The sequence below is a fragment of the Triticum urartu genome, chromosome 5 (assembly GCF_003073215.2).
Source record: "Triticum urartu cultivar G1812 chromosome 5, Tu2.1, whole genome shotgun sequence".
NCBI classification, from domain to species: Eukaryota; Viridiplantae; Streptophyta; class Magnoliopsida; order Poales; family Poaceae; genus Triticum; species Triticum urartu.
This window is the reverse complement of record NC_053026.1, coordinates 250,195,071-250,339,249: the sequence shown is the minus strand read 5'-3', so window position 1 is coordinate 250,339,249 and position 144,179 is coordinate 250,195,071.

The following is a 144,179-nucleotide window of genomic DNA, read 5'->3' as shown; positions in this document are numbered from 1 at the left end:
GTGAGGCCGCCCCCGAGGAGGTCTTGCGTTGTCCGCCTCGTGAGGCTCGGCCCCTCGCGAGGGTCTCGTGTGTTTGCTAGTGAAGATGGGCCGTATGGGGCCACTGGCGGAGCCACGCCGTGTGATGAGGACATCAATAACATTGTTACACCCACAGCCCTTGCTGCTATACATACTAGCTCAATTACTAGAGCTCGCGCACGCCAATTGAATTATCAGGTACTTTTGTTTGTTGGTAACGATTCTAATGTTCATGAGAATATGATGCTGCCAAAATTGGATACATTTGTTTTGCTTACAAATGAAGGGCATAGCTTGGACAAGAAAGATGAACCTTGGAGCAAGTTCAAGCATGGAGATGATGGCATGCGCAAGGGGAACAAGAACGGAGTTACAAGTGATGATTCTAGGACTTTGAAGCCACCATAATGAGTGCATGAAGCCTTGGAAGAAATATACAAGATGCCACTTCATAAATTTCGTCCAGAGGCTATTCTAGGTGCCGTGTCACCTTATTTTTGGGCCAGGCCCATGTAATTTCGAAATACTTGATTATAGGCAGTTTTTAGAGTCCGTATGTGTGGGGAAACAAGAGTTAGGGTTGGTTTCGGACCCCTCCTCCAAGGGCCACGAAATTCCCCCCTCTCTCCTCCATATATACAGCCCTTAGGGCATCATTTAGACTGGGTTTTGTTTAGATTAAAATTCGCCATAGCTGCAACTTCGCGTACTTCGTTTGTGTTCAATGACCAAACAAAGGCGTCACAGAACCCCACCTTGATCAATAAAGCTTTCCTCTTATATTCGCAATATCCAGATTGCAATCTCAATTTCTTGCTTGTTCTGCGTTTGCCTGCAGGAAACAGTCCTTCGTGGTCAGGTTGATCATGCTCCGGCGTGGTTAATAACCTCTCGGAGTTGGTTTAGCGATTGCTAAGGCGCGACGTCCTCGCACATTCGTAGTCGGATCGTCAAAGTCGACTTCTGTAAGTGCATCTAGTGCCACCCCTAGTTGGTTTTGGAGTATTGACGACAAACCTAGTTGAGGGACTAATGTGTTTGTGAGAATTGCAGGATAACACAGGTAGAAGTCCCTCATTGATTCGGTTTTCTTACCAGAGATGACCCCTAAAAATGTATGAAGACATTGATGTCAAAGGTGGTATATGAAGATATTCACATTGAAGACTATGACAAGAGAAAACATCGCATGAAGCCTATGGAGCTCGAAGACTTAGATCTTTCGTAGCTCTTTTTCCTCTTCCTTGTTGAGTCATAGGAACCACCGTACTGTTAAGTGGGGTCCAAGAGAACCATTCAAAATGACTGAAGTGATGCTTAAACAAAACCTATGTCTTCGAGTGAAGACTATGAGAGCAAATCTTGTCCAGAGTCGGACAAGTCAGCTTTGCTTGTAGCCCAAGTAAAGTTACCGTGTGAGTTTGAAATCTGACCGTTGGAACACGTGTCAGTTCCTTAGTGACCCAGAGTCATTTCGGACAAATCAGGTCGGGTTGCCTAGTGGCTATAAATAGCCCACCCCCTACAACCATAAACGGTTGGCTGCTCAGAGTTAGTGTACGGCTTTTGTCGTTTGAGAGCAACCCACCTCGAAGCCTTTGAGAGAGAATTCCTTGAGAGGATAAAGCCCTAACCACCCAGAGCCAAAGAGAATTAGGCATCACTTAAGTCTTTGTGTCTGTGTGATCTGAAGACTTATTACACTTGAGGACTGTGCATCCTCCAGCCGGTTAGGCGCCGCGTTCTGAGCATCCAAGAGACATTGTGGATCGCCGGTGAACGAAGTCTGTGAAGGTTTGGGAGTCTACCTTGAAGACTTACCAGAGTGATTGGGCGAGGTCTGTGTGACCTTAGCTCAAGGGGAATACGGTGAGGACTGGGTGTCCTGAGCTGCGTGTTCAGGACTGGGTGTCCGGGACTGTGTGTCCTCAGGTTTAAATACCTAGCCGCCCTAACCAGACGTACAGTTGTCACAGCAACTGGAACTGGTCCAACAAATCATTGTCTTCAACGAGTCACTGGTTTCACCCTTCCCGTCCCTCTACTTACTGTTACTCCTTGTGAAGTCATTGTATGATTGCACTATCTTTTGTCTTCACTAAGTGACTGCGTGTTCTGTTTGGCTTCATAATATCTTTCTATCTGATCCTTACTGCATTGCTGCTATTAGTCATTGTGCTCTCACTTGAATACTTGACTATGGCTTGCCTAGTGTAGTCTACCTTCTGCTGCATGGTAATAGGTTTATTTCTATCGTTTGTCTTCGAAACTTCCATGTTTTGAAGACTTTCATAAAAATTGCCTATTCACCCCCCTCTAGTCGATATAACGCACTTTTAATTGGTATCAGAGCGAGGTACTCCCTTGTTCTGTGTGATTCGGTTTATCCACCTGGAGTTTTAGCTATGTCGACTGCAGGGATAATCAAAGTCTCCGCTGCGTGCCCCGTCTTCGATGGAACTGAATATCCCTACTGGAAGAATAAGATGCGCATGCATCTTGAAGCCATTGACGTCGACCTATGGTATGTCATCAAGAAAGGCGTTCCCAAGGCTGGAGAAGGTGTCACTTCTGCTAACGTCAAGAAGTTCGTTCAACTGGACTCTACCGCCAAGAATATCATCTGTGGTCATCTGACCAAAGGACAATATGGCCATGTGAGTGCTTTGGTAACATCTAAGCTGGTCTGGGACTGGCTCTCCAAGGTCAACGAAGGCGTCTCAACCCAGAGAGATCAGAGAATTAGTGTCCTTCGCAACCTCTTCAACCACTTCAAGCGAAATGACAATGAGAATGTCCAGCTCACATTTGATCGACTCACTGACATCACAAATGAGCTTCAAGCCCTCGGCGCTACTGAGATCACCAAGCATGAAGTCGTCAAGACACTACTGAGATCACTTGACAGTTCGTTTGACACCCTAGCCCTGATGATTCAAGAACGACCTGACTTCAAGACACTCGATCCGTCCGACATACTTGAGAGGCTCAACACACAGGAGTTTCAGCTTTCTGAGAAAAGAGATATCTACGGTCCAAACTATGGGCGAACTCGTGCCTTAAAGGCAAAAGCTGTCTCCTTATCTGAAGAAGAATCTGACAGCAGTTCTGATGATCCTGAAGACATTGGAAAGGAACTTGCTATGCTTGTGAAGAAGTTCCAAAAATTCACCTAGAAGAAAGGCTTTAGAAAGTCTTCACGATCAAGCTCAAGGAATGATGAAGCTTCTGCTCATGACTACAAGAAGAAAACATGCCACAAGTGCAAGAAAACTGGCCACTTCATCTCTGAGTGTCCGCAGTGGGACAATGAGAACAGAAAGAAGAAGAAGAAGAGCAAGGAATATGACTCTGACGACAAGAAGAAGAAGAAATACTCAAAGTCTTCTTCCAAGTCTTCCTCAAAGTCTTCATCACACAAGAAGAGCTCATCTGGCAAGGCACGTGCGTTTGTTGGCAAGGAAATGGATTCAGAGGAGGAGTCCACTTCTGAGGAGGCGGAGGTGGAGTCTGAGGAGGAGTCCGATTCTGGCGTTGCAAGTCTGGCTACAACATACGTTGCCAAGTCCATCTTCAACACTGAAGACAATTACTTCAGCACCGACACCGATGCAAATGACAAGGACTACTCTGCTCCTACCTACTGCTTCATGGCACACGATGCCAAGGTAAACTCACGCACTACTCACTATCAAATATCAAGTGACGATGACTCTGATTGTGGTTCAAAACCCAGCTACAAAACACTTGCTAAAATTGCAACTGAACAACAGAAAGCCATGGAACATATTCAAAAACTGTTAGACAAAAGCGATGATCTGTTAGGCGCAGAAATGACTCGATCTGAGTCCTTAATTGAAGACATAAAAAATCTTCACGTTAAGTATGAGGAACTTGAAAGTAGTCATGAAACACTCTCAACAACTCATGAAAAGCTTTCCTATGATTATCTTCAAAGGAAGCAAGACCTTGAGAAATTGAGAGCGGCTCATGAAGATCTTCAAAAAGAAAATGAGTCACATCGCGCCAAACAGATCAGTTCTGCTCAGGAAGGATTTGAACCACCATGTCTTAAATGCATTGAGCATGAAAATGCTACTTCTGTTGCTGAATGTTCTACTGCTGCTACTGTTGCAATATCTTCAACTGTTGATGTGGGAACTAACCCCTCCACTGAGGATACCACTGCTATTGCTGATGAGAATGCTAGGTTGAAGACATTGCTTGAAACAGGGATGTACAAAAGTCTCAAAGGGCATCAGACACTATGTGATGTCCTCAAAAGATAGATCCTGAACCGAAACCCTAGGAAAGTGGGTGTTGGGTTTGTAAGGAAAATGAATGCTGATGGCTCTTACTGGAAACCTGAGCGGTACCCCAAAACCACATGGGTTGCTGCAAAGGAACCTTCAGCAGATCCATCCAATCTATCTGGATTCACTTGTGCTAACCCCGTTGTCATTGATGAATCCTTTGATGCAAACTATAAACTGTTTAAGAGTCAGAAAGGTGAAGTGTTTGCCAGGTACATTGGTACTAACTGCAGGAATGGACCGCCTATGAAGAAGATCTGGGTTCCGAAAAAGTGTCTGGAGAATCTTCCTGTGAATGTCATCATGACACCACACGTGAAGAAGACAAACCTCAGACCACAGGCTTCATACGGTCCAAAGGCTTCATACAGACAAAGCACTCACTTGAGTCACACTAACGCAAATGTTTTGCAGGGAAACCATACTCAGGCCTATCAATATGAGCGCGGTTCATCAAACCGCCATGTTCATAAGACCAAGAACTATTCTGCGTATTCTTATGAGTACTATTGTCCGCCTGCAAGACTTTTTGCTAGGGCTCCAAAGCCAAAATTCTCAGACGCTGCACTTAGACTTATTGCTTCTAAGCCACCCTTGAAGATGTGGGTGGCTAAGAAAGCTTAACTCTCTTTTGCAGGGAAAGGTCTCCAGCAGAAAACCAAAATCGTCTGACGCTATTGCTGGGGACCTTAAACATCTTGTAGGGCGCAAGATCAAATGCCCGAATGGTCTTACTATGTACTTCATTCCTGAATCTCTTGCTACTCTCCCTATCAGTCCTAATCTGGATCTAAGCTTTCATAACCCACTGGTTCGTCAAATGTTTTTGCTTCACAATTCTCTTCGTGAAGCCTATCCCCCTAACTGCACTGTAGGGTACGACACCAGTGTCTTCAGAATGGATTATTGATAGTGGGTGTACCAATCACATGACTGGCAAAAGAAGCCTTCTGACTCAACCTTACGTCCATCCGACAAGAGTCACATCACATTTGCTGACACTGGTAAAAGTAAGGTATTGGGTCTAGGTAGAGTTGCAATCTCAAAGGATCAACACATGGATAAAGTCATGCTTGTTGAATCCCTTGGCTTCAACTTAATGTCTGTCTCAATGCTTTGCGATTTGAACATGATCGTAATATTTGGAAAATATCGCTGCCTTGTTCTAATGGAATCTGACAAGTCTCTAGTGTTTGAAGGGTATCGGAAAGATGACTTGTACGTGGTAGATTTCTCAGCAGGACCACAACTTGCCGTATGTCTTTTAGCAAAGGCTTCAGAATGCTGGCTCTAGCATCGGAGGCTAGGGCATGCCGGCATGAGGAACCTCCACACCCTTGCAAAGAAGAATCATGTCATAGGCATCGAGGGTGTCAAGTTCAAGAAAGATCACTTATGCGGTGCCTGTGAAGCAGGGAAGATGACGAGGGCCAAACATCCCTCGAAGATAATCATGACAACCACTCGACCCTTCGAACTGCTCCACATGGATCTTTTCGGTCCCACTCATTACTCAACTCTTACTACTACTGCTTGCCTCTATGGCTTTGTTATTGTTGATGATTATTCTAGATATACTTGGGTGCACATAATCCTCTACAAGACTGAAGTGCAGGATGTCTTCAGACACTTCGCCAATCGAGCAAAGAACAATTATGGCGCCAAGATAAAGCACATCACAAGTGACAATGGCACTGAATTCAAGAACACTGGCCTGGATACATATCTTGATACCTTGGGCATCACACATGAATTCTCAGCCCCGTACACGCCACAGCAGAATGGCGTCGTCGAACGCAAGAAAAGAACACTCATTGAGATGGCCAGAACGATGCTAGATGAATACAAGACCCCAAGAAAATTCTGGCCTGAAGCCATTGATACTGCATGCCATACAATCAATCGTGTTTATCTTCACAAGATTCTGAACAAGACATCTTATGAGCTCCTTACTGGCAAGAAGCCAAATGTCAGCTACTTCAGAGTATTTGGCGCCAGGTGCTGGATCAAGGATCCACATCACACTTCAAAATTTGCACCAAAAGCACATGAGGGTTTTATGCTTGGATATGGAAAGGATTCGCACTCCTACAGAGTCTTCAATCTCTTTCATTATAAAGTGGTTGAAACAGTGGATGTGCGATTTGATGAGACTAACGGTTCACAAAGAGAACACCTGCCAAATGTGCTAGATGAAGTTCCATCCAACGAATCAATCAAGCTAATGGGAACTGGAGAAATCATGCCCTCTGAAGCTCAACCTGAAGAGGAACTCATCATCTCCGCACCTGATCAACCTAAAGACAATGCTCAGCCTGAAGACAATCCCTCTAACAACGACAATGATCAGCAAGAGCAAAATCTTCGTCCTGTACATCCTCGTGTTGCCAGTGAAGTGCAGATTGAGAGAATAATTGATAGCATCAATGCACCAGGCCCACTCACTCGATCAAGGGCAACTCAGCTAGCAAATTTTTGTGGTCACTTCGCATTCGTCTCAATAACAGAACCCAAGAAAGTTGAAGAAGCCTTCATGGAACCTGAATGGATTCAAGCTATGCAAGAAGAGCTTCAACAGTTTGAGCTGAACAATGTATGGGAACTGGTTAAGCGTCCTGATCCTCGGAAGCACAACATAATAGGCACCAAATGGATATACCGCAACAAGCAAGATGAGCATGGTCAAGTTGTCAGAAACAAAGCTCGCCTCGTTGCTCAAGGATATACTCAAGTGGAAGGCATTGACTTCGATGAAACATTTGCTCCTATGGCTAGACTTGAAGCCATACGCATACTGCTGGCCTATGCAAATCATCATAACATACTTCTATATCAAATGGATGTGAAGAGTGCCTTTCTCAATGGCAAAATTGAAGAAGAGGTGTATGTTGCACAACCGCCTGGCTTTGAAGATCCAAAACATCCTGACATGGTATACAAGCTCAACAAGGCACTGTATGGCCTCAAACAAGCCCCTCGGGCCTGGTATGACACACTCAAATATTTCCTGAAGAGCAAAGGCTTCATACCTGGTTCCCTAGACCCCACTCTCTTCACGAAGACATATGATGGTGAACTGTTTGTGTGCCAAATATATGTGGATGACATTATCTTCGGCTGCACCAATCAGAAGTACAGTGAAGAGTTTGGATATATGATGCAAGAGCAATATCAGATGTCCATGATGGGAGAGATGAAGTTCTTCCTCGGTCTTCAAATACGACAGCAACACAACGGCATCTTCATATCTCAAGAAAAGTATCTCAAAGATTGCCTGAAGAAGTTTGGTATGCAAGACTGCAAAGGCTTCACGACGCCAATGCCAGCCAAGCATCATCTGGGTCCTGACGACAATGGTAAAGAGTTCGATCAAAAGGTATACCGCTCCATGATTGGTTCATTGCTTTATCTATGTGCATCTAGGCCAGATATTATGCTTAGTGTTTGCATGTGTGCTCGATTTCAAGCGGCACCAAAGGAGTCGCATCACTTAGCTGTGAAGCGAATTCTTCGATATTTGGCTCACACCCCAACTCTAGGATTATGGTATCCAAAGGGCTCAGAGTTTGATCTGGTTGGATTCTCGGATGCTGATTATGCTGGTGACAAGGTGGATCGCAAGCCTACATCAGGCACATGTCATTTTTTGGGACGATCACTTGTATGTTGGTCTTCAAAGAAGAAGAATTGTGTATCTCTCTCTAGTGCTGAATCTGAATACATTGCTGCTGGATCTTGCTGCGCTCAGCTTCTGTGGATGAAGCAAACGCTCAAGGACTATGGCATTCATCTGAAGCAAGTGCCACTCTACCGCGACAACGAAAGCGCCATCAAGATTGCCAACAACCCAGTTCAGCACTCGAAGACAAAGCACATTGAAATTCGTCATCACTTTCTCAGAGATCATGTTGTGAAGGAAGATATTGATATCATACACGTCAACACTGAAGAGCAATTGGCAGATATCTTCACCAAGCCCTTGGATGAGAAGAGATTTTGCAAGTTACGGTGTGAGCTAAATATCTTGGAATCCTCAAATGTCCTGTGATTAGGCACACATCCTAACACTTATGCATATTGATGACTTAGATGTGCAACACACGAAGAAAAGTATATCTTCAATCAATGAAGACATACATTTTAAGTGTGAATACATTAATGTGGAATTTGACTTCGGAGCGCCACGATAATTGTGCGCCGTGTCTGGGTCTAATACTTCCTATACGGTGGGTAACGCCGCCACCAAACTTTCTGTTTGAAGTGCTTCACTCATGGTGTTACATTAGCTATGTCTTCACATTTGGTTTGACTTCAATCTCAACATGTCTTCATGATTGTCATCACTATGTTGATTATATATATATATATACTAGTGTTCTGTCCTCTACAACATTCACTTATAGCTATGTATTCTTGTTGAATCTTTTGAACTAAGTGAATGTGATCGGACCCTAACCTCTCTATGCTTTCTATCTCAAACTCTATCTCTCCAAATCATATGCATTCTATTGAAACTGTCGAATGTCTTCTCTACGTCCTTGTCAGCAGAAGATACAGAGACAAACATTAAGTCCGTTTTCAATGCTCATTCCTTCACCTGAAACCCGGAGAAGTGGGAACGACCACCCGACAATCCAGGCGTGCGTGGGACGTGGAACAACCCTCGATATGCTGCATGACGGCCACGTGCCCATCAGATGTGAATCGCCAGGGGCACCTGTGTAATAACGTAGTGCCGCCCCTGTACCTATAAATACACGCCTCACCACAGTCATTATATCTTCTTCCACTCTCGCACGAACCCTAGCGCCACCGCTAGCCCTCGACGACGCCGGCGACGAAGCGCTTCGCTGCCGCAACCTCTCCGACGCCGTCTTCACGCCAACCGCGGACATCGTCCTCTCCGCCGTCGCCGTAGGTGTCCTCCGTCGCCAAGTTAGGGCACGGAAGATCGAACTGCCCGGCCTCCTCTTCCACTCCGTCTAGCGGTTCCTCGTGTGGTAAATAAAACTTCCTTTTTACGGCCCCGTTGATCCTATAGCTTTGTCACTTTCTACCACAAGCAATTTCTATTCACACAAGTTGGATCTCTTTCACACTGCATCTCATAACATGCCTAGTATATTCACTTATGCTTCACAAAGTAGTTAGATTCCTCACTTGTACTGATCTCTGGATTCGTACAAATCTGGAACCAACTCGTTATCTATGAGTGAATGTCTTCGCACGATGAGGTCAATGTCTTCTAAACTGATTTATCTTCAAAATCTTCTAAGAATGCATATGACCTCTTCCCCTTCCCTCGCACCTTAATGCTGTCACAGGTACATGTCCGTGGGAGAATCCCTTGGTTCTCATAGTCTGCATTCATTTGCAGAATTCTTACAACATCATATAAATTCTCCCGAAGCCAGTTCCTATTTGTCCAGCAAGCGAAAACCTTTGAAGCCTTTGAACGTATTGAAGCCTTTCAGTTTAAAATTCATGGCTTCAGAGAAATCTGCAAGGAAGGGTGGCAGAAAGCGTCGAGGAGAAACATCAAGAGATCTGCCCGATGACCTCTCAGAGTTGTACAAGACAGATCCTGAAGAGGATTACAATCAGCACAAGACACAAATCCAATGGATTCGACGCTATTGGGCAGAACAGTGGTTCAAGTACAGATTTGTGACCAAGGAATATGCTGAAAAGAATGCCATCAAGCGACCATGGGGAGACATCCTCTACAAAAATCTTTAACCCAGGACCAGAGATGAAGCCATTGAACAAGGCTTCTATCCTGCATGGTCCGTGGACCACAGCCTGCAGATGCTGACCCATCGTCACTGCTATGGTGTCATGACGACATTCTGTTCAAGCGCAACTTCCAGTTTGCCCAGAACTCAGCAAAGCAGAACAAGAAGACATTGGGACTAGACTTCAACCCTGGTCCTTCTGCTCCAAGGGCTGACGGCACACGTGATGCAGAACCCAATGTCGTCGGTCCTTTCTACAACCTTGAAGGTCTCATCACTCATATCTTGGTTCAAGGGACAACCGTGAATGAGCCTGCAGATGACGCTGAATCAGATGAAGCGCCTGCAGCGCCAAAGCCAAAGAAGCTGAAGCAGCCAAAAGCTTCAAAGCCTGCCGCTGCACCAAAAATCTCATGGGCGAAGCCACTGGCAACTGCACCTCCTGAAGACAGTGTGCAGTCTGAAGATTTGTCACGCATCTCCAAGCCCTAGAAGGTCAAGATGCCTCTGCCACACACCGGCCAAGAGCTAACAGCTGCGGCCATTCTGCGCAATGATGCCATTGATCTGTCAAGTGATGAAGATCTTGCAGATGACGCTCTTGAGCAACTCATCAAGAGCAAAGAAGAAGCATAAATCTTCAATAATCTGCCTCTCTTTGACGTGGCCATCATCCACAACTTCATTGATGAATGGTTTGACACGCCCAACATCAGCTTCGACGATCTGCAACTTCCCATTGGCCTCAGTGTCGCCTTCCATGGCGCCATTGCTTCAGAGTTAGCTATCGCCCAACGCGTTGTTGAACTGAAGCAGAATATTGACTTTGAGAAATCTCAGTTCAAGAAGCATATGGCCAAGCTCAGCGCGCAAGAAGTGAAGAACTTCAAGATTATGCTGCACGAGCTCAAGGAAGCCTTTCTCACGAAACGTGCAGAAGCTCAGGGTTCTCGTGAGCGCATGAAGGTTCTGGCTGACAGGTGTGTACAAGCCTACAATGAGGCTGAGAAGCGCAAGGCCCTTGGGCGTCCTGGCATCGACCCCAGGATGGCTGCAAAGAAGAAGAAGAAGCCCGCTACGGCTGAACCCGACGCACCAAGGCAGGAAGCAGATCCCATTGTCTTCCCAACCAGCATGACTGGCTCGAAGCCAAAAGCCCGGTCAACCGCTTCAGAGCTGAAGAAGACAAGGACTGCTGAGGCTGCAGCCAGGAAGAGGAAACATCTTGAAGCCTCTCCTACTGCCCCCTCCAAGAAGAAGAGGAAGACCAAGAAAGAACGGGCTGCTCCCATAGAGCCTTTGATTGTTGAACCCATTTCCATGGTTTGTCCTGATGCTGAACGCCAACTGACAATCCATGGGCCTGCTTTCACAGAGGCTCATGAAGCTGAAGACTTTCCAGCAGCTGATCCCATCGCTGCTGAAGATATTGGTCACCATGACCATGTAGAAGATGGTGCAGTCCTTCCTCAGCTCGAGCACAGCGAACTCATCAGCATTGGTCGTCCTCTGACGCCAATTGCTCAGGATGCTTCATGGGCTGATCGTTCACAAGAGGAAGAAGACTTTGAGGCCCAGCCAACACCAACTCCACAGGCGTCGTCAGCGTTACGCAGGCTTCACAAAGGACCAAGGCCTCCAGTCTCTGAGTCTGAAGCTAAAGCTGCTGAAGACATTCCGGCTGCATCAGCCGATGAAGAAGAAACCCCAGAAGCTCCTACTCCCCCGTCCCACCAAGAAGCTATTCTCGAGGATTACATGATTGTGACTGACCCTCCAGCTCGTCAAGTGGAGGTTGAAAATCTTGAGGTTGCCACCACCAACACCACTGAAGCCACTGACGCAGTCGTGGCTGAAGCTAATGCGGAGCCCTCACCCACAAAAGCACCAGAAGTCAGCGAAGCCACTGATCCCACTGCTTCTGTTCCTGCACCTGCTGCCGGTCCCCAGTTCGACTATCATGTTGAGCACAAGCCTCAGGTACAGAAGCCAATCCCAAGATTGCCCAGGTTCCCAGGTCCTGCATCAGCACTTGGATCCTTCAATATCAATGGCTTCAGAGCAGACAACACATTCTTCAATAGCTCCAGGAACCCCTACTCAAGGGAAAGAATATCATCTGATCGGTTCTGGAGCTATCCGCAGCGAAGCTATTACTCCTGCATTCTATACAATCAAGGTCGCATCTTCCCACACAAGCGTCTTGACATTGAAGCAATAGCTGGTCTGCCCTGTCTGGAAGAAGCTCTGGATTGCTTCAAAGAAGTTGGATTGCTGCCATTCGTCACTGACCAAGAGCATTGGAATGAAGAGTTGCTGCTCCAATTCTATGCCACACTTCACATCCGCGGGTATAATAGAGATCCGAAGACTTGGGTCCTGGAGTGGATGACAGGAAACGTTCATCACGAAGCCAAAGCCTTTGACATCATTGAGCTCACTGGTCTGCCCACTCCCGGCGATCTCTACGAATCTGGCTGTCAACTTCATAGTGAAGCTGTGGAGAGCATCTTTTAGAGGCCTGAACCTAACATGAGTCAAATGCTCAGTATGATGAAGCCATTACCCCAAGATGCTGCATCCCAAAGAGTTCTTTGTTGAAGACCTAGAGTATCTGCCAAGGTATTTATCACATCATAAGGCGAACTCTCTGGCCCATCAAAGGGCACTCTCCACATGCCAAGCTGGAAGGTGCAATGAAGACTTTGGTCTTCTATATTCTTCATGGAAAATGCTTCAATGCACAGGACTTCTTCATTCGCCAACTTGCTGCATCAGGCTCTGATCTGTTTGGCTTGAAGTTTTATGCCCCATGGGTCATGCGGTTGATCAAACTTCACTCCACTATCTCATATCAGCCATTTGCTCGCAATCATCGGATTTTTCTGCCTGATGTGGATATGTCTATTGAAGCCATCTATCCTGAGCCTGCCAAGGAACCTCTAAGTCTTCAGAATGCAGAGCATCAGAGTTTTTCTCAGAACATTGAAGGAGTTGAAGCAGTCGCTCGTGTGTATCCTTTGGCTGGCACTACACGTGCACCGCATCCTGCTCTCACTGAAGCCACTGACAGTACAACTGCTCCATGACCCAAGAAGCGCACTCGTGTTCTCAATGACCGAGAGCTTCTTGTGGCTCTTCATCAGAAACAGGATAGGCATCATGACTGGCTGAAGCGTCAAATGCAAAGCCTCTTGGTGGATGTTAATCGCATTCGCAATCTTGCCACCAAGAATGCTTTTGTTGCCCATGAAACCTCTCGCCGCACATGGAAAGGGCTGACGCTGATGTGTTCTGAAGATGATCTTCAAGAGGATGGCTTCTCTGAGCGCTTCAAGTTTGACTCCACACCTCCTCGAAGGGCAGTGCTGCGACGAACTCCATCTCTTGAAGACTCTGAGTTCTCTTCCTCTGCTGCAACTGTGAATGCCAGAGTGGTCGAGGATGAAGACGATGCTACTTCACCGCCACCTCCTTCAGCACGCTTCGACTCTGCTCCAAGCTCCTCTGCACCGCCAAACACCACCAACGACCCTGCTGCTTCACCTACTCTTCATGGGAACGAATAGATGCTCTATGTCTTCAAACCTTTTTGGTCCTTACTGACAAAAGGGGGAGAAGCATATGAGTTTGATAGTCTTCAAGCGGGTCTATATGGGCGGGTGCTTTATATTTTGCTTCGTGTTTACAACTCTCGTTTTGATACATTTGGTTCTTTGAGTTGTAACACTTAAACTCGATGGTCGTCTGCTACCTATTTGCCATTTTGTGATGCGATGATAAATTCCGCATGTGCGACGATAAATTCCGCACTTAGATCATTTTGCAGACGTCCATTTTCCATTATGCATGTCATTATCTTCACATACCTTCACATGCATAGTGGATTGTCATCATAAGTTGAAGAGGATCTCCACAAGCACAACGTGCCATGTGCATTTGCATTCCAAAAGAAAATTACTTATATGCACATCTTCAGGGGGAGCCCTTGCAACTTATGAAGACAATTCCTTATCCTTTACAATTTCACAGATTATATTCCCCGTTGAAAACTTTAACTAGTTTGTCATCAATCACCAAAAAGGGGGAGATTGTAAGTGCATCTAGTGCCACCCCTAGTTGGTTTTGGAGTATTGACGACAAACCTAGTTGAGGGACTAATGTGTTTGTGAGAATTGCAGGATAACACAGGTAGAAGTCCCTCATTGATTCGGTTTTCTTACCAGAGATGACCCCTAAAAATGTATGAAGACATTGATGTCAAAGGTGGTATATGAAGATATTCACATTGAAGACTATGACAAGAGAAAACATCGCATGAAGCCTATGGAGCTCGAAGACTTAGATCTTTCGTAGCTCTTTTTCCTCTTCCTTGTTGAGTCATAGGAACCACCGTACTGTTAAGTGGGGTCCAAGAGAACCATTCAGAATGACTGAAGTGATGCTTAAACAAAACCTATGTCTTCGAGTGAAGACTATGAGAGCGAATCTTGTCCAGAGTCGGACAAGTCAGCTTTGCTTGTAGCCCAAGTAAAGTTGCCGTGTGAGTTTGAAATCTGACCGTTGGAACACGTGTCAGTTCCTTAGTGACCCAGGGTCATTTCGGATAAATCAGGTCGGGTTGCCTAGTGGCTATAAATATCCCACCCCTACAACCATAAACGGTTGGCTGCTCAGAGTTAGTGTACGGCTTTTGTCGTTTGAGAGCAACCCACCTCGAAGCCTTTGAGAGAGAATTCCTTGCGAGGATAAAGCCCTAACCACCCAGAGCCAAAGAGAATTAGGCATCACTTAAGTCTTTGTGTCTGTGTGATCTGAAGACTTATTACACTTGAGGACTGTGCATCCTCCAGCCGGTTAGGCATCGCGTTCTGAGCATCCAAGAGACATTGTGGATCACCGGTGAACGAAGTCTGTGAAGGTTTGGGAGTCTACCTTGAAGACTTACCAGAGTGATTGGGCGAGGTCTGTGTGACCTTAGCTCAAGGGGAATACGGTGAGGACTGGGTGTCCTGAGCTGCGTGTTCAGGACCGGGTGTCCGGGACTGTGTGTCCTCAGGTTTAAATACCTAGCCGCCCTAACCAGACGTACAGTTGTCACAGCAACTGGAACTGGTCCAACAAATCATTGTCTTCAACGAGTCACTGGTTTCATCCTTCCCGTCCCTCTACTTACTGTTACTCTTTGTGAAGTCATTGTATGATTGCACTATCTTTTGTCTTCACTAAGTGACTGCGTGTTCTGTTTGGCTTCATAATATCTTCCTATCTGATCCTTACTGCATTGCTGCTATTAGTCATTGTGCTCTCACTTGAATACTTGACTATGGCTTGCCTAGTGTAGTCTACCTTCTGCTGCATGGTAATAGGTTTATTTCTATCGTTTGTCTTCGAAACTTCCACGTTTTGAAGACTTTCATAAAAATCACCTATTCACCCCCCCTCTAGTCGATATAACGCACTTTCAACTTCCTCCAAAATGATAGCCACCATCTCATAGAAGGACGGAACACCTTTGCCTCTATCAAGTGGTATCAGATTTCCAGGGTGCTCGGTGAGATTTTACAGTTGTTCATAGTTTAGATCGAGTCTGTTCTTCATACCTACAGTCCACGAAAAAGCCAAAATAAATTAGGGTTAGTTCATCATATCCGAACCAATCTGAGCCTTTGCATACTATTTTTAGGGTTTTACATTGTTGAATTTGCGGTTGCATCATCGTGTCTAGTTGTTGGTCTTAGTGTCTAGTCCTTTAGAGTTTCGAGTTCTGTTCACAGGTTGTCATGCCGCCACTGCATCATCATCGTCACCGCTGCCATGTACCACCATCATTGTCCCCGCTGCCATATACCACCATCGTCATCACCACTTCCATATATCACCATCGTCATCACCGCTGCCATATACCACATATCCACCGCCATCACGATAATCTGAGTCCAGCTCCATCACAGATTCGCCACTAGTCCACTGCCCTACATATATCCGCCACCCGTCCGAGTTTCCACCAGATTCATCTCCGCCACCAGTCCTAGTTTGAGTCCAGTATTTGTTGCTTTGTTTTCGGTTTCCATATCACGTGATACTTCGAGTCGTGACCAAGTCGTACTCTCCAACTTTCGTGCTACCCGCAGTAGAAAAATAGTTCCAAACTCAAAAAAAACTAAGTCTGGAAAATTCTGGCTAGGCAGTTTTTAGACCACTTGTAGACTTTTTTGAAAAAACAATTGTTGCGGAGCAAAAAAAAGAGGAAAAAGTCCAAAAAAGTGGAAAAATGATAAAAAATTCAGAGCATGCTCCTCCCTTGTTTACGTGCAGCGTCGTGATTTTTTTAGTGTTCTAGGCTCGCATCTCTAGCACGGTCTAGCCTAGGACCAGTACAGTACCATCGTTGAGCGTTTATTCAACTTTGCATCTCTGAATTGATGATTGCTCACCCTTTTTGCTACCATATTATAAGCCTTCCCAGCTCCACATACATCTACGTCGTGCGTTTGACTCTCCCTGGTAATCGCTCTATCCAATCTTTGAGAGTTTTGACTACGACGGTTGCCGATCACCACCTGTTGCTGGGTAAGAACTGGTAAGAATTTGAGATTTGCTTGACGGATTTGTGACACCAACCACCACCTCTTGTTATTAGTGTGTAGGATCATATTCTTGTATGTTTCTATTGCTGCTAACCATGGCAGGATCACAAGCCGACAAGACTGACTGGGAGAACATGACGAATAAGGAGTTATATGATAAATTTCAGCAAATGATGAGTGGACAGGTGCAAGATGTGCTAAACATATTTGAAGAGGCCATGGAGAAGATAGATGGCATGGAGAATACGTTCGAAACAAAGCTCGATAACAAGTTTAATGAATTGCTCGCGTGTCTTCCACCACCACCACCGGCTGCACCTAACGCACCTCTACAACAACAACAACAACAACAATGTCGCCTTCCAAATCAAGTGGGACGAGCACAACGCGTTCCTATTGACCCTGGGCAAAATTCTGACGCCGCTGTTGATGCTTCTGTAGCTCCTGCTGCTACTGCAGAGGTGGAGGACCATTACGAGGATGAGGTTGATCAAAATCAGAACTACGTGCAACCACCACCACCGCAACCAGGTTATCCTCAGGTATATCATCGCAACGGTAGGGCTGCACCACCACCTGAGGTACGAGATCATGACCTTTTTCCTAAACTGAAGTTGTACGGGGCCGCTGACGGAGCCATGCCGTGGGCCGCAGGCAGGCAAGTCTGGGGACCCCCTTTCCCAGGACGCCGACAGTAGCCTCTGGGCCCAAGGCACGCTCGGACTTGGCTTCGAGGCGAAGCCAAGGGGCAAGTGCGAAGTGCCACGGGCCCCAATAGCTTGCGGCCTCGGTTGACGCATGGAGATTGATGGGACGTGGGCGTCTCCGCTTCCCCATGCTGTCTCGGCAACTTCCCGACTTGACGAGTCCCTACTGCATGCAGAGAAAAATCATCATTGCCTTTGATCATGGGGATCGCCGGTTGGCCTTCTCCCGCCATAAATGAGGAGTGGGCGGATCCCCCATCGCTCATCCCTTCCTGCTCCGCTCTCTTCTTCTCCCTTGCTTCATCGCTAGCAGCGACACTCATGGCGCTGATACGGAGGTCCTTGGCCGTAGAGAAGGGAAAAAACCGCGCAACAAGCCCGGGCCACTTCCGCCGAACAAGAGGCTGGCCCACCGCCGCGACGTAGTCGTGAGGCCGGAGGTGTCGAGGCCTTGGTGCGAGCGGCCACCTCGTGGGTATCCATTGCCTCTTTATGCCCAAGCCGAGGGCTCTGGATGGAGAGGCGGCGAGCGATGCCGCCCACGCCGTGGCCATGGTCGTCGCGCCGTGGTGACGCACGCCGTCGCCCCAGGAGCCCACGCCGCGGACTCCTCGCTGGAACTCGTGATGTGGGCGGCGATGCCTCCGCACACTTGGATTCGCTTTCCATGGTTCTTCTCCGTCGAGATGTCGCGAGAGGCCCCCTCGAGCTTTGGCTGCAGCACGTCGACTGCGACGCATCGGCAAATGGAGCGGAGGTTGAAGCCGTCTCCCCAGGCAAGATCTTCATGACCCGTGGCTGGGGCGAGGTTGCTCGAGTCTGCCGTGTGGAAGGCGCCCTCGCCATCCATTTTGAGTATGATGGTGCCTCCACGATGTTCCTCAAGGTCTTCGACGAGGAAAGCCACCGCCTGGAGTGCTGTCCTGAAGGGGGTCGTTGGGACGGCGCAGCGGCCAACGCCGAGCCTGCCGCTGGCTTCGCCAGCAGCACCTCCAACGGTAGCGGTGGCGCTTGGGAGTACAGTGACTCTCCTAAGCCCTACGAGACCCCGGAGACGAGCGACGACAGCTTCGTGCCCCCGAGCTGTCGCCGCACACGGAGCAAGGCCGCAGCATCCGACAGCCGCCGTCGCTGATCTGGATGGGGTTCGCGCCGGCCTCCCGTGGCCCACTGTTGATGATGGCATGGGCCGCACTGGCGTGTGTAGATAGGCCCCCTAGAAACTCCCTTCTTTTGTTCCCTGCGAGGAATCGAGATGGACCCCATGGGGGCGTGTAAAGGGTCTGTAATGTCTTTTGTTGATATTACCCTCATTATGAAAATTTGCGAACACATGTCCTGTTTTGGTTCGGTCTTCCCTTTCCAACCCCGCGGCAGCTTGGTGCTCTACGCCGACAGGTCCCGGTCCCCAGGCAGGCTGCAGCCGTCGCTGGTATGCCAGGTCACGATGTCGTGGTGAAGGCCAGGAGGTGAGCGGCCCGAGGTCCAGTAAGAGCTCCTAAGGCGCGATGCTCAAGAGGTCCCCTTTAGCGTGCAAGCAGCTATCTAAAGGTGGGAAAGGGAGGCGACGTCACCGCAGCTGGGCTGCGAGAGGTGGAAATCTTATGCCATAGCGCTCAGGCGACCCGGGTGCGAAACTTATCTTGGCAGTCCAGAGTTGACTCCTTGTGCAGCACCAGGCTTGCGCGTCGAAGGCCATAGTGTAACTAGGTTGGCCCTGTGCGAGCCTCCCCCTCTTCTCCATGCTCTTCTATGTGCTCTATGTCCTTAGGTCCCAGCCCTCGAGCGAGCTCAGCCGCCGCTGGTATTCCAGGTCGAGGTGCCGTGGTCAAGGACGGGGGGTGAGGGCTGGAAAGCTAGTAAGAGCTGCTGAGTCATGATGCTCAGTAGCCCCCTTGTAACGCGCAAGCGAATTGCATGGGAGAAGAGGGAGACCGCGGTACCGCCTGCTGTTGCCCTCAGGAGGTTCCTACAGGTTAGCACGAGGAGGGACACAAATTGCCACTACGATTGCCTGTCTGCCACTTGTGGCTCCGCAAGAAGATGAAGGCAGTAAGGGTCTGGTGAGGTGACGTGCGCGGGCATGCTGCGTGCCAGAGCTCGACCGCTCAGATTTGTCAGCATTGCAGGGATGGACCCGAGCACAAGCGTTGTGCCAGCGTGAGTAGCTCCCGTTGCGGGACAAGCATGGGGCAGATCGGCATCGCGGGCGGTCACTGTAAGTGCATCTAGTGCCCCTTAGTGATTTTGGTGTATTGAAGACTTATAGGTTAAGGGACTAATGTGTTTATGAGTGTACATAGGTCTATCAGTCTATGAGGAGTTTGATATTTATAGAGAAAGCCGACCCCTAAAAATGAAGTTCTTCGATTGAAGACTTTGGATTTCTGAAGAATTTCTGAAGACTTTGAAAGTGAAGAAATTGGTGCAATCCTGAAGACTTGGTATTCATCCGAGGAACATGAAGCGTGAAGACTTTCGTTTTCGTAGTTTCATTTTCAATTTCTTGATTCATAGGAAACACCATACTGTTAAAGGGGGTCGAGGAAATACTAAGGAAAAATTTCCATGTGATGCTCAACTCAAAATCCTACACCTACCAATCCCTTCGAGTGAAGCCATTGGAAATATCATACAATTCAGTCATATTCTTCACTGACAAAGACGAAGTTCTTCTGGTCTTTGAGGAATTTGTTCTGACTGAGGAGTCAGGAATTCGCCAGTGCTGATTGCCAACACAGTGAGGAACATGATAGCCATGAGGATTTTGCTACTCGAATTTCCAACCATTGCTGTGCCTTGTGCCGGCTGTCCCAAAATATCTACCCACCTAACGGTCATATTATTGAAGGGCATTTATGTCTTATCATGTCGGGCTGCTCCCTAGGCTATAAATAGCCGCCCCTACAACCACTAGCTGGTTGGCTGCTCTGAGAGAAACTGACACTTGTCATTTGAGAGCATCCCATCCTCCAAGGACTTTGAGCGAAAATCATCAAGTGAGGAAAACCCAAACCCAAACACTTAACAACACCAAGTGATTGAGCATCACTGAAGAGATTGATCCTGCGTGGATCCGACACTTGTTACCTTCGAAGACTGTGCTTCTTCCAGACGGTTAGGTGTCAAGGTCTAGAGCATCCAAGAGGAATTGTGGATCACCGAGTGACCAAGTCTGTGAAGGTTTGAAAGTCACCTGAAGACTTACCAAAAGTGATTGGATGAGGTCTGTGTGACCTTAGCTCAAGGAGAATACGGTGAGGACTGTGTGTCCGGGACTGTGTGTCCTCAGGTTTAAATACCTAGCCGCTCCAACCAAATGTACAACTAAGACAGCAGTTGGAACTGGTCTACCAAATCATTGTCTTCACCAAGCTCACTGGTTCTAATTCCTCAACTCTTTCATTTCCTAATAACTGTGTTGAGTGCTTGTTCGTATCTGTGTTTGAAGACTTTGGCTGAAGACTTTCTCAATTTCCTCAGTTCAATTTCTTTAGTCAGTTTGTCTTCATCCTGTGTTATCCTGTGTTTTCGCTTTCTGTACTCTGTGTTTGTCTTCATTTCATCATGATGACTATGCTTGTGCTCTGTTATGTTTACTTTTGAGTACTTATTCCGCTGCTAGTAGTTCTTCACTAAGTAATTTCCTCACCTACAAATTCCTCAGTGAAGAATTCATAAAAATCGCCTATTCACCCCCCTCTAGTCGATATAACGCACTTTCAATTGGTATCAGAGCAAGGTACTCCCTTTTTTGTGTGATTTTGGTTTAACCGCCTGGAGTTTTAGTTATGTCGACCGCAGGTATGATCAAGGTCTCTGCTGGTTGTCCTACCTTCGATGGGACGGACTACCCCTACTGGAAGAACAAGATGCGAATGCATGTTGAGGCAATTGATAACGATCTCTGGTATGTTGTGGAAAATGGTGTTCCCTCAGTCACACCTTCTTTGAATGCTGCTGATGTGAAGAGATTCAAGCAACTCGACTCGCAAGCGAAGAATATCATATGTGGCCATCTGAGAAAAGGACAGTATGGAAGAGTGAGTGCATTGGAAACTGCTATACTTATCTGGGATAGGCTGTCCAAGGTCAATGAAGGAGTCTCAACACAGCGTGACTCTCGAGTTGATGTTCTTCGCAATCTCTTCAACCGCTTCAAAAGACTCGACAATGAAAATGTTCAACAAACCTTCGATCGCCTCACTGACATCTCAAATGAGCTTCAATCACTTGGTGCCACTGACATCACCGACCATGAGGTGGTGAAGAAATTGCTGAGATCGCTTGATTCCTCATTTGATACTCTAGCATTGATGATATAAGAACATGCTGATTACAAGTCACTTGATCCCACTGATATCCTCGAGAGGCTAAATACTCATGAGTTCCAGCTTGCTGAGAAGAGAGATCTCTACGGTTCGAGCTATGACAAATCACGTTTCCTGAAGGCCAAGGCAGTGTCTGACTCTGAAGATGAAGACTCTGGTAGCAGCCTTGGTGATCCTGAAGAACTGAGCCATGAGCTAGCACTGCTCGTGAAGAAATTACAGAAGTTCTCAAGACGTGGTCGCTTTGGAAAATCCTCAAGGAGCAATGATTCCTCATCCAGTGACTATAAGAAGAGGCTTTGTCACAAATGCAAGAAACCTAGACACTACATTCAAGATTGTCCTCAGTGGGAAAAGGAATCAAAGAAGAAGAAATACAAGGATTACAGTTCTGATGATGTAAAGAAAAAGAAGAAATCCTCAAAATCTTCATCATCAAAATCCTCGAAGTCTTCATCTTACAAGAAGAGCAGCTCCGAGAAGGCTAGGGCATTCATTGGCAAGGAAATGGAGTCTGAGGCTGAATCTGAGGAACATGAGGAAGAGGAGGCATCTGAGGAGTCTGAGTCTGGTGTGGCGAGCTTGGCATTCGCTACTGCTTTTGTCAGCAAGTCCATCTTCAACTCTGAAGAAAATGGCTTCACCAACATGGCCGATGGACACAATGACGAGTACGCTCCCACCTATTGCTTCATGGCAAAAGGTGCCAAGGTACTCAAATACCCCTCCTCTGAATCAAGTGAGAATGAATCTGATGAAAACCTCAAACCCAGCTACTCCAAACTTGCTAAGATTGCTGTAAAACAACAAAAGGCTTTTGAAAAGGTTCAAAACATGCTTGACAAAAGTGATGATATGTTGGGTGAAGAAATGGATCACACTAAAACCTTGACTGAAAATCTTCAGAGACTTCAGTCTAGGTTTGACAACCTTCAAGGTCATCATAACACTCTCTTATCTGATCATGAAAATCTTTCATATGAATTTCTTCAAAGAAAGCAAGATCTTGAAAAGCTAAGAGTGAGTTATGATGATCTTCAGAAGGAACTTGATTCATTACTTGCTCAACAAATCAGCGCTTCTCATTAAGAATTTGTTCCTCCATGCTTGAAGTGCATTGAACGTGAATATGCTAATTCTTCACCTGAATGTTCAAATGCTCCTAATGTTTCAAATTCTTCACCTGCCTCTGCTATCACTAATTCCTCATCTTAGGACATTGCTAGTATCACTAAAGATGCAGGGCTGAAGGAATTGTACATGACAGGCATGTACAAAAGCCTCAAAGGGCATCAGACGCTTTGTGATGTGCTTAAAAAGCAGATCCTCAACAGGAACCCTAGGAAAGAGGGTATTGCCTTTGAGAGGAAACTCAATGCTGATGGTACATATTGGAAGCCTGAGCAGTACCCCAAAACCTCATGGGTTGCTGCAAAGGGACCTCCAGTTGATCCATCTAACTTATCTGGCTTTGCATGTGAATCTCCGCGTTCTGATGATGAGTCATTTGACTACAACTATAAACTGTTCAAAAATTAGAATGGTGAAATATTTGCTAGATATATTGGTACTAACTGCAGGAACGGTCCTCCTATGAAGAAAATTTGGGTTCCCAAAATGTTCCTTGAAAGTCTTCAGGTGAATGTCCTCAGGACACCACCTGTGAAGAATAGGAACCCCAGGTCAAATTCTTCATATGGACCAAATTCCTCAAAAGGATCAAAGTCCTCATATGAATATCATCGTGCTAACAACTCTGTTTCGCAGGGAAGAGCTAAGGGCTATTAATATGAGCATTATTCTTCTAATCATTATGTTCATAAGTCCTCGAAGAATTTCTCTGCTTATTCATATGCTTATCCTAACCCCTCTTATGTGAAACGAAATGGGTTGGCATCTATGCCACCTTTCTCATATGGAGCTCGCAGAGTGATCAACTCTTTGCCACCCCTTCAGATGTGGGTGGTGAAGAAAAAGAACTAATCTCTTCTACAGGGTCAGGTCTCCAGACGAACATAATCGTCTGAAGAATTTGGTGGAGACCTGAGAGTGCTTGAAAGTACGCAGGCTAATCATGAAGAAATGAACTTCCATTTCTCACATCCTCTTACTGCTCTATCTGTTCTCTTGCTTGATGAAATTGATCTGATGAATTGATGTCATATTCTTCACTGATGAAGTATATGAGTTCGTAAGTTGCACTAATTCATCTGCAGGATGATCAATCCAAAGACACTGAGTGGGTCCTCGATAGTGGATGTACAAATCACATGACTGGTGACAAGAATCTATTGATGGATGCTCCCTTATCACCATCGCATCTGAAGCATATCATCTTCGCCGACAAAGGCAAAAGTTAGGTATTGGGTCTAGGTAAGGTTGCGATCACAAAGGATCGACACATGGACAAAGTCATGCTTGTCGAGTCCTTAGGATACAACCTCATGTCTGTCTCAATGCTTTGCGATCTTGATATGGTTGTTGTCTTTGGCAAGTACTGTTGTGTTGTTCTTATGGAATCTGAGAATTCCAAAGTCTTCGAAGGCTTTAGGAGAGGAGACTTGTATATTATCGATTTCTCTACAGGACCGCAACCAGCCATGTGCCTACTTGCAAAAGCTTCAGAAGGCTGGCTCTGGCATTGACGACTTGGTCATGCAGGCATGAGGAATTTGCACACGCTTGCGAAGAAGAAGCATGTCATTGGCATTGAGAATGTAAATTCCTCAAGGATCACTTATGCGGAGCCTGTGAAGCTGGAAAGATGACCAAGGCCAAGCATCCAGCAAAGACAATCATGACTACCACTCGACCATTTGAATTGCTTCATATGGATCTTTTTGGCCCTAATCATTATTCTGCTATTACAAATGATGCATCTCTATATGGCTTTGTTATTGTTGATGATTACTCTCGTTACACATGGGTACACATTGTCACTTACAAACATGAAGTGCAGGAAGTCTTCAAATGATTTTGCTCGAGGGCTTCAACCAAGTTTGGTGTGAAGATCAAGCACATCAGAAGTGACAATGGAACCGAGTTCAAGAATTCTGGTCTTGATGACTATCTTGATGAACTTGGTATTACTCATGAGTTATCTGCTCCTTATACTCCTCAGCAGAATGGTGTCGTGGAGCGCAAGAACAGAACTCTTGTTGAGATGGCTCGCACTATGCTTAATGAATACAAGACACCTCGTCGTTTCTGGATTGATGCAATTGATACTGCATGCCACATCATCAACAAAGTATATCTTCACAAATTCTTCAGAAAGACTGCCTATGAACTCCTCACCGACAAGAAACCCAATGTAAGTTATTTCAAAGTCTTCAGTGCTAAATGTTGGATTAGAGATCTGCATCACAACTCAAAATTTGCACCGAAAGCACATGAAGGTTTCATGCTTGGTTACGGAAAGGACTCGCACACCTACAAAGTCTTCAACAACGTTCTTCACAAGGTTGTTGAAACTGTAGATGCGCGGTTCGATGAAACTAATGGCTCGCAAAGAGAGCACCTACCTTCTGTGATAGATGAACCAGCACCTGAGGAAACTATCAAGTTCAAGGCTACTGAGGATGTCATTCCTACTGAAGAATCTGCTGAAGAATTCATTCCAGAACATGAAGAATGTCGAGCTAATGCACTTGAAGAAAATACTGAAGAAAATGGTGCTGAAGAAAATGCTGATCAAATTCCTCAGCGACAACCAGCTCATCCTCGCATTGCAAAAGAAGTGGAAGTTGAAAATATCATCAATGACATTAAAGCACCAGGTCCTCTGACACGCCCAAAAGCTTCACATTTATATAACTTTTGTGGGCACTATGCTTTTGTCTCTATCACAGATCCCACTAAGGTAGATGAAGCATTTCTGGAGCCTGAGTGGATTTAGGCCATGCAAGAAGAATTACATCAGTTCGAGCTCAACAACGTCTGGGAACTGGTCAAACGTCCAGATCCTCATAAGCATAATATCATTGGCACAAAATGGATCTATCGCAACAAGAAAGACGAAAACGGCCTTGTGGTAAGGAATAAGGCACGGCTTGTAGCTCAAGGCTACACATAGGTTGAAGGAATTGATTTCGATGAAACTTTTGCACCTGTTGCTAGACTTGAGGCTATTCACATATTACTTGTTTATGCTAACCATCATGATATCACTCTATATCAAATGGATGTGAAAAGTGCACTCCTCAATGGTAAGCTTGAGGAAGAAGTATATGTTGCTCAACCCCCAGGTTTTGAAGATCCAAAGCATCCTGACAAAGTCTTCAGACTCAATAAGGCCCTCTATGGCCTCAAGCAGGTCCCATGGGCGTGGTATGATACTTTGAAGGAATTCCTTATGAAGAAAGGCTTCAAACCCGGTTCAATCGACCCTACTTTTTTCACTAAATCTTATGATGGTGAATTGTTTGTGTGCCAAATATATGTTGATGATATTATCTTTGGCTGTACTGACCAACGTTATAGTGATGAATTTGCCTATATGATGAGTGAAGAATATCAAATGTCTATGATGGGAGAATTGAAATTCTTCTTAGGTCTTCAAATTCGTCAACAACGCAATGTCATATTCATATCTCAGGAGAAATACCTCAAGGATCTACTGAGGAAATTCGGCATGCAAGATTGCAAAGGCGTCAGAATTCCTATGCCCACAAATGGCCATTTGTGCACTGATGAAAATGGTATCAACTTCGATCATAAGGTATACCGCTCCATGATTGGTTCTTTATTGTACTTATGTGCATCTAGGCCAGATATAATGCTTAGTGTTTGCATGTGTGCCCGATTTCAAGCTACACCGAAGGAATCACACCATAAGGCTATGAAGCATATTCTTCGATATCTAGCTCACACACCAACACTTGGATTATGGTACCCCAAGGGCTCGGCTTTTGATCTCATTGGATATTCTGACTCTGACTATGCTGGTGATTGTGTGGACCGCAAGTCATTTCCTCTGACAATCTTTGGTCTGTTGGTCCTCGAAGAAACAGAACTGCGTATCACTATCTACTGTTGAAGCTAAGTACATTGCCGCTGGTTCTTGCTGTGCTCCATTGCTATGGATGAAGAAAACTCTCAAGGACTACGGCGTCAACATGAAGAATGTGCCTCTCTTCTGTGACAATGAGAGTGCCATCAAGATTGCTCACAACCCAGTTCAGCACTCGAAGACAAAGCACATTCAGATTCGTCATCATTTTCTTCATGATCATGTGTTGAAGGGCGACATTTCTATTGAGCATGTGAAGACTGAAGAACAGCTAGCCGATATCTTCACAAAGCCCTTGGATGAGAAGAAATTTAGCAAGTTGCGGTGTGAGCTAAATATCTTAGAATCTTCGAATGTTGTTTAAAAAGGACACTCATCCTAACACTTATGCAAAATTGATGACTTAGATGTGCAACACAGGAAGAAACATTTTTCTTCAATCAATGAAGAGTAACACTCTTAATGTGAAGAAATTAACGAAGAATTTGATTCTCAGAACCCTACGACAATTGTACGCGGTGTTTGAAATCATCATTCTTATACGGTGGGTCACGCCACCACCAAAACTTGAAAATCCTCAATCTGAGTTTTTTTGTTTTGTTGAATTTCCTCAGTTGTTCAAATTCTTCAACTTTGCATTGTCTTCACTGTTTCCGTCGTTTTTCTTCACTGGCTATATATATATGAGTTCACGTCCTCTACAACATTCACTTATGGCTATTTCTTCAAGTTGGTTTTTTTTTGCTAAGTGAATGTGATCGGACCCTTCCCCTCTATGCTATACTCAACCCAATCTATTCACAAATTCTTCATGTGCGTTCTATTTGAAACTCGTTCAAAATCTTCACTGTGTCCTTGTCAGCTGAAGAAATTGCAAACGGAACTTTAAAACCTATCTTATCCAAATTTTCGGGTTTGCCACTCAAACCGTTCCGCATCCAACGATATACTTATCCATTCACCCACGATCGCACACAATCTCCACTTCTCAGTACGTGGGTGACACATGTCAAGCGAATGAGAAGGGTCAGGGGCATGTTCGTCCAAATTCTTTGGGCGGGCAGTTTTTCACCGTGGCTATAAATACCCCTCTTCCCCTTCCTCACTTCCTTTAATCCGCTCGACCTCTCTCCAGCTCGAGCTTCTCAAACCCTAGCGCCACCGCTACATCATCGTCGCCGGTGAGGAAAAGCTTCACTGCCCCGACCTCATCGCCATCGTACTCGCACCGACCGCTGAACTCTTCACTCCATCGCGGCCGTAGTTGTCTTCCTCTGCCAAGTTAGGGCGTGGAAGATCTGCACCGACGAACTTCACATCTCCTCATTCCAGTTCGTCGTGTTCTTCGTCCAGGGTAATTAAAAGTTACTTTTACTGCCCTCGTTGATTCAAATGATTTCTATAAAATCCTCAAAGGTATTTTTCTTCATATCTTCACACACTGAAACACCTCACATATCATCTGTTCTTGATTCGTTTCTCTAAGCTATGTTTTTCTCCAAGATTCCTCAAATGTGTGGATTTTCGATCTATACATCTCTGGAACCTAAGACAAAGAATGCTTAGTGAAATTCTTCAAGACTCATCTGGTCAAATTCCTCAAACTTGTTCTTTATAAAAACCTTCTGAGAACGCATATGACCTCTCCAAATTCCTCGCAACTATACTCTGTTCATAGGTACTCATGTCAGCTGCTGAATCACTAGGTTCTCATCAACTTAAATCATTTGCAGCGTTCCTCGAAGAAAAGTTGCATACATCTTCAGAGAATTCAATTGTTCAAATTCCTTAGGCTGACGCATCTGCTCAGCCGACTGAAGAAAATGGCAGCACCACTGATGAAAATCAGGCCGCTGAATAAAATCTAAGTTCCAGGGCTGATGACTGCATTCCAGCCGCTGAAGAAATTGCCAGGGCATCCACTAGTGGTGCGCCTGAAGAAAATGAAGAAGTCAGGGCAAATGCATTAGCTGTACCTGAAGAAATTCAACCCAATTCCTCTGCTCCTCCTGCACCTACACCAACTCCTATCCTTCCATCTGCATCATATGTGCAGCAGTGAAGAAAAGGAAGGCATCAACTTCATCAGATTCTTCAGCTCAGAAGAAGATGAAGCCATTGAGTAGCTCATTTGCAAACCCCATTGATGTTGTTCCTATCTAAACCATGCCATCAAAGGACCTTGTTCCTTTTGATGAAGAGAATCCCTCTGCTGCTTCGTCAGAGCAGACGGATGAAGAAATTGAAGTGGATACAATCCCTTCAACACCAGTTGTCTCCTCGCCTATGCCTAAGTTTACTGCTGAAGAGGCCGGCGTTGAAGAAATGGGAGATGAAGATGTGGACATTGGCTATACATCACCCGTGCTAAGTGATGAATTTTGGGAAAGTCAGCACCCCAACTCTCCACTCATCACACCATTGCAGCAAATTCCTCAGTCCCCAGTAACTACTGTACAAATGGGATCTGATAAACCACATGCCACACCGTCTGTCCATGAAGAAATTCCATCGACTAGTGTTGAAGATCATGTAGACGAAGAATTGAAGTCCCAGGCTACCACTGAAGCAGCACCTGAAATTCCTCAGCCTGTGGAACCTAGGATCGAGATCCCGCAGGTTGTGATGCAATTCACTGACACTCCTCACCCAAGCCAAAGGATCCATTCTCAAAGAAGCAGAAATTCAAGGTTGATGATTTCTTCGGCGAGCACGTGTTCTTCACTAACTACAATCCTTATGACTCTGCTCGTCTAAGGAGGAAGCGTTTCTGGACTGCAAGCCAGGCCAACTTCTATTCTTCACTGCTTTTCAACAAAGACAAAATCTTCTACCATGAGCATATTCCTCACATGGACATGGAATCATTACCTTGCTTCTCTCCTATGCTTAGTGTTCTTCATCATGCAGGCCTCCTCAACTTTTGCTCTGACATCGTTGATTGCAATGAAGAGCTTATTCTTCAGTTCTACGCTACATTGCATATCACAGGTGATCGTGACAATATCAACACCTGGGTCTTGGACTGGATGACCGAAAATACTCACTATAAGGCAACGTCCTCTGAATTGCTTCACGCCCTGCCCATCAGTCCACCCAGTGAAGGAGCTCGCTGCCTATATCATGAACCAGAACTCACAGCTCATTACATGCAAGTATTAAGTCAAGCCCCAAGGACCAAATTCCTCGTGAAGGATTTACTCTATGTGCCCAGAACCGTCTATCGCATTCTGACAAGGACAATGAGTCCCATGAAAGCCCACGACTCATTTGATGAGGAAATAGTTGGGATCATGAAGAATCTGCTATTCAACATCATTCATAGCATTCCTATCAACTATCACAATTTCTTCATAAGGACTCTGGCCAATGCTGCACTTTCTCCATTTGAGTTGAAACCTTATGCACCTTGGATTATGAGATTCCTCAGGACAAGGTCTTCACTCAGCTAGAAGGCTGATTTTCAGAATCACCTTAGCTATCTGCCCCCGATAAGTCCTCAAGCAGGCTTTTACTTCAACTAATGAAAAGGGCAAGGCTCCTGCAGTCATTGATGAAGGCATTCATCCATTGGATGGTCAGTTTCGCAAAGCTGCATCTTATTCCACCAATGATGACTCTGCCACACATGACTCTGCTGCCAATGCACCCAAGTCTACTCCTCAAGCCACTGCTCCTCGTGTGATGATTGACCATGAGCTTTTGCTTAATCTTCACCAGAAGGTGGATAGAAACCATAAATGGGTTAAGCGTCAGTTTGGTTCATTTCTTCACAATATGACTGCTACACACAATGCAGTGAAGAAAAACCATTGCTACCTCCATGAAGTCTTCGGTCACACCTGGGCCATCCTATCACATCTATATGGTGAAGAAGATCTCAAGAAAATGGGTCTCAAGGAAGATTTTGACTGGTTTGCACCTCCACCAAAGAAATTCAAGAAGGTCAAGGTTCCTTCTTTGGTGTCCAGCTCATATTCTTCATCACGTGATACCGACGAGTACGAAGACATGGACGACACTGCGGCAGGCCCTTCCACGACAAACGACCCCAACAACGCTAGCGCTCCTTCATCAACTTGATATTCTTCAGGGGCGTTAGTCCTCATTTTCGATCCTTTTGGTCATTCGATGACAAAGGGGGAGAATTTTGAGTTAGTCTTCAAGTAGGTCTATCTATATGGGTGTTTTTTGCTAAGTTACAACTCTCATTCTTCTGAAACTTTATTGGATCGAGTTGTGAATTTAAACCCGATGGTGCTCTGATACTTTTGATGTTCTTTTTCTGCATGCTGATCCCTCATATATGTTAATGCACGCATACTGAATTACATCAGTCACCATATTTCATCATGCATTTCAAATTCCTCATTATGATATGTCAAATGCGTGTATGAATTACAAGATATAGGGGGAGATCTCCATGATTCTACTCTTCAAGTGTGCAATGCTTCAAAAGCAAATTCCTCATCATGCACATCTTCAGGGGGAGTTCCTCTATATCTTGCAATCAAATTCCTCAATATCAGTATTTACACTTCATATGTTTATCCCCTTTGAAAACTTAACCTATATTGTCATCAATCACCAAAAAGGGGGAGATTGTAAGTGCATCTAGTGCCCCTTAGTGATTTTGGTGTATTGAAGACTTATAGGTTAAGGGACTAATGTGTTTATGAGTGTACACAGGTCTATAAGTCTATAAGGAGTTTGATATTTACAGAGAAAGTCGACCCCTAAAAATAAAGTTCTTCGACTGAAGACTTTGGATTTCTGAAGACTTTCTGAAGACTTTGAAAGTGAAGAAATTGGTGCAATCCTGAAGACTTGGTATTCATCCGAGGAACATGAAGCGTGAAGACTTTCGTTGTCGTAGTTTCATTTTCTCTTTCTTGAGTCATAGGAAACACCGTACTGTTAAAGGGGGTCGAGGAAATACTAAGGAAAAATTTCCATGTGATGCTCAACTCAAAATCCTACACCTACCAATCCCTTCGAGTGAAGCCATTGGAAATCTCATACAATTCAGTCATATTCTTCAGTGATAGAGACGAAGTTCTTATGGTCTCTGAGGAATTTTTTCTGATTGAGGAGTTAGGAATTCACCAGCGCAGATTCCCTACACAGTGAGGAACATGATAGCCCTGAGGATTTTGCTACTCAAATTTCCAACCGTTGTCGTGCCTTGTGCCAGCTGTCCCAAAATATCTACCCACCTAAAGATCATATTATTGAAGGTCATTTATGTCTTATCATGTCGGGCTGCTCCCTAGGCTATAAATAGCCATCCCCTACAACCACTAGCTTGTTGGCTGCTCTGAGAGAAACTGACACTTGTCATTTGAGAGCATCCCATCCTCCGAGGACTTTGAGCGAAAATCATCAAGTGAGGAAAACCCAAACCCAAACACCTAAAAACCCCAAGTGATTGAGCATCACTGAAGAGATTGATCCTGCGTGGATCTGACGCTTGTTACCTTTGAAGACCGTGCTTCTTCCAGACGGTTAGGCGTCAAGGTCTAGAGCATCCAAGAGGAATTGTGGATCGCCGAGTGACCAAGTCTGTGGAGGTTCGGAAGTCACCTGAAGACTTACCACGAGTGTTTGGGCGAGGTCTGTGTGACCTTAGCTCAAGGAGAATATGGTGAGGACTGTGTGTTCGGGACTGTGTGTCCTCAGGTTTAAATACCTAGCCTCTCCAACCAGATGTACAACTAAGACAGCAGTTGGAACTGGTCTACCAAATCATTGTCTTCACCAAGCTCACTGGTTCTATTTCCTCAACTCTTTCATTTCCTCATAACCGTGTTGAGTGCTTGTTCGTATCTGTGTTTGAAGACTTTGACTGAACACTTTCTCAATTTCCTCAGTTCAATTTCTTCAGTCTGTTTGTCTTCATCCTGTGTTATCCCGTGTTTACACTTTCTGTACTCTGTGCTTGTCTTCATTTCGTCATGATGACTATGCTTGTGCTCTGTTATGTTTACTTTTGAGTACTTATTCCGCTGCTAGTAGTTCTTCGATAAGGAATTTCCTCACCTGCAAATTCCTCAGTGAAGAATTCATAAAAACCGCCTATTCACCCCCCTCTAGTCGATATAATGCACTTTCAGTCACGATGAATGACAATCAAGCAAGGGATGACAATAAATAAATCATGCATGGGAACCAGCTAGCTTAGATAGATGCGAGAACGATGCATGCCACTGGGACGGACCCGAGCGGCCTAGGGATGATGCAACCCGAGGGGCACCACCCAAGATGCAAGCGATGGCACGCGGCTCCTAGAAGCCGCCTCGTCCTGATGGTGGTCGTCATTCCTTCTTGGTGGTGGCGGCAGCGGAGGGAGGCCAGGATTCCCCTGAGGATGGTCCTCGCGAGGCTGGTCACGTCAGGCACCCTCACGAGGATGCTCCTACCAGTGGTCCTCACGAGGCCGGTCGTGTCACTCCTGGCGGGGGCCGCGGTCGCCCCAGCGTCCTCCACCTCGTCCTCCTCCTCGGCCATAGCCCCGATCATTGCGCTCGGGTGTTGACCGAAGCATCCATCTCGGATGGCCCTAAGCTCTTGACAATTGTTGGTGTTGTGGCTATGTACGTTGTGGAAGGCGCAGAACGGACGACTGCTCTTGGACGACTCGGGGTGGTCCCGCCCGCGCTTCGTGTCCGGCTCCGCTGCGAGCACGGCCACTCCCTTGCACTTCGCGTCCTTGGCCTTGGCTTTCTTCTCCTCTGGGTCGACAACAGGGAGCTCGAGGAGGGAGAGACGCCCCTCCTCAGCTCTTGCACACTTGGTTGATATGTTGAACAACTCCAGAGTCGTACATAGCTCCTCGTGGATGGAGAGATCCTCCTTCATCTTGATGTCGCGGACGCCATCGGAAAACACTGAGATCATGACCTCATCCATCACCTTGGGGATCTTGAGATGAACATTGTTGAAGCGCTGGTTGTACTTCTGCAGGGTCTCTCCCGGTTGTTGCTTGATGCAGCGCAGGTCACCCGCAATCGGAGAGCGGTCGCGAGTGCCCTGGGAGTTGGCGATGAAGCAGTTGTGCATCTCACCCCAGGAGGAGATTGACCCCGCAGACAGGTTCTGGAGCCATGAGCGGGCGCCATCCTTGAGAGCCATGGGAAACCAGTTTTCATGACCTTTGCGTCACCGTTGGCCGCCTCGATGGTCAGCTCGTAGAGCTGCAGGAACTCCGCGGGGTCGGGGGTGCCATCATAGCACGGAGGAAGATCCGGCTTGAACTTGCCTGGCCAAACGACGGTGCGTAGCTCGGGAGCAAAGGCACGTCAGCCTGCGGTAGCCACCGGGGCCCTTTGCAGGGGCAAAGCCTGCCCTTGATGTCCGCGCACCGCCGCCGCAGGTGGCATGCGGTCTTGTCGTGGTGGTTCCGGGAGCACTGGAGCGTGTTCTTGCGGCCGGGGAACCTCTTGGAAGCTTCCTTCTTCGTACGCGGGCACACGACATGGCGGATCACGCCGCGGTACCATGCGTCTTGGGGTGAGGACATCGTCTTGACACGGAGGGGGCGGTGGCGCTCTGTGAGCTGCCCGTCTTGGCACAAGGGCGCCATCTTGACGTGGAGGCGGCGGAGGCGCTCTGTGAGCTACATCGCCCGTGGCTGGAGGTGGTCGAGGCAACGAGAGGGATGGTGCAGGAGAGCCCCCAACGGTGCTGACGAGCTCGGCGATGCGGTCTAACCAGTGCTCATAGAGGTCGTCCACCGGGCGGTAGCGCAGGAGCTCGCGTGCCATGAGCAGCGCAGTAGTGGGTGTGCGGCGAGCCTGAGACGATGAGCTGGCTGGAGTCAGCGGCGGGGTGGCGGTGTGGCCATCCCGCCACACGGAGGGGTGCAGCGAGGACACTTGCTGCTCGTTTGCTGCCGGGCCGGTAGCGGCGTTGGCTACAGGAGATGGAGAACGACGGGGAGGCCTGTCGACAGGGGCTCTCTGAGCGACACAGGCGGCGAGGGCGGCCCGGCGCTCGGCGCGGGTTCGACGCGCGTCTGACATGGATGCGATGGAGCGATGGAACGTAGATCGGCGGGAGGAAGGCTTCAGCGCACCCCTATCTGGCGCACCAAATGTCAGATTTTGGGTTCTGGCAAAACCCTTGAGGTTCGAACATTGGGGTGCATACGAAGATCTCTCCTCCCCCTTGCACTCTCCCTCACCGCAATCTTAAAGCTCAGCGCGTCGAACCCGCAAAACAAAGGGACATAAGCTATATACTGGTTCGGGCCACCGATGTGGTGTAATACCCTACTCCAGTGTGGTGTGGTGGATTGCCTCTTGGGCTGAAGATGAACAATTACAAGGGAAGAACAGCCTCCTGAGGAGAGGTGCTCTTGTGCTAGGTGAGTTTGTGTGGATGGGGATGATCTGAATGGCCTCGGATCCGTCCAGGATGAGGTGCCTCTCTACGGTGGTGGCTAGTCCTATATATAGAGGCCCGGGTCCTCTTCCCAAATATTAGGCGGGAAGGGATCCCACAACGGCCAATTTGAAGGGAGACAACTAGTTCAAGTTATCCTGACTAAAGGTGGTCTTCACCATGCCAAAGGCTCTGGTGGTGACGCTGTGCTAGGCTCCATGGTGACCTCCGTCCTGCCGTCCTGCTGGATTTGGTCGCGTTGCACTGATAGGGAAACCTTTGCCTGATGCCTCGGGACTCCTCGCCTGCACTTGCCTCTTTAGCACCAAAGAGGAAATGAGGACATTGTGTGCACTGGCGCCCGCCTTGCCTTGGTCATCATGGCTTGCATCACAGGAACCTCGCGAGGTGCCCCATTCCTTGATCTCTCCGCCCCTCGCGAGCCAGCCTGGTGAGGCCGGCCCTGAGGAGGTCTTGCGTCATCTGCCTCGTGAGGCGCGGCCCCTCGTGAGGGTCTTGGATGTTTGCTGGTGAAGATGGGCCGTACGGGGCCGCTCGGGGAGCCATGTCGTGGGCCGTGGGCAGGCAAGTCTGGGGACCCCCGTTCCCAGGAGGCCGACAATGGTAAACCTACAAGCATAAACATGTCATGATGCACAATCAAGTTTGATGCATGTCCGGTTTAATGAGGCATGGCATGGCAAAGTGCAACAAACACTACTACAAATTAAGTGGAGCTCAATATGCAACGAGTTGCATATTGAAGAAACGCCACATTTAATTATTTAGTTCTCTCCCGTTTATGTACCCAACAATATTAAATGTTGTTAAACATGGCAAGAGGTGAAGTATAATTAGAACTACCTATCTAGGCAATTTTAAATGAGGCCGGAAACATCAAACAACAATTCCAGTAAATACTCATGTGCATATAGCAATTTAATGCGCACAACAATTTTAAACATTTTTAATTGTTATTATCATGATGCGGATGACATATGCAAGTTTTATGCAGTTTTATCAAAATGTTGGTATAATATGATACAAGGCATTTGTCGCCATGGCGGAAGGAAAAGGGGGCCACGACGGTAAAACGGAAATGGTGCCACGACGATAAAAAATGGACATAGTGCTACGACAACATTCCGGTCCCGGTAACTCGGTTGAGATACCGATGCAAAAGAGAAGTATGCGGATGTGTGGAACACGCAAAAAATGGAGGGGTGATCCCGGTTAACCGGGTGTCCCACATATCGGTAACATGGCAAATGAGGAACGCGCAAACGATAATTCGGATAGGGTGAAACAAGCGGTGCCTGTCATATATCACCCAAGCATTCGTCCATGGATCGTCTCGGGGGTTATACCTTTGTAGCGTGAATTTTTGGAGCGGATCGGGTTTGATGCGATGTAGGGGAAGTAGGCGTTCTCGGGACAGTCGTAGCAGAAGTAGTAGTACACGGGTCGTAGTGGGAAGTAGTGGTGCTATCGGTCATCGGCGATCATCGGGACGGTAGTGGAAGTAAAGGTACACGACGTCTTATCGAGAATCACGGTGGCGGTAGTTGTACACATGATGTAGTCAAACTTGATGGAACCAATGTCCTCGAGGGTAGTCGTGGTACTTGGGGTCTTCGGACTTCCCGGTCTCGGTTCTTCCGACGGTAGTGGTACATCTCGTAGTGGAACTTGGTGCATCCAAGGTCTTCGGCATAGTGGTACACATCCGTAGACGAACATGGGTGTTGCGGTACATGGCGTCATTATGGCCTCCAGGGTACTTGACGAAATCCACATCAGATGTAGTCGTACATATTTGAAGACGAACTTGGCACGTCCAAAATTTTCGAGGATCACTGTGTACTTGACATTTCGGTGCGGAAGTAGAACTTGCCGGTCTTGATGAATCTGAAGGGGCATCGAGGGACTCGCCAAGGCCCTGCTTTAGGAGGTCACCGGAGGTGCGTGGGGGCAGCAGGGATGGTGCTGCGCGGACGCGGGCACAGGATGGGTGATGGGGTGGCGAGGTCACCAGAGGTGCGAGGGGGGTCCTGGTCGTGACAAGAGAAGGCAGTGGGGCGACATCCTTGTCGGGCGGAGCTGGTGCAGGAGAACCATGGCGAGGCCGAAGGTGGGCCTCAGGCAGGGGATGTCCACGGCTGGAGCAGAGGAGGTCAACGGGCGGCGGTGCTGGCCGGCGCCTGGCCAGACGACGGCTGCGAGGCGACGGAGCACGCAGGGGACGTCGAGGCATGGATCAGTGATGGGCCGGCCACCGGCAACGATTCCGGTAACTGTTGCAGTTGAAGGAGGAGCAGGTGGTGGCCTACGGGCATTGGGGACGAGGCAAAGGAAGAATAGGCGCGTTGGGGTCCTGGTGGAGCTCGGCGGCGGCGGTCGTGGGCCGGCGCGGCGGAGGCACTGGACTTGGCACTGAGGAAGGAGGTCCAGTGGGGCGGCGATGCTGCTGGTGGAGGATGGCGCGGCTGCCGGTGACGAGTAGAAGCAGGGGCGCTCGACTGCAGTAGCGGCTGCTGGTGGCTGGGAGCTCAGCGGCGGCGGCCATGGCACCCGACAAAGGAGGCCGAGGCATGCAGGGAGGCTTCAGAGGGGCGAGAGGAGGCCACGACAGGAGGTTGTGGAGGGTCTGGCGATGAGACGAGGGCCTCCTAATGGTGCTGAGGAGGAGATCGGGAGCGAGGGGAGGAAGAGAGATGGCTGTGAGGGAGATGGGGATCGAGTGCAGCGCTGCGGTAGGGAACGAGAGGGAGAGATGGGATTGGGCAGCGGGTTAGGGTTAGATAGGGGTGCAGGCTAGGCTAATGGGTCGGCCTGGCTGTGGGCTAAAACACATAGAAAGGAAAAAAACAACAGGAGAGATGGGCCAGCCTCGGTTAAGTGACAAAAAAGGTCTCTTCTACTAATTATAGAAAAAAACAGATAAGCAAAATATTTATTTGGAAGAGCCAAATAAATAGGAATTGAACTAACATTTGGCATGTGGCTACTTTGATATATCAAAGCTCCACAACTAGAGGATGAGTATTTGGAGAAGATGAATGATTTAAAAGATTTAAAAACAAGAGGGAATTAAGATGCAAGTTTTTTATGGCTAATTCCCAAACGATGGAATATTATATTATAGCTCTCTAAAAATATTGAGAGACTTTTATATGTTTTAAAGAGAATTTCACGATGTGAATTTCCCTCGATTTAAATGGATCGAAGATCCATACGGTCTATTTAGTTGAGTTTTTTTAAAGGGTTGCATGAAGACACGATGCAATGCAAATGATGCAAAGATGAAAGCAACAAACAAAACAAATCACACGACGAATCTCGGAATCCATGGAAGGCATCTGGAGTGTCGGTCTAGGGGCGTCACATCCATATCCTGGCGCGGATGGCGAGCTGCACGTCTGCGTCGACGTTCCAGGTCTCAACAGGGCCACGTCTCAGGGGCGCTTTGTAACACCCCGGATGTGATTCACCCAATATGTACTCCAACTCTTGCCGTTTCTGGCCTTAAGTTATTTTATTTTCTCGGGTTCGGGTTTTTGTCTCCGTGTGTTGTTATCATTGTCATGCATCTCATATCATGTCATCATGTGCATTGCATTTGCATACGTGTTCATCTCATGCATTCGAGCATTTTCCCCGTTGTCCGTTTTGCATTCCAACGCTTCGTTCTCCTCCGGTGGTCATTTCTATCTTTCTTTCGTGTGTGAGGATTAAACATTTCCGGATTGGACCGAGACTTGCCAAGCGGCCTTGGTTTACTACCGGTAGACCGCCTGTCAAGTTTCGTACCATTTGGACTTCGTTTGATGCTCCAACGGTTAACCGAGGGACCGAAAAGGCCTTATGTGTGTTGCAGCCCAACACCCCTCCAAGTTGGCCCAAAACCCACCAAAACCCTCTCCATCATCTAGAGCGTTCGATCACGATCGCGTGGCCGAAAACCGCACCTCATTTGGACACTCCTAGCTCCCTCTATGCCTATATATACACCACCCTCCCGAAATTCGCGGTTCCACTCTTCCCCTAACCCTAGATCCATCCCACACCGCCGCCGGACACGTCCGACCCGCCACCGGACAACGCCGCCGCCAACCGGGGCGCGCCACGTGGCAGCGGGCGCCCCACATCGCCGCCGACCCCGCGCGGGCCCGCTCGGCCCCTGGCCGGCCCCCGCGGCCCGGGTTCCATCGCCGCCACCCGGGCTCTTCTTCTACCTCCGCCGCCGCCCGACGCCGCTTCGCCGCCTCGCCGTTCCATCGCCGGCGGCCGCCACGCTCCATCGCCGCCCCTCGCCGCCCCGCCGCGGTTCCTCGCCGCCCGACGCCGGCGAGCGTCCGGCGAGCGCCGGCCGCATCTCCACCCTCCTCCTCCCACGGATCCACAGCCCGCCGTCGACTTCGTCAACTCCCGCGAGCTCGGGCCGGTGATCCTCGAAGAACGCGCTGCTACAGTACCGGACCAGATCCAGATCCAGATCCGGATCGGGTTGACTTTTGCTCCGAAACCCTAATATTTTCCCATGTTCATCGCATCGTAACTTTGCATCCGTAGCTCCGTTTTGGGCATATAGCATATCAAAATGTTCGTCTCAGAGAGCGCATCATTTCATCTCATTGCATCATTTTCATTTGAGTTCATCTTGATGCCCGAAATTCTGTTAGAAGAATGCTATTTGAGATAGTTGTCAGATCTGCTGCTCCAATTAGATATTTGTCATTTTTGCCATGATTATTGTGTGCATGATATGCCCCTGAGCTCTTCATGAGTTTTGTTATATGTTTTGCCATCTATCCAGAGGTGCAACCCATGTATTTTTGTGATGTGTGTGGTGACTAGCACAAGCTTGCAAAGTGGTGCATTCGTTAATACTGATTTCAGGGACTTAGCATTTCCACTAAGTCCTTGACCTGTTTATCTCATATGGCCATATGTTCATGTTGTTTCCTAGTGATCCGTGCCTCTTTTGAGGATGATCAGTAAGGATGGTTTGTTAATCTTGTAGTGCTCTATCCATCCATGTCTTTGTTTGCAATTATGGAGCACCCTAGCTTGAGTCAATCGAGCTCTACTTTTGTCATTTCGTGAATCTGGGCAGATTGTCTACTTATTAGCAATTTTGCCGAGGATGTTGTAGTTGATCCATGCATGCTATGTAATTGTTCTTGCCATGTCTAGCTTGAATTTTGTGTATTATTGATGGGTGTATGCTTAGATTGTCATGACATGCTCTGTAGTGAGTGCATCGAGCTCGTTAACATGCCTACTTGATATCTGTTTCAGCATGCTCCAGTTTTCACTAAGTCTGAGAATTGATTATGTTTTTGCCATGTTCACATGCTTGCAAATGTATTTTCTGATCCCTTTTGGCTCAAGGTCACTAAGGGACTTTTGTTAAGCTCTTTGAGTAGCTCCATGCCATGCTTTACTTCGCCATGTCCAGTTTCTGTAGCATATAGTTTTCATGCTCCGAAGAGTGCTATCTGATCTGAAATTCCAGACAAGTGTTAATTTCACTAAGTCTGAAATCTGTTTACCAAATGCATTTTTGCCATGCTTGTTTGAACCTGTTAATGGATGAATTGGCCGTAGCTTAGTGCTAGTCTTTTGTTAAGCTTCATGAGTGGATCCCTACCATGTATTTTGATGCCATGTTTGAGTGCTGTAGCATGTCCATCTTGTTGCATATAAATGGCTACTTGCTGTAAATCGCAGAACGTGGTCATATTTGAATTGCTTGCCATTTCCAAACCGTAACTCCGATTCCGGCGTTCTTTATATCGTTTTCAAGCGATTTCATCTCATCTTTCCAGTGGCATACTTGTATTTCTAAGTTGAGGCCAGGTTCATGCATTCCTTGTCTAATCTTGCATATGCATCGCATATCGCATCCCGCATAGCATACCATGTTTGCATCATGTTGTTTGAGTTTGCACGTGGTTGATTGTGCCCTTGTTGCTTGTTTATCTTGTTTGGGTAGAGCCACAAGACGAGTTCGCTAACGAGGAGCCCGTTGAGTTTGCTTTCGAGGATCCAGTCAACTCTGACAACTTTGCAGGCAAGATGATCATACCCTCGAAATCACTACTATCTTTGCTATGCTAGATGCTCGCTCTTTTGCTATGCCTATGCTACGATGCCTACCACTTGCTTATCATGCCTCCCAAATTGCCATGTCAAACCTCTAACCCACCATGTCCTAGCAAACCGTTGATTGGCTATGTTACCGCTTTGCTCAGCCCCTCTTATAGCGTTGCTAGTTGCAGGTGAAGATTGGAGACCGTTCCTTGTTGGAACATTATTTACTTGTTGGGTTATCATTACATTATCTTGTTATCTTAATGCATCTATATACTTGGTAAAGGGTGGAAGGCTCGGCCTCTCGCCTAGTGTTTTGTTCCACTCTTGCCGCCCTAGTTTCCGTCATATCGGTGTTATGTTCCCGGATTTTGCGTTCCTTATGCAGTTGGGTTATAATGGGAACCCCTTGATAGTTCGTCTTGATTAAAGCTTTTCCAGCAATGCCCAACCTTGGTTTTACCATTTGCCCCCTAGCCTCTTTTTCCCTTGGGTTTCCGGAGCCCGAGGGTCATCTTATTTAACCCCCCTGGGCCAGTGCTCCTCTGAGTGTTGGTCCGACTGAGCTGCCTGCGGGGCCACCTCGGGGCAACTTGAGGGTTGGTTTTACTCGTAGCTAGTCTCATTTGAGTGTGCCCTGAGAACGAGATATGTGCAGCTCCTATCGGTATTTGTCGGCACATTCGGGCAGTGTTGCTGGATTGGTTTTTAACTTGTCGAAGTGTCTTCAAGAACCGAGATACCGAGTCTGATCGGAACGTCTCGGGAGGAGGTCTATTCCTTCGTTGACCGTGAGAGCTTGTCATGGGCTAAGTTGGGACTCCCCTGCAGGGATTTGAACTTTCGAAAGCCGTGCCCGCGGTTATGGGCAGATGGGAATTTGTTAATGTCCGATTGTAGATAACTTGAACCTTAACTTAATTAAAATGAATCAACTAAGTGAGTTACCGTGATGGTCTCTTCTCGGCAGAGTCCGGGAAGTGAACACGGTGTTGGAGTAATGCTTGTGCAGGTTGTCCTCTAGTTTCTCGCTCGCGCTTTGCATCCTCTTCTCGCTCTCTTTTGCGAACAGGATAGCCACCATATATGCTAGTCGCTTGCTGCAGCTTCACATACTTTACCTTACCTTACCTATTAAGCTTAAATAGTCTTGATCGTGAGGGTGCGAGATTGCTGAGTCCCTGTGGCTCACAGATTATTTCCAAACCAGATGCAGGGCCTGATGTTTCCATTCCAGATGACGCGCTTGAGCTCAAGTGGGAGTTCGACGAGGACTCTCAACAATACTACGTGTCTTCCCCTGATGATCAGTAGTGGTGCCCAGTCGGGGGTGATCGGGACCGTGTCGCATGTTGGGTTGTTCTTTATTTTGGCGCCGTAGACGGGCCATGAGTGTTTGATTGTTGTAATGCTATTTATGTACTTTGATTGATGTGGCGAGTGTAAGCCAACTATGTATCTCCCCTTTTATTCTCTTTATTACATGGGATGTTGTGAAGATTGCCTAACTTGTGACATTGCTTTCAATGCGGTTGTGCCTCTAAGTCGTGCCTCGACACGTGGGAGCTATAGCCGCATCGAGGGCGTTACACGCTTCTGGCCGTTGAGTGTTGGTCGGTGCGAGAGTCCCCCACACAGCTATGTTCGCATGCCCTTCGGCCTGCCGAACGCATCTGTCACCTTCCATTGGCTCATGCAGGGCGCCCTGGTGGCTCGCGATGCCAAGCGCCAGTTAGTCCTGGGGGAGGAGGAGCCGGAGCTCCCGGGGTCCCCTGGGAACCGGTCGCCGGACAACTCATGAGGAGCGACTTCTTCAGCGTGCATCTTCAGCTGCTCCAACACCTCTTCAACAACTATGCCAGGTGACATTTTCTGGATTATTCAGCTGGGGCGCCCCTTTAGCTGCATCATCCCCAGGTCGCACGGGCCTATCCCTGCGACGTGTATCTTTTTTTGCATCTTAGGCTTACGCTGTTGGGGGCACCCCTCGGGCTGCATCATCCCCAAGCCGCACAGCTCCGTCCCTGTGGCATGTATCGTTCTTGCATCTATTCTGAACTAGCTTGCCTCCTTGCGTGGGTGACCTTATGATTATCACTCTCCAGTCCGGCACTTCGATGCCATGAACGTCGTACGCCTTTGCAAACCCACCCGCGACCGCCTCATGATTAAGGACCAACATGTTGTCTGTGCTCAGGTTTGTCCTTGCAGCGTTGCTAAATCCAAGAGGCTGAGCTTTGGCTCGCGGGCCAGCTCCCGTGTACGTCACCTCCCATGGTCCTTGGTGCTTGGCCCTCGCATGAGCTAATCGTGGGTGGATGCGCTAGGGCGCGCGACATGGTGCCTCGTCACCACGGGAACCACACGCCGGCTATCTTTCTTCAGGATTTTCGCATGAGAAGACTGGGCACGGCGTCTGTGCTCGGGTTCGTCCCTTTAACGTCGATAAACCCAATGATTGAGCTCTGTCTATTGGGCCGGCCCTGTTCATGTCACCTCCTGGGGTCGTTGGTGTCTGGCCTTCTCATGTGATCACCTCAAGAGATTCATTTGGTGCAGGTCGCCTAACCATCTCGTAGGACCACCACAGCTATCAAGAATCAAATTCAGGCGGAACCCGCCTTGAGGTTGGGCCTCGTGAGTCCCGCGCTGGCTCACGAGTGCCCAGACACGCCTCATCTAGCCCTCCCGTGCAAGCCACGTGTCAGGGCGGGGCTGTACACGCCCCAGGGGATCCACTCAGAGGGAGCCCTCACCCACGCACTAGGGGAAGCACCATGCTCCGCGCTGGCAGTCGACACAGTCGAGGAGCGGCTATGCCCGTGCAAGTGCGGAAGCCATGATGGTGATAAACAACTAAGGGCGGCCCCATGGCCGCATCAACCTCAGGGAGCCACCTAGCTCAATGTCTGGCCTCGTCGCAATGCTTTCCCCCTGGGAGAGTCGCACGAGGGGGCTAGGTACGAGGGCTACTCTCAGGTCACGCCTAGCGTACGCTGCCCTACCAGGTCCCTCGGACCTGGTTGTCATGCGCCCCTCTCGAGCGGGATCTCGGCGAAGACAAGTATGGAGGTCTGTTTGAGCATCAAAGGGGACTGCTGAGCATCGCCCCGCGGCGGCTAGGGTATGTGCAGGGTCGGGCCGTGCCGACGTAGAACACTAAGGCCTACTTTCACATCTCCTTCCCGCATGCCATTTGCTCATCAAGGGGGACTCCTGAGCATCGCGACTCAGGATCCTAACTGGACACATAGCCCCTCACCCCTTGGTCTCGTCCTGGTGATCCAGACAACCCAACGGCGGCTGAGGTCTGCGCGGGGTCGGGCCCCACCGACATAGAACATCAAGCAAACGGGAAGGAAATTGCGGAATCTTAACAAAATATTACAAAACATATTGTTCCTCAAACACCAAACATAAGTTTTGACGCCTCCACGAGGCACGTTGCATATTGCAGGAAAGTTTGCAGGAAAGAAAAAATGGGAGGGAGCACCACCGTCCACCAGCAAGCCTCCTCTTCAGCCTTGGGCGCTGTCGTCAGGGAGCGCCTCCCTGTCGGCAGCGTCGCCGTCGCCCGTGTCTTCGACCGTGATCGTGGGATTGGCGGCACCATCAGCCAAAGGTGCAGGATCGATGGCAAGGAATTTCTTCAACATGGCCTCCACCAGGCCCTTCACGGCTTCGGCAATAGCTGTGCAGCGCTCTTCATCCATAGGCTCGATCAGGACACCGAGGTCGGCATCAGGGTCGCGAAGATGAAGGTGGCTGAGGACGCGTGTCAGGACTGATGAGGAGAGAGTGCGGGCTTCCCTCCTCCACCATACGGCTGATCCTGTTGACAACATCCTCGAGCATTGTGACAAGCCGAGGGAGTAGCTGGGCGGGGCCATCATCATCAGTCACCAACGGCTTCTCCAAGCCTTCTCCTAGAGCTCCTCGAGTGCCTCGCGGGACCTCAGCTCAAGGGATTCGAAGGCCACGTGATCTTTAGCAAGAACCTTCGCCTTGGCCTACAGGTGGGCCTTCTCTGCGTCCATCTTCTTCTCCAGATCCTCCAGACGGTGGCGCTCCATGGCCTGCGCCTGCGCCAGCTGCTCCAGCTCAGTGTCACGGCCGGCGACCTCGTCTTCTCGAGCCTTTAGCTTCTCCTCCCGTGCCCCGTGCTGGCGAGCCTCGGCAGCGCGTTCATTGCGCAGGCTCTCCAGCTCGACCTCCGCCACCCGGTAGTGCTCCTTGGCATCCTCAGCATCCCTCAGTGCCACCTCACGGGCGGTGGTGGCCAGGTCGGCGGCCTGCTTACCCTCCTCAGAAGCAGCCATGGCCTGCCCCTATGCCGCGCCCATGGACGAATCGAATTGCAACCATCCCGCGACCAGCTCCAGTCGCCCCGATGCCAGCTGACTGTCGTCACCCTGAAGGTCATTATGATGATGGGTCAGCGTGAGAAGGGCGTCCTCTAGGGTGTCAGACGAAGCAGGAGGATCACGACCCAATGGTGCGATAGAAGGGGGAAGAGACGACATCAGCGATGCGGTCTGCAGCATCGCGACAGGAGAAGGAGCCGGGGCTCCTGAGCCTTTGCAACCTCAGTAGGTGAGCTGGGGGCGGAGGCCTCAGGAGTCCCCTTGGCTGCGGAGACTGCCTTCTCTCGAGAGCAAGCTCCTGGATCTCATGAGGATGACCCGGACGCTGGGGCTCAGGAGCCATCGCCATCCCTTCGCGCCGGGGGAGGCACGGCAGCAGCTGGCTGCTGAGCCTCTGGGTTGCGGTCACCCCCTTCTTCTTCTTCGCCACCAATGTTCGGATAACAGAGGAGACATCAAGAAACTACAACAATGACAGGAACGAAGGATTAAGATGATGCACTTACTGATCTACGGCGGAGTACTCCCTCGGCCTCTTCTAGAGCGCCAAGCCCGAAGGCTTCATGGCCTAGGGCGCCGGCATGCGAGCACTAGGAGCAGGCAAGAGCGCGGTGGCTGGGCCCCCGGCAGCGCCGGCTGGCAGCAAAGCAGATGCGTCACCTCGGGAGATCAACGTCAATCCACTCTTCTTCGGGACCCCGGCCCGCAGCTTCGTCGGAGGGGTGCCCCCGAACCTTGTAGTGACCACAGAAGGGTTCGGCGACTCCCTCACTGGATGTTCGCCGGCTTCATCATCGTCAGGGAAGTTGCAGAGGAGATCCGCCACACGATGAGGAGAAGTCTCCCCTGCCCCCTCCAGGTTCGCCTCTGAGTCATGCCTCTCCTCCTCGCCGGATTCGCCGGAAGACACCATCACCGGGGCTGCCACCACTAGGGCCCCGGAAGTTGACGGCAGCTCGAGCCCGCGCTCATTGAAGACGGGCATGGCGGCAACGATCTCTGCCCCGTCCGGGCGGCGGTACATTGGTAGATGGGTATCAGGCGGATACCCATGATCCTCCGTGACCAGGAGGTGGAGAACCTTGTCTAGCTCCTCGTCGGACAAGGCATCTGGGCGCAGGCGGAGGTCACCTCCTCCTTCTTCCATGAGCCTCCAAAAGGGGCGCGAGCGCACCTAGAGCGGGGCCAGACACTACGACAAGAACTCTTTGACGATCATGGCCCCAGCCAACTTCTCCGCCTTTGGTTCGTCCTGCTTCAAGTGCGCCGCCATCCTCACCAGCATCTGCTCCGCCCGCGGGTTAGTGAGCTTCTCGCTAGTCCACCCCTCGTGAGGCAGTGACCTCCCTATTGGTAGCACCAGCCGAGGGTAGGGCACTTGGCATCCATGAGGAGCCATTTGTTCCGGAAACACTCTGCCTTCTTCCCAGCTCTTGAGATGGTGTTGCTCCTGTTTGCCGCGACGAAGTTGGCACACCCCAAGCCTGGAGCGCCATCCTTGTTCCGGAGGTAGAAGAAATGGCGAAGCAGTGCCACAGACGGCATCACCACCACGAATGCTTTGCAGTAGAAGGCGAAGATCGTCAGGAGAAGGACGGAATTGGGATGATGGTGGAGGGCGTGGAGCTTGTAATGGCGGAGGACGGCGTACAAAAAATCAGAGAATGGGGGACCAGCCCCACGAAGACGAGGTGCATGAAGAAGGGGTAGAATGTACTACCCGGGGCCTCCGGCTTGTCGGAGCCGGCCCGAAGCACGGTCTCTCCCTCTCGTTGCTGTCGGCTGCCGCCATCAGGAGCGCAGTGGCGAAGTTCTTCTCCGGGACAGAGGGCGCTCTCAATGCGGGCCCGTACCAGGAAGGCGAGTGCACAACCTTCACCTTGTTGGGCGCCATCGACTGTGAGCTCAGGGATGATATCCAGCGGATTGGGAGTCTCTTGGGGCGAGGAGGAGAAAGGGGATCTGGAGCAAGGCGAGGGAAGGTGATGAAGGCTCTGTGGCGCGCGCCAGCTTTTTGTCAGTCAAGGACGGTTGCCGAGGTAGTGTGGGGAAGCGAAGGCGCCCACGTCTCATCAATCGGCATGTGTCGACCGAAGCCACAGGCGGTTGGGGCTCGTGGCGCTTCGCACTTGCCCTTTGGCTTCGCCTTGAAGCCAAGCTCGAGCGTGCCATGGGCCCGGGGGCTACTGCCGGTGTTTTGTGATGGGGGGTGGCCAGACTTTCCTGTCTGCGGCCCAGAGCGTGGCTCCACCAACGGCCGTACGGCCCATCTTCAGCAGCAACAACTCAGGACCCTCGCGAGGGGCCAAGCCTCACGAGGCGGACGACACCAAGACCTCCCTAGGGGCAGCCTCTCTAGGATGGCTCCTGAGGAGCGGAGATATCTATGCAAGGCGCACCTCACGAGGTTCATGTGACGTGAGCCATGACGACCAAGGCCAGGCGGGCGCCAGCGGGCGCAGTGTACCAGTTTCCTCTTTGGTGCTAGGGCGGCAAGTGCAGGTGCGGGGTTCTGAGGCATCACGCAAAGGTTTCCATATCAGTGCAACAAGACCAAGACCGCCAGGATGGCAGGACGGAGGTCATCGCGGAGCCCTCAGCAGCATCACCACCAGAGCCTTTGGCAGGCGAAGACCACCTTTTGTCAGGATAGCTTGTAGTAGTTGTCTCCCTTCAAACTTGGCCATTGTGGGATCCCTTCCTGCCTAACATTTGGGAGGAGGACCAAAGCCTCTATAAGTAGGACTAGCCACCATCGTAGAAGTCACCTGATGCTGGATTGGACCCATTCCATGTTCACATCCACCAGCTCACCGAGCTCAAGAACACCTCTCCTCCTGAGGTCGTTCATCCACTGTACTAGTTCATCCTTAGCCTTCCAGGCGATCCACCGCCACACAGGAGTAGGGTATTACACCACACGGTGGCCCGAACCAGTAGAAACCTCTGTGTCTCATGTTCTTTGGGTTCGTCGAGCCATGTCGTGGAATCGTTCACCAAGAGAGCTAGGGGGGAGAGAGTACTTCGCGCACCCTAGAGTTCGAACCTCACAAAGGTTTGCCGGAACCCGTAATCTGAAAGCCTCGAGCCTGGGGAGGGCCGCGTTCACCTCACGAGCGAACTGCTTAAATATGCGCTGGGATGCTGGGGCCTGAGCACCACCCAAGATGTAGGTGATGGCGCGAGGCTCCTGGAAGCCCCCAGCCCCCTCGTCCTGGTGGTGGTCGTCGTTCCTTCTTGGTGGTGGTGGAAGTGGAGGGAGGCCGGCGTTTCCCTGAGGACAGTGTTCATGAGGCTGGTCTCTCCAGGCGCCCTCGCGAGGCTAGCCTTGCCAATGATCCTCACGAGGCTGGTCGCGCCACTCCTAGCAGGGGCCGCGGTTATTCGAATGTCCTCCACTTCTGTCTCCTCCGCGGTTGTAGCCCAGGTCATTGCACTTGGGGCGACGACCAAGGCGCCCATCATGGATGGCCCTAAACTCCTGACAGTCATTGGTGTTCTGCCTGTGTACATTGTGGAAGACGCAATACGGACGTCTGCCCTTGGACGACTCTAGGTGGTCGCAGCCGCGCTTCATCTCTGGTTCAGCCGCAAGCGCGGCAGCCCCCTTGCGCTTCACATCATTGGCCTTGGCCTTCTTGTCTTCTGGGTCGGCTGCTGGGAGCTTGAGAGGGAGAGGAACCCTTCCTTAGCTCTCGCGCACTTGGTAGCCATGTTGAACATCTCCAGAGCCGTGCAAAGGTCCTCATGGATGGCGAGCTCCTCCTTCATCTTGACATCGCAGCCGCCATTGGAGAACGCTAAGATGATGGCTTCGTCCGAAACCTTGGGGATCTTGAGGCGAATGCTATTGAGGCAATGTATGTACTTCTACAGGGTCTCCCCTGGCTTCAGCTTGATGCGCCGCAGGTCACCCGCGGCCGGCGGACGGTCGTGAGTGCCCTGGAAGTTGGCGATGAAACGCTCACGCATCTTGCCCCAGGAGGAGATCGATCCCGCGGGTAGATTCAGGAGGCACGAGCGCACGCCATCCTTGAGGGCAATGGGGAACCAGTTCGCTATGACCTTCTCGTTACCGCTGGCCGCCTCGATGCTCAGCTCGTAGATATGTTGGAACTCCGCATGGTCGGGGGTGCTGTCATAGTGTGGTGGTAGGTCAAGCTTGAACTTGCCTGGCCAGACAACGCTGCGTAGCTCAGGCGTGAAGGCACAGTAGCCCGCTGTGGTCACCGGAGCCCGTCGTGGAGGTGGAGCCTGATTTTGGTGCTCGCGCGCCCCCACTACAGGCGGCGTGCGGTCTTGACGTGGTGGTGGAGGGAGCGCTGGAGCACCTTCATGCGGCCGCTGGACCTCCCTGCAGCTTTCCTCTTCACATGCGGGCGCCCCGCATGGTGGGTCACGCCGCGGGGCCGCGCGTCTTGGGCCGAGGGCGACATCCTGACGGGGAGGCGGTGGATGCGCTCCATGGGCTATGTCGCCCGCAGTAGGCAGCAGATGAGGTAACGAGAGGGATGGTGCAGGCAAGCCCCCAGCCGCGCTGACTAGCTCGGCGATGCGGTCTAACTAGTCTTTGTAGAGGTCGTCGAATGGGCAGTAGCACAGGAGCTCATACGCCATGAGCAACACAGCCTGCATGTTCGCCGGACCGTGACGAGCGTGGGACGACGAGCCAGCCAGAGTCAGCGACGGCGGGGCGGTGTGTCCTTCCCACCGCATGGAGGGGTGCTGCGACAAAGCTTGCTACTCGTGCCCCGCCAGGCCGGTGGCGGCATTGGTGACAGGTGATGGAGAACTACGGGAGGCCTGCCGACGGATGCCGTCTAGGCGACGTGCGTGGCAAGAGCGGCTCGATGCTCAGCACGGGCTCGACGATCATCAGCCATGGAGACGGCGTAGCGGCGGCAAGTCGATCAACGGAAGAGAAGTTTCGACGCACCCCTACCTGGCGCGCCAAATGTCGTATTCGGGGCTCCGTAGACCCTTGAGAGGCTTGAACACTGGGGAGCGTATGAAGAACTCCCTCTTCCCAACCTGCCGACCCAACGATTCCACACCCTAGCTCAACAAACCCACAGGACAAGGGACGCAGTAGTTTATCCTGGTTCGGGCCACCTTGCCGTGTAATACCCTACTCCAGCTTTGTGGTGGATTGCCTTGAGGGGCTGAGGATGAACTAGTACAGAGGATGAGCAGCCTCAGGAGGTGAGGTGTTCTTGAGCTCGATGAGCTAGTGGATGTGAGGATGGTCTCAATGACCCCCCTATGGTGGTGGCTAAGTCCTATTTATAGTGGCCTTGGTGCTCTTCCCAAATGTAGGCCGGAAGAGATCCCACAATGGCCAAATTCAAAGGGAGAAAACTAGTACAAGTTATCCTGACCAAAGTAGTCTTTGCCTGCAAAGGCTCTAATGGTGACACTGTAGTGGGCTCTGCGATTGTAACAACCCGAGACCGGCGCTCCAGGTGCCTTCCATGTATTTCGAGTTTCGTCGTGTGATTTGTTTTGTTTGTTGCATTCATCATAGCATCATTTGCATTGCATCATGTCATCATGCTTCGTCTCATTAACTTCTGCATCTAAAATAAACAAATCATATGGATCTTTGGTCCATTTAAAACGAGGGATGTTCACAATGGTGATTTCTCTTTATAACATATACAAAGTCTCCCAATATTATTAAGGAGCTATAGTAAAATATTCCATTAATTGGAATGCACCATAACACTCGTACAATTTAATCCCATGCCTTTTTTTCTCACTTCATGACCTCAAACTTTGTCCTCAAATTCTTTTATCGTTTTCCTGAGCGCCACCAAAAATCTCAACATTTTGAACCTTCCAAATCCCACCTCTAGTTCAAACCAATTTGAACTGAATTCAAATGAGATTGAATTTAAACTTACAATCATGCCCACTCCTATTTTTCATGGACCGTGCACATTTTTGTGAGACCAAGAAAATTAACCCCTTCCCGTAATTCCTTCTCCAGCCCTTTCTTCTCTCCTCCTCTTTCTTTGCTATTTTCTATTTCAGAAATAAAAGAGGAGTGAGGGAGAGAGATCATAGCCCAGCAGGCCTCCCTAGGCCCAACTCCAGCGCTGGCGCACCTCTCCTAGGCCCAGTCAGCCTCTCCTTAACCTATCCCTCCCCCGGTCCCATCCTCTCGATCCCCATCTCTCCCTCTCGTTCCCGCCCGCCGCCACATGTGCACACATAGAGGAGCGGCGCCCTTGCCCCATCCCCGACCGCCTCCCCCTGCTCCTCCACGCGGTGCCGACCGAGGACCGAGATGAACGGGAACCGCATCGGTGCTCCTTCCTCTACGCCCATGCCGACTAAGTACCTCTCCTGGAGCCGCTTGCTGCTGCTGCTCTTCATCGAGGCGCAAGTCCCGTCGATTTGCAGCCATCTCCCTCGTTCCCTTCCTGTTCGCCGGTGTTCTACACGAGGCCCAGCCCCGCACACCCTTGTGCTGGCGAGCAGGGGACCCCGAGGACGCCAGCCGCCCTCTACCAACAAGCGCCACTTCCTTTCACTCCGCCCACCACCACCGCTGGGAACGGGTTCCCCATGCCCAGACCTACCATCGCCGCGTCGTCCTGGAGCTCCCAGCCGCTGGCTCGACCACTCCTCTGCTCATGCCTTCCCTGCTTGCTGCTTCAACTCCCTGCCCGGGCTTCGTTTTCATCATGGATGTGGGGTAGTAGCTGAACCTCGCCATGATTCTATCCAACGCCGCAAGTCTGATGCCAATACCACCTCAAGTTTGACTACATGTAACACCGAGTACGACTACACACGGCGATGTGTCTAGTTCCACTACTGTCGATCCGTGTACGACTACGTGGATTCGCTAAGTACCCTTCGGACCGCCGATTTCCTCTACCGATGACTTGAATACGAACCGTGTATGACTATCATGGACGAAGGCCGTCGAGTGAATGACTACTACCGCCGTGATTTTGACTAGGAAAGGTGTACCACTACTTCCACTACAATCGTCGAGTACCACTACTTCCCACGAAGAACATGAATGACTACACCGCTTTGACCTAAACCACTCCGAACCGCACGCTTCAAAGGTATAACCGTCGAGACGACTGTCCAAGTGGATGCATGCATGACTTGTATGAGATGCCCGAGTTTGCACCGTGTCTGAATTGTCGCTTACGCGCTCCTTGTTTGCCATGTCACCGATATGTGGGACACCTGGTTGTCGGGATCACCCCACCATCTTTTGCATGTTCTACACAACCGCACTTCCTTTTGCACCGGTATCTCCATGAGCTACCGGAACAGATATGTTGCCGTGGCACCATTTTTGTTGTAGTTGCCGTGGCACCCCTTTCGTTCCGCCAAAGTGACAAATGCTTCATAACATGCTCATTGCAGCATTTTTTTAAATTGCATACGACTTGCATATGTTAAAATGTTTAAAATTGTTGTCCGCATCATGATAACAACATCTAAAATGTTTAAAATTGTTGTGTAACACCCATGATGCGGCTATATCTCCCATGTGTCGGAGCACGACTTAGAGGCATAACCGCATAATAGGCATGTCGCAAGAGGGGTAATATTTACACATCCCATGTAATGAATCAGAAACGGATAAAGAGTTGGCTTACAGTCGCCACTTCACACAATACACAAATATAGCATTACATAATCCAGAATACAATCAAGGTCCGACTACAGAACCAAATAAAGAAAGACAACCCGAAATGCATAGATCCCCGATCGCCCCAACTGGGCTCCACTACTGATCGTCCGAAAAAGACACATAGTAACGTCCTAAATCCTCGTCGAACTCCCACTTGAGTTCGGTAGCGTCCCCTGCACTGGCATCATCGGCACCTGCATCTAGTTTTGGAAGTAATCTGTGAGTCACGGGGACACAACAATCTCACACCCTCGCGATCAAGACTATTTAAGCTTATGGGTAGGAAAAGGGGTAGTGAGGTGGAGCTGCAGCAAGCACTAGCATATATGGTGGCTAACTTACGCAAATGAGAGCGAGAAGAGAAGCAAAGCACAGTCGAGAAGCTATACAGATCAATAAGTGATCCTAAAACTACTTACGTTCAAGCATAACACGAGACTGTGTTCTCTTCCCGGACTCCACCGAAAAGAGACCATCATGGCTACACACGTAGTTGATTCATTTTAATTAAGTTAAGTGTTAGGTTTTCTACAACCGGATATTAACAAACTCCCATCTGCCCATAACCGCGGGCACGGCTTTCGAAAGTTCAAAACCCTGCAGGGGTGTCCCAACTTAGCCCATCACAAGCTCTCACGGTCAACGAAGGATATTCCTTCTCCCAGGAAGATCCGATCAGACTGGGAATCCCGGTTACAAGACATTTCAACAATGGTAAAACAAAACCAGCAAAGCCGCGTGATGTGCTGACAAATCCCGATAGGAGTCACACGTATCTCCTTCTCAGGGCACACCAGATGAGCGCTCGGTACAAATAAAACCAAACCTCGAGTTTCCCCGAGGTGGCGCTGCAAAGGACTCTAGTTTGGACCAACACTCGCAGGAGCACTGCCCCGGGGGTTTAAAATAAAGATGACCCTTGAGTCCGTGGAACCCAAGGGAAAAAGGCTTAGGTGGAAAATGGTAAAACCAAGGTTGGGCCTTGCTGGAGGAGTTTTATTCAAGGCGAACTGTCAAGGGGTTCCCATTATAACCCAACCACGTAAGGAACACAAAATCAAGGAACATAACACCGGTATGACAGAAACTAGGGCGGCAAGAGTGAAACAAACACCAGGCATAAGTCTGAGCCTTCCACCCTTTACCAAGTATATAGATGTATTAAAGTAAACAAGATATAATAATGATATCCCAACAATAAACATGTTCCAACAAGGAACAAACTTCATCTTCACCTGCAACTAGCAACGCTATAAGAGGGGCTGAGCAAAGAGGTAAGATAGCCAAACAACGGTTTGCTAGGGAAGGTGGGTTAGAGGCTTGACATGGAAATATGGGAGGCATGATATAGCAAGTGGTAGGTATCGCAGCATAGCAATAGAGCGAACAACTAGCAAGCAAAGATAGAAGTGATTTCGAGGGTATGGTCATCTTGCCTTCAAAGTTCTCCGAGTTGACGAAAGCTTGATCCTTGCAAGCGTACTCAACGGGTTCCTCGATCACGTACTTGTCTACCGGCTCTACCCAAGGCAAGCACACAAGCAAAGGACCAACAATCAAACACGGTGCAACGCGCAAGCAACAAGATGCTAAACATGGCATGATATGCGGGATGTGATATGCAATGCATATGCGAGCTCCGAAAGGAAAAGATTGAACCAGGCCTCAAATTAGCAAACCAAGTGTGCCGCTGGAAAGATGATATGATTTTGGTAGAAATCGATATAAATATCACCGGAATCAGATGCACGGTTTGCAAATGGCAAGCAAAACAATAATGGCACAATTTTGCGATTAACAGCACGATGCCATCTAGAATGCAACAAGAAACTAAGATACTACAACCCAACATAGCAACAAAGCACATGGCAGTGATCTACTCAAGATTCTTGACACAAGATGAACACTGAGATATGGCTAAATCACAAAAGAGCAGGTTCAAACAAGCATGGCAAAAGTGCAAAAGATAACAACATCTCAGACTTAGTGAAAATACTAACATGTCAGGAATTAACATCTGGAAGCAATGTTTAGAGAGCAAGATAACAATATGCTGCAGGAACAGAACATAGCAATACAAGGCATGGCATGAATCTACTCAAAGCATATAACAAAAGTACCTTACTGAGAATAAGCCAAAAAGGAGAATAAGATATGATGGCACCCATGTAAACATAGCAAGTTTCGTTGACAGATTCAGACTTAGCAGAAAACTGGACATGGCAAAAACAGAATTATGAAGGCCTCTTTGCGAGCTCGATTAACTCAACACAAGGCATTGCATGACAAGATAAGCATACTACCAGCAATAATACATGCTCAAGAAGCTAACCATGTCAAGAAAAATCTCATAGCATGCATGGATCAACTACAACAACCTTGGCAAAATTGATTAACACATAAACAATCTGCTAGGAACATTTTATAGCAAAAGTAGAGCAAGATTGAGTCATTCTAGGGCACTCCATAAATAAAAATAGGGGCATGGATGGATAGAGCATGACCATATGTCCAAATCATCCTTACTGAACATACTCAAGAGAAGCATGGATCTCACTGTAGCAACATGAAGACATGGCATAAAAATAACAGCAGGGAAATGACTTAGTGAAATTCTAAGTCCCTGAAATTAGCAATGTCACGAGAGCTACTTTGCATGCTTGTGCTAGTCACCACATTGATCAAAAAATACATGGCATACACCCCTGTAAATATGGCATGACATAGCCCAAAACACATGTAGAGCTCATGCCCATATGCAGCACACAATAATCATGGAAAAAATGACAAATGCTCATGATCTATTAAGAATCAGCACCTAACATTTTATAGCACTCTTGCATCAACAATTTGGGCATCATGATGGACTCAAACAAGCATGGCACAAGGAACAAAATGAAGAGCACATCCTGATGAACATTTTGATATATTGCACGCCCAAAACAGAGCGTTACATAGGAAGTTATGGCATGATGAAAAGTGCATGAAAATATGAGCACGGACAAAGAATTGGGGAAAAATGACCTCGCCCAGATCTAGGGTTTGGTGGCACAGGAACCGAGGCACGCCGAAGAACTGCCGGAGATGGGGGAGACGGCCGGAAACGAGCGGATCCGCGGCGAGGGCTCCGGATCCGGCTGCGGAATGACGCACGGGTCGCGAGGACGGCGCCAACGGTGAGCTGCGGGGGTGGCAGAGGCGATCCGCGGTGGCGGGCGAGGAGGCAGCGACCGGCAAGGTGGCGGCGGAGAGCTTGCCGGCGGGAGGCGGTGCAACGGGCGGCGACCGGCGCGCGCGGGCACAGGCAACGGGGCTGGTGCTGGGAGGCGCGGGTGCACGGGCCCGGTCGGCGGAGCGGGAGGGCCGGCCTCGGGCCAGGCGGGCCGGCGCGGTGGGTGGAGGCGGTGGTGACACGTGGCAGGCGGCGATAGGCGCGGGGCGGCGGTGCGAATTTGTCCGGCCGCATCGGACACGTCCGGTGACGCGGAGGGAGTTGGATCTAGGGTTTCGCCCGAATTTGGAGGAGGGGGCACCTATTTGTACATAGGAGGTAGGAGTGTCAAAATGAGGTGCGGTTTTCAGCCACGCGATCGTGATCGAACGGCCGAGAGGATGGAGGGGGTTTGGATGGGTTATTGGGCCACTTTGGAGGGGTGTTGGGCTGCAACACACACCAGGCCTTTACGGTTCCCTGGTTAACCATTGGAGTATCAAACGGACTCCAAATGTCACGAAACTTGACATGCGGTCTACCGGTGGTGTACCAAGGCCGCTTGGCAATCTCGGTCCAATCCGAGAATGTTTAACACCCACTCATGAAGGAGGAAAAAGGGGGCGCCGGAGGATGTAGGAGTACTGGAATGCAAAATGGACAACGGGAAAATGCTCGGATGCATGAGACGAACTCGTATGCAAATGAGATGCACATGATGACATGATATGAAATGCATGACATGAACAAAATTCAAAACGTATACAAATCCAACCACGAAGGGAAATCATAACTTAAAGCAGGAAATGCCAAGAGTTGGAGTACAAATATGGTAAGTTACATCCGAGGTGTGACAACACTCCACCACTACGAAAGGATCTCGACCCGAGATCTAGGACTGAAAGAACTCTGGATATTCGGAATGGAGGCGGTCCTTGCGTTCCCAGGTGGCTTCTTGGTCAGAATGATGTGACCACTTCACTTTCAGGAATTTGATAGACTTATTGCGAGTCTTGCGCTCGGTTTCTTCAAGAATAGCAACAGGATGCTCATGATAAGACATGTCTTCTTGGAGATCAATATCTTCGAAGTTGATGGTGCGGTCAGGAGTCTTGAAGCACTTGCGGAGCTGAGACAAGTGAAACACGTCGTGCACATTTGCAAAGTTGGACGGAAGCTCATGTTGATAGGCGAGATCGTCTCTTTTGCCAATGATCTTGAAAGGACCCATGTATCTAGGGGCAAGCTTCCCTTTGATACCGAAGCAACGAGTGCCTTTCAATTGGAGAGACGCGGAGGTAGGCATGGTCTCCGATCTCGAAAGCCAAGTCATGATGCTTGCTATCATAGTAACTCTTCTGACGCTATTGCGCGGCTTTTAGATTTTCACGGATGACTTTGCACATTTCTTCACCTTCTGTGATTAAGTCATTGCCAAGAAGTTGGCGTTCACCAGTCTCTAACCAATTAAGAGGAGTACGGCACTTTCTACCATAGAGAATCTCGAATGGGGCCTTGCCCGAACTCGCTTGGAAGGTGTTGTTGTAGGAGAACTCGGCATATGGAAGACAATCTTCCCACTTAATACCGAAAGAAATGACACAAGCCCTGAGCATATCTTCAAGAATTTGATTGACTCGCTCGACTTGTCCACTAGTTTGAGTATGGAAGGCTGTGCTGAAGCGAATGTTGGTTCCCATGGCCTTCTGGAAGGAATCCCAAAACTTAGAAGTAAAGATGCTTCCATGATCTGAAGATATCAACTGCGGAATGCCGTGCAAAGAGACAATCCTGGAGGTATATAGCTCTGCCAACTGAGCTGTTGTGATAGATTCTTTGATAGGAAGAAAATGAGCCACTTTTGTAAGCTTGTCGATGACAACAAAGATAGGATCATTTCCATGTTTGGACTTGGGAAATCCATTCACGAAGTCCATCTCAATATGGTCAAACTTCCATTCTGGAATGCCAAGAGGTTGGAGGATACTAGCTGGCCGTTGGTGTTCTGCTTTCACTCTTCTGCAGACATCACATTCATTCACGAACTAAGCAATTTCTCGCTTCTTTCGAGTCCACCAATACGACTGCTTGAGGTCATGGTACATCTTCATACTTCTAGGATGAATAGATAGGAGTGAATTTTGAGCCTCGTTCATAATGACTTTACGTAAATCACCTTTAGGAACCACAATTCGATCCAGGAAGAATAGAGTATCTTTGTCATCAAGGCGATAGCACCTGTACTTGGGTTGGCTCTTGGCAATCCCATTCTTCACCTTCTTCACCATTGCATCAAGAAGTTGTGCCTCACGAATTTGGTCTTCCAAAGTAGGAGAGACTTGGAGGTTGGCAAGAAACCCTTGAGGAACAACTTGAAGATTAAATTTGCGGAAAGCTTCACAAAGATCCAATTGGAAGGGCTTGTGAATAAAGCTATTGCAGTAAGCCTTCCTGCTCAAAGTGTCAGCAATGACATTGTCCTTGCCTGGAGTATATTCAATACTCGGATTATACTCTAGAATCATTTCGACCCAACGAGTCTGCCTGAGGTTGAGGTTGGGCTGAGTGAAGATGTACTTGAGGCTCTTATGATCAGTGAAGATGTCCACATTCCTTCCCAACAAGAGATGTCTCCATGTTAAAAGAGCATGGACAACTGCCGCCAACTCGAGGTCGTGAGTGGGGTAGTTCTTTTTGTTGGGCTTCAACTGGCGAGAGGTATAGGCCACAACAATATTCTCTTGCATTAACACAGCACCGAGACCTTGCAGGGAAGCATCACAGGAAACTTCGAATGGTTTGGATTCATCAGGAGGAGTCAGAACTGGAGCTGTGACTAATTTCTCTTTCAAGGTGTTGAAAGCGATGTCACATTCAGCCGTCCAGACATACTTCACATGCTTCCGGAGGAGATTGGAAAGAGGCTTTGCAGTCTTAGAGAAATTCTCAATGAATCTTCGACAACAGCTTGCAAGCCCAAGGAAACTACGGAGCTACTTGACATTCTGAGGCGGTTCCCAATTCACAATTGCAGACACCTTCTCAGGATTAACAGCAATGCCCTTGGCAGAGATGATATGGCCAAGGTAGAGAACCTCATCGAGCCAAAACTCACACTTTGAAAACTTTGCATATAACTGATGTTCTCTGAGTTTGTCCAACACCAATATCAAGTGCTTGCCATGATCCTCCTTGTTCTTGGAAAAAAACCAAAATATCATCGAGATACACCAAGACGAAATCATTTGTGTAAGGGTTGAGGATGAAGTTCATCATGCGAGAGAACATTGGAGGAGCATTGACAAGGTCGAAAGACATGACAGTGTATTCATAAGAACCATAGCTTGTTCTGAATGCTGTCTTGGGGATATCTTTTTTCACGAATGCGAATCTGATGATAGCCCATACAGAGGTCAAGCTTGGAGAATACTTGAGAACCTTTGAGTTGCTTGAAAAGCTCATTGATGTTGGGAAGTGGGTACTTGTTCTTTATGGTCTTCTTGTTCAATGGACGGTAGTCGACACAAACTCGGTCCGTTCCATCCTTCTTCTTGACAAAAAGAACACCACAACCCCATGGAGAAGAGCTCGGTCGGATCAGACCCATACGCTCTTGTACATCGAGTTGTTTCTTCAGCTCCTTCAACTCTTCTGGTCCAAGCTTGTAAGGACGTTTGCAAACAGGTTCCGTGCCAGTGAGGAGGCATTCCTAGAAGCTCTTCTGGAAAGACGTCTTGATATTCACAAACGACTGGAATCTGAGAGATGGCATTCAACTCACCCTTCTCATTGAGAGGAAATAGTCGAATGGTATCATCATGAGTGGCATAGATGATCACATCGTTAGAAGTGTGTGTCAATTGAATCTGCCTGGCAGCACAATCAAGCAGAGCCTTGTGCTTAGAAAGCCAGTCCATGCCGAGAATTAGATCAATATCCAAGTAACCAAGAACAATTGGAGAAGCCAGAAATTCGTAGTCGCCCATCTCGATAGAAACATCCGAGACACAGATATTAGCTGACATTTGCTTGCCCGGGGACAAATTGATAAAGTTCTAGGCAATTGTTTATAATCACACTCATACTTTGATGCAAAAGGTTTTGAAATGAAACAATGTGATGCACCAGTATCGAAGAGAACTTTGGTAGGAATAGAGTTAACTGGAAGGTTACCCATGATCACTTCTGAAGAGTCCTCTGCCTGAGCTGCGTTCATCATGTTGACCTTAGCATGCTTGGGATTATGCTTGACCACTGCATTGCTGGCAGATCTCACAGGAGGAGGAGGCGGAAGATGCCTTTGGTTTAAACATTTGTTTGCATAGTGCCCTTTCTGCTGACACTTGTTGCAAGTCACCTCTGAGAGCGGACGGTGATAAGGAGCACTTGACCTTGGAGCATGATACGGAGCTTTGCTCTGATAGCCTGGGTTGGGTGGGTGGGAAGATCCATTGCCACCTTTACTCTTCAGCTGATAAGGCTGACGGAACGAAGGAGGAGGAGGCAACCAGAACTTTTGCTGCCTAGCTACCACTTGAGTTGAAGAAGAAGAAGGAGCTGCATCCCTGACTCTCTTCTTAGAAGCATCGCACTTGAGCTGAGCAGCTTCTTGCTTTAGTGCCATGTTGTAGAATTCATCATACTCGGTCGGCTCAAAAAGCACGAGAGCTAGTTGCAGATCTTCTCTGAGGCCACCTGTGAATTGATAAATCATGCACTTCTCGTCAGGGACGTCTTGTTTGGCGAAGCGAGCGAGCCTCTGAAACAGGATGTTGTATTGGTAAACAGACAAGCTGCCTTGCTTGAGGTTGCGGAACTCCTCGCGCTTACTCTCAGCAACACTTTGTGGAATGTGGTGAGCTTTGAAGTCTCAGCGGAAATCATCACGGGTAATCACACGACCTCCTCTGGAATCTTTGTATTGTTGATACCACTCAGCAGCTTGGTCTTTGAGTTGGAACGAAGCAAACTTGACAAAGTCCTCAAGCCTGACGTTGCTACACTCAAAATGTTTGCAGATATCCATGAGCCAATCGTCGGCGTTTGTGGCCTTGACATAGTTACTGAAGGACTTCGGTTTGTTTGCGAGGAACTGATTGAGGATAGCAAACTGAGCTTGATTGTTGCCTTGGCCTTGATTTCCTTGGTTGCGCTCTTGCAAGAGTTGCAACAACATCTGCGTGTTGGCGTTGGTGGAGGCCATGATAGCTTGCCATGCCTCCGGAGGTGGAGGTGGTGGCGGAGGTTCCGGATTCTGACACGTTGGAGGAGCCATCCTGAAGAGGTTGACATCTGTTAGCATCTTGAAAGACATATATTCAAGCTGAATCATTGGATCGAAATTGCAACATATAGCCTTAACATTCGAACAAGAATGAATGAATGAATTCCAAAGTAAATGATCACACTTCCATAAATTGAGAAGCCACTTAGATAAAGGTAGATGAATAGAACAACAAGGTACGGATATGAGCATATAATTGGTAAGGATTACCCAATCACAAACCAAATATCTGCGGAAGAAATACTAGAGCTACATGAATTCCCACCTATGAAACTCCCGAAACATTCTGGTTATGCAATCAGGTGTTCCGGATATAGGGGAAGCATAATATCTCACCCAAAACTAGCGAATCCTACATCCAGCTGTATCCATCCTTCAACACATAACCAAGAAACCTTCGGAAATCATTTACCTCAACCTTCGAAAAGCATCCCTTATACGAGTTATGGGAATACTCCCGAACTCCCGCCCCAGTACTGGGTGGCGTCGAGGTTATCTCACCAACAACTGCATAAACGAGATTTTCTATGTCGGTGAACTCAGGTATTCCAGAACTGCAACGATAAAATTGTGACGACAACACCTCGGAGCTCAACTCCCCGGGACACTGCCACAACCCCTAAATGTCAGGAGGCACCAAGAATAATGTTCTCGTCACAAAACCATCGGAACGATTCCAAGATACCCGCGTGATCCTAATTTTTTTCATGAAATCTGAGATGAGAAGAGTCAAAACTCTACGTCAGGAGGCCTCAACAGAGCGATGAAGGGCCTGAGGAGTAAAAAGAATCCTAATCTCCGATATATATAATCCTATAAGACTCAAAACATTTTTCTAGACTCAACAACGCCAGCGATTCGATCAAGCAGGGGACTCCTAAGTCGGGGAAGGATCTAATTACCAACTTGTAACACCCATGATGCGGCTATATCTCCCACGTGTTGGAGCACAACTTAGAGGCATAACCACATAGTAGGCATGTCACAAGAGGGGTAATCTTTACACATCCGATGTACTGAATAAGAAAGGGATAAAGAGTTGGCTTACAGTCACCACTTCACACAATACATAAATATAGCATTACATCATCCAGAATACCATCAAGGTCCGACTATGGAACCAAATAAAGAAAGACAACCCCAAATGCATAGATCCCCGATCGCCCCAACTGGGCTCCACTACTGATCGTCCGGAAAAGACACATAGTAACATCCTGAATCCTCGTTGAACTCCCACTTGAGTTCGGTAGTGCCCCCTACACTGGCATCATCGGCACCTGCATCTGATTTTGGAAGTAATCTGTGAGTCACGAAGACTCAGCAATCTCACACCCTCGCGATCAAGACTATTTAAGCTTATGGGCAGGAAAAGGGGTAGTGAGGTGGAGCTGTAGCAAGCACTAGCATATATGGTGGCTATCTTACGCAAATGAGAGCGAGAAGAGAAGAAAAGCACGGTCGAGAAGCTATACAGATCAAGAAGTGATCCTAAAACTACTTACGTTCAAGCATAACATGAGACCGTGTTCTCTTCCTGGACTCCACCGAAAAGAGACCATCACGGCTACACACGCAGTTGATTCATTTTAATTAAGTTAAGTGTTAGGTTTTCTACAACCGGATATTAACAAATTCCCATCTGCCCATAACCGCGGGCACGACTTTCGAAAGTTCAAAACCCTGCAGGGGTGTCCCAACTTAGCCCATCACAAGCTCTCACGGTCAACGAAGGATACTCCTTCTCCCAGGAAGATCCGATCAGACTCGGAATCCCGGTTACAAGACATCTCGACAATGGTAAAACAAGACCAGCAAAGTCGCTCGATGTGCCGACAAATCCCGATAGGAGTCGCACGTATCTTGTTCTCAGGGCACACCGGATGAGCACTTTGTACAACTAAAACCAAACCTCAAGTTTCCCCGAGGTGGCGCTGCAAAGGACTCTAGTTTGGACCAAGACTCGGAGGAGCACTGGCCCGGGGTTTAAAATAAAGATGACCCTTGAGTCCGCGGAACCCAAGGGAAAAAGTCTTAGGTGGAAAATGGTAAAACCAAGATTTGGCCCTGCTGGAGGAGTTTTATTGAAGGCGAACTATCAAGGGGTTCCCATTATAACCCAATCGTGTAAGGAACGCAAAATCAAGGAACATAACACCGGTATGACGGAAACTAGGGCGGCAAGAGTGGAACAAAACACCAGGCATAAAGCCGAGCCTTCCACCCTTTACCAAGTATATAGATGCATTAAAGTAAACAAGATATAATAATGATATCCCAACAATAAACATGTTCCAACAAGGAACAAACTCCATCTTCACCTGCAACTAGCAACGCTATAAGAGGGGCTGAGCAAAGTGGTAACATAGCCAATCAACGGTTTCCTAGGGAAGGTGGGTTAGAGGCTTGACACGGAAATATGTGAGGCATGATACAGCAAGTGGTAGGTATCGCAGCATAGCAATAGAGCGAACAACTAGCAAGCAAAGATAGAAGTGATTTCGAGGGTATGGTCATCTTGCCTGCAAAGTTCTCCGAGTTGACGAAAGCTTGATCCTCGTAAGCGTACTAAACGGGTTCCTCGATCACGTACTCATCTCCCGGCTCTACCCAAGACAAGCACACAAGGAAAAGACCAACAATCAAACACGGTGCAACGCGTAAGCAACATGGTGCTAAACATGGCATGATATGCGGGATGTGATATGCAATGCATATGCGAGCTCCGGAAGGAAAAGATTGAATCAGGCCTCAACTTGGCAAACCAAGTGTTCCGCTGGAAAGATAAGATGATTTCAATCGAAATCGATATAAAGATCACCGGAATCGGATGCACGGTTTGCAAATGGCAAGCAAAACAATAATGGCAAAATTCTGCGATTAACAGCACGATGCCATCTAGAATGCAACAAGAAACTAAGATACTGCAACCCAACATAGCAACAAAGCACATGGCAGTGATCTACTCAAGATGCTTGACAAAAGACTAACACTGAGCTGCGGCTAAATCACAAAAGAGCAGGTTCAAACAAGCATGGAAAAAGTGCAAAAGATAACAGGATCTCAGACTTAGTGAAAATACTAACATGTCAGGAATTATCATCAGGAAGCAACGTTTAGAGCAAGATAACAACATGCTATAGGAACAGAACATAGCAATACAAGGCATGGCATGAATCTACTCAAAGCATATAACAAAAGTCCCTTACTTTCCATAAGCCAAAAAGGAGAATAAGATATGATGGCACCCATGTAAACATAGCAAGTTTCGTTAACAGATTCAGACTTGGTAGAAAACTGGACATGGCAAAAACGGAATTATGAAGGCCTTTTTGCAGTCTCGATTCACTCAACACAAGGCATTGCATGACAAGATAAGCATACTACTAGCAAGAATACATGCTCAAGAAGCTAACCATGGCAAGAACAATCTCATAGCATGCATGGATCAACTAGAACAACCTTGGCAAAATTGATTAACACGTAAACAATCTGCCAGGAACATTTTATAGCAAAAGTAGAGCAAGATTGAGTCATGCTAGGGCACTCCATAAATGCAAACAGGGACATGGATAGATAGAGCATGACCATATGTCCAAATCATCCTTACTGAACATACTCAAAAGAAGCATGGATCTCACTGTAGCAACATGAACACATGGCATAAAAATAACACCAGGGAAATGACAGTGAAATTCTAAGTCCCTGAAATCTCAATATCACGAGAGCTACTTTGCATGCTTGTGCTAGTCACCACATTGATCACAAAAATACATGGCATACACCCCTTATAAATATGGCAAGGCATAGCCCAAAACACATGTAGAGCTCATGCCCATATGCAGCACACAATAATCATGGCAAAAATGACAAATCCTCATGATTTCTTAAGAATCATCACCTAACATTTTATAGCACTCTTGCATCAACAGTTTAGGCATCAAGATGGACTCAAACAAGCATGGCACAATAGAACAAAATGAAGAGCACATCCTTATGAATATTTTGATATATTGCACGCCCAAAACGGAGCATCACACAGGAAGTTATGGCATGATGAAAAGTGCATGAAAATATGAGGAGGGACAAAGACTTAGGGAAAAATGACCTCGCCCAGATCTAGGGTTCGGTGGCTCAGGAACCGAGGCACACCGAAGAACCACCGGAGTGACGCCGGAGATGGGGGAGACAGCCGATGACGGGCGGATCCGCGGCGAGGGCTCCGGATCCGGCCGCGGGATGACGCGTGGGCGGAGAGGACGGCGCCGGCGGTGAGCTACGGGGGCGGCGGAGGCGATCCGCGGTGGCGGGCAAGGAGGTGGCGGCCGACGAGGTGGCGGCGGAGAGCTTGCCAGCGGGAGGCAGCGCGGCGGGCAGCGACCGGCACGCGCGGGCGCTGGCGACGGGGCCGGCGCAGGGAGGAGCGGGGTTACGGGCCCGGTCGGCTGAGCGGGAGGGCCGACTTCGGGCCAAGCGGGCCGGCACGGTGGGTGGAGGCGGCGGCGACACGTGGCAGGCGGCGATAGGCGCCGGGCGGCGGCACGAGTTTGTCCAGTCAGACCGGACACGTCCGGCGGCGCGGATGGAGTTGGATCTAGGGTTTTGCCCGAATTTGGACGAGGGGGCACCTATTTGTATATAGAAGGAGGTGGGAATGTCCAAATCTGGTGCGGTTTTCGGCCACGCGATCGTGATAGAGCGGCCGAGAGGATGGAGGGGGTTTGGATGGGTTATTGGGCCACTTTGGAGGCGTGTTGGGCTGCAACACACACGAGGCCTTTACGGTCCCCCGGTTAAGCGCTGGAGTATCAAACGGACTCCAAATGGCACGAAACTTCACGGGCGGTCTACCGGTGGTGTAACAAGGCCGCTTGTCAAGTCTCGGTCCAATACGAGAATGTTTTAACACCCTCTCATGAAAGAGGCAAAAGGGGGCTCCGGAGGACGTAGGAGTGCCAGAATGCAAAACGGACAATGGGAAAATGCTCGAATGCATGAGACGAACACGTATGCAAATGAGATGCACATGATGACATGATATGAAATGCATTACATGAACAAAATGAAAAACGAAGACAAACCCAACCACGAAGGGAAATCATAACTTAAAGCCGGAAATGGCAAGATTTGGAGTACAATTATGGTAAGTTACATCCGGGGTGTTACATGTTGTTTGCATTAAAAATTGCTAAATGACATGTGGGGACTTACCGGAATTGTTGTTTGTGGTTCCGACTTCATTTAAACTTGCCTAAATAGCTAGTTTTATTATGCCTCACCTCTTATCATGTTAACCAACATTTAATATTGATGAGTAACCTAATAGAGATCCAACTAAATGATTGAAAGTGGTGTTTCGTCGATATGCAACTCGTTGCATATTGAGCTCCACTTAATTTGTAGTATTGTTTGTTGCACTTTGACGTGCCATGCCTCTTTAAACTCGACATGCATCATACTTGATTGTGCATCATGCCATGTTTATGCTAGTGTGTTAACCGCGTCATTTGCTTCTTTTCGGTTGTGCTCCTTATCAATAGTTTCGGTTATGTTGCGATTGTGACGACTCATTCGACTACGTTGGTTCTTCTACTTCATGGATTCGGTTTTCTTCCTAGGGGGATTTTGGCAAGATGACCTTCACCTTGGATCTCACTACTATCTTTGCTATGCTAGTGGTCTCGATGCTATCGCTATGTCGCCCTACCCACCACTTGTTTATCAAGCCTCCCAAATTGACATGATTGCCTCTGACCTTTTTAACCATCCCAGCAAACCGTTTTTTGGCTATGCTACTGCTTTGCTCAGCCCCTCTTATAGCGTTGCTAGTTGCAGGTGCAGTTGCAGGTTGTTCCATGTTGCGACATGGGTGTCATGGGATATCACAATATCTCTTATTTAATTAATGCATCTATATACTTCGTAAATGGTGGAAGGCTCGGCCTTTTGCCTGGTGTTCTGTTCCACTCTTGCCGCCTTAGTTTCCGTCATACCAGTGTTATGTTCCTTGATTTTGCATCCCTAACACGGTGAGGGTTTATGGGCCCCTCTTGACAGTTTGCTTTGAATAAAACTCTTCCAGTAAGGACCAACATTGGTTTTACCATTTCTCAACATAATAACTAAACATGATAATAAATTTGACGCATAGGGAGTTAGTGCTACCCAAGGTTCGTTATTAAACATAATACAGGGGGCTAGTGCTGATGGCGTTGTCCAAACTAGAGCACCGTGCGGGCAACCTGGGGCAACTCGGGACGTCAGTTACTGTACGCTTCGCTCATCCGGTCGTGGCCTGAGACGAGATACGCGCGGCTAGTATCAAGGTGTTGGCACGCCGGGAGGTCTTGCTGGACTTGTTTTACCATTGTTGGAATGTCTTGTGTACTGAGATCGGAGTTTGATCGGATGTCCCGCGACGGAGGATTGTCTCCGCGGATAGTGAGCATGTCATGAGGATTATCTCCACGTAAGTTGGGACACCCCTACAGGGTTTAAACTTTCGATAGCCATGCCCGAGGATATGTGGTAGATGGTTGTTTTTATTATCCAGTTGTAGAGAACTTGGCACCAGATTCGGAATAAAATACACCAACCACTTGTGTAACTGTGATCGTCTCTTTTCGGGTGAGTTCCAGAAGAGAACACGGTGGGGTTATGTTTGAACGTAAGTAGTTCAGGATCACTTCTTGATCATTACTAGTTTGCGACCGTTTGCGTAGTTTCTCATCTTACTCTTGTACTCGTAAGTTAGCCACCATATAATGCTTAGTCGCTTGCTGCAACCTCACCACTTATCCCTTCCCTACGAATTAAGCTTTGCTAGTCTTGATACCCATGGTAATGGGATTGCTGAGTCCTCGTGGCTCATAGATTACTACAACAACAGGTGCAGGTATAGGTAAAAACGAAGCTTTGACGTGAGAGCGATGCTCGCTTGTTTGGAGTTCTTCTTTTGCTTCTTCGATCAAGGGATAGGTTCCAGGTCAGGGAGCCTGGGATTAGCACGGTGGATGTCATTCTTCATTTTTGTTTGATTTCACTCATAGTCGGATGCTACTCTTGTCTGTATGATGATTGCTATGTATTGATGTATTGATGTAGTCATGTTGTAGCTTGTGGCGAGTGTAAGCCTTTATCTTGTATTCTCATCTATTCAGTACATGGTATGTTGTAATGATATCCACCTTGCTATGCGCTCGAAATCCGGTTGTGCCCCAATCATGAGTTCATCACGTGATTGGGATAGAATCACATCTTGGGCGCTACAAGTTGGTATCAGAGCCTTACTGACTTTAGGAGCCCCAATGATTGATCGAACTGCAGCCGTTGTTGAGTCTACAAGAAAACTATTTTGAGTCTAGTTATATCAGAGAGTAGGAATTTTTTTTACTCCTCGCCCCCTTCGTCGCTTTGGTGAGGAATCATGACGTAGGTGTTTTCCCAGTCTTCTATCCTTTTTCACTCAATTTTTTTAGGATCACGCGGGTACTGTTGGATCGTTGCGATATCATTGTGATGGGGATTCTTTCTTGGAGCCTCCTGACATTTAGGGGTTGTGGAAGTGTCCTAGGGAGTTGAGCTCCAAGGTGTTTTCATCATAGTGCTTACCGTTTCAGTTCCGGAATACCATAGGTCGCCGACATCGAATACGCTTCTATACTCTTTGTGGTGAGAGTAGTTTGATGACACCCAGTACTGGGGAGAGCGATCAGATGTATTGCCACAACTAGTATATCAGATGTTTTCAAAGGTCTGAGGTACACAATTTCTGAGGTTTTCTTGGTTATGTGTAGACGGATGGATACATTTGGTGTGTAGGATTTGTTAGTTGTGTGAGATATTTGTGCCTCCCTGTATCCCCAACACCAGATTGCCTAACTAGAAAGTTTCGGGAGTTCATAGGTGGGAATTCAAGTAGTTACCTAGGATATCTTTCTGACAGATGCATGATATGAGATTGGTGTTCGACGTCTAGTGGTCCTCCTGTCCATGGTTGGTTTTATAGTGGTCTCGTTATGTCTTAAAGAGTCCTTGGCCATGCTGAGTCGGGGATGCTTCGTATGTCATGTGCACTGCCCTGTACATGACGGTGCTGTACGATCGAGCCCGTGCGGGCCCCACCATGAAAATTTCGGACGAAATCTCTATCATATGTTTGTTTCGGCTTATTCCACAAGCCAATCCTTTGTTTTGTTTTTAGTTGTGGTTTTGAGTTGCTTCGAAGTCAAGTGTTGATTCCATACCTTTTCCTAAGCGGTGTTCTCATATTTTTCTGGGAGTGCTTGAAAGTGCGTTATATCGACTAGAGGGGGGGTGAATAGGCGATTTTTATGAAAGTCTTCAAAACGTGGAAGTTATGACGACAAACAGCAGAGATATGCCTATTACTATGCAGCGGAAGGTGGACTACACTAGGCAAGCCATGGTCAAGTATCAACAGAGTGAAAGCACAGTGACAAATAGCTGCAGTGTAATAAGGATCAGGTAGGAAGATGTTATGAAGCCAAACAGATCATACACTCACGTTGTGAAGACAAAACATAGAACAGACATGCAATGACTTCACAATGAGTAATCAGTAAGTAAAAGGAAGCGAAGATGAAACCAGTGACTCGTTGAAGACAATGATGTGTTGGACCAGTTCCAGTTGCTGTGACAACTGTACGTCTGGTTGGAGCGGCTAGGTATTTAAACCTTAGGACACACAGTCCCGGACACCCAGTCCTGAACACGCGGCTCAGGACACCAAGTCCTCACCGTATTCTCCTTGAGCTAAGGTCACATAGTCCTCGCCCAATCACTCTGGTAAGTCTTCAAGGTAGATTCCCAAACCTTCACAGACTTCGTTCACTGGCAATCCACAATGTCTCTTGGATGCTCTGAACGCGGCGGCTAACCATCTGGAGGATGCACAGTCCTCAAGTGTAATAAGTCTTCAGATCGCACAGACAAGAAGACTTAAGTGATGCCCAATTCTCTCTGGCTCTGGTGGTTAGGTCTTTTATCCTCAAAGGGAATTCTCTCTCAAAGGCTTCGAGGTGGGTTGCTCTCAAACGACAAAAGCCGTACTCTCAAACTGAGCAGCCAACCATTTATGGTTGTAGGGGGTGGGCTATTTATAGCCACTTGGCAACCCGACCTGATTTGTCCGAAATGACCCTGGGTCACTAAGGAACTGAAACGTGTTCCAACGGTCAGATTTCAAACTCACACGGCAACTTTACTTGGGCTACAAGCAAAGTTGACTTGTCCGACTCTGGACAAGATTCGCTCTCATTGTCTTCACTCGAAGACATAGGTTTTTGGTTTAGGCATCACTTCAGTCATTTTGACTGGTTCTCTTGGACCCCACTTAACAGTACGGTGGTTCCTATGACTCAACACAAACGAAAAAGAACTACGAAAGATCTAAGTCTTCGAGCTCCATAGGCTTCATATCGTGTCTTCTCTTGTCATAGACTTCAATGTGAATATCTTCATATACCACCTTTGACTTCAATGTCTTCATAAAGTTTTAGGGGTCATCTCTGGTAGTAAAACCGAATCATGAGGGACTTCTACCTGTGTTATTCTGCAATTCTCACAAGCACATTAGTCCCTCAACTAGGTTTGTCGTCAATACTCCAAAACCAACTAGGGGTGGCACTAGATGCACTTACAGTGCTAATCCTTCTTGTTTATTGAGATTTTCATGTCAATCCCTTTTCAACCGATGCACTTCTCTTCAAGTTATTCCATACAGACGCTGTTGAGGAGCCTGAGGATTCGTCCGTTTCATCCGTCCCAAGTTGCATTTGTTTTTCCAACCCTCTCACCCTTTTCTTCAAGGACTCGGAGTTCTTGATCAAGTATCCTTTTATTTATGTGAAGCTTCATCATCCTTTACTCCCAAGTTTTTCATCCGGGGATTCCTTCATGAAGATGCTAAGGAAGCTTCAAGTTCATCATTCTTCATTCTCATTTTTCTTTTCTGGTGGATTCAATTCAACCTTTGGTGTTGATCATATCTCTTCCTCTTCTTTCATGAGTTTTTTCCATGTTGGAATTTCTTATCCAAGGCTCTCTTATTTATTCATCTCCCTCTATTTCTTCTCCAGAGTGTTGAAGACATCTCAGAAGATTCGTGATCCGCTCGTTCCATTTCGTGATTGTTATCTCATTCAAGCCATTTAATTCAACCGGTGTAGTCTCTCTTTAAAAATCGTTCAATGGTGTAACTTTTGAGTGGGCCCTAACCCATAGATCTTTCCCCAGGATCTTAACTTACTCTTCTATTTTTTTCTGGAGTTATTCTCAAATTCTTTTCAAAGTTGACATCAGAATGAATTATCATCGGTCATATGTCTTTCTCTAAGATCTTTCAAATTCTTTCATCGTTGGTTCAACCTTTCTATTCTTCATTGTTCTGGAGTGCCTCACTAATTTTGCTGGTGTTTCTCATCATCATTCTCAGCATTGAAGATCGAAGAAGAGTTTCTCTTAAATCTTGGCCCATTCTCATGAGGATTAGTGGTTCTAGCTTCATGTGATCCTCATAATTGTTTTCGATTGTGAGAATTCTTTTTATACCAATCCGGAGTATTTCAGGAGTTGCTTTCCTCTCTCGATCATCCAAAGGCCATCGTTTTAGAAGAGTTATTCGTTCTTAGCTATCAGCTCTCGTCCTACAAATCTTACCGGTGCATCGTTCAAGTATTCTCTAGTCAGCTTGTCATCTCTTGATTCTCTTGTATCAAAATTCTCTCAAGTATCTTCGTTCTTTTTCTAATTCTTCCTGGAGATTCGTTCTCTTCTCTTCAATTGTTTTCAATTCTTATGGTGGTTCTTTCAAGATTCCTCTTCTCTTTATCATATCAATTCATTTGTTCTTTTCAAGTCCTACCGGTGGTTCGTTGAAGACCTTACCAAGTTTACGCTATATCTCTTCTTAATCCTTTCCAATGAGAATGAGTAGTATGCCAAATCCATTGTGGGTCATCAATTTAATTGATGAAGTATACACATAACATAATTCTTATTCTTGTTTCCTCGAGGTGATTAATTCGTTCTCCCAGAGCATGTTCATGATGAATAAATTCTAAATCCCAAGTGCTTCATACTTTTTGCGGAGTTCCAAGCTCTCTCAATTATCTCGTCACGAAGCTCCACATAAATCATTGCAAGGATTCATCTTATTCTTTTCAAGCTTCCTTTCTTTGCGACCATTTTGTTATCTATCCGGAGTTCTTCGAGAGTTTCTTCATGGTCATTGATCAAGGATTTAATTCATTCTGGAAGTGTTCTCCAAGATTCTTCTTGGAGCTCAAGTATTCTTCGTCTTGCTTTCCAAGGTGCAATTCTTTCTACATTATCTTGTGATATGGTGTTATGTCACCCTTGACAATTTCCCTTCGTGTTTCATGATTCACATGTTGTCAAGAATGAGGTATTTTAAATCCATCAATCTCTTCCTTGGATTTATCTTGGTAAAGGTTTCACCTAAAGCCTTCCCTAAGGAATGTTGCTAATTGTGGAGCTTATAAATGATCCAAGTTATCTCTTTATTCCTCGCGGTGAAATAAGTTTTCATCATTTGGTTGATCTCAAGCAATCAATCATTTGGTAGTGGTAGAATTTCACCTCAAGTTTTGAGATGTTTCCATAAACCCACAAGGAGCATATCATTTGATTGTTGATTCTCCATTCAAGCCTTCCTCGTAAGGATGTTGTTTCAATTTCATTCGTGGTAGAAGATGTTAGTTTTCTCTTCTCCGTTCTTTCCATTCCATTCTCACATTTATTCTGGAGGCTTTATGATGCTACTCTATTCGACCTATCATCTGAGTTTATCAAGATCATGTGTTTTCCCTTTGTTTATCCATTCAACTAGAGTGTCATGTCCCCTTTTTAAGTCCTTTTCATCATCTCAAGTGTTGCCCCTCTTTTAACCGAACTGCTGCCCGAGTCTTTCTCTCTCATCTCCTTTTGATTAGAGTGTTTCAAATGCATTCTTGACATTTGGGCTCGTTAGTCATATCCTCAACCTCCAAGTACCTTGTTCCTCTATTCTAACGGAGTGGTTTCAACTTCATGTGACTCTGTTGTGTCATTCCCTTCAAGTTTTCAACCTTTCAAAGTTTGCTGGTTTCACTCGTTTGTCGAAGAACACTTCGTTTTACCTCTTCTCTTGCTCTTTCGTTTGTCATCCCTAGATCCCGGGGCAAGATCTTTTGTAAGTGGAGGAGAGTTGTAACGACCCAAGACTAACGCTCTAGGTGCCTTCCATGTATTTTGAGTTTCGTCGTGTGATTTGTTTTGTTTGTTGCATTCATCATAGCATCATTTGCATTGCATCATGTCATCATGCTTCGTCTCATTAACTTTTGCATCTCAAATAAACAAATCGTATGGATCTTTGGTCCATTTAAAAGGAGGGATGTTTACAATGGTGATTTCTCTTTATAACATATACGAAGTCTCCCAATATTATTAAGGAGCTATAGTAAAATATTACATTAATTGGAATGCACCAGAACACATGTACAATTTAATCCCTTGCCTTTTCTATCTAACTTCTTGACCTCAAACTTTGTCCTGAAATTCTTTTATCGTTTTCATGAGCTCGGCCGAAAATCTCAACATTTTGGACATTCAAAATCCCACCTCTAGTTCAAACCAATTTGAACTTAATTCAAATGAGATTGAACTTAAACTTACAATCATGCCCACTCCTATTTTTCATGGACGGTGCACATTTTTGTGAGTCCAAGAAATTTAACACCTTCCCAAAATTCCTTCTCCAACCATTTCTTCTCTCCTGCTCTTTCTTTGCTACTTTCTGTTTCGGAAATAAAAGAGGAGTGAGGGAGAGAGAGCATAGCCCAGCAGGCCTGCCTAGGCCCAACTCCAGCACCGACCCACCTCTCCTAGGCCCAGTCAGCCTCTTCTTAACCTAACCCTCCCCCGATCCCATCCCCTCGATCCCCATCTCTCCCTCTCATTCTTGCCCGCCGCCACATGCGCACACACAGAGGAGCGGCACCCTTTCCCCGTCCCCGACCACCTCTCCTCTTGCTCCTCCACGCGGTGCCGACCGGCGACCAAGGCGAACGGGAACCGCATCAGAGCTCCTAACTCTACGCCCATGCCGACCTAGTACCTCTCCTGGAGCCGCTCGCTGCTGCTGCTCTTCATCGAGGTGCAAGTCCCGTCGATCTGCAGCCATCTCGCTCGCGCCCTTCCTCCTCGCCGGTGTTCTGCTCGAGGCCCAGCCCCGCGCACCCCTGTGCCCGTGAGCAGGGTACCCCGAGGACGCCAGCCGCCCTCCTCTACCAACCAGCGCCGCCTCCTTTAACTCCCCCCACTGCCACTGCCGGGAATGGGTTCCCAGCGCCCAGATCTGCCATCGCCGCGTCATCCCGGAGCTCCCAGCCGCTGGCTCGGCCGCTCCTCTGCTCCCGCCTTCCCTGCTTGCTGCTTCGACTCCCTGCCCGGGCTTCGTTTTCATCACAGATGTGGGGTAGCAGCTGAACCTCGGCATGATTCTGTCAAACGCCGCAAGTCCGATGCCAAGACCACCTCAAGTTCGACTACATGTAACACCGAGTACGACTACACACCGAGTACGACTACACACGGAGATGCGTCAAGTTCCACTACCATCGACCCGTGTACGACTACGTGGATTCACAAGTACCGTTCGGACCGCCGAGTTCCTCTATGATGACTCGAACACGAACCGTGTATGATCTGACTACTGCTGTCGTGATTTTGACTACAAAACATGTACCACTACTTCCACTACAATCATTGAGTACCTCTACTTCCCATGACGAACATGAATGACTACACCGCTTTGACCTAAACCACCTCGAATCGCATGCTTCAAAGGTATAACTGTCGAGACGACCGTCCAAGTGGACGTATGCATGAATTTTATGAGATGCCCGTGTTTGCGCCGTGTCCAAATTGTCGCTTACGCGCTCCTCTTTTGCCATGTGACCGATATGTGGGACACCCGGTTGCTGGGATCACCCCACCATCTTTTGCATGTTCTGCATGACCACACTTCCTTTTGCACTGGTATCTCCATAAGCTACTGGAACGGATATGTTGTCGTGGCACCATTTTCGTTGTAGTTGCCGTGGCACCCCTTTCATTCCGTCATAGTGAAAAATGCTTCATAACATGCTCATCGCAACATTTTATTAAATTTCCATAAGACTTGCATATGTCAAAATGTTTAAAATTGTTGTCCGCATCATGATAACAACATCTAAAATGTTTAAAATTGTTATTTGCGTTAAAAATTGCTAAGTGACATGTGGGGACTTACCAAAATTGTTGTTTGTGGTTCCGACCTCATTTAAACTTGCCTAGATAGCTAGTTTGATTATGCCTCACCTCTTACCATGTTAACCAACATTTAATATTGATGAGTAACCTAATCTAGAGAGAACTAAATGATTGAATGTGGTGTTTCATCGATATGCAAATCGTTGCATATTGAGCTCCACTTAATTTGTAGTATTATTTGTTGCACTTTGCCATGCCATGCCTCTTTAAATTAGACATGCATCATGCGTGATTGTGCATCATGCCATGTTTACGCTAGTGTGTTAACCACGTTGTTTGTTTCTTTCAGGTTGTGCTCCTTCTCGATAGTTTCGGTTATGTTGCGGTTGTGAGGACTCGTTCGACTACGTTGGTTCTTCTACTTCATGGATTTGGTCTTCTTCCTAGCGGGATTTCAGGCAAGATGACCGTCACCTTGGATCTCACTACTATCTTTGCTACGCTAGTTGTCTCGATGCTATTGCTATGTCGCGCTACCCAACACTTGTTTATCAAGCCTCCCAAATTGACATGATAGCCTCTGACCTTTTTCACCATCGCAAAAAACCATTGTTTAGTTATGTTACTACTTTGGTTAGCCCCTCTTATAGCATTGCTAGTCGCAGGAGCAGTTGCAGGTTGTTCCATGTTGGGACATGGGTATCATGGGATATCACAATATTTCTTATTTAATTAATGCATCTATATACATGGTAAAGGGTGGAAGGCTCGGCCTTTTGCCTGATGTTTTTTCCACTCTTGCCGCCTTAGTTTTCGTCATACCAGTGTTATGTTCCTTGATTTTGCGTCCCTAACACGGTGAGGGTTTATGGGCCCCTCTTGACAGTTCGCTTTGAATTAAACCCTTCAAGCAAGGCCCAACATTGGTTTTACCATTTTCTCAACATAATAACTAAACATGATAATCAATTTGACGCATAGGGAGTTATCGCTACCCGAGGTTTGTTATTCAACATAATACAGGGGGCCAGTGCTGATGGCATTGGTCCAAACTAGAGCACCGTGCGGGCTACCTGGGGCAACTCGGGACGTCAGTTACTGTATGCTTCGCTCATCCGGTCATGGCCTGAGACGAGATAAGCGCGGCCACTATCAGGTGTCAGCACGCCGGGAGTTCTTGCTGGACTTGTTTTAGCATTGTCAAAATGTCTTGTGCACCAGGATCCCGAGTCTGATCGGATGTCATGCGATGGAGGGTTGTCTCCGTGGATCGTTAGCTTGTCATGGGCTAAGTTGGGACACCCCTGCAGGGTATAAACTTTTGAGAGCCATGCCCATGGTTATGTGGAAGATGGGAGTTTTTAATATCTGGTTGTAGAGAACTTGACACCAGATTCGGAATAAAATACACCAACCGTCTGTGTAACCGTGATCGTCTCTTTTCGAGTGAGTTCGAGAAGAGAACACGGTGGGGTTATGTTAGAACGTAAGTAGTTCAGGATCACTTCTTGATCATTACTAGTTTGCGACCGTTTGCGTAGTTTCTCATCTTACTCTTGTACTCGTGAGTTAGCCACCATATCATGCTTAGTCGCTTACTGCAACCTCACCACTTATTCCTTCCCTACCAATTAAGCTTTGCTAGTCTTGATACCCATGGTAATGGGATTCCTGAGTCCTCGTGGCTCACAGATTACTACAACAACAGGTGCAGGTATAGGTAAAAGCGAAGCTTCGACATGAGAGCGATGCTCCCTTGTTTGGAGTTCTTCTTCTACTTCTTTGATCACGGGACAGGTTCCAGGTCGAGGATCATGGGATTAGCAGGGTGGATGTCGTTCTTCTTTTTCGTTTGATTTCATTCGTAGTCGGATCCTGCTCTTTCTGTATGATGATTGCTATGTATTGATGTATTGTTGTATTCATGTTGTAGCTTGTGGCGAGTGTAAGCCTTTATCTTGTATTCTCATATATTCAGTACATGGTATGTTGTAATGATATCGACCTTGCTAAGAGCTCGAAATGCGGTTGTGCCCGAATCATGAGTACATCACGTGATTGGGATAGAATCGCATCTTGCGCGCTACAGGGATGACCTTCATCCTGTTGTCCTGGTGGTCATGGTCTCGTTGCACCGATATGGAAACCTTTGCTTGATTCCTCGGGACTCTGCGCCCGCGCTTGCATCCTTGGCACCAAAGGGGAAACTGGTACACTACACCCGCTGGCGCCCGCCTGGCCTTGGTCTTCATGGCTCACGTCACTTGAACCTCGCGAGGTACACCTTGCATTGATATCTCCGCTCCTCAAGAGCCAGCCTAGTGAGGGGAGGTCTTGGTGTCGTCCGCCTCACGAGGCTTGGCCCCTCGGGAGGGTCTTGGCTCGTTGTTGCTGAAACTGGGCTGTACCGGGCCGCCGATGGAGCCACACCGTGCGCCGCAGGCAGGCAGGTCTGGGTACCCCCACTCCCAGGATGCCGACAGCGGCAACCGCTCTGGCCGCAGAAGTTTCCGAACTCAATCGGAAGCTTAAGGTGGTCGATGAATAAATCGACCGCATTAACAGGCGGTTCGATGATACGCAAGGTATGCGTATAATGTTAAAAGTTTAGTTGTATATCAGAAGTGATAGTTATATTCAGATATTAACTCATGTAATGCTTTGATTATGAGCATAGTTGGCGCAACTGAGGTTAAGACCCTCAGAGGCGCCCTTGCATAGGCCAAAAGGAGGCGAAGGTGAATAAGGCAGCGGCTGACAAAGCGGCTGTCGAAATAAAGACCGAACATGCCGCCCACCGCCAACATGAAGCTCGGGTAGCCGAAGTTGAGTAGGAACTGAAAGATGCCATCGGCAAGTGCGAGGCTTTGGAGGAGGAGACTTAGGCCCAATCATCCGAACTCGCCAAAGCTCTCTAGGAGTGTAAAGAGGCGTGGGTCAAGTCCCGGAGTGCTCGCGAAGAGATCCGTCAGTGAAGCAGATTGCGGCAGGTAAGGCCTTTCTTTTGTAGAGTATTTTTGGAGGTGAAAGATATGCTTTACTCACTCGAGTGTGGAGTTCTCCAGACGCGTTTGCAGATCTTCCGAGGAGTGTCGCTGATGCTGCACAGTTCTTCCGAGCCCAGGAGGGGAACTCAATTGAGAAGCTGTTTTGGTCGTAGTTTCTTGCGCCGGAGCATCTGACGCCTCTAAACGACTATCTGAAGCAGCTAATGGTGCTGCATAGGGTGGCAGGCTTGGCCATGAAGGACTTAATAGTCCAACTCTGGCCGGCCGAACCTATTCCTAGCACCTACTTCGGTTTGGTGAAGCATCGGCCCCACATTGATGCTATCAAGTTCGACCTACATAGAGGGTGCTCGGATGGTCTTTGCCAGCGTCAAGATGCACTGGGCAAAGATGAAGTCCACCGACGTGGCGACCGCAGGCCCGCCGAAAGGCAAGGAGCACCTCAAGCCGGAGAGGTACTTCGAAGACATCCTAGCAGGGGCCCGAATAGTAGAGGGCAGTGTTCTAAGGACGTGATATTTGATTAGATGTCTGCGGGTTGTAAAAACTATGTTATGATCCCCTGCTTGTAATATATTTGTGCCTTTTATTTTAAGCGATTTTCCTCCTGTGCGGCCGTTTAATTCTAAAAGTTTCCAGTCGTCGGCTACAGGCCCCACATAGATGCTACAGGGGTGTTCAGTCATGACGCATGACCATGCTTTATCCAATGTCTTGGCCCGTAAAGGAGGTGTCCGCGAGGTGAACCAGGAAATCAGACTATGCAACTTTATTACTTTCACTTATCCATAGGAGTTTGACGGTGGGGCTAAGTACTATCCCCTAGTGCGTGTGCGGCAATCCAAACTAAGGTGCCTTTTCCACATGGCTAGATGAAGACCATCCCCTCGTATACCACGGAGAAAATCACTAACAATTTGTAGTAAGTCACCGAATCACCGACTAGCACTCGCTTTATCATGACAGTCAGTTTTCGGCTTTCTCTACTGAGGTATTCGACCAGACGAACCTGAAATACAATCGCAGTAGTTCTCCATTTACTACCTTAGACGAACAAGCGGAACGTAAGGTGGTAAGCACAAGAGTCGGGCAACCCAACTATAGAACAAAGACATGATTCAGAGCCGATGCATATAGTACAATATTCGGGACGCCAAAGAGTTCCCTATAGGTGTTCGGAATTGAAAACATGCATAGCCGAATACAACCCCCCGGTGTTAAGGCCGGACTAAAGCACGTGTGGCAATATGAAGTGAGGGAATATAGATGGCAAAATAGATCACTACCAAACGGAAGTGGTGATCAACTGTTTCCTTTATATCCTGGTTAATACATCGAGACGTGCTATTATACATAATGCCATGAATGTCGAGGCTATTTTACATGCCGAGAGTTTATACAAGGGAAAGTTCTACATAGGGCCTAAAAGCAGTGGTTTTGAAGATCCCAGTGGTGCCCTGTCGCATGTCTGCGTCGTTTCTCCTTGGTGAGGAATCCTTTGAGAGAAGAAGTTGATGGTCGGTTATAAGGAAGGGGAGCCTGGAAAAGAGCCAATGTACAATCGTAGGGTCGGTAGGTTTTTAATGAACCCGTAGTACAAAAAAAGAAAAAGAGAAAAAGGCTAAGGTACAAATAGGGTCAAGCCGTACTATAGACCTATTCCGCAGTATGCCTCCGGCGCTGCCCAAGGTATTTTAAGTGTGTAATTATGCATGCGCGGTACATATGCCGCAACCTTATGGGGCGATCGACAAAGGCTGAACTGCTATTCAAGCTCTGGATCTGCCGAACTGTCGTGCTGTAATGTGGATCAGACTCGCTTAGTAGTGTCATGGGCCTTAATGACCGATCAGTTGTTTAGCTTGATGAGGCGCCATTCTGTACCTCGGCTGCTAGGGCCGCGGTGTGCTCCTTAGTACGGAGGGATCTCTCAATATTTCCATTGAATGTGATGACGCCACGTGCTCCGGGCATTTTGAGCTTTAAGTAAGCATACTGTGGGACTGCATTGAAGTGGGCGAAAGCAGTTTGTCCAAGCAGTGCATGGTAACCACTTCGGAAAGGGACGATATCGAAGATCAATTCTTCACTTCAAAAGTTATCTGGAGAGCCGAATACTACTTCTAGTGTTAAGGAGCCCGTGCAGCGGGCCTCTACACCAGTTATCACTCCTTTAAAGGTAGTGTTACTATGCTTGATTCTTGACGGGTCAATATCCATCTTACGGACTGTGTCTTTGTAAATCAAGTTGAGACTGCTGCCGCCGTCCATAAGGACTCTAGTGAGATGGTATCCATCGATAATGGGATTGAGTACCAGGGCCGCCGAACCTCCATGATGGATACTAGTTGTGTGGTCCCTGCGATCTAAGGTGATCGGACAAGCCGACCATGGGTTGAATTTTGGGGCGATAGGCTCTATAGTGTAGACGTCCCTTAGTGCACGCTTGCACTCCCTCTTGGGGATGTGTGTGACATATATCATATTCACTATTTTCACTTCGGGGGGAAACTTCTTTTGTCCCCCTTGTGTTCGCAGGCCGGGGCTCATCATCGTCCTCGATTTGAGGTCTTTTCCCCTTATATTCGGTATTTAATTTATCGGCCTATTTAAAAACCAAGCAGTTTATGTTGGTGTGTTTGGCAGGCTTGTCAGGGGTGCCATGAATCTGGCAAGGCCTATCTAGTATTTTGTCCAAATTGGATGGACCGTCTCTATTTCCTTTGAACGGCTTCTTCTGCTGACCGGGTTTGAAGCCGCTGAATCCGTCATTTACCGTTGTATCCTCAGTTTCCTCGTTATTGTTCCAATGCTTATTTTTGCTTCGTCGTTGCCTTCCATTGCCATCCCTAGCTTTAGAGGTGCCAGGGTCACTCGTGTTGTTGCTTCTACGAGCCAACCAGCTATCTTCGCCCATGCAGAAGCGGGTCATAAGTGAAGTGAGAGCTGCCATAGTTTTGGGCTTTTCCTGACCAAGGTGTCGGGCGAGCCATTCATCATGGACACTATGTTTAAATGCCTCTAAGGCTTCAGCGTCCGAACAGTCGATGATTTGGTTCTTTTTAATTCAGAACCGAGTCCATAGTTTCTAGGCTGACTCTCCAGGCTACCGGACTATGTGACTTAGGTCATCAACATCCGGTGGTCAAACATAAGTGCCCTGAAAGTTTGTCACACCCTCGATGCGACTATAACTCCCACGTGTCGAGGCACGACTTAGAGACATAATCGCATTGAAGGCATATGTCCCAAGTTAGGCAATCTTCACAACATCCCATGTAATATAGATAATAAAAGGGGAGATAACATAGTTGGCTTACACTCGCCACTTCAATCAAGTACATAAATAGCATTACAACATTCAAACACTCATGGCCCGACTACGGCGCCAAAATAAAAGATAACCCAACATGCGACACGGTCCCGATCACCCCAACTGGGCACCACTACTGATCATTAGGGAAAGGCACGTAGTATCGTTGAGAGTCCTCGTCGAACTCCCACTTGAGCTCAAGCGCGCCATCTGGAGCGGAATCATCAGGCCCTGCATCTGGTTTAATAGTAATCTGTGAGCCACAGGGACTCAGCAATCTCGCACCCTCGCGATCAAGACTATTTAAGCTTAATAGGTAAGGCAAGGTAAATATGTGGAGCTGCAGCAAGCGACTAGCATATATGGTGGCTATCCTGTTCGCAAAAGAGAGCGAGAAGAGGAGGCAAAGCGCGAACGAGTAACTAGAGGGCAATCCTGCGGCAAGCATTACTCCAACACCGTGTCCACTTTCCGGACTCCACCGAAAAGAGGCCATCACGGTAACTCACACTGTTGATTCATTTTAATTAAGTTAAGGTTCAAGTTATCTACAACCGGACATTAACAAATTCCCATCTGCCCATAACCGCGGGCACGGCTTTCAAAAGTTCAAATCCCTGCAGGGGAGTCCCAACTTAGCCCATGACAAGCTCTCACGGTCAACGAAGGAATAGACCTCCTCCCGGGACATTCCGATCAGACTCGGTATCCCGGTTCTTCAAGACACTTCGACAAGTTAAAACAAAACCAGCAACACCGCCCGAATGTGCCGACAATTCCCGATAGGAGCTGCACATATCTCGTTCTCAGGGCACACTCAGATGAGCCAGACGTCGGGTAGGCCAGCCCAGAGTTGCCCCTGGTAGCCCCGGACATCGCTCGGTTGGACCAACACTCAGAGGAGCACTGGCCCGGGGGGGTTTAAAATAAGATGACCCTCGGGCTCCGGAAACCCAAGGGAAAAAGAGGCTAGGTGGCAAATGGTAAAACCAAGGTTGGGCATTGCTGGAAAAGCTTTAATCAAGGCGAACTATCAAGGGGTTCCCATTATCACCCAACCGCGTAAGGAACGCAAAATCCGGGAACATAACACCGATATGACGGAAACTAGGGCGGCAAGAGTGGAACAAAACACTAGGCGAGAGGCCGAGCCTTCCACCCTTTAACAAGTATATAGATGCATTAAGATAACAAGGCAATATAATGATATCCCAACAAGTAAATAATGTTCCAACAAGGAACGGTCTCCAATCTTCACCAGCAACTAGCAACGCTATAAGAGGGGCTGAGCAAAGCGTTAACATAGCCAATCAACGATTTGCTAGGACATGGTGGGTTAGAGGTTTGACATGGCAATTTCAGAGGCATGATAAGCAAGTGGTAGGCATCGTAGCATAGGCATAGCAAAAGAGCGAGCATCTAGCAAAGCAAAGATAGTAGTGATTTCGAGGGTATGATTATCTTGCCTGCAAAGTTGTCAGAGTTGACTGGATCCTCGAAAGCAAACTCAATGGGCTCCTCGTTAGAGAACTCGTCTCCCGGGTCTAACCAAACAAGACAAACAAGCAACAAGGACACAATCAACCACGTGCAAGGCTCAAACAATATGATGCAAAGATGGTATGCTATGCGGGATGCGGTATGTGACGCATATGCAAGATTTGACAAGGAAAGAATGAACCTGGACTCAACATGGAAAACCAAGGGTGCCACTAGAAAGATGAGATGAAATCGCTTGAAAACGATATAAAGATCACCGGAAACGAAGTTACGGTTTGGAAATGGCAAGCAATTCAAATATGACACCGGTCTGCGATTTACAGCAAGTAGCCATCTAAATGCAACAAGATGAACATGCTACAGCACCCAAACATGGCAACAAAATACATGGAAGGGATCCACTCAAGATGCTTAACAAAAGTCTAGCATTGAGTTACGGCCAATTCATCCATTAACAGGTTCAAACAAGCATGGCAAAAATGCATTTGGCAAACAGATCTCAGACTTGGTGAAATTAACACTTGTCTGGAATTTCAGATCAGATAGCACTCTTTGGAGCAACAAAACTACATGCTACAGGACCTGAACATGGCAAAGTAAAGCATGGCATCGAGCTACTCAAAGAGCTTAACAAAAGTCCCTTAGTGACATTGAGCCAAAAGGGATCAGAAAATACATTTGCAAGCATGTGAACATGGCAAAAACATAATCAGATCACAGACTTAGTGAAAACTGGAGCATGCTGAAACAGATATCAAGTAGGCATGTTTACGAGCTCGATGCACTCACTACAGAGCAATTCATGGCAATCTAAGCATACACCCATCAATAATACACAAAATGCAAGCTAGACATGGCAAGAACAATAATATAGCATGCACGGATCAACTACAACATCCTTGGCAAAATCGCTAACAAGTAGACAATCTGCCCAGATTCATGAAATAGCAAAAGTAGAGCTCGATTGACTCATGCTAGGGTGCTCCATAATTGCAAACAAAGGCATGGATGGATAGAGCACTACAAAATTAACAAAACATCCTTACTAATCATCCTCAAAAGAGGCACATATCACTAGGAAACAACATGAACATATGGCCATATGAGATAAACAGGTCAAGGACTTAGTGGAAATGCTAAGTCCCTGAAATCAGCATTACCAAGTGCCTCACTTTGCAAGCTTGTGCTAGTCACCACACACATCACAAAAATACATGGGTTGTACCTCTGGAAAGATGGCAAAACCCCTAACAAAACACATGTAGAGCTCATGGGCATATCATGCACACAATAATCATGGCAAAAATGACAAATATCTAAATGGAGCAGCAGATCTGACAATTAACTCAAGTAGCACTCTTCTAACAGCATTTCGGGCATCAAGATGAACTCAAAAGAAAATGATGCAATGGAATGAAATGATGTGCTCTCTGAGACGAACATTTTGATATGCTATATGCCCAAAACGGAGCTGCGGATGCAAAGATACAACATGATGAACAAGGCAATATGAACTAGGGTTTTGGGAGAAAGTCAACCCAAACGTCCAGATCCAGATCCGGTGCACGGGAACCGAGGTCGCCGGAACAGTACGTCGGAGGTCGCCGGAGATGGCCGGAGGAGTCGGGGCGGCCGGCTTAGGGTGCGGACGTGGAGGAGGAAGCCGGAGGCGGCGCAGTGGCGGCGTCCGCGGCGGAAGCGGCGCGGCCGGAACGAGGAGGCGGCGCCGGGCGGCGATGGCGCCCGCGGCAGCACGGCGAGGCGGAGGTGGCCGGCGGCGGCCGGGTCGGGGAAGAGGCGCGCGGGCGGGCGGCGCGCGGGAGCCGGGCCGGTGGCGCGGGGCGGCGGCGCCTGCCACGTGGCGCGACGGGAGAGGGCGAGGGGACGGCGGCGGACGTGTCCGGCCGGGGACGGACGTGTCCGGCCGGTGCGATGTTTTTTTATGGTTTCGAAGAGGGGATCTGAGATTTGGAATGGGGGAGGTATATATAGGCATAGAGGGAGCTAGGAGAGTCCAAATGAGGTGCGGTTTGCGGCCACGCGATCGTGATCGAACGCTCTAGATGATGGAGAAGGTTTTGGTGGGTTTTGGTCCAAATTGGAGGGGTGTTGGGCTGCAACACACACGAGGCCTTTTCGGTCCCTCGGTTAACCGTTGGAGCATCAAACGAAGTCCAAATGGTACGAAACTTGACAGGTGGTCTACCGGTAGTAAACCAAGGCCGCTTGGCAAGTCTTGGTCCAATCTGGAAATGTTTAATCCCCACACACGAAAGAAAGGTAGAAATGGCCACCGGAGGAGAACGAAGCGCCGGAATGCAAAATGGACAACGGGGAAAATGCTCGAATGCATGAGATGAACACGTATGCAAATGCAATGCACATGATGACATGATATGATATGCATGACAACAAAAACAACACACGGAGACAAAACCCGAACCCGAGAAAAAATAACTTAAGGCCGGAAATGGCAAGAGTTGGAATACATATTAGGAAAATCATATCCGGGGTGTTACAAAGTTGTCTTGGAAGGCCTCCTCTAAGTCCTCCCAACTGCCAATGGAGTTCTTTGGGAGGCTATTCAACCAGTGCCATGTTGGCCCTTTTAGCTTTAGAGGAAGGTATTTAATGCCGTGGAGATCATCGCCACGAGCCATGTGAATGTGGAGAAGAAAATCTTCAATCCATACAGCGGGATCTGTCATCCCATCATCACTACAGGAATCAGGCACTTTACTGTCCACCATGGCTGATGGCAAAGGCATGCATGGCTGACGCCAAAGGCCTTTGCCGTCTGCTTCCGGCTGAATAGGCTACGACAAAGGGCTCTTTACCATCGGCTAATGGACGGCAAAGATGAAATGCTCTTTGCCGTCGGTCAGCAGACGGCAAAGAGCCCTGATGGCACAAGTGCCATGTTAGGTCCGTTAAAGGGTTAACGGCATGCTTTGCCGTCTACTGTCAGACGACAAAGACAATTGCACATTTGTCGTCTACCAACAGATGGCAAAGTAGCAAAATAGGCTAGCCCCCAGGTGCTGCCACGTGTCAAGCTATGGAGTCCGCTGGTAGATGGCAAAGGTGCAACGCTCTTTGCCGTTTGCCAGCAGACGGCAAAGTAACCAAATAGGCTAGCCAGTGCCCCAGGTTGTATAGGTAGTTGCCACATGGAAGATTTTTCGTCTGCTGGCTAATGGCAAAGCTCTTTGCCGTCTGCCAGCATACGGCGAAGAGCCTGTCTAGCCCCTGTTTTTTCTGTTTTTTGTTATATCCTTGCATTTTCAAAAGACATAAATTATATATATAGTTTCAACCTCAAACATATCCCATGTATCCATCATCTAGCAGTCAATCAATGTAACAGAACACATAGGGTATTAAAACATCCAATACATACATAGTTTCACGGAGTTCAACAACATACACATATAGTTTCATGGAGTTATTCAACATACATTGTTTATCAACACAAAATCAAAACAGAAACTAAAACTAGCAGTCCATCGGTCCAACTTCCATGAAGTGAATCAAATATGCAAAAATGGGAGTAAGCAAGTTAGAAGAAGAAGAAGAAGACTAGAAGAAGAAGAAGGTTTTTACCCTTTTCCTTCTCATTCTTCTTCTTTTATTCTTTCTTTTTCTTCTCTTTCTTCTTATATTCTTTATTTACTGGTCTTCCTTGTTTTTCTTCTTCTCATTCCTTATTTGTGTCATTTTGGAGCTTACATAGGTAATTATGCCACTTGTTAGCTAAGTAAGCTTATTATGTCAATTTGGAGGAAATTAAAGTAAGTATAGGGCATTTTTGTGCTAACATAAGTCATTATGCCATTTTTTAGCTAACATAGGTAAAATGGATCATTCTGGAGCTAACCTAGCTAAAATGGATCATATTGGAGCTAACATAGGTAAAATAGATCATATAGGAGCTAACCTAGGTAAACTTGCTCATTTCGGAGCTAACCTAGGTAAAATGGATCATATTGGAGCAAACCTAGTTAAAATGGGTCATTTTGGAGGTAACTTAACTAATTATGCCATTTTTGAGTGAACTAAGCATATTATGCCATTTTTTACATAAGTAAGCTAAGTATAGGTCTTTATTTAGCTAATCTAGGTAAATAAGCATATTAGAGCCAATTTAGTTAACTATAGATTATTTTGGAGCTAAGTAAGCTAATTATGTCATTTTGTAGGAAGATTGGCTAAGTCTAGGTCATTATGGTAACCATTTTGGAGGAAATAAAGGTAAGTCTAGGTCTTTATGCATTTGGTAGAAAAACACTAGAGAAATGTTACTGTCATCACGAAGGTGAAGGGCCAATCGGGTTTACGCCAGTGTCAGATGGAGAAGGACCGGACGGGGTCGGGGTTGCGCTAGTGCGAGACAGAGAAGGATTGGTTGGTGCTTGTGGGAGGCATGCTTCACCAAAGATCATTTGCCATGTCTCCATCGGATGTGGGGTTCCGGCAAACCCTTAAGGTTCGAACACTAGGGTGCGCGCGAAGTCTCTTCCTCCCACTGTTCCACGCCCTAGCTCGCTAAGATCTCGCGGACGAACTCGATGAACTCGCAACACAAAAGGACACAAGATTTATACTGGTTCGGGCTACCGTTGTGGTGTAATACCCTACTCCAGTGTGGTGGTGGTGGATTGCCTCTTGGGCTGATGATGAACAATACAAGGGGAAGAACAGCCTCCTCAGGTTGAGGTGTTCTTGTGCTTGGCTAACTTGTGTGGGTGAGAGTGGTCTCTCTCCGTCCTTCTGCTCTCGTCCCTTGTTATCGTCTGTCGTCCCCCCTGCGCGGTGGTGGCAAGCTCTACTTATATAGGCCCTGGTCCTCTTCCCAAATATTGAGAGGGAAGGGAGCCAACAACGGCAAGCAAATTTGAAGGGGGATAGCTAGCACAAGCCATCCTGACAAAGGTGGTCTCCGCCTGCAAAAGGCTCTGGTGGTGACACCGTCTTGGGCTCCACGATGACCTCCGTCTTGCCGTCCTTCTGGTCATGGTCTTATTGCACCGATACGGCGACCTTTGCCTGATGCCTCGGTACTCCTCGCCTGCGCTGGCCTCCTTAGCACCAAAGAGGAAACAAGGACGCTGCGTGCGCTGGCGCCCACCTGGTGTCGATCGTCATGGCTCACGTCACGAGAGCCTCGTGAGGTTTGCCTCGCCTTGATATCTCCGCTCCTCGTGAGCCTGCCCGACTAGGTGTAACGCCCCATATGTAACTTGCCATATTTGTATTCCTACTCTTGCCATTTTCGGCACTAAGTTATGATTTTCCCTCGTGGTTGGATTTCGTCTTCGTTTTGCTTTTGCTTTGTCATGCATCTCATATCATGTCATCATGTGCATCGCATTTGCATACGTGTTCGTCTCATGCATCTGAGCATTTTCCCCGTTGTCCGTTTTGCGTTCCGGTGCTCTTATGTCCTCCGGTGTCCCCCTTTTCCCTCTTTTCGTGTGAGGGTATTAAATGTTCTCGGATTGGACCGAGACTTGCCAAGCAGCCTTGGTTCACTACCGGTAGACCGCCTGTCAAGTTTCATGCCATTTGGACTTCGTTTGATACTCCAACAGTTAACCGAGGAACCGAAAAGGCCTCGTGTGTGTTGCAGCCCAACACCTCTCCAAAGTGGCCCAAAACCCACCTAAACCCCCTCCATCCTCTCGGTCGTTCAATCATGCCGGATCATTTCCACCCCTAACCCTAGACTCTTCCTCCTCCTGCCGTCGGACGCGTCCGATCGGGCCGGACACGTCCACGCCGCCGCCACCGACGAACCGCAAGCCGCCACGTGTCCCCCAAGGCCCGTCGTCTCCTCCGCCGCCCGAGTCTGCGCCCCTCCGTCCCCGCCGCCAAGTCCGGTCACCGCGCCGCCACACCGCTCGGCCGCCGCCTCGCCGCCCGCCACCTACTCCGCCGCCCAGCTCGCCGCCCGACGCCGGCCACCTCGGCTCCGGCCAGATCCGGCCACGGGCCGGCCGGATCCATCTTCCCCTTGCTCCGGCAACTCCTCCCCCGCAACGCCGACAAGCTCCTTCGAACTGCGGCGTGGATTCCTGCGAGCCCTGTCGAACCTCATAAAGCGTGCGATCCAGATCTGGGACAAACCCTAGGCTTGACCTCGTTTCTCCTCTAAGTCCCTAACAATTTTAGCATTTTTCATCATGTCATAACTTTGCATCCGTGGCTCCGTTTTGGGTGTTCTGTTGCAAGAGTGCTATGCAATGTTAGTTTCAGATTCTTAACAGTTTATGGTCATTTGTCATTTTTGCCATGTTTAATGTGTGCCTCGTATGAACTTGAGCCCTACATGTGTTTTGGGCTATGCCATGCCATCTTTACAAGGGTGTATGCCATGTATTTTTTTGATCTCTGTGGTGACTAGCACAAGCATGCGAAGTATCTCTCGTGATGTTGCTGATTTCAGAGACTTAGAATTCTTCGAAGTCATTTCCCTGATGATATTTTTATGCCATGTATTCATGTTGCTACAGAGTGATCCATGCCTCTTTTGAGCATGTTCAGTAAGGATGATTTTGAGATATTGTTATGCTCTATCCATCCATTTCTTTGTTTGCAATTATGGAGCAACCTAGCATGACTCAATCTTGATCTAGTTTTGCTATAAAATATTCCTGTCAGATTGTTTACGTGTTAATCAATTTTGCCGAGGTTGTTGTAGTTGATCCATGCATGATATGAGAGTGTTCTTGCCATGGTTAGCTTAATTATCATGTATTCTTGCTGGGTGTATGCTTAGTTTGTCATGCAATGCCTTGTGGTGAGTGCATCGAGCTCGCAAACATGCCTACGCAATTCTGTTTTGCCATGTTCCAGTTTTCTGCTAAGTCTGAATCTATTAACGAAACTTGCTATGTTCACATGGTTACCATTGTATTTTTTGATCCGTTTTGGCTTATGGTCAGTAAGGGACTTTTGTTGTATGCCTTGTGTAGTTTCATGCCATGCCTTGCTTTGCCATCATATGTTCCTGTAGCATGTTTTTACCTTGCTCTAAACATTGCTTCCTGATGTTAAATCCTGCCCTGTTGTTATTTTCACTAAGTCTGTGAACCTGTTATCTTTTGCACTTTTGCCATGCTTGTTTGAACCTGCTATTGTGTGATTTAGCCGTAGCTCAGTGTTCATCTTTTGTCAAGCATGTTGAGTGGATCACTGCCATGTGCTTTGTTGCTATGTTAGAGTGCAGTAGCTTATTTTTCTTGATGTATTTAGATGGCCTCGTGCTGTTAATCGCAGCTTTGTGCCATTATTGTTTTTGCTTGCCATTTGCAAAACGTGCATTCGATTCCGGTGATCTTCATATAGATTTCGACTGAAATCAACTCATCTTTCCAGAGGCACTCTTGGTTTTCCAAGATGAGGCCTCGTTAAATCCTTCCTTTCCGAAGCACGCATATGCATTGCATATCATATCATATCCCGCATATCATGCCATGTTTTGCATCATGTTGCTTGCGCATTGCACCATTGTTGATTGTGTCTCCCTTTGCTTGTGCTCTTGCTTTGGGTAGAGCCGGGAGACAAGTACGTGATCAAGGAACAAGTTGAGAACGTTTAAGAGGATCAAGCTTACGTCAACTCGGAGAACTTTGCAGGCAAGATGACCATACCCTCGAAATCACTTCTATCTTTGCTTGCTAGATGCTCGCTCTATTGCTATGCCTATGCTACGATACCTACCACATGCTTATCATGCCTTCCATATTGCCATGTCAAACCTCTAACCCACCTTATCCTAGCAAATCGTTGTTTGGCTATGTTACCGCTTTGCTCAGCCCCTCTTATAGCGTTGTTAGTTGCAGGTGAAGATTGGAGTTTGTTCCTTGTTGGATCATGTTTATTGTTGGGTTATCATTATTATGTCTTGTTTACATTAATGCATCTATATACTTGGTAAAGGGTGGAAGGCTCGGCCTTATGCCTGGTGTTTTGTTCCACTCTTGCCGTCCAAGTTTTCTGTCATACCGGTGTTATGTTCCTTGATTTTGCGTTCCTTACGCAGTTGGGTTATAATGGGAACCCCTTGATAGTTCGCCTTGAATAAAACTCCTCCAGCAAGGCCCAACCTTGGTTTTACCATTTGCCACCTAGCCTTTTTCCCTTGGGTTTCACGGACTCAAGGGTCATCTTTATTTTAAACCCCCGGGCCAGTGATTCTCTAAGTGTTGGTCCAACCCAGAGCACTGTGCGGGGCCGTCCCTTGGAAACTTGGGTTACGTTGGCTCCCGTACGCTTAGCTTATCCGGTGTGCCCTGAGAACGAGATCTGTGCAGCTCCTATCGGGATTTGTCGGCACAGCGGGTGGTCTTGCTGGTCTTGCTTTACCATTGTTGAGATGTCTTGTAACCGGGATTCTGAGTCTGATCGGGCCGTCCTGGGAGAAGGAATATCCTTCGTTAACCGTGAGAGCTTGTGATGGGCTAAGTTGGGACACCCCTGCAGGGATTTGAACTTTCGAAAGCCATGCCCGTGATTATGGGCAGATGGGAATTTGTTAATGTCCGGTTGTAGAAAACCTGAAACTTAACTTAATTAAAATGACTCAATAGCGTGTGTAGCTGTGATGGTCTGTTTTCGGCGGAGTCCGGGAAGAGAACACGGTCTTGTGTTATGCTTGAACGTAAGTAGTCTTGGATCACTTCTTGATCTTAGTTTCTCGACCGTGCCTTGCCTTTCTCTTCTTGCTCTCATTTGCGTATGTTAGCCACCATATATGCTAGTGCTTGCTGCAGCTCCACCTCATTCATGTTCCCTACCTACAAGCTTAAATATTCTTGATCGCGAGGGTGTGAGATTGGTGACTCCCCCTGACTCACATATTACTTCCAAAACCAAATGCAGGGACCGATGATACCATTCCAGGAGATACGACTGAGCTCAAGTGGGAGTTCGATGAGGACTCAGGACGATACTACGTTTCCTTTCCAGACGATCAGAAGTGGAGCCCAGTTGGGGCGATCGGGGACTTTATGCATTTGGGGTTGTCTTTATTTTGGTTTCGTAGTTGGACCTTGATTGTAATGATATATTTATGATATTGTGTGAAGTGGCGATTGTAAGCCAACTATGTATCTCTTTTCTTATTCAGTACATGGGATGTGTAAAGATTACCCCTCTTGCGACATTGCCTACAATGCTGTTATGCCTCTAAGTCGTGCTCCGACACATGGGAGATATAGCCGCATCGTGGGTGTTACAAGTTGGTAATCAGAGCCTTCCCCGACTTAGGAGCCCCCTGCTTGATCGAATCGTTGGCGTTGTTGAGTCTAGAAAAATGTTTTGAGTCTTTTAGGATTATATATATCGGAGAGTAGGATTCTTTTTACTCCTCAGTCCCTTCGTCGCTCTGGTGAGGCATCCTGACGTAGAGTTTTGACTCTTCTCTTCTCAAATTTCACTAAATTTTTTTAGGATCACGCGGGTATCTTGGAATCGTTCCGATGGTTTTGTGACGAGAACATTGTTCTTGGTGCCTCCTGACATTTAGGGGTTGTGGCAGTGTCTCGGGGAGTTGAGCTCCGAGGTGTTGTCATCACAATTTTATCGTTGCAATTCTGGAATACCTAAGTTTTGCCGACATCGAAAATCTCTTTTATGCAGTTGTTGGTGAGATAACCTCGACGCTACCCAGTAGTGGGGCAGGAGTTTGGGAGTATTGCCATAACTCGTATAACAGATGCTTTTCGAAGGTTGAGGTAAATGATTTCCGAAGGTTTCTTGGTTATGTATTGAAGGATGGGTACAGCTGGATGTAGGATTTGCTAGTTTTGGGTGAGATATTATGCTTCCCCTGTATCCCCAACACCTGATTGCATAACCGGAAAATTTCGGGAGTTTCATAGGTGGGAATTCATGTAGCTCTAGTATTTCTTCCACAGATATTTGCTTCGTGATTGGGTAATCCTTACCAAGTATTTGTTCATATCCGTACCTTGTTTTTTTATTCATCTACCTCTATCTAAGTGGCTTCTCAATTTATGGAAGTGTGACCATTTAATCTGGAATGCATTCGTTCATTCTTGTTCGAATGTTAAGACTATATGTTGCAATTTCGATCCATTTGATTCTGCTTGAATATATGTCTCTCAAGATGCTAACGGATGTGACCCTCTTCAGGATGGCTCCTCCAACGCTTCAGAATCCGGAACCACCGCCACCACCTCCACCTCCGGAGGCATGGCAAGCTGTGATGGCCGCTACCAACACCAACACGTAGCTGATCATGCAACTCTTGCAAGAGCGCAACCAAGGAAATCAAGGTAATGGCAACAACCAAAATCAGTTTGCTACACTCAACCAGTTCCTCGCAAACCAGCCAAAGACCTTCAGTAACTGTGTCGAGGCCACAGACGCTGAGGATTGGCTCGTGGATATCTGCAAACATTTCGAGTGCAGCAACGTCAGGCCTGTGGACTTTGTCAAGTTTGCTTCGTTCCAACTCAAAGACCAAGCTGCAGAGTTACAAAGATTCTAGAGGAGGTCGTGTGATTACCTAGGATGAATTCCGCCAAGACTTCAGAGCTCACCACATTCCTCAGAGTGTTGTTGAGAGCAAGCATGAGGAGTTCCGCAATCTGAAGCAAGGTAGCTTGTCTGTTTACCAGTACAAAATCATGTTCCAGAAGCTCGCTCGTTTCGCTAAGCAAGACGTCCCTGACGAGAAGAGCATGATTTATCAGTTCAGAGGGGGCCTCAGAGAAGATCTGCAACTAGCCCTTGTGCTTTTTGAGCCGAAGAAGTACGATGAATTCTACAACATGGCACTCAAGCAAGAGGCCGCTCAGCTCAAGTGCGATGCTTCCCAGAAGAGAGTCAGGGACGCAACTCCTTCTTCTTCCTCAACTCAAGTGGCAGCTAAGCAGCAAAAGTATTGGTTGCCTCCTCCTCCTCTATTCCGTCAGCCTTATCAGCAGAAGAGCAAAGGTGGCAATGGATCTTCCCACCCACCCAACCCAGGCTTTCAGAACAAGACTTCGTCTCATGCTCCAAGATCAGGTGCTCTGTATCACCGTCCGCTTTCAGAGGTCATGTGCAACAAGTGTCAGCAGAAGGGTCACTATGCATACAAATGCTTCAACCAGAGACGTCTTCCTCCTCCTCCTCCTGTGAGATCTGCCAACACCGAAGTGGTCAAGCATAATCCCAAGTTTACAAAGGTCAACATAGTGAACGCAGCTCAGGCAGAGGACTCTTCAGAAGTGATCATGGGTAACTTTCCAGTTAACTCTACTCCTGCAAAAGTCCTTTTGGATACTGGTGCATCACATTGTTTCATGTCAAGATCATTTGTTTTAAAGCATGACTTCATTTCGGAAATGTTGGGTAAACCTATGGGAGTGGTTTCTCCGGCCAAGTCTATGAGGGCTACCACGATGGTCCCGGATGTTACCATCACGATGGGCGACTACAAGTTTCTGTCTTCTCCAATGGTCCTTGGTGACTCAGATATTGATCTTATTCTTGGAATGGACTAGCTTTCTAAGCACAAGGCTCAGCTTGATTGTGCTGCCAGGTAGATTCAATTGACACATTCGTTTGAGGATGTAATCGTCTTTGCCGCTCGTGACGATACCATTCAACTGTTTTCTCTCAACAATAAGGGTGAGTTGGACGCCATTTCTCAGATTCCAGTCGTTTGTGAATATCAAGACGTCTTTCTAGAAGAGCTTCCAGGAATGCCTCCTCACCGGCCAGTTGAATTCGTCATCGATCTTGAACCTGGCACGAAGCCTATTTGCAAACGTCCTTACAAGCATGGACCAGAAGAGTTGAAGGAGCTGAAGAAACAACTCGATATTCAAGAGCATATGGGTCTCATCCGACCAAGTTCTTCTCCTTGGCGTTGTGGAGTTATTTTCGTCAAGAAGAAGGATGGAACAGACCGACTTTGTGTCGACTACCGTACATTGAACAAGAAGACCATAAAGAACAAGTACCCACTTCCCAACATCAATGAGCTTTTCGAACAACTCAAGGGTGCTCAAGTATTCTCCAAGCTTGACCTTCGTATGGGCTATCATGAGATTCGCATTCGTGAAGAAGATATCCCCAAGACAGCGTTCAGAACAAGCTATGGTTCATATGAATACACTGTCATGTCTTTCGGCCTTGTCAATGCTCCTCCAACATTCTCTCGCATGATGAACTTCATCTTCAACCCCTACACAAATGACTTCGTCTTGGTCTATCTCGATGACATTTTGGTCTTTTCCAAGAACAAGGAGGATGATGCCAAGCACTTGAGATTGGTGCTGGATAAACTCAGAGGACATCAGTTCTATGCGAAGTTTTCAAAGTGCGAGTTTTGGCTCGATGAGGTTCTCTACCTTGGGCATATCATCTCCGCCAAGGGCATAGCTGTTAATCCTGAGAAGGTGTCTGCAATTCTGAATTGGGAACTACCTCAGAATGTGAAGCAACTCCGCAGCTTCCTTGGGCTCGCAAGCTATTGCCGAAGGTTCGTTGAGAATTTCTCGAAGATCGCGAAGCCTCTTTCCAAACTTCTCCAGAAGCATGTGAAGTATGTCTGGTCTCCTGAATGTGACATCGCTTTCAACACCCTCAAAGAGAAGTTAGTCACAGCTCCAGTTCTGACTCCTCCTGATGAATCCAAACCGTTTGAGGTTTTCTGTGATGCTTCCCTTCAAGGTCTCGGTGCTGTGTTGATGCAAGAGAAGAAAGTTGTGGCCTATACGTCTCGCCAGTTGAAGCCCAACGAAAAGAACTACCCCACTCATGACCTCGAGTTGGTGGCAGTTGTCCATGCTCTTTTAACATGGAGACATCTCTTGTTGGGAAGAAAAGTGGACATCTTCACTGATCATAAGAGTCTCAAGTACATCTTCACTCAGCCCAACCTCAACCTCAGGCAGACACATTGGGTCGAAATGATTCAAGAGTATAATCCGAGTATCGAATATACTCCAGGCAAGGCCAATGTAATTTCTGACGCATTGAGCAGGAAGGCTTACTTCAATAGTTTGATTCTCAAGCCCTACCAACCAGAGCATTGTGAAGCTTTCCGCAAACTTAATCTCCAAGTTGTTCCTCAAGGATTCCTTGCCAACCTCCAAGTCTCTCCTACTTTGGAAGATCAGATTCGTGAGGCTCAACTTCTTGATGCTATGGTGAAGAAGGTGAAGATTGGGATTGCCAAGAGCCAACCCAAGTACAAGTGCTATCGTCTTGATGACAAGGATACTCTATTCTTCGTGGATCGCATTGTTGTTCCTAAAGGTGACCTTCATAAAGTCATTCTGAACGAAGCTCACAATTTACTCCTCTCTATTCACCCTGGAAGTACAACGATGTACCATGGCCTCAAGCAGTCGTATTGGTGGACTCGAATGAAGCGTGAGATTGCTCAATTCGTGAATGAATGTGATGTCTGCAGAAGAGTGAAAGAAGAACACCAATGACCAGTTGGTCTCCTCCAACCTCTTGCCATTCCAGAATGGAAGTTTGACCATATTGAGATGGACTTCGTGACTGGATTTCCAAAGTCCAAGCGTGGCAATGATGCTATCTTCGTTGTCATCGACAAGCTCACCAAAGTGGCTCATGTTCTTCCTATCAAAGAGTCTATCACAGCAGCACAGTTGGCAGATCTATACACCTCCAGGATTGTCTCTCTGCACGACATTCCACAGTTGATATCTTCAGATCGTGGAAGCATCTTTACCTCTTAGTTTTGGGACTCCTTTCAGAAGGCCATGGGTACCAACATTCGCTTCAACACAGCTTTTCATCCTCAAACCAGTGGCCAAGTCTAGCGAGTCAATCAAATTCTTGAAGATATGCTCAGGGCATGTGTCATTTCTTTCGGTATGAAGTGGGAAGATTGTCTTCCATATGCCGAGTTCTCCTACAATAACAGCTTTCAAGCGAGTTCGGGCAAGGCCCCGTTCGAGATTCTCTATGGCAGAAAGTGCCGTACTCCTGTTTACTGGTTAGAGACTGGTGCACGCCAACTTCTTCGCAATGACTTGATCACAGAGGCTGAAGAAATGTGCAAAGTCATTCGTGAAAATCTCAAAACTGCGCAATCGTGATAGAAGAGTTACTATGATAGCAAGCATCGTGACTTGGCTTTCGAGATCGGAGACCATGTCTACCTCCGCGTCTCTCCAATGAAAGGTACTCGTCGCTTCGGTATCAAAGGGAAGCTTGCCCCTAGATACGTGGGTCCTTTCAAGATCATTGGCAAAAGAGGCGATCTAGCCTATCAACTTGAGCTTCCATCCAACTTTGCAAACGTGCACGACGTGTTTCACGTGTCTCAGCTCTGCAAGTGTTTCAAGACTCCTGATCGCACCATCAACTTCAAAAATATTGATCTCCTAGAAGACCTGTCTTATCATGAGCATCCCGTTGCTATTCGTGAAGAAACTGAGCGCAAGACTCGCAACAAGTCTATCAAATTCCTGAAAGTGAAGTGGTCACATCATTCCGACCGTGAAGCCACCTAGGAATGCGAGGACCACCTTTGTTCCGAATATCCGGAGTTTTTCCAGTCCTAGTTCTCAGGACGAGATCCTTTCGTAGTGGTGGAGTGTTGTAACGCCCCGTATGTAACTTGCCATATTTGCATTCCTACTCTTGCCATTTTCGGCACTAAGTTATGATTTTCCCTCATGGTTGGGTTTCGTCTTCATTTTGCTTTTGCTTTGTCATGCATCTCATATCATTTCATCATGTGCATCGCATTTGCATACGTGTTCGTCTCATGCATCCGAGAATTTTCCCAGTTGTCCATTTTGCATTCCGGCGCTCCTATGTCCTCCGGTGTCCCCCTTTTGCCTCTTTTTGTGTGCGGGTATTAAACGTTCTCAGATTGGACCGAGACTTGCCAAGCGGCCTTGGTTCACTACCGGTAGACCGCATGTCAAGTTTCGTGCCATTTGGACTTCGTTTGATACTGCAATGGTTAACCGAGGAACCGAAAAGGCCTCGTGTGTGTTGCAGCCCAACACCTCTCCAAAGTGGCCCAAACCCACCTAAACCCCCTCCATCCTCTCGGTCGTTCGATCACGATCGCGTGACCGCAAACCGTGCTCAATTTTGAGCCTCCTAGCTCCTTCTATGTATAAATAGACATCTCCCTCGAAAATCCCGGATCATTTCCACCCCTAACCCTAGCCTCTTCCTCCTCCCGCCGCCACCGACGAACCGCAAGCCGCCACGTGTCCCACCGGCCACCTCCCGCGCCACGGCCCACCCGAGCCCGGGACGGGCCCCCGAGGCCCGTCGTCTCCTCCGTCGCCCGAGTCTGCGCCCCGTCGTCCCCGCCGCCAAGTCTGGTCGCCGCGCCGCCGCAAGTCCCTCGCTGCGCTGCCGTGCTGCTCGGCCACCGCCTCACCGCCCGCTGCCTACTCCGCCGCCCAGCTCACCGCCCGACGCCGGCCACCTCGACTCCGGCCAGATCCGGCCACGGGCCGGCCGGATCCATCTTCCCCTCGCTCCGGCAACTCCTCCCCCACAACGCTGGCGAGCTCCTTCGAACTCCGGCGTGGATTTCGGCAAGCCCCGTTGAACCTCGTAAAGCGTGCGATCCAGATCTGGGACAAACCCTAGGGTTGATCTTGTTTCTCCTCTACGTCCCTAATAATTTTAGCATTTTTCATCATGTCATAACTTTGCATTCGTGGCTCGGTTTTGGGCGTGTAGCATATCAAATTGTTCGTCTGGATGTGCACTTCTTTTCATCCCATTGCACCATGTTCATTTGAGTTCATCTTGATGCCCTAAATGTTGTTGCAAAAGTGATATGCAATGTTAGTTTCAGATTCTTAACAGTTTATGGTCATTTGTCATTTTTGCCATGTTTAATGTGTGCCTCCTATGAACTTGAGCCCTACATGTGTTTTGGGCTATGCCATGCCATCTTTACAGGGGTGTATGCCATGTATTTCTGTGATCTCTGTGGTGACTAGCACAAGCATGCAAAGTAGCTCTCGTGATGTTGCTGATTTCAGGTACTTAGAATTCTTCTAAGTCATTTCCCTGATGATATTTTTATGCCATGTATTCATGTTGCTACAGAGTGATCCATGCCTCTTTTGAGCATGTTCAGTAAGGATGATAAGCGCGCGGTGTAATTCCATTGATTTTTGGATTTCGATCGTATCTAAGATCCTTTTTTTATCTGGGTTGCTAACTCAATGGTAGAGTACTCGGCTTTTAAGTGCGACTATGATCTTTTACACATTTGGATGAAACAACAAATTCGTCCAGACTCTTGGTAGAGTCTAGAAGACCACGACTGATCCTCAAAGGTAATGAATGGAAAAAATAGCATGTCGTAATAAAATCAATCTTTTTTGAATGGAATCCAAAATTACGATTTTCTGGGTCTAATGAATAAATGGATAGAGCCTGGCACCAATTCTGGTAAAATAAAAAGCAACGAGCTGAACTTCCTAATTGGAATGATTCCCCGCTCTAATTAGACGTTAAAAATAGATTAGTGCCGGATGCGGGGAAAGGTTGGGTTTTCCTATGAGTGGACCCTTTATTTTTTCTTTGAGATATTTATATGCTCTATCCATCCATGTCTTTGTTTGAAATTATGGAGCACCCTAGCATTAGTCAATCTTGATCTACTTTTTCTATAAAATGTTCCTGGCAGATTGTTTACGTGTTAATCAATTTAGCCGAGGTTGTTGTAGTTGATCCATGCATGCTATGAGAGTGTTCTTGCCATGGTTAGCTTAATTATCATGTCTTCTTGCTGGGTGTATGCTTAGTTTGTCATGCAATGCCTTGTGGTGAGTGCATCGAGCTCGCAAACATGCCTACGCAATTCTATTTTGCCATGTTCCAGTTTTCTGCTAAGTCTGAATCTTCTAACGAAACTTGCTATGTTCACATGGTTACCATTGTATTTTCTGATCCCTTTTGGCTTATGGTCAGTAAGGGACTTTTGTTGTATGCTTTGTGTAGTTTCATGACATGCCTTACTTTGCCACGATATGTTCCTGTTGCATGTTGTTACCTTGCTCTAAACATTGCTTCCTGATGTTAAATCCTGCCATGTTGTTATTTTCACTAAGTTTGTGAACCTGTTATCTTTTGCACTTTTGCCATCCTTGTTTGAACCTGCTATTTTGTGATTTAGCCATAGCTTAGTGTTCATATTTTGTCAAGCATCTTGAGTCGATCACTGCTGTTTGCTTTGTTGCTATGTTAGAGTGCCGTAGCTTACTTTTCTTGATGCATTTAGATGGCCTTGTTCTATTAATCGCAACTTTGTGCCACTATTGTTTTGCTTGCCATTTGCAAACCGTCCATCCGATTCCGGTGATCTTTATATCAATTTCGACCGAAATCAACTCATCTTTCCAGAGGCACTCTTGGTTTTCCAAGATGAGGCCTGGTTCAATACTTCCTTTCCAAAGCATGCATATGCATTGCATATCACATCCCGCATATCATGCCATGTTTTGCATCATGTTGCTTGCGCATTGCACCGTGGTTGATTGTGTCTCCCTTTGCTTGTGTTCTTGCTCTGGGTAGAGCTGGGAGACGAGTACGTGATCAAGGAACCCGTTGAGAACGTTTACGAGGATCAAGCTTACGTCAACTCGTAGAACTTTGCAGGCAAGATGACCATACCCTCGAAATCACTTCTATCTTTGCATGCTAGATGCTCGCTCTATTTCTATGCCTATGCTACGATACCTACCACATTCTTATCATGCCTTCCATATTGCCATGTCAAACCTCTAACCCACCTTGTCCTAGCAAACTGTTGTTTGGCTATGTTACCACTTTGCTCAACCCCTCTTATAGTGTTGTTAGTTGCAGGTGAAGATTGGAGTTTGTTCCTTGTTGGAACATGTTTATTGTTGGGTTATCATTATTATGTCTTGTTTACCTTAATGCATCTATATACTTGGTAAAGGGTGGAAGGCTCGGCCTTATGCCTAGTGTTTTGTTCCACTCTTGCCGCCCTAGTTTTCCGTCATACCGGTGTTATGTTCCTTGATTTTGCGTTCCTTACGCGGTTGGGTTATAATGGGAACCCCTTGACAGACCGCCTTGAATAAAACTCCTCCAGCAAGGCCCAACCTTGGTTTTACCATTTGCCACCTAGCCTTTTTCCCTTGGGTTTCACGGACTCAAGGGTCATCTTTATTTTAAACCGAGGGCCAGTGCTTCTCTAAGTGTTGGTTCAACACAGAGCAGTGTGCGGGGCCGTCCCTTGGCAACTTGGGTTACATTGGCTCCCGTATGCTTAGCTTATCCGATGTGCCCTGAGAACGAGATATGTGTAGCTCCTATCGGGATTTGTCGGCACAGTGGGTGGTCTTGCTGGTCTTGTTTTACCATTGTCGAGATGTCTTGTAATCGGGATTCCGAGTCTGATCGGGCCGTCCTGGGAGAAGAAATATCCTTCGTTGACCGTGAGAGCTTGTGATGGGCTAAGTTGGGACACCCTTGCAGGTATTTGAAGTTTCGAAAGCCATGCTCGCGGTTATGGGCAGATGGGAATTTGTTAATGTTCGGTTGTAGAAAACCTGAAACTTAACTTAATTAAAATGAATCAACAGCGTGTGTAGCCGTGATGGTCTCTCTTCGGCGGAGTCCGAGAAGAGAACACGGTCTCGTGTTATGCTTGAACTTAAGTAGTCTTGGATCACTTCTTGATCTTAGTTTCTCGACTGTGCCTTGCCTTTCTCTTCTCGCTCTCATTTGCGTATGTTAGCCACCATATATGCTAGTGCTTGTTGCAGCTGCACCTCATACCTTTTCCCTACCTATAAGCTTAAATAGTCTTGATCATGAGGGTGTGAGATTGCTGAGTCCCCGTGACTCACAGATTACTTCCAAAACCAGATGCAGGGACCGACGATACCATTCCAGGAGATACGAGTGAGCTCAAGTGGGAGTTCGATGAGGAATCAGGACGATACTACGTTTCCTTTCCAGACGATCAGAAGTGGAGCCCAGTTGGGGCGATCAGGGACTTTATGCATTTGGGGTTGTCTTTATTTTGGTTCCATAGTCAGACCTTGATTGTATCTGGATGATTGTAATGATATATTTATGATATTGTGTGAAGTGGCGATTGTAAGCCAACTATGTATCTCTTTTCTTATTCAGTACATGGGTTGTGTAAAGATTACCCCTCTTGTGACATTGCCTACAATGCGGTTATGCCTCTAAGTCGTGCTCCGACACGTGGGAGATATAGCCGCATCGTGGGTGTTACACTAGGCCACTCCAGAGGAGGTCTCGTGTCGTCCACCTCGCGAGGCTTGGCCCCTCCCGAGGGTCTTGGATGCCTTGTTGATGAAGATGGGCCGTACGGCCTGCTGGCTTAGCCATGCCGTGGGCCGCATGCAGGCAAGTCTGGGGAGCCCCGTTCCGAGAACGCCGATAGTAGCCCCCGGGCCCAAGGTCTGCTCGGGCTTGGCTTCGCAGCTAAGCCAAGGGTCAAGTACGGAGCACTGCGGCCCCCCAAAAGCCTGCGGCCTCGGTTGACGCGTGGCGACTGATTGGACGTGGGCATCTCCGCTTCCCCATGCTGCCTCGGCAACTGCACGACTTGACAAGTCCCTGCGACATGCAAGGAAAACCATCCTTACCTGCGATCGTGGGAGGTGTCAGTTGGCCTTCTCTTGCTATAAATGGGGAGCGGGGCAGAGCCCCCGTCTCCCATCTCTTCCCCACTTGCTTGCTTCTTCTTCGCTCCATTGCTTGCAGTGCCACCAATGGTGCCACGAAGGAAGTTCTCCGTCGCCGAGAAGGGAAAGGCCCCTCGCGAAGGACCCGGCTCCCCGGCGCCCAAGCGCAGACGCGGTCGTCCGCGCAAGCATGCTGCGTCCCCTACCACGGCCCACCGTCGGAGCGGCGCCGCGGCACGCGGAGGGGGTCATCCCAGCCATGGCGATCCAGTTGACAAGGGGAGGCGTGCTTTGGTTGCGCGGCCCCCCTGTTTGCGCTTCCACATGGTGGAAGGATCACCGGAGTTTGTCGTCTGGTCGGAGAATCCGGCCGGAAACTGGCTCCAGCTTCCGCGCTTCTTTGCCGACGAGCTGCCGGCCTCCGGTCTAGGCGGACTCTGGCTACAGGCGGATGGTTGCTGTAGCAAGGCCTCTTGGTTTGCAGTCGCGACTTCCGCCGCGGCCAACATAGCCCTGGCCCGCGGCTGGCAGATGTTCGCCCGCGTGCGCGGCTTGGGCAGGCGGTGCGCCCTCCACTTCAAGTACGATGGTGGATCAACCCTCTATGTGAGGGTGTTTGGGGAAGATGGTCGCCGCGCCGGGAGCTGCCCCGACGCGAACGATGGTGAGGAGGTGCTCGGTCTTGGGGACGGTCGTGATGAGGATGAGGACGAGCCCGCCATCGGGGGTGGACATGTCTTGTCCAGCTACGGCGGTTCTTCCTCCGGCGATAGCTCTAGCAGTGGTGGCTACGACCAGCCGTCGTGCCGCCGCGCCCGCTTTGAAGGTGGCGGTGGGTTATCTCGTCGCCGCGCCTCCATGAAGCACGAAGAAGGATCCGACTAGGCTTGGGGTGCCGCTATCGGTCTGCCTCCGTGGATTGCTGCAGCACTACTTTTGTTTTACTCATTCTCCTGCATCAAGAATGAAACCAGTATGGGTCCAGGGGGGTGTGTATCGAACTATAGTTCCTCGGTTGTTGCACTATGCGTGTTGTTCCCGTGTTGTGTCGTTATTTCGTGCAAAGATAACTTAACCTGGTATATTTGGGACACCCTCTTCCTCACGAGGAGCTCATTTCCTCGTGCCCATCTTGCCTTGGTGGCCTGCATTCGCTCGGGAACTGCAAAAACTCGTTAGGAAGTGTGTTAAAAGATCCGTCGTTCACCCTGGCCCTGACCTGGTGCTTTGTATCACGGTACCTGAGGGGCACGGACTAGGAGAAGCACGCCAGCTTTTGGGCTCGAACGAGGGTGGCTCGCGAGAAGGTAGAGAAGGGAGAAAATGCTCGCGAGGGCACCTGCCTAGCCCCATCGCGAGGCATGCGAGAGAGAGAGAACACGAGCAAATTCGAGCCGGAAAAATGCAGTGAGATGTGAGGGGTCAGATCAGCAAGGAATGCCAAAAGCAAACTTCGATTATGGAAAAGCGAGCCAACTGCGAAAAGCAAATGAAAAACCGCGTCCGACACCTAATCTAGTCTTCAAGTCTTCTCGCCAGCGCGGAGCTAAGTGCTGCCACTAGGCGTGGGCGGGAGCCCCAGGGCCTGAGGCTGGCACTCCTGAGACTCCGGGGCGTGTACAGCCCCAACTCATTATTATGTGAGAGTGTGATGGCGGTGATTCTTCACAGGCACCGGGCCTTCTTCACAGGCTCTGGGCCTTTCTTCACAGGCTCTGGGCCTTGCTTCACAGGCTTTGGGCCTTGCTTCATAGGCTCTGGTCCTTGATTCAAGGGGAGAACTTCCTAAGGTGATGGATGTTCCAGGCGTTTTGTATTGGTACCCCGTCTTGTGTCTCCAGGCGCACGGCGCCAGGCCTGGAGATGTGGACGACCTTAAACGGGCCCTCCCACATTGGTGAAAGCTTATGCAACCCTTCCCTGGAGAGGACCCGCCTCAGGACTAGATCGACCGTCTCGAGTGTCCTGGAGCGGACGTTGCGGCAGTGGTATCGCCGCAGTGCTTGCTGGTACCTTGCCGCCCGTAGTGCAGCTTCGCGGCGACGTTCCTCCCCTAGCACGAGGTCCATCCCCCGCGTGGCGTCCTGCTGCGTTTCGTCAAACGCCAGGACCCGTGCGGAGCAATGCTTGACCTCGTGAGGAAGGACCGCTTCAGCTCCATAGACGAAGAAGAATGGAGTCTCTCCCATTGGCTTGGTGTCGATGATTCGGATGGACCACAGTACGGATTGGAGCTCATCGTGCCAGCCCTTGTTGTAGGCCTCCAGCTTCTTCTTGAGGGTCCTGGTCTTGAGGCCCCTCAGGACCTCCGCGTTAGCATGCTCGGCCTGACCATTACTCCTGGGGTGGCCCACCGAAGCGTAGCAGATCTGCGTTCCAATATCAGCATAGTAGGTTTTGAAGAGCTTGCTTGTAAACTGTGAACCGTTATATGTGATGATGCGGTTGGGGACCCCGAAGCTGCTTACGAGGCCCTTGATGAACTTGACGGCAGAGCCGGCTGGGATGGTACGGACTACTTCCACTTCCGCCCACTTGGTGAATTTGTCGATGGCGACATAGAGGTAGCGGTAGCCCCTTAGCTCCCGAGGGAACGGGCCTAGGATATCCAGCCCCCAGACCGCGAACGGCCATGTGAGTGGGATAGTTTGAAGGCCCTGAGCTGGCAGATGGATTTTCTTGGCGTGGAATTGGCAAGCTTCGCAGGATTTCACTAGCTTGGTCGCGTCGTTGAGTGCTGTAGGCTAGTAGAATCCACTGCGGAACATCATGCCGACGAGGGTCCGTGATGACGAGTGGTGTCCGCAGTCCCCACCGTGTATGTCAATCAGCAACTCCCTTCCTTGATCACTGGATATGCAGTGCAGCGTGACAGCGTTCGATCGTTTCATGTATAACTCGCCGTCCTGGATACAGTATGTCGTGGCTTGCTGGGCCACGCGCTCCGCCTCCTCTTCCTTCTCTGGCAACGTCCCGTGCGTTAAGTACTCCTTGAATTCCTTGGTCCAGCATTCCTCCTGGGGCTCGAGCGCCAAGAGCAGCCGAGCTCTTGAGGTCGGGCCACAGGCTGGGGCTCCCGTGGCCGGAGGCTGGGGGAGCTCCTCCCGAGGTTGAGCCATGCTTGAAAGAGGTGGCGCAACTGATGGCTTGAAGTGTCGCTCCTCAAAGACGCCTGGCTCCTGCGGCTGCCGCTTGGATGCTCTCCTGGAAATGTCATCAGCTTCCTTGTTGGTGCCCCGGGGCACGTGCTGCAGCTCCAGGCCCGAGAATTGCTTCTCCATCTTGCGCACCTCCGCGAGGTAGGCCTCCATATGCTCGTCCTTCGGCTCGTACACCTTGTTGGAGAAGTTGACGAGGAGTTGTGAGTCGCCTCTGACGGTGAGGCGCTTCACCCCTAGAGCCGCCGCAGCCTTCAGGCCAGCTATGAGACCTTCGTATTCTGCGATATTGTTGGAGACCTTCTCGCCGTGCTGAAAGCAGAGTTTCACAGCGTAGTAGAGCTTGTCCTAGGTGGGCGAGATGAGCACTGCTCCAGCCCCCGCGCCCTGGTGCACGAATGCGCCATCGAAATACATGACCCAGCTGTCCGGAGCCTCACTTCCTGGGGAGGTGGACCGGTCTTCTCCTTCCTCAAGCGTCGGGGCATCCGTCCATTCTGCCACAAAGTCAGCGGGTGCGGCCCCCTTGATCACCCTGGTAGTGCTGAACTCCAGGTGGAATGCTTGCAACTCAATGTTCCACTCAGCGACCCTTCCGGCTGAGTTAGGGCTCCTAAGTACCCTCTCCAATGGTTAGGTTGTGACGACATTGATGGGGTGGCCCTAGAAGTAGTGTCGCAGCTTGCGCGAGGCCACCAGGAGTGCGAGCAGGAGTTTTTGGGGCATGGGGTAGCGTGCTCTTGTGTCCTGTAGTACGATGCTGACAAAGTACACCGGGTGTTCGACGAGGGCTGGTAGACTGTCGAGGCTCAGGTCCTGCAGAGATCGGGGCATATCCTGAGGTGGAAGGATCCCTGAGACCCGATTGTCCTCAGGGGCTTCTACGATGCCGCCCTGCTAAGCTTGGCCTTCCACCGCTGATGCCTTTGCTGCGCCTTCCTGACCCTGTACCACTTCAGCCCTGGCTTGGCGCGGCACGCCCTTAGCTTGGCGCTCCTCCCGAACCGCCACCAACGCCGCGCTGGCGGAGTACGGGGTGGCAGCAAGGTAGAGTACCAGAGGCTCGAGGGGCCGTGGTGCCACCATCTCTGGGGCTAGTAATGTATTTCTTGAGGTCTTGGAAGGCCAGGTCAGCCTCCGGGTTCCACTCGAATGGGCCCTTCTTCTTCATGAGCTTGAAGAAAGGTAAGGCGCGCTCTCCCAGTTTGGAGATGAAATTCCCTAACGCGGTCACCCGCCCCGCTAGCTTCTGCATCTCTTTGAGGGTCTGTGGTGGGCTCATGTCCTCGATGGCCTTGATCTTCTCTAGGTTAGCCTCGATCCCTCTATGGGATACGAGGAATCCCAGCAGCTTGCCGGAGGCGACGCCGAACACACACTTCTCCGGGTTGAGCCTCAAGTTCACCTGGCGCAGGCTCTCGAAGGTCTCCCTCAAGTCTTGAATCAATGTCCTCGCCTTGTGAGACTTGACCACTATGTCATCGACGTAGGCCTCTGCATTTCTCCCGAGATGCCGCCCCAGAGCGATGTGCATCAACCGCTGAAAGGTCGCGCCCGCGTTGCGCAGCACGAAGGCCATGCAGGTGTAGCAGTACACTCCACATGGTGTCAGGAAGGCTGTCTTCTCCACATCTTCCACCGCCATCTTGATTTGATGATACCCTGGGAACGCATCCAGGAAGCACAACAGGTCACACTCGGCGGTGGAGTCGACAATCTGGTCGATGCGTGGGAGTGGGAACGGATCTTGGGGCAGGCTTTGTTCAGATTGGTGAAGTCGATGCACATCCGTTCCTTCCCGCCTTTTTTCGGCACTATGATAGGGTTTGCTAGCCATTCGGGGTATCGGACCTCTCGGATGGCACCTGCCGCTTCCAGCTTGTGTGTATCTTGGACGATGAAGGTCTTCTTCTCAGTGGACTGCCGTCTAGCTCACTACTTCACAAGACGGATGTTGGGGCATACCCTTAGATAATGCTGGATCACCTCCCTCGGGAACCCTACCAACTGATTGGGCTCCCACGCGAATATCTCCATGTTCGCGTGCAAGAACCACACCAGGGCTTCTTCTTGTTCCGGGTCAAGGCCGGCTCCTATGGTTAAGGTGGCACCTGAAGACCCGTCCTCACTAACCAGCACCTGCTTGGTTTTCTTCTTGTCTTGGGTGAACAACTGCTTCTTATTTGTGGGCGCGGCCTTCCTGGTCGCGAGGGTACCGGCGTCGGCGGGTTGTGCTGCTGCGGCGGTCTTGAAGGCGAGCCTGAGCACCGCCATGGCCTCCTTAGTGTCCCCCTTGATGGTGAGGACGCCCTTGCTCCCTGGCATCTTCATGAGGTTATAAGTCGGGTGAGTCGCTGCCATGAACTGAGCAAGAGCCAGATACCCGAGGATGGCGTTGTACAGGAGACCGATGTGAGCGATGTCGAAGTCCACCAGCTCGGTGCGATAGTTGTCGCGTGTGCCGAAGGTGACAGGGAGGCGGATCTGCCCCAGAGAGTGGGCAGCTCCACCACCCACTCCCGAGAAGGGCTTGCTGAGGCCGAGCCGCTCGAGTGGCACATGGAGGAGGCTGAAGGCTTCTATAGAGAGCAAGTTGAGGCCAGCACCGCCGTCAATGAGGGCCTTGGTGACGACGACATTGAAGATGGTGGGCATGTAGAGCATCGGGAGCATTCCGGAGCTGGCGGTGGAGTCGGGTGATCTTCTGAGCCGAAGGTGAGGTCGGCCACTGGCGCTGACCAACCCAACGGAGCCCCCGGGCACCTGGAGGTGGCCCTGATATGACGAAGGAACGGCTTGGCATGGCGGTCTGATGGTGGTGCTTGAGAGCAGCCCAGCAGGGCCGCGACTGCGTGGTGCGCTGGCACCGCATAGCGAGTGGCAAAGAGGTCACGTAGTTCCCCCAGGGGGCCACCGTGGATCCAGGGAGGCCGAGCAGCCAGGCGCGTGGCTCGCCGGCGAGGGCCATTGGGAACCAGCTGGCCATGGAGACGATGGAGCGACGGAGTGATGAACTGATGGAAGGGAAGCTACGGCGCACCCCTACCTAGCACGCCAAATGTCGGATGTGGGGTTACGGCAAACCCTTAAGGTTCGAACACTGGGGTGCGTGTGAAGTCTCTTGCTCCCACCGATCTACGCCCTAGCTCACTAAGATCCCGCGGACGAACTCGACGAACTCGCAACACAGAAACATACAAGATTTATACTGGTTCAGGCCACCGTTGTGGTGTAATACCCTACTCTAGTGTGGTGGTGGTGGATTGCCTCTTCGGTTGATGATGAACAATACAAGGGGAAAAACAGCCTCCTCAGGTTGAGGTGTTCTTGTGCTTGGCTAACTTGTGTAGGTGAGAGTGGTCTCTCTCCGTCCTTCTTCTCTCGTCCCTTGTTCTCGTCTGTCGTCCCCCCTGCGCGGTGGTGGCTAGCTCTACTTATATAGGCCCTGGTCCTCTTCCCAAATATTGAGCGGGAAGGGAGCCAACAACGGCTGGCAAATTTGAAGGGGGCAGCTAGTACAAGCCATCCTGACAAAGGTGGTCTCCGCCTGCAAAAGGCTCTGGTGGTGACGTCGTCTTAGGCTCCAGAATGACCTCCATCTTGCCGTCCTTCTATTCTTGGTCTTGTTGCACCGATATGGCAACCTTTGCCTGATGCCTCGGTACTCCTCGCCTGCGCTAGCCTCCTTAGCACCAAAGAGCAAAGAAGGACGCTGCGCGCGCTGGCGCCTGCCTAGTGCCCGCCTGGTGTCGATCGTCACGGCTCATGTCACGAGAGCCTTGTGAGGTTTGCCTTGCCTTGATATCTCCGCTCCTCGTGAGCCTGCCCGACTAGGCCACTCCAGAGGAGGTCTCGTGTCGTCCGCCTCACGAGGCTTGGCCCCTCGCAAGGGTCTTGGATGCCTTGTTGATGAAGATGGGTCATACGACCTGCTGGCTTAGCCACGCCGCGGGCCGCAGGCAGGCAAGTCTGGGGACCCCCGTTCCCGGAACACCGACAGTCTCGTTAGCATGATGCAACGGAAATGTGAATACTAGTAACTAATGACCATTCAAATGAAACTCATCGTGTCCTCTATACGAATCTAAGGCATCGGTGGAGGGGTCTGGCCATTTTTCTCGCACACAGACTGCACATTTTGATTTCACGAGTCAGTCATATTAGTTAGTAATGAAACGAACATTACATGCATGATTTGGCTAATATGTAGGAGAAACTTACCACAAGGAGCACGTATAGGGCCCGGTGAGACGCGTCGTTTTGGTTCCTCTCTTCCTCCAGCATCCTAGCCGTCCTCTGCTCCAGCTCGGTTTCCCTCTCCTTGGCCTGCCTGTTTGCCTCCACCAGAAGCTCCTGGGCCCTAGCCTCGATGGCGAGGTCCACTGGCCATGGTCGAGGCGGTATGTCAAGAAGAGACCTCATGTGGCGCTTCTTGATCTCGGGGAGACTGCTAGGACAACATATGAGTCCATCCCCAATGGGTACCGAGCCATGTTTCCTCCCATCACCAGATAGCATCACGAGCTCTATATCAAAATGACTCTGGCTCGCGTTGAAGTCATCCCCCTTCGTCGCCTTCCCCCAATCTCTGTACCTCACAAGCTTGTTGTGGGAGGAGATGTTGGTGAATCTCTCTGGGTGATCAAGGTCATCCTTAGAGAATGCCTTGGCCTTCTTGAACGCGGCCATATGGGCCGTGGCATAGAGGTCATACAGCGGTGGCACTTCCTTCTTGTTGTGTATTGCCTAAAAGAGAGGAACAACATATTAGTTAAGGGCTGAAGCGAGCATGAAGAATGAAATTGCATGAATTGTCAAGGGCTGAAACCACATACCAGGTGATCCCCGTACTCAAATAGGTTGGAGCTCCCTTGATGGTGTGGCACACCTCGCATTTGGGAATGCTTATCCCTGGCCTTGTTGTGTTCGGCTAGCCATTGGGGAGAGCACCACTCATCCACCAACGCCTCCCAACAGTCCATCAAATCCGCACGCTATCGCAGGGGCACCTAAGTTTGGCAAAGAGAAATTTCAGCGCTACGCCTACAAATGAAATCAATTAAACTAAGTACAAGGCCTTAAGAATAGTTAATTACCTTCATGTACTTCTCCTTACTCAGATACTTGAGGTGGCACTTCTTCTTGGCCCTCCTAATGTTAGTCGAGGCGTAGTAGTCTCGAACAACCTACACCCTAGCCTCGTGTTGTAAGTTCTGAAGTAGGCACTTGCACTCGGCTTCGAGAACCCTAGCCGCCTCCGCCTTGTGTTCCTCAGCAACCCTGTAGAAGGTCTGCAATCGAACAAGACAACACTGATTAGTACAATCACTAGGTAACGTTGATTTTTATTTATGTAAGTAGAAATTACCCAAAACCACTGCCTCACAATGTTGGCCACCGTCTCGCACACGACACCGTCGACCCTCTCCACTGGCGGGGCCGGGGCAGCCACGTACAGCTCCCAGCTCATTGCTAGGTGTGGATCCTGACCCTCACCGGCAACATGACCCACCCCGGGAAGTGGTGTCGGACTAGAGTAAAAAGGACCCAGTTGGGCCTGTGGACACCATTGGGGTGTATCCAACCCATGCAGTATGACAAGGCCAATATATTAGATATTAATTTGAAGAAACATGAAGGACAAAGGTTAAAACAGAGTAAATGCACTTACTTCTCCCTGTTAGGCTGAATCAACCACCTCTGATCGCGGGTCACCAGCACGGCCGGGAGGTTCGTACAACCACGCTGGTAGACCTCTTGCCCAGCTCAACCAGCTCGCCATCGCTAAAACTATGGTCAGACCAGGTCTCCTCGCCAACAACATGGCCACTAGTCCCCGGAGTCACCTGGGACGAAGACTCTGGGACCGGAGTCTCATGGGACAAAGACTCTAGGGCCCGAGGCTACTGGGACGAAGGCTCGGCGACATGAGGCTCGTCAGCCTGAGGCTCGTAGACCGAAGTCCGAGACGGGTCCAAGTCTGACAGCTCCACCTAAGACGGAGCACTCCGGTTGTCCAGAGAATCAGCTTCGGGTGGCGGCGAGGAAGGCACAACAGCCTTCCTACCTCTCCCGCCGCCATGTCCACCTCTAGATCCCCTCTTCGTCTTCCCCCAACCTCTCTCGGCCGAAGAAGAAGGGCCCGCCGGTGTCAACATGTTGTCTACGAGCGCTCTACAAAGTTGCTGGGGTGGAATATAGCCACCCCTCCTAGCACGTGGCGAGGAAGAACGAGGCTAGGAGCGCTCTCGACCCGCGGCCACCATCTGTCAACACCTGCAATGACAAAGAGTAAACGAAATTAGTACAACATAAACATAGTAAAAAAATTGGTGGGTGAAAACAACACCAAAACCCCTTTTCTCATATTTCAAGCTTTTGGAATATTTACATAGGAAGTATTCCCTATAAATTCCAAGAAAATTCTAGCATGTATGACAATGCCATATTTGGTTATCTTGCCAAGTATCATCTCTTGGAGAACATAATGACATCACGAAAAACCCTCAAACTACTTACCTAACTAACCTATAAGCTAACCTAGAAACTAACCTAACTAACCAAGTCTAAAGATAACTAACATAACTAACCTAAAAAATCAAACTAACCAAACTAACACCTTCTACTTATTCTAAAGATAACTAACCTAACCTAACTAACCTAGAAACTAACCAAACCTAGTCTAAAGATAACTAACCTAACCTATCTAACCTAGAAACTAACCTAGTTACCTAAACTAAACTAAATTAACATAAAATAAACTCCTTTCCCCCTCGATCTTTATTTTTCTTCTTATTCCTTCTTTTCCTTCTTCCTCTTGTCTTCTTTATCTTCTTCATATTCCTTATTTTCCTTTTTCCTCTTCTCTTCTACTTTTTCTTCTTTTCTTCTTAATATAAACAACTAACATAAAATCTAACCTAGAATCTACTAACCAAAAAAAGCTAACCTACAATATACAATCTACTAACATAATTAAAGCAACTAAATCTAGTAACCTAATTAAAGCAACTAAATCTACTAACCTAAAGCAACTAAATCAACTAACCTAAATTAACTAACTAAAGCAACTAAATCTACTAACCTAAAGCAACTAAATCAACTAACCTAAATCAACTAACCTAAAGCAACTAACCTAAAGCAACTAAATCAACTAACCTAAAGCAACTAAATCTACCAACCTAAAGCAACTAAATCAACTAACGTAAATCAACTAACCTAAATCAACTAACCTAAAGCAACTAAATCAACTAAAAAAGCAAGAAAAAAATAAAAAAAATAAATGGCAGAATCTCACCAGGGGGCGGAGCGGCGACGGGTGGCAGGGGGCGGCTGGACGGAGAGACGCTGGGCGTCGGGGGGCGGAGCGGAGGCGGGGCGCCGGTGCGGCGGGCGGCCTCGGGGTTCGGGTGCGGTGGGGGTCGGCGGCGCGGGGGCCTCGGGCACGGGAATGGCACGGTGAGGGGAGAGAGATAGAGGGGAGAGAACGATGATGGCGCGGGCGCTGACCTTCTTTGATAGGTCATATCTCTTTGCCATATGCTAGTAGACGACAAAGAGCCTAGGTAGTGGGGTGGGGCTGGGGGGGAACAGCCATTAGGTGGGCCACTTTCTTTGCCATCCGCTACCGGACAGCAAAAACGTTTGCCATCAGCTACCAAACGATAATGAAAGTGGCCGTTATGTTCTTCTCGTTAGTAGGACACCCACTCTCTTTGCCGTCGGCTAGCTAACGGCAAAGCTTCTAATCCGTCATCTAGTGGACGGCAAAGAGCAGGCTAACGGCAAACATGTTCTTTGCCGTCGGTTTTCGTCAATCTGATGGCAAAGACCCTCTTTTCCATCAGCTAGCTGACGGCAAAGAGCTGGCTGACGGCCAAGATCCTGATTCCAGTAGTGCATATGCCACGATGTTTACGGGTATGAACTCTTCGAGAAACTGGTGCTGCATTACCTCATCAGTAAAGAACATGGGGTGTGTGGCGCATCTATATCAGGCAACATCATGATGGAGTTCAGATGACATCTGTGTTCGATTCTCGGCCCGAACATGGTTATGCTTGTCACACCAAGCGTGATGGCCATCGTATCATGTTGGAGCACGTCCCCTTGATCTGTGTATTGATCTCGTCTGGATGGCTCTATTGTCCAAGTCCTGACGTAAGTCGTACGTGTAGCCCGGAGCCGTTGCCTCTTTGCCTCTATGGCGAGGTGGCGCGGGCTGGTGTTCGGCATAATTAGCCCCTTTGTCTCGTCCATGTGGTGGTCAGTCTGTTTGATCAGCATGACTGTATTTTGATGGTATTGGCTCAAGTTCCTCATCATCGAATTGTGGTAGTAGCCTGCGTTTTGGGTAGCTCTTTGTCGGGCGTTTGAGGCCATATTCTTCGGCAGCTAGCACCTTGGTCCAACTGTCGTTGAGTGTGTCCTGTTCAGCTTGAAGCTGTTGTTGTTTCTTTTCCAGGCTCTTCGCAGTGGCGATGACCTGTCGCTTGAAGAGTTCTTGTTCGAGGGGTTCGTCTGGCACGGTGAAATCTTCGTTACAGAGGCTAACATCCTCCTCGGAGGCTGGTAGATAGTTACTATCTTCCGAATCCTCATTATCGACATGTTCGTCGGGGTTGACTTGTCCCTCTTCCCTCTCATCCGGAGTGTTATTTCTCTGGTGCCGGTATTGCTTTCCTTTTCCCAACGCGATTGTGAGCGCCGCCGCCGACGTAGGCATTTTGGCGGTGCATCAACGGGCTTGTCCTCAATCGGATCTTGAGTGCCATCATCGTCCTTCTTCTCAGGCATATCCACCCTGTACACATCGTAAGTAGAATTGGCCGTCCAACGCCCAGTGATAGGTGGCTTTTGGCATGGTTCGGGTCTGGCATCATCATGCATACCATCGATGTCTTCGGATGCATAGTGTAGCATGGTGGTGGGTGGGACATAAAATTCCCTGCTCTCAGCCCCCAGTTTAGGATGAGTGTAGGTCAGAGGTGATACTTCCATGATGGCCAGAGATCGCATTAGGTCCAGTGTCTTGTTTAAGAGCGAAAGCTAGATGGGCGTATGAGGATCTGCGGAGCTAGGTTCGGTCATAACCACTTGACCAAGCCTGATGGACATAGACCTCGAGAGTTCGGAGTTGACGTCCAGAGGCGAGTCCGGCTTCCCGATGACAGGAAAAGTCAAGTTTGACTCCTGGTCTGCTGATGGCATGGTCGCCTTTGGGTCTTCGACAGGGAGCTCCGTAATGGGAGAGCGTCCGATAGGGTTTATCCTCCCGTCTTCAGACAGAGCGGTCCGCCTCGGATCTAAGGCCAGAGCAGGCAGGCAAGTCGATCCTTGAGTGGAATTTGATGGTTGATCCAACGGGCTTCCTTCATGTGGATGAGGAGCAGCGGCTGATGTCGAGAACCCCTCAAAGACCAAATATCCTTGGAGATCAGCAATGTAATTCAAGCTTCCAAACTTGATCTTGTGACCAGGGGCGTAGCTGTTGATCTGCTCGAGGTGACCAGTTGAATTGGCACGCAGAGCAAAGCTGCGAAACACAAAGAGTTGACCAGTGAGAAAAGTTTCCCCGGAAACAGTATCATCACCGATGACAAGTCGAGCCATTGATCCTTTTGTCGGTGACACAGTGGAACTCTCAATGAAAGCACCAATGTCGGTGTCAAAACGGGAAGATCTCGGGTAGGCGGTCCCGAACTGTGTGTATGAGGATCGATAGTAACAAGGGACGATAAGGACGCGATGTTTACCCAGGTTCAGGCCCTCTCAAAGGAGGTAAAACCCTACATCCTGCTTGATTATATTCAATGAGTATAGGGGTTAAAATAGTTGACCTACCTCGAGACCGTAATGGCTAAACCCTAGTTGTCTAGCCTATGAGAATTCTGATGGCCTCTACGAACTAAACCCTTCGGTTTACATACACACTAGAGGGGCCTAGGGTTATACAGAGTCGGTTTGTGGGGGAAGGAAATAACGTATCCGGACACCAATCTTGCCATCCACACATATAGGAGTCCCGTCCGAACACATGGTAAAGTCGTCTTCTTGTATCTCCACGGCCCATCAATTTGGCCCATATCAAATAGTCCGGACACCCAGGACCCCCAAATCCACGAATCCCTCATAGGCCCCACATGGTTTGCCTCTTATCAAATGAAAAAACCACAATGTATAGAGACTCTAACCAGCCTCTGAGGTGGGCCCGATCAGAAATTTAAAAAGTATTGATTAGCAACACATTTGTCAAATCAGTACTATTTCTCTTGTACTCCTACTTTCTTATGCTTCCAAAGGCTGACAAGTGGGACCAGATGGATTGTTACATTGTTTGAGGCAGCCTCTAAGGTTAGATGCGATGCTAGCCAATTTTTTGTTAGAGGCAGTTCATGCAATGTATAGAGGCCTGCCTCTAAGACGAGAGAGGGCTTAGAGGAAACAAAAAGCATACATTGTGGATGCCCTAAGTGCCTACTTTCCAGTCTATATGACTCAATTTGAAATCCACAATGCATCCATAATAGATGCTAAGTGGTGGAATAAGTTTGTTACTTCCATAGTTCGCAAGAGTAATGTGCATGTGAGATGGTGAATGGAGGGAGTATGATACAATTAGTACTAAAGTTCTTTTAGAAGGGTTGTAGTAGTCCCTCCAAATCACATGTTTACATTTCAAGGTTCAATAAAAACGTTGCACGTAAGGATTAAGAGAAACCTCAACAATGCATGTACTCCCTCAATCCATATAGGGTCTAAAATGCGTTTTGGAGGCTAACTTTGACCACATGTTAGAGCAATAATATGACATCCAACTTACAAAAATCTTACCATCCAATTCGTACGTCATCATTATACTGCTAGCACATGCATGCCTTGCAATTAGTATGTAGATACAATAGTAAACACTCACTATCTAGTAGTACTAGTAGTACCCTACACAACTACTACTATGAGGCCATCCAACTGTGTCCCGGTAGAAGACTACGGACACCGATTATTTGTTCATATTTAAATTTGTTTTCACACAACAAAAAATCCATGAAAACAACTCATGGAAACTTTTTATGGCTAACGAGGGATTTGAATGTGCTAGGAGGGGCTGCTTGTATCTTGCCCGGGGTAGCCAAAATATTGGCTTTTGTCCACCCATGCCTTTGCCACCGATGAATGAGGAAGAGCTCGGAGTGCTCATGCATCCTCCAGCGCGCGCGTTGGAGACAAGCTCACACGAGCTATTCTTTTTTTGTCCCACCACACCACCCGAGCCGGTCGTAGACCGACCGGCGACCCACAAATTATGCCATCAAACCATAGCCGCACACATTCTGACAGGAACTCTACCAACCGGATGAAATTCATGCAAACACAGTGGTATTTCATATAAAAAATGATGGAATTCATATAAATATCGGATTTTCATACAAACATGACGAATTTCATTACATTCAAATCAAGTAAGTGGTGCTACTCCTGAACATCACATGTATAAAAATACCTACACTAAATGGTCGCCCACCGATCCATTTGTCTTCCTCATGTCTGGTAGCACGATCACCGGACTGCCGGGAGCCCCGTAGGTATATGCTTCAGCGCAAACGACAGCTCGCTTCCCCACCGCTCAGTTGACATCGTTGGCTGATGCCCAAGATGGAGTCTGAAGGGGGCTTCTCCACTTCCATGGAGCCCATGCAGGGTCGATGAAGGTCCTCGAAACGGAATGATCTGGCAAGACACCTACTGTGTAGGCCGGTGTCGTCTCGGCGGTGGCCTTCATGGGACCCAAGCGGCGGCGGCCTCCCATGTTCTACTTCTCCTCGATGATGGCGGTGGATGCAGAGGCGTTGGCCACCGACTGGTTGCTCTCCGCTCACGTGGCTTCCGTATCTACTTGCATGGCATTGCCGCAAGCATGGGAGTCTCGGCCACATAAATGGGAGTCGCGATCGCAAACACGGGAGGCGCGGTACGAGGCAGCGGCGTGGGTGGCAGCGACGACGCCCGTGCTCCCCACCGTGCCAGCGTGGAGCAGCTTGCCACTCCTCGTCGAGCTGACCTGGAGCGCCGAGTTGCTAAACCGCGCACTGGCTTGGGGCGGCAACGGGCTCCATCGGGCAAGGGGAGGGAGGTGGATCAGTGAGCTGCATAGCTCGTATCCGGCGTGCTCGACGGGCCACCCAACCGCTGGATAACTACTCTTTGTAGGCCATTGTAAGAGTGGAGAAAATGGTGATGGAGGAGATAGGGGAGCGGCGAAGGTGTGCGATTCTTGGCCGGCGTCTAGCCTCGTTTAAATAGGAGATTAAATAGACGACGGACGGGAGGAGCTCGGCCGGCGTTGCGTTTATTGCCGGCCCGTTCATGAACGGACATGTGTCTGGATTGGATTTATCGGCTTCCACACGGGTTCCATGGAGGCGTTTTAATGCGGCAAGGAGGCGTGTTCAGCCCGGCGTGCAGCGAGCGGCACCCTCAACTCTGACGTACGACACCACGTTGTTCCTCCACTGGCATGTGGGCTCATTGTGTACCTGGCGTGCATGTCAGTGACCCAACGCAGCCAGCGCACGGTAGAGGACCTTTGGTGGGCCAGGGCGGTCAGAAGTGGGCATTTCATAAACCGACGTTTGTTCATTGAGTGTGACATCATCGATTTCATAAACGTATATATGAAAATTTTAAAATTCAGTCACATAAACCGACGTTTGTTCATTGAGTGTGTGTCTTGCGTCGTGTGTTGTATGCATGTAGGCGTGCGAGTGTTGCATGCAAGCATGTGTACGTTTCAGTATTGATGCATGTGTGTGTGCATTCATGTGTTCGTGAGTGCATGTGTACGTGTCAGTGTTGCATGACTGCATGCATGCTTGTGTTCATGCGACTATTGCATGCGTGCATGTGTACGTGTGAGTATTGCATGCATGCATGCAGGCATTGCGAGCATGTTTGTGCGCATGTGTGGTGTGTTTGTATTCACCACAGTGGCTCGTGCATGCGTGCAATTAAAATGGCTGGCTCAACATATCATCACAAGGCGATCCTTGTCCGCTGTGGTTAGGGGTGCGGGCTGCCAACCAGAGGTCTCACGACTTTGAATCCCCACCGAATACTAATTTCTTACCATTTTTGTCTTTCATATATGCGCTGACAGGTGGGCCGTACGGTAATGTGCGCTGGTGAATGTGGACCGTTTGACTGGTCAATTGATAGTGTCATCAACAAATTACGGAGCTGTATGGTGAGCCAGTGATCGTATGATCACCATAAAATGTATTTTATTAACACAGTACAGACTCACACTACCTTTTATTTCTTTCATATATGTGCTCACTAGTGGGCCCCACAGTTACGTGCGTTGATGGTGAACACTAGTTGCGCCACGTGGAACGCTTGACTGGTCATTTGATCGTGTCATCAACAAATTACGGAGTTGTACGGGTGAGCCAGTGACTGTATAATCACGACATTTATTTTTTTAACACAGTACAGATGCAAGCGCTCATATATACACGCAAACACTCACCGCTATAAGCGCAGACACGCATACCCTACCCCTATGAGCACCTTCGAGAGAGTGAGCCAGCATATGATCTTGAGATTTTACGAAGTCACCATAGGTGCCTCGTAGTGGAGGGGAACGTCTCCTCCCACTGAACGCACATCGCCGAAAAATACTGAAATTAGTCTAGGACAAATGCGAGCACCAGGACTTCAACCCTGGTGGGCTAGGGAAACCACCGTCCTCCTATCCATCCAACCATAGGTTGGTTAGCACCACAAAGTGTATATGGTGACCATGATGAGCTTATTCTGAAGTGCAGTGATCAAATTTTGCTTTTGCTTCAAATACGATGACCATAAGTGTCGTCAACAAAATACGGGGCACGCATCAAATACAATGTCCGTCGGTGTCATCGACAAAATACAGAGATGTATCATGAGATAGATATCGTATGATCACCATGAGAATGTATAAAGTGATCGTAATGAGCATATTCTGAAGTCCAGTGAACGTATAGTGCTTTTGCTTGAAATACAGTGACCGTCACGCGTGAATGTGTCAGGGACATGCATGATTTTAGAGGGCCAAGATATAGTTTGTCTTCGTACGTGAAAGTGGTGTAGAAAGAGGGGTGCTACCTCTTGAGATTGCGTTGGTTTTTCCCTTGAAGAGGAAAGGGTGATATAGTAAAGTAGCGTAAGTATTTCCCTCAGTTTTGAGAATCAAGGTATCAATCCAGTAGGAGACAACGCGACAAGCCACCGAATACCTGCACAAACAAACACCAACTTGCAACCAACGCGACAAAGGGGTTGTCAATCCCTTCACGGTCATGCGCAAAGTGAGATCTGATAGAGATGGATAAACTGTAAAGTAATATTATTGGTTTATGGAACGACAATTAAAAGATTGCAAAAGAAAGTAAATAGGAAACTAGAATTGTAGATCGGAAACTTGTATGATGGGAAATAGAGCCGGGGGCCATAGGTTTCACTAGTGACTTCTCTCAAGAAAGGTAGTATTACAGTGGGTGAAAAAATTACTACCGAGAAATTGATAGAAAAGCGCAAAGTTATGATGATATCTAAGGCAATGATCATGAATATAGGCATCAAGTCCGTCTTAAGTAGACCAAAACGATTCTGCATCTAATACTATAACTCCACACATCGACCGACTCCTGCCTGCATCTAGAGTATTAAGTTCATAAGAATAGAGTAACGCATTAAGTAAGATGACATGATGTAGCGGGGTTAACTCAAGAAATATGATGAAAACCCCACCTTGTTATCCTCCATGGCAACAATATAATACGTGCCTTGCCGCCCCTACTGTCACTGGGAAAGGAGACCGCAAGATTGAACCCAAAGCTAAGCACTTCTCCCATTGGAAGAAAAACCAATCTAGTTGGCCAAACCAAATCGATAGTTCGAAGAGACTTGCAAAGATATCAAATCATGCATAAAAGAATTCAGAGGAGATTCAAATAATATTCATAGCTAAGTTGATCATAAATCCACAATTCATCGGATCTCGGCAAACACACAGCAAAAGAGTATTACATCGAATTGATCTCCATGAACATCGAGGAGAACATGGTATTAAGAATCAAAGAGAGAGAGAATAAGACATCTAGTTACTAGCTATGGACTCGTTGGTCCGAACTAAACTACTCATGCTTCATCGAAGAGGCAGTGGTGTTGATGTAGAAGCCCTCCGTGATCGAATTCCCCTCCGGCAGGATGCCTGAAAAGGCCCCTAGATGGGATCTCACGGGTATAGAAGGTTGCGGCGGTGGAAAAAAGGTTTTTTGGCTTCCCTGGATCTTTTTGGGGTATAAGAGTATATATAGGAGGAAGATCTAGGTCAGGAGGTCTACCAGGGGCCCACGAGATTGGGGGCGCGCCCTACCCCCCTCGGAGCGCCCACCACCCTTGTGGCCGCCCCGTGGCTCTTTCGACTTGCACTCCAAGTCTCCTGGGTGTCTCCTGGTCCAAGAAAGATCTTCGCGAAAGTTCTATTCTGTTCGGACTCCGTTTGGTATTCCTTTTCTGCGAAACTCTAAAACAAGGAAAAAACATAAACTAGCACTGGGCTCTAGGTTAATAGGTTAGTCCCAAAAATCATATAAAATAGCATATTAATGCATATAAAACATCCAAAACATATAATATAATAGCATGTAACTATTAAAAAATTATAGATACGTTGGAGACGTATCATGCATCCCCAAGCTTAATTCCTGCTCGTCCTCGAGTAGGTAAATGATAAAAACAATTTTTTTGATGTGGAATGCTACCTAACATATTTATCCATGTAATTCTATTTATTGTGGCATGAATGTTCAGATCCGTAAGATTCAAAACAAATGTTCAATATTGACATAAAAACAATAATACTTCAAGCATAATGACAAAATACTTATGTCTTCTCAAAATAACATGGTCAAAGAAAGCTTATCCCTACAAAATTATATAGTCTGGCTATTCTCCATTTTCATCACACAAAATAGTTAGATCATGCACAACCCCATGATAAGCCAAGAAATTGTTTCATACTTTTGGTGTTCTCAAACTTTTTCAACTTTCACGTAGTACATGTGGAATAGACGGTGGTTGTGGAGATGAAAAAAAGGAGATAGTCTCACATCAACTAGGAGTATCAATGGGTTATGGAGATGCCCATTAATAGATATCAATGTGAGTGAGTAGGGATTGCCATGCAACGGATGCACTAGAGCTATAAGTTTATGGAAGCTCAAAAAGAAAACTAAGTGGGTGTGCATCCAACTTGCTTGCTCACGAAGACATAGGGCAATTTGAGGTAGCCCATCATTGGAATATACAAGCCAAGTTCTACAGTGAAAAATTCCCACTAGTATCTGAAAGTGACAACATAGGAGACTCTCTATCACGAAGATCATGGTGCTAATTTGAAGCACAAATGTGGAAAAAGGATAGTAACATTGTCCCTTCTCTCTTTTTCTCTCATTTTTTTATTTGGGCCTTCTCTCATTTTTTTGGCCTCTTTTTTGTCGTCCGGAGTCTCATCCCGACTTGTGGGGGAATCATAGTCTCCATCGTCCTTTCCTCACATGGGACAATGCTCTAATAATGAAGATCGTCACACTTTTATTTATTTACAACTCAAGAATTACAACTCGATACTTAGAACAAAATATGACTATATGCATGCCTCCGACAGTGTACTGGGATGTGCAATGAAGCAAGAGTGAGATGTATAAAAAATGATGAACAGTGGCTTTGCCAAAAATACGATGTTAATTACATGATCATGCAAAGCAATATGACAATGATGGAGCGTGTCATAATAAATGGAACGGTTGAAAGTTGCATGGAAATATATCTCGGAATGGCTATGGAAATGCCATAATAGGTAGGTATGGTGACTGTTTTGAGGAAGGACATGTGGTGGGTTTATGGTACCGGCGAAAGTTGTGCGGTACTAGAGAGGCTAGAAATGGCGGAAAGGTGAGAGTGCGTATAATCCATGGACTCAACATTAGTCATAAAGAACTGACATACTCATTGCAAACATCTATTAGTCATCGAAACAAAGTAGTACGTGCATGCTCCTAGGGGGATATATTGGTATGAAAAGACCATCGCTCGTCCCTGACCGCACTCAGATGGAAGACAATCAATAAATAAATCATGCTCCGACTTCATCACATAACGGTTCACCATACGTGCATGCTACGAGACTCACAAACTTTAACACAAGTATTTCTGAAATTCACAACTACTCACTAGAATGACTCTAATATCACCATATTCATATCTCAAAACAATCATAAGGAATCAAACTTCTCATAGTATTCAATGCACTTTATATGAAAGTTTTTATTATATCCCTCTTGGATGCCTATCATATTAGGACTAATTTTATAACCAAAACAAATTAGCATTCTGTTCTAAAGACTATCAAAATAATATAAGTGAAGTAAGAGAGTTCATAAATTTCTACAAAATAAAACCACCACCATGCTCTAAAAAGATATAAGTGAAGCACTAGAGCAAAATTGCCTAGCTCAAAAGATATAAGTGAAGCACATAGAGCATTCTAATACATCACAATTCATGCATGTCTCTCCCAAAAGGTGGGTACAGCAAGGATGATTATGGCAAAGGAAAAAGCAAAGACTCAACTCATACAAGACGCTCCAAGCAAAACACATATCACGTGGTGAATAAAAATATAGCCTCAAGTTAAGTTACCAATAGACGAAGACGAAAGAGGGGATGCCCCAACCTTAGGCTTTTTGACATCCTTGAATAATACCTTGGGGTGCCTTGGGCATCCCCAAGCTTAGGCTCTTGACACTCCCCTTATTTCATAGTCCATCAAATCCTTAACCAAAACTTGAAAACCTCACAACACAAAACTCCAACAGAAAATCCCGTAAGCTCTGTTAGTATAAGAAAATAAATCACCACTTTTGGTACTGTTGTGAACTCATTATTTATTTATATTGGTGTAATATTTAGCGTATTCCAACTTTTCCATGGTTCATCCCCCTGATACTAGCCATAGATGCATCAAAATAAGCAAATAACATGCGAAAAACACAATCTGTCAAAAACAGAGCAGTCTGTAGAAATCTGGATATTTTGAATACTGATGTAACTCCAAAAATTCTGAAAGAATAGGAAGTCCTAGATAATTTGTCTATTAATTTTCTTCAAAAGTAATCAACTAAAAATCACTCTGCCGCTAAAAATGAGAATTGTTTTCGTGAGCGCAAAAGTTTCTCTTTTTCAGCAAGATCAAATTAACTACCACCGTAGTTTATCCTATAGGTCTTACTTGGCACAAACACTAATTAAAACGCAAAACCACATCTAACCATATGCTAGATGAAATATTTATTATAAAACAGCAAGAAAAGAAAAATTGGGTTGTCTCCCAACAAGCGCTTTTTTAAAGCCTTTTAGCTAGGCATTGGTAGATTTAAAGATGCTCGCATGAAAGACAAGAATTGAAGCATGTCGAGAGCATCATGTGGCATCTGAAAAACACATTTATGTCTAACATACTTCCTATGCATAGGCATCTTATAACAAAACAAATTATCAAGGCAAGCAAAAACTAGCATAGGCAAGGAAGAAGAGAGGAAAAATGGCAATCTCTACATAACGAGAGGTAATTTATGAACATGAAAATTTCCACGACTATATTTTCCTCTCTCATAATAATTACATGTGGGATCATATTCAAATTCAACAATATAGCAATCACATAAATTTTTCTCTACATGATCCACATGCACGCAATGTTGAGACTCTTCCAAAATAGTGGGAATATCATTAACTAAAGTCATGACATCACCAAACCCACTTTTATCAAAAACTTCATAAGATTGAACATTATCAAAATACGTGGGATCCAAAGTTGACACTATTCCAATCCCACTTTCAATATTATTGCAAACATTATTGTCAATCTCATATTCGTCATGGGGCTTAAATAAATTTTCAAGATCATAAGAAGAATCACCCCAATCATGATCATTGCAACAAGTAATGGTCAAAGCAAAACTAGCATCCCCAAGCTCAGGGTTTTGCATATTATTAGCGCAATTGATATTAATAGAATTTATAATAACATCATTGCAATATGCTTTTTATTCAAAGATCTATCATGAATCACTTCATAAAATACTTCATCACAATTTCCAGATTCATGAATTTCAAGCAAAACTTCATAAAGATAATCTAGTGCACAAAACTCACTAGCAATTGGTTCATCATAATTGGATTTCTTAAAAAGATTGGCAAGTGGATGAGGATCCATAAATCTTAGGTTCTCTGATTTGCAATAAATACACAATTATTCCAACCAAATGAGCAAATGACCCAAATAACACATCAAGGCAAACGAAAAGACGAACGGAAGAAGGGCTAAGAAAAGGCAAACCTTTTCGAAAATCATTTTAGAAGTGGGGGAGTGGAAAACGAGAGCCGAATGGTGAATAATGTAATGCGAGGGATGAGAGTTTATGATGGGTACTTGGTATGTCTTAGCTTGGCATAGATCTCCCCTGACATGGCGCCAGAAATCCTTCTTGTTACCTCTTGAGGTTGCATTGGTTTTTCGCTTGAAGATGAATGGGTGATTCACGAAAGTAGCATAAGTATTTCCCTTCAGTTTTGAGAACCAAGGTATCAATCCAGTAGGAGACAACACGACAAGCCACCGAATACCTGCACAAACAAACACCAACTTGCAACGAATGCGACAAAGGGGTTGCCAATCCCTTCATGGTTATTCGCAAAGTGAGATCTGATAGAGATGGATAAACGGTAAAGTAATATTTTTGGTTTATGGAATGAAAAGTAAAAGATTACAAAAGAAAGTAAGGAAACTAGAATTGTAGATCGGAAACTTATATGATGGAAAATAGACCCTCGGGCCATAGGTTTCACTAATGGCTTCTCTCAAGAAAGGTATTATTACGGTGGGTGAAAAATTACTGCCGAGCAATTAATAGAAAAGCACAAAGTTATGACGATATCTAAGGAAATGATCATGAATATAGGCATCACGTCCGTGTTAAGTAGATTGAAATGATTCTGCATCTACTACTATGACTCCACACATCGACCGACTCCTGCCTGCATCTAGAGTATTAAGTTCATAAGAACAGAGTAACACATTATGTAAGCTGACATGATGTAGCGAGATTAACTTAAGCAATATGATGAAAACGCCATCTTGTTATCCTCGATGGCAACAATACAATACGTGCCTTGCTGCCCCTACTATCACTAGGAAAGGACACCACAATATTGAACCCAAAGCTAAGCACTTCTTCCATTGCAAGAAAAACAATCTAGTTGGCCAAACCAAATATATAGTTAGAAGAGACTTGCAAAGATATAAAATCATGCATAAAAGGATTCAGAGGAGATTCAAATAATACTCATGGATAAGCTAATCATAAATCCACAATTCATTGGATCTCGGCAAACACACCACAAAAGAGTATTACATCGAATAGATCTCCAAGAACATAAAGCAAAACATGGTATTGAGAATTAAAGAGAGAGAATAAGTCATCTATCTACTAGCTATGGACCCATAGGTCTGAAGTAAACTACTCACGCTTCATAGGAGAGGCAATGGTGTTGATGTAGAACCCGCAATGATCGAATCCCCTATGGCAGGATGCCGGAAAAGGACCCTAGATGGGATCTCACGGGTACAGAAGGTTTGCGCAATGGAAAAGTGGTTTCGTGCCTCCCCTGGATGTTTTTGGGGTATAAGAGTATATATAGGAGGAAGATCTAGGTCAGGAGGTCTACGAGGGGCCCACAAGATTGGAGGGCGCACCCTCCACCCTTGTGGCCACCTGATGGCTCTTCCGACTTGCACTCCAAGTCCCCTCGGTGTCTTTTGGTCCAAGAAAGATCATCACGGAAGTTTTATTCCATTTGGTATTCCTTTTCTGTGAAACTCTAAAACAAGGAAAAACAGAAACTGGCACTGGGCTCTAGTGTCGGTGTACAAAAGTAGGGGCCCTTCTGTACCCCTTTACTTGTGCACGGGAAGTCGTAGATACACCTGCGGCCGGGCTCGGCAGGGTAGAGGAAGCGAAGATACAAGGCTGCCGAGGTAGCACTCAAGCCAGAAGCATAAAGAGAAAGGGGACAAGATGGGCTTCCCCCCTACAAGAGCCTTGCTGGGACAGCCTACATGGCCCTGGCAAGAGCCTTGCTGAGGCAACTTGCCCAACAGCGGCAAGACCGCCACCCTTGAGCCTGAGAGTTATGATGCCATCGACAACGTCAAGAGAGAGGCTCGGGAGTGCCTTGCGTGGTGGCATGTAGATCTTTGTGGAAACCAAAGGCCTGCAAGCTTAGATGAGAACCAGAAGATGAAGACCCCTGGCAAGATCTTGCTGGGAACGACCAAAGACCCCCGGTAAGACCCTTGCCGGGGACGCTCGCAAGGCCCCCCCGGCAAGACCCTTGCCGGGTACGGCCACGAAACCCCGGCAAGACCCTTTCCGGGGGCGTCTGCGGGGCCGAGGCCAGGCTCGCACTTACCAAAGCTTCACTGCCCCGCGCCCATTCCGATGTGAAAACCAGCCTACCAACTAGGCACGCACCTGTGTGGGAGCATGCAGCTTGGGGGCCAACTAGCCGAGCACTTGCGTGGTGGCATGCAGATCTTCGTGAAGCCCCTGCCACCGCACTAGCTCTGGTGCCAGCCACCGTGGTGTTGCATGCCTCATCAGCTTGGACCCGCGTCCGGGCGAGGCGAGGCAGCGATGGACAGGACGAGCTTCTTTGCCGTCCCCGATAAAGCAAGAGGACACATAGGCGGCACATTAAATGCGTTTGTCCTAGGATGTTAGGAGATAAACTTGTACACTGTACATACTTTCCACCTCCATTGTGCCACTGTGACAACCCCTTTTGACATATAAAAGGAGGCCCGAGGCGTACCGAGGAAAGATTCAGACTTTTTGGACTAGGCACGAACCACAGCTTGTTCAAGAGCTCAAGAACACCCAGTACATACAAAGCAGGACTAGGGTTTTACGCATCGTTTGCGGCCCGAACCTGGGTAATCCCCTGCCCCCCGTGTTGATGTTCTAGACCCGCTCTTTGCGCAGCCCCATGCCCTGCCAACCATAGAAGGGACTCCCCGAGGGATCACATAGATGTCGTTCCAGAACCTCGACATCATTGGCGCGCCAGGCAGGGGCGCTGAGGCTGTGAAAATACGGTTTTGAAGGCAACTCATAGACTCCTTCATCATGATGGCTCGAGAGAAGAAGGCGACGTCGATCAGCCATGCTCTGGTGCCATGAGATAGGCGAGGCGGTGCGGTCCGTAGCCGCAACAACCATCTGCGTGGCGATGGAAAGCTAAGTTACGCAAGACCTTGAGCAATTTTCCTTTTTATAAGGTTATCTTCCTCGAAAGATCTTCCTCCTTGTATGGAAAACCTGCACCCAAGGGAACCCTTCCGCTATTGGCAACGCCCTTGTTCTATATAGAGTCCGCTTAACAGATCAGGCAGCTGCGCCGAGAACAGCAAGGTGAATTTCCCGGCAGCAAGCGGCCCCAGCAGGCTGCTAAGGATCCGTTCCTCAAAGCGCCACAACATGGGTTTGTGTGCCGACAAACCTATACAACTAGGCATAGGGTGTGTAGATACAAGGAAAGATCGAACAGGAAGATAGCATGTTTCATTTCAAAGTACTGCAGAGTTATATTACATCAGTGATTGCCGAGGTTCTAACTTAAGATAAATTGTCTTGGGCATGAACTCGCGACGGCAGGGCGAAACAGGGTGGCTAGTCCCGGCGCTGGCCCTCCACCCTCTTGACTCCGTCGACACAGCTAATGATGGGCTCGATACGCTCTTCGAGCGCCGCGAGGTCCGTGCCATCCGACAAGCTCTTAAGTGCGTCGGCGAAGTCGATGATGGGGTTCCAGAACGCCACCTTGGTGTGCACCTTGGTTAGGGCACCCCGACAAAGCCTCGGGGACTCCTTGGCCAGATAGGTCGCTCGATTGGAGCGGAACTGCTCCAGGGCGTCGAGGACACGCTTGAAGAACAAGGTTAGCCTGGCATCGGGGCTTGTGTTCGCCTCCTGGGAGAACCTAACTTCCGGCATGCCCATGATGGCCAGCTACGCGGTGAGCTTCTCTGCAACGCTAATGAGACGGCTGATCCAGAGATTCACACTGCTCACATGGTCGTTAAGGGCGGCAGCGTCATACTCCGCAGCCGCTTTTCGGTCTCAAGGGCCTTGTTCAGGGTCTCCTTCTGGGCTTTGGCCTCTGAAAGCCTCCCCTCCAAAGCACCCAGTTGCAGCTTCAAACCACCAATTGAGTTTTTGGCCTTGGAGAGCAGCTTGATCTAGTCAGAGACGGTGACCTGCGAATCTGCCAGAGCACGGTTGGCCGGGTCCCTCTCCTCCGTCAGCTCCAAGACGTTCTTCCTCAGCTCCTCCCACTCCAGCTCCAGCGTCTCCACCTTGCCGGCATGGTCTAGGGCCAAAGCATCGAGTGCCTCCTTGTGCCTCTGCTCTAGCTCCTGGGTCCGTTGTGCGACGATCTTCTTGATCTCCTCGTCCTTGCCGTGGAGTGTGGCAGCAAACGCCTGCTCACGGGCAACGAGGTCTTCCTGCTGGGTGTCCAGCAGAGCTTGCTGCTACACCCGAGCGGCTTCGTCCTTGGCGGCCTGTTCCTTCGCCGCCTCTTGGGCCCTCTCGATCTCGGCCTGCTTCAGGATGAGCTCTCGCTTCCACTCATGCATCTAACCCTGGGCAGTCCTGAATTCTTCCCGGGCCTTGCCAAATCAGACCTGCATCTGAGCAAGGAGCTCCTCAAAATCTGCCTCCGCCTTGTGCACCGCCGCCATCCTGGATTTCACTTGGTCTTGGCGGGCAAGGTGGAGCGCCTGGAGCTTCTGAAAGTTGGCGCTCATGGCTCGGAGAAGCTGCTCCTCTTTAGAATCGCCGTCGCCGGCGCTCACTTCGTCAACACCCTGGAGCCCGGCGGTGGTGAGAGCCTCATCATCAAGCACCTCCCCTTCGGCTGGCGATCTGGCGCTCGCCGTCCCTGGGAGGCGGGTGAACAGGTCGTCGCCCACCTTCAAGTATCTGCCTGAGGCGGGGGCTGTAGGGGAGGAAGGTTGGTCGTCGGCCATCCCCTCCCCGCCAGGCTCATCGGCGTCCTCCTTGATAGTGGCCTTACTGGCCTCCCTGGCAGTCTCCTTACCGGCCTCCCCGGCCTCCCCAGCAGGCCCCTTGCCGGCCTCCTCGGCAGCAGACCTGGTGGCTTCATCAGCCACGATCTTGGCGGCCTCGGCTTCAATGTCCCTGGCGACCTCCTCGATGACGGTGTCGATATCCTCCTGGTCCATCGAGGGAGGGTCTGGAACGCAGAAAGGAGAATAAGATGAGGCGAAAATCAAAGTTCAGAATAAAGAAAAGGGAGGACATTGCATGGCAGAGATAGCAAGGGATGGGAGGCATGCCGCTTACCTGTACCGGGCTGGGCAGAAGTGGTTCCCTCCCTGCCGATGTTCGTTGCCGGGATGGAGCCACCGGTGCCCATGCTTGCCTCCTCCTCCTCCTCCATGCGTGTGTGCTCAGTGGATGGTGCCCTAGCTAGTGACGCCCCTCTGGGTGGCGTGGTTGATAGGGGTGGCATGTCGGGGGTGGCCCTTAGTGGCTCCTCCTGTTGCTGCTCTCCTCCTTCAAACCCGGCAAGGTCAGCACCAAGGCTTCATGCCCCAACGCCTGCCAGCGGGGAGCGAATGATGAACTCACACTGGGGGCTGAAGCGGGGGCTGCATCGAGGGCTGTGATACGTCCACTTTGCATCATGCTTTTATATCGATATTTATTGCATTATGGGCTGTTATTATACATTATGTCACAATACTTGCCTATTTTCTCTTATTTTACAAGGTTTACATAGAGGGAGAATGCCGGCAGCTGGGATTCTGGGCTGGAAAAGGAGCAAATATTAGAGACCTATTCTGCACAGCTCCAAACGTCCTGAAACTTCACAGAAAACATTTTCCAAATATATAAAAATAATGAGAGCAAGAACTTCACCAGGGGGCCACACCCTACCCACGAGGGTGGGGGCGCGCCCTACCCCCCTGGGCGCGCCCCCTACCTCGTGGGCCCCCATGTGGCCCTCCGGTGGCCATCTTCTGCTATATGAAGTCTTTCGATGGGAAAAAATAACAAGCCATCATCTCAAACGAAACTCCGCCACCACGAGGCGGAACCTTGGCGGAACCAATCTAGGGTTCTGGCGGAGCTGTTCTGCCGGGGAAACTTCCCTCCCGGAGGGGGAAATCATCGCCATCGTCATCACCAATGCTCCTCTCATCGGGAGAGGGCAATCTCCATCAACATCTTCATCAACACCATATCCTCTCAAAACCCTAGTTCATCTCTTGTATCCAATTCTTGTCTCCAAATCCGGGATTGGTGCTAGTAGGTTGCTAGTAGTGTTACCTTTGTTCCTGAGAACATGGGAGAAGTGTTGTTATTAGTAGTCATGTGAATTTGGTATTTGTTCGATATTTTGATGAGATGTATGTTGTCTCTCCTCTAGTGGTGTTATGTGAACATCGACTACATGAAACTTCACCATTATTTGGGCCTAGAGGAAGGCATTGGGAAGTAATAAGTAGATGATGGGTTGCTAGAGTGACAGAAGCTTAAACCCGAGTTTATGCGTTGCTGCGTAAGGGGCTGATTTGGATCCATATGTTTCATGCTATGGTTAGGTTTACCTTAATACTTTTGTTGTAGTTGCGGATGCTTGCAATAGAGGTTAATCATAAGTGGGATGCTTGTCCAAGTAAGGGCAGTACCCAAGCACCAGTCCACCCACATACCAAATTATCAAAGTACCGAACACGAATCATATGAGCGTGATGAAAACTAGCTTGACGATATTCCCATGTGTCCTCGGGAGCGCTTTTCTCTATACAAGAGTTTGTCCAGGCTTGTCCTTTGCTACAAAAAGGATGGGGCCACCTTGCTGCACTTTATTTACCTTTGTTACTTGTTGCTCGTTACAAATTATCCTATCATCAAACTATCTGTTACCACTTATTTCAGTACTTGCAGAGAATACCTTGCTGGAAACCACTTATAATTTCCATCCTCTCCTCGCTGGGTTCGACACTCTTACTTACCGAAAGGACTACGATAGATCCCCTATACTTGTGGGTCATCAAGACTCTTTTCTGGTGCCGTTGCTGAGGAGTGAAGCGCCTTTGGTAGGTGGAATTTGGTAAGGAAAAATTTATATAGTGTGCTGAAATTTACTGTCACTTGTTACTATGGAAAGTAATCCTTTGAGGGGCTTGTTTGGGGTATCTTCACCTCGACCAGTAGAGCAAAGAGTTGCTCCTCAACCTACTGAACCTACTGAAAATGAAAATGTCTCCTTTGAAATTCCTTCGGGTATGATAGAAAAACTGCTAGCTAATCCTTTTTTAGGAGATGGAACAAAACATCCTGATGAGCATCTAATATATGTGGATGAAGTTTGTGGATTATTTAAGCTTGCAGGTGTACCCGAAGATGTTGTTAAGAAGAAGGTCTTCCCTTTATCTTTGAAGGGAGACGCATCGACATGGTATATGCTATGTGATGATATGGGGTCTTGGAATTACAAACGATTAAAATTGGAATTTCATGAGAAGTTTTATCCTATGCATCTTGTTCATCATGATCACAATTACATATATAATTTTTGGCCTCGTGAAGGAGAAAGCATCGCTCAAGCTTGGGGGAGGCTTCATCAATGTTATATTCATGCCCCAATCATGAGCTCTCAAGAGAAATGATTATTCAAAAAATTTAGGCTCGGCTTTCTGATAACAATCGCACCATGCTTGATACTTCTTGTGCGGCTCTTTCATGATGAAGACTATTGAATTCAAATGGGATTTATTGGAAAGAATTAAACACAACTCTGAAGATTGGGACCTCGACAAAGGTAAGGAGTCAGGTATGAAAGCTAGTTTTGATTGTGTTAAATCTTTTATGGATACCAATATTTTTTGTAAATTTAGCACCAAATATGGACTTGACTCTGAGATAGTAGCTTCTTCCTGTGAATCTTTTGCTACTTATGTCGATGTCCCCAAGGAGAAGTGGTTTAAATATCATCCTCCCATAGAAGTAAAAGTAGCTGCACCTATTAAAGTTGAAGAAAAGATTGTCAATTATAATGATCCTATTGTTCCTACTGCTTATGTTGAGAAACCACCTTTTCCTGTTAGGATAAAGGATCATGCTAAAGCTTCAACTGTGGTTCATAAAAGCAATATTAAAACTTATACACCTCATGAGCAAATTAAAGTTGAACTTGATATTGCTATTGTTAAAGATCTCTTTTCTGATAATATTGATGGGCATGTTATTTATTTCTGTGATGAAACTGCTAGAATTGCTAAACCTTGTGCTAAAGATAAATCTAGACCTGTGGTAGGCATGCCTGTTATTTCTGTTAAAATAGGAGATCATTGTTGTCATGGCTTATGTGATATGGGTGCCAGTGCTAGTGCAATGCCTATTAGCCTATATAGAGAAATCATGCATGATATTGCACCTGTTGAGTTAGAGGATATTGATGTCACAATTAAACTTGCCAATACAGATACTATTTCACAAATGGGAATTGTTAGAGATGTTGAAGTCTTGTGTGGGAAAACAAAATATCCTGCTGATTTTCTTGTTCTAGGTTCCCCACAAGATAGCTTTTGTCCCATAATATTTGGTAGACCCTTCCTGAACACTGTTAATGCTACCATAGATTGCAAAAGGGATGTTGTTACTATCGGTTTAGATTATATGACTCATGAATTTAATTTCTCTAAATTTAGTAGACAACACCGTGAAGAAGAATTACCTAGTAAGGATGAAATTATTGATCTTGCTTCTATTGTCGTACCTTCTAGTGATCCTTTAGAACAATATTTGCTAGACCATGAAAATGATATGTTTATGAATGAAAGAAGGGAATTAGATGAAGTATTCTTTAAATAGGAACCTATTCTGAAAAACAATTTACCTGTTGAAATCCTAGGGGATCCTCCTCCACCCAAGGGTGATCCCGTGTTTGGGCTTAAACCGTTACCTGATACTCTTAAATATGTTTATATTGATGATAAAAAGATATATCCGGTTATTATTAGTGCTAACCTTTCAGAGCATGAGGAAGAGAGATTATTGAAAACTCCGAAGCAGCACCATGCTGCTATTGGGTATACTCTTGATGATCTTAAGGGCATTAGTCCCACTCTATGTCAACATAAAATTAATTTGGAAGAAGATGCTAAACCAGTTCGTGATCATCAACGCCGGCTGAATCCTAAAATGAAAGAAGTGGTAAGAAAGGAAATACTAAAGCTCCTTGAGGCAGGTATAATCTATCCCGTTGCTGATAGTCAGTGGGTAAGCCCTGTCCATTGTGTCCCTAAGAAGGGAGGTATTACTATTGTTCCTAATGATCAAGATGAATTGATCCCGCAAAGAATTATTACAAGTTATAGGATGGTAATTGATTTCTGCAAGTTAAATAAGGCTACTAAAAAGGATCATTACCCCTTACCTTTTATCGATCAAATGCCTGAAAGATTATCCAAACATACACATTTTTGCTTTTTAGATGGTTATTCTGGTTTCTCTCAAATTCCTGTGTCAGCCAAAGATCAATCAAAGACTACTTTTACACGCCCTTTTGGTACTTTTGCTTATAGACGTATGCCTTTTGGTTTATGTAATGCACCTGCTAGCTTTCAAAGATGCATGATGGCTATATTCTCTGACTTTTGTGAAAAGATTTGTGAGTTTTTCATGGACAACTTTTCCGTCTATGGATCTTCTTTTGATGATTGCTTGAGCAACCTTGATCGAGTTTTGCAGAGACGTGAAGAAACTAATCTTGTCTTGAGTTGGGAAAAGTGCCACTTTATGGTTAATGAAGGTATTGTCTTGGGGCATAAAGTTTCTGAAAGAGGTATTGAAGTTTTTAAAGCCAAAGTTGATGCTATTGAGAAGATGCCATGTCCCAAGGACATCAAAGGTATAAAAAGTTTCCTTGGCCATGCCGAATTTTATAGGACGTTCATTAAGGACTTCTCAAAAATTTCTCGGCCTCTGACTAATTTATTACAAAAAGATATACCATTTGTTTTTGATAATGATTGTGTAGAAGCATTTGAAATACTTAAGAAAGCATTGATCTCTGCACCTATTGTTCAGCCGCCTGATTGGAATTTACCGTTTGAAATTATGTGTGATGCTAGTGATTATGTTGTAGGTGCTGTTCTAGGAAAAAGAGTTGATAAGAAATTAAATGTTATTCAATATGCTAGTAAAACCTTAGACAATGCTCAAAGAAATTATGCTACTATTGAAAAAGAATTCTTAGCGGTTGTATTTTCTTGTGATAAGTTCAGACCTTATATTGTTGATTCTAAAGTAACTATTCACACTGATCATGCTACTATTGAATATCTTATGAAAAAGAAAGATGCTAAACCTAGACTTATTAGATGGGTTCTCTTGCTACAAGAATTTGATTTGCATATTATTGATAGAAAGGGAGCTGAGAACCCCGTTGCAGACAACTTGTCTAGGTTAGAAAATGTGCTTGATGACCCACTTCCTATTGATGATAGCTTTCCTGATGAGCAATTCAATGTCATAAATGCTTCTCATATTGCTCCATGGTATGCTGATTATGCTAATTACATTGTTGCTAAGTTTATGCGACCTAGTTTCACATACCAGCAAAAGAAAAAGTTCTTCTATGATTTGAGGCATTACGTTTGGGATGACCCACATCTTTATAAAAAAGGAGTGGATGGTGTTATTAGACGTTGTGTACCTGAGCATGAACATGAAAAGATCCTATGCAAGTGTCACTCCGAAGCTTATGGAGGACACCATGCTGGAGATAGAACTGCCCATAAGGTATTGCAATCTGGTTTTTATTGGCCTGCTCTCTTCAAGGATGCATGTAAGTTTGTCCTATCTTGTGATGAATGTCAAAGAATTGGTAATATTAGTAGACGTCAAGAAATGCCTATGAACTATTCACTCGCAATTGAACCATTTGATGTTTGGGGCTTTGACTATATGGGACCCTTTCCTTCTTCTAATGGATATACACATATTTTAGTTGTTGTTGATTACGTTACTAAGTGGGTAGAAGCTATTCCAACTAGTAGTGCTGATCATAACACTTCTATTAAAATGCTTAAAGAAGTTATTTTTCCAAGATTTGGAGTCCCTAGATATTTAATGAGTGATGGTGGTTCACATTTTATTCATGGTGCTTTCTGTAAAATGCTTGCTAAATATGATGTTAACCATAGAATTGCATCTCCTTATCATCCTCAGTCTAGTGGTCAAGTAGAATTGAGTAATAGAGAGCTCAAATTAATTTTGCAAAAGACCGTTAATAGATCTAGAAAAAATTGGTCCAAGAATCTTGATGATGCATTATGGGCCTATAGAACTACATATAAAAATCCTATGGGTATGTCTCCATATAAAATGGTTTATGGAAAAGCATGTCACTTACCTCTCGAACTAGAACACAAGGCATATTTGGACATTAAAGAACTCAATTATGATTTTAAACTTGCCGGTGAGAAGAGGCTATTTGATATTAGCTCACTTGATGAATGGAGAACCCAAGCCTATGAAAATGCCAAGTTGTTTAAAGAAAAAGTTAAAAGATGGCATGACAAAAGGATACAAAAGCGTGGGTTTAATGTAGGTGATTATGTATTGCTACACAACTCCCGTTTAAGATTTTTTGTAGGAAAACTTCTCTCTAAATGGGAAGGTCCTGACGTTATCGAGGAGGTCTATCGTTCCGGCGCCATAAAAATCAATAACTTCGAAGGAACAAATCTGAAGGTGGTGAACGGTCAAAGAATCAAACATTATATCTCAGGTAATCCCATAAATGTTGAAACCAATGTTATTGAAACCGTAACCCCGGAGGAATACATAAGGGACACTTTGCGGAACGTTTCAGACTCCGAAAAGGAATAGGTCTGATGCACGGTAAGTAAACCGACTCCAAAACCATTTTAAGGCAATATTTCTCTGTTTTGGTATATTTAGAAAAATAGAAAAATAAGTAGCAGTCTGGGAAGGACACGAGGGCTCCACGAGGATGGAGGGCGCGCCCTACCCTACTCGGCGCGCCCCCTACCTCGTGGGCACCTCGTGTGCTCTCCGGACTCCGTTTTCGTATACGACACATATTTGGTCGGTAAAAATTCATTATATAATCTCCCAGATATTTTGACTCCCGTATTATGCAAATATCTCTTGTCTTTGTTTTGAGCTGTCCTGCTACAGACAGAGCAACATGTCGTCCCAGGATTCGGGAGGAGAAAGATATGTGGCTGATTACCTTGCAGATCCTAAGGTCTATGGGGATGTGGAGCATTTCGGTTGGACTATGGAAGAAGAAGAGGACTATGAACCCAAGGGGAAGGAGCAGACCAGCTCAGATGAAGATGAAGAACCACTACCTCAACCTGGGGACATGCATGTGGAGTTCAAAAGGTCAAGCCTCCCGGATAGGGTAAAGAAACCTAAGATCGAGTTTATCCCTTTTCGCCTCTTGTAGGAGAACAAGCAGGAACTATGCAAAAAGATACTGAGCTTGGAGCAGGAGATCGAGGACGTAAGGGACAAAAATTCTGTCCTCAAGCGCAAATTAAGGAAGAAGCCTATGCCTTCAACAAAACCATCATCTTCTCCACCAACAAACAAGAATTGAGTATCTGGTATGGGCAATCCCCTTGGCAACTGCCAAGCTTGAGGGGACGTGCCCCGGTATCGTATCACAATCACAACTCCTATCTTTACCATTTTTCTTAGTTCAATCCTATTAGTAGTATCTTGATCTAGTAGAATAAAGTTTATGGCATGATCTAGTTTTGAGTTTTGCTTTATGATCTCTCTATGTAATCAAGTCCGTGAGCTATATATAATAAAGATTAGTGTTGAGTCAAGGGCTTGATTATTTTGCCATGATCTTGGGTGAATAAAAGAAAAGAGAAAAAGAATAAAAAGAAACAAAAAGTTCATATTGATCTTATTGAGAGTAATGACTTCACATAGAAAGAGTATGATGATTAAAAGTTGTTGGGAGTTGGCAGACATAGCTTTGGTCATTGTTGCAATTAATAGGAAGTAATAAGGAAAGAGAGGTTTTCACATATGGATATATTATCATTGGCATCTTTTATGATTGGGAGCACTCATTAAAATATGACATGCTAAAGAGTTGATGTTGGACAAGGAAGACAACGTAATGAGTTATGTATTTCTTATATCTGAGATAAAGTATGTTGTCATGGATCCTCTAACTTGTTGAGCTTGCCTTTCCCCCTCATGCTAGCCAAATTCTCAGCACCAAGTAGAAATACTACTTGTGCTTCCAAATACCCTTAAACCAGTTTTGCCATGAGAGTCCACCATATCTACCTATGGATTGAGTAAGATCCTTCAAGTAAGTTGTCATCGGTGCAAAGCAATAAAAATTGCTCTAAATATGTATGATTGATTGGTGTGGGAGAAATAAGCTTTATACGATCTTGTGATGTGGAAGTAATAAAAGCGACGGACTGCATAATAAAGGTTCATATCACAAGGGGCAATATAAAGTGACGTTTTTTCGCATTGAGATTTTATATATCCAACCATAAAAGCGCATGGCAACCTCTGCTTCCCTCTGCGAAGGGCCTATCCTTTATTATTATCTTCTACCTTATGCAAGAGTCATGGTGATCTTCACCTTTTCTTTTTCATTTTATCCTTTGGCAAGCTCAGCATGTTGGAAAGAACATGATATATATATTTAATTGGATGTAGGGGAGCATGAACCATTATTGTTGACATTACCCTTGAGGTAAAAGGTTGTGGGGCAAAACTATAATCCCCTATCTTTCTCTGTGTCCGATTAAAACTCTGTAACCACAAGTATCGCGTGAGTGTTAGCAATTATGGAGGACTAAATGATAGTTGAGTATGTGGACTTGCTTTTTAGCTCTGACATAGACTCTTTCCGATGTTATGATAAATTGCAATTGCTTCAATGACTGAGATTATAGTTTGTCGGAGCCCAATAAGGTTTATGATTTATACTTTTGCATTGTGAATAGATCATCACTTGAATATAAGTAATCATATGACAAAATCTATATATGTTGCTGTTATGAGAATAATCATGATGCCTTCATGTCCGTATTTTATTTTTATCGACGCCTCTACCTCTAAACATGAGGACATATTTATTGTTATCGGCTTTTCGCTTGAGGACAAGCGAGGTCTAAGCTTGGGGGAGTTGATACGTCCATTTTGCATCATGCTTTTATATCGATATTTATCGCATTATGGACTGTTATTTCACTTTATGTCACAATACTTATGGCTATTCTCTCTTATTTTACAAGGTTTACATAAGGAGGGAGAATGCCGGCAGCTGGAATTCTGGGCTGGAAAAGGAGCAAATATTAGAGACCTATTCTGCGCAACTCCAAAAGTCCTGAAACTCCACGGAACATCTTAAAATAAATAAAGAAAAATCCTCGCCAAAGATGAAGGCCAGGGGGCCCACACCCTGCTCACGAGGGTGGGGGGCGCGCCCCTACCTCGTGGGCCCCCTGGTGGCTCTCCGACGTCCATCTTCTCCTATATGAAGTCTTTCGATGAGAAAAAAAGAAGGAACTTTTCGGGACGAGACTCCGCCGCCACGAGGCGGAACCTTGGCGGATCCAATCTAGAGCTCCGGCAGAGCTGTTCTGCCGGGGAAACTTCCCTCCGGGAGGGGGAAATCATCACCATCGTCATCACCAACGCTCCTCTCATCGGGAGAGGGCAATCTCCATCAACATCTTCACCAGCACCATCTCATCTCCAAACCCTAGTTCATCTCTTGTATCCAATTCTTGTCTCAAAGTCCGGGATTGGTGCTAGTAGGTTGCTAGTAGTGTTGATTACTCCTTGTAGTTGATGCTAGTTGGTTTAATTGGTGGAAGATCATATGTTCAGATCTATAGCATATTATTACCCCTCTGATTATGAACATGAATATGCTTTGTGAGTAATTACGTTCGTTCCTGAGGACAAGGGAGAAGTCTTGCTATGAGTAGTCATGTGAATTTGGTATTCGTTTGATATTTTGATAAGATGTATGTTGTCTAGCCTCTAGTGGTGTTATGTGAACGTCGACTACATAACACTTCACCATTATTTGGGCCTAGAGGAAGGCATTGGGAAGTAATAAGTAGATGATGGGTTGCTAGAGTGACAGAAGCTTAAACCCTAGTTTATGCGTTGTTTCGTAAGGGGCTGATTTGGATCCACATGTTTCATGCTATGGTTAGGTTTACCTTAATACTTTTGTTGTAGTTGCGGATGCTTGCAATAGAGGTTAATCGTAAGTGGGATGCTTGTTCAAGTAAGAACAACACCCAAGCACCGGTCCACCCACATATCAAATTATCAAAGTATTGAACGCGAATCATATGAACGTGATGAAAACTAGCTTGACGACATGCCCATGTGTCCTCGGGAGCGCTTTTCCTATTATAAGAGTTTGTTCCGGCTTGTCCTTTGCTACAAAAGGATTGGGCCATCTTGCTGTACTTTATTTACTTTTGCTACTTGTTGCTCGTTACAATTTATCCTATCACAAAACTATCTATTACCACTTATTTCAGTACTTGTAGAGAATACCTTGTTGAAAACCGCTTATCATTTCCTTCTGCTCCTCGTTGGGTTCGACACTCTTACTTATCGAAAGGACTACGATAGATCCCCTATACTTGTGGGTCATCAGGATGGAGTATATATAGTCTAGGGGGGAGAAGGGATACACGGGCCTCGGCCCTTCACTATGCGCAGACAGGGAAGGCCGGATGTCCGGGCTTTCAGGCGACGCCGGATGTCCGGGCTGGGGGGCGGATGTTCGGGCAGGAGCGGTGGCATTTGTTGCTCTCGGGTTCGGAGGGGTTGGATTTCAGGCCGGTGGCCGGATGTCTGGGGGCTCGGGAGGGGCCGGATGTCCGGGCTGCCGGGGCCGGATGTCCGGGGCCTGTAGCCTTCTGCGTCTGGATTGCTGTAGTGGAAGACGCTCCAGGGGCCGGACGTCTGGGGCCTTGGCCGGATGTCTGGGGCCTGGGAGATGCTCTTGGCTCCTTCCGTTGGTTCTCCTCTTCCGTGGACTTGGGGACTTGTACATCTTCATGCACATCTTCGGGAGGACCCTCTTGGTACCTAATCATGCACAACCCCTCGGACTTACGTAGTAGCCATGTCTCATGCATAGAAAGTGGAAGTTAGGAGAGGAGTGAGTTCACCTTATCTTCGATAGGTTTGGCTCGGGGTCGTGTCATTGGTCCAAGTGGTGTCGTTGGAGGTGTGGGTGCATCCATGGGGATGATCTTGGGATGCTCCGCATCATTTTTGTGCACAAATAGAAGTTCTCAGAATGACCTGAAAATCCACAAAGACACGTTTTATAATTAATAAAAAATACTGGCGAAAGAATCAGCATCAGGGGGCACCACAACGTATCCACGAGGGTAAAGGGTGTCTCCCCCTGGGGCGCGCCCCCTGCCTAGTGGGTCCCCTGAGACTCCACCGACCTCAACTCCATATATTCACTTTCGAGGAGAAAAAATCAGAGAGAAGGATTCATCGCATTTTATGATACGGAGCCACCGCCAAGCCCTAATCTTCCTTGGGGGGGGGCTGATCTAGAGTCTGTTCGGGTCTCCGAAGAGGGGAATCTATCGCCATCGTCATCATAAACCATCCTCCATCACCAATTTCATGATCCTCACTGCCGTGCGTGAGTAATCTCATCGTAGGCTTGCTGGACGGTGATGGGTTGGATGAGATTTACCATATAATCGAGTTAGTTTTGTTAGGGTTTGATCCCTAGTATCCATTATGTTCTAGATTGATGTTGCTATGACTTTGCTATGCTTAATGCTTGTCACTAGGGCCCGAGTGCCATGATTTCAGATATGAACCTATTATGTTTTCATGAATATATGTGAGTTCTTGATCCTATCTTGCAAGTCAATAGTCACCTACTATGTGTTATGATCTGGCAGCCCTAAAGTGACAATAATCGGGACCACTCCCGGTGATGACCGTAGTTTGAGGAGTTCATGTATTCACTAAGTGTTAATGCTTTGGTCTGGTACTCTATTAAAAGGAGGCCTTAATATCCCTCAGTTTCCAATAGGACCCCGCTGCCACGGTAGGGTAGGACAAAAGATGTCATGCAAGTTCTTTTCCATAAGCACGTATGACTATATTCAGAATACATGCCTACATTACATCGATGAACTGGAGTTAGTTCTATGTCACCCTATGTTATAACTGTTGCATGAGGAATCGCATCCGACATAATTATCCATCATTGATCCATTGCCTATGAGCTTTTCACATATTGATCTTTGCTTAGTTACTTTTCCGTTGCCACTATTACGATTGCTACAAAAACTACTACTCTTACTTTTGCCACCGTTACTGTTACATTCATACTCCTTTGCTACTAAATACGTTGCTGCAGATATTAAGTCTTTCAGGTGTGGTTGAATTGAGAACTCAACTACTAATACTTGAGAATATTCTTTGGCTCCCCTTGTGTCAAATCAATAAATTTTGGTTGAATACTCTACCCTCAAAAACTGTTGCGATCCCCTATACTTGTGGGTTATCAGGGCGGCAGCAGTCTCAACTTGATTTACAAAGACACAGTCCGTAAGATGGATATTGACCCGTCAAGAATCAAGCATAGTAACACTACCTTTAAAGGAGTGATAACTGGTGTAGAGGCCCGCTGCACGGGCTCCTTAACACTAGAAGTAGTATTCGGCTCTCCAGATAACTTTTGAAGTGAAGAATTGATCTTCGATATCGTCCCTTTCCGAAGTGGTTACCATGCACTGCTTGGACAAACTGCTTTCGCCCACTTCAATGCAGTCCCACAGTATGCTTACTTAAAGCTCAAAATGCCCGGAGCACGTGGCGTCATCACATTCAATGGAAATATTGAGAGATCCCTCCGTACTAAGGAGCACACCGCGGCCCTAGCAGCCGAGGTACAGAATGGCGCCTCATCAAGCTAAACAACTGATCGGTCATTAAGGCCCATGACACTACTAAGCGAGTCTGATCCACATTACAGCACGACAGTTCGGCAGATCCAGAGCTTGAATAGCAGTTCAGCCTTTGTCGATCGCCCCATAAGGTTGCGGCATATGTACCGCGCATGCATAATTACACACTTAAAATACCTTGGGCAGCGCCGGAGGCATACTGCGGAATAGGTCTATAGTACGGCTTGACCCTATTTGTACCTTAGCCTTTTTCTCTTTTTCTTTTTTTGTACTACGGGTTCATTAAAAACCTACCGACCCTACGATTGTACATTGGCTCTTTTCCAGGCTCCCCTTCCTTATAACCGACCATC